The 144179-nt window shown below is 38.1% G+C and overlaps 1 protein-coding gene and 2 non-coding genes across 9 annotated transcripts; all 3 read left to right on the top strand.

Moving 5' to 3' along the window:
- The first annotated feature begins 33130 nt into the window (after positions 1-33130).
- On the top strand, positions 33131-110339 carry LOC127106833 (extensin-2). 7 transcript variants are annotated; one of them, XM_051044133.1, is made up of 2 exons: positions 33131-34053; positions 109340-110339. In XM_051044133.1, the coding sequence occupies exons 1-2, from the start codon at positions 33246-33248 to the stop codon at positions 110155-110157; spliced, it is 1626 nt and encodes a 541-aa protein (XP_050900090.1). In that variant the 5' UTR covers positions 33131-33245; the 3' UTR covers positions 110158-110339. The 7 variants fall into 7 exon arrangements, with proteins under 7 accessions (XP_050900090.1, XP_050900091.1, XP_050900089.1 ...); XM_051044134.1 differs by having other exon boundaries at positions 33131-34722; positions 110009-110339; XM_051044132.1 differs by having other exon boundaries at positions 33132-33885; positions 109172-110339.
- LOC127109437 (small nucleolar RNA R71) lies at positions 74202-74308 on the top strand. The gene has a single exon (XR_007796725.1). It is a non-coding gene; the product is annotated as a small nucleolar RNA R71 (small nucleolar RNA).
- A 31794-nt stretch (positions 110340-142133) lies between the features above and the next one.
- Positions 142134-142240, top strand: LOC127108800 (small nucleolar RNA R71). The gene has a single exon (XR_007796311.1). It is a non-coding gene; the product is annotated as a small nucleolar RNA R71 (small nucleolar RNA).
- Positions 142241-144179: the final 1939 nt, after the last annotated feature.

The raw sequence follows: 144179 nt of genomic DNA, 5'->3' as shown, positions 1-144179 counted from the left end.
TGTTAAAATTCTTGGGGAGAGTCTGAGCATAAAGGGTTTGTGTAGGTTTGTGAGTTAAAAGTGTGAAAGTGTGAGTTGTGACAAGTATATATACATATTAGTGACATGCAAAACAACAACGTTAGTAGAGAACAGTGAACAACACAATTAATTAGTGCAGATTTATGAGTTGACATGCTTGAGGAGAATTAATTGCAGCTAATGATGAATGTCTAATCCCAAAAATATGCACACTGCTCGAGGAGATCTCAACAGTATGGGTCTTGAGTTCTGTCCTAGACAGTTGTCTAGAAGATCCAAGGTCAGACGCTAGAGAGGCCACATGTTTATGTTTCTAACATCAAGAATACTAAGAGATTTTTGATTTAGAGGGTTTCTAATTTAGATTACATCTAACTGGTAGAAGCATCAGAACCAGAACCAGATGTCAACAATATATTTAAGTCAGAGCTTATTTTTACACGTCAGAGGAGAAGCACAAGTTTAGAATCACTCTGGGAAGTTTTCCATGTTTAAATACTTCATAATGAAGGAGAATCTATCTTCAACTAGGGATTTTGTGAAGATATCAACCCATTGGTGGTCTGTATCAATGAATTTTAAAGTTATTACCCCTTTCTGAACATAGTCTCTGATAAAATGATGTTTAATTTTTATGTGCTTCGGTCTGGAGTGCAGAATAGGGTTCTTACTCAAACATATAACAACAGTATTGTCACCAAAGATAGGAACGTTACTCTCATAAATCTGAAGGTCATCTAGCTGATTCTTCATCCAGAGCACATGAGTAGTGCATAATGAAGCTGAAATGTATTTTGCTTTTGCAGTTGACAGTGCAAAGGTTAATTATCTTTTGCTAGCCCATGAGATGAGGTTTCCTCCCAAAAACTAACAGTTTCCAGATGTGCTTTTGCGTTCTAATTTTTCTCCAGCATAATCTACATCACAATACCCAGAAAACCTATACTCTAGTGTTTTCTTATACATCAGGCCCAGGGTAGGTGTTCCATTCAGATACCTTAGGATTCTCTTAACATCAGTTAGGTGAGATTCCCTTGGATCTGACTGGAATCTAGAATAGAGACAGACGCTGAATAATATATTTGAATGTGTAGCAGTCAAATAGAGAAGAGAACCTATCATACCACGATAGATTTTCTGACAAACCTTTTAACTTACCTCTTCTTTATCTAGAATACAGGTGGGGTGCATAGGAGTCTTTGCTAGTTTGCTTTATGACATTTCAAACTTTTTCAGAATGTATTTTATGTATTTGCCTTGATAAACATAAGTAGCATCTAATGTTTGATTGATTTGTATTCCCAGAAAGGACTTAAGTTCTTGCATCTTACTCATTTCAAATTCAGTCTGCATTAGCTCAGAAAATTCTTGACACACATAGGGGTTAGCAGAACCAAAAATTATGTCATTAACATATATTTGACAGATCATGAGGTCTTTTATAATATTTTTAGAGAAGAGTGTAGAATAAACTTTGCCTCTGATAAAGTCATTTTCCAGAAGGAAAGAACTTAATCTTTCATACCAAGCTCTGGGAGCTTGTTTTCGACCATAAAGAGATTTCTTCAGTTTAAAAACGTGTTCGGGACATTTTGAGTTTTCAAAACAAGGAGGCTGATGAACATACACCTCTTCAGAAATATATCCATTCAGAAACACACTTTTGACATCCATCTGATATAGTTTAATGGAGTAATTTACAGCAAAAGATACAAGTAAATAAACAGATTCTAACCTGGCGAATGGAGCAAAGGTTTCATTGTAGTCAATACCTTCTTGTTGACTATAACCTTGTTCCACTAGTCGTGCTTTGTTTCTAACTACTTCACCCTTTTTCATTCAGTTTGTTTCTGTACACCCATTTTGTTCCGATCACGTGGGTTCCCTTACGTTTTGGTACAAGATCCCAGACATCATTCTTTGCAAATTGATCAAGTTCTTCTTTCATTTCCAGAATCCATTATTTGTCTTGAAGAGCTTCTTCATAGGATGTTGGCTCTATCAGAGATACTAGTCCTAGAAGAGTTTCTACAAAACCTTAGAAGGTTGATCTTGTTTTGACAGGTTCGTCTTAGTTTTCCAGAATCAATTCTTCAGAGGCATTTTGTTTATTTCTTGATTTCTTCTGATTGATTGACTTTTCAGATGCATCTGACGTTTCTTTTTCTGCTTCTTCCGGTTCTTTAGTTCTTTCGTCAGACCCTGCAAGTGTTATCTGCAAATCTGCAAATTTTTCACCTAGCTTTGACTTTTTAGAGTCAAGCTTATCCTCAAATCTGACATGTATTGATTCTTCCACAATTAATGTTTTAGTATCATATACTTTATAGCCTTTAGAGCATTCTGAGTATCCTAACATAAAACATTTTGTGCTTTGGAATCAAACTTATTCAGATTATCTTTAGTGTTTATGATAAAACAAGAACATCCAAAAGGATGAAAGTAGGAAATGTTGGGTTTCCTTCCCTTTCACAGTTCATAACGAGTCTTCTCCAGAATAGGTCTAATAGAGATTCTATTCTTAATATAACATGTTGTGTTCAGTGCTTCAGCCCAGAAGTGCTTCGCTACATTTGTTTCATTGATCATGGTTCGGCCCATTTCTTGAAGAGTCTTATTCTTCCTTTCTACAAATCCATTTTGTTGTGGAGTTCTAGGACAGGAGAAATCATGTGATATTCCATTAGAATAAAAAAGTTCTTCAAAAAATTTATTTTTAAATTCTCCACCATGATCACTTCTGACTCTGATGATTTTAGAGTCAAATTCGTTCTGCACTTTTGAGCAGAAACTGGTAAACACCGAGTGTGACTCATTCTTGTTTTTAAGGAATTTTACCCATGTCCAACGACTATAATCATCAATAATGACAAGTCCATACTTCTTACCATTGACAGAGGCATTTTTGATAGGTCCAAACAAGACAATGTGAATAAGTTCCAGAGGTTTAGAGGTAGAGACAACGTTTTTATTTTTGAAAGTTGTATTACAGAATTTTCCCTTCAGACATGCCTCACAAAGAGCATCTAAAGAGAACTTCATCTTAGGTAGGCCTCTGACTAACTCAAGTTTATTTAGCTGAGAAATCCTCCTCATGCTAATGTGGCCCAAGCGATTATCCCATACTCATTCCTTTTTTTACAGATATTAAACATTTTACATTTTGATCTTTTAGATCAAAAAGTTTTATTTTGTAAATGTTGTTCTTCCTCTTACCAGTGAAAAGAATTGTGCCATTTTTCTGATTAATAGCCTTACATGTTTTTTGATTAAAGATTACAACATAATCGTTATCACTTAATTGACTTATGGAAAACAAGTTATGCATCAATCCTTCTACGTAAAGAAAATAAGAAATAGAGCGAAGAGATCAAATACCAAGCGTTCCAGATCCTCTAATTCTTCCTTTTTGATTTCCTACAAAGCCTACGAAGCCAACGTCTTTAAGTTCCAGGCTTTGGAACATATGCTTTCTTCCCGTCATGTGTCGCGAGCATCGAGAGTCTAGGTACCATGATTGGTATTTTAACTATGTTGCACATGATATCTGCAACATATACTATTTTATCTTTTAGTTCCTAGAATACTTTGGGTCCTTTATGATTAGTTCTCCCGGAGTTTCTATAAACTTTGGGTTTTCTGGCATTATTAAAACTTTGTGCTTGTGCATGTGGGTATGATATGAAAAAGGAGATTTAGGCTTATCCTCTGTAGAAAGTATTTTCTCATCTTCATCAGAGTCATATCCAATTCCTCTTTCCTTATTGTGACTAACACCATAAATCATAGAAGCCATTTTGCTTCTTTCAAGCACATTTTTCAGGAATTTCTGAAATGCCTTTTCATATTTATATATGATGGTGTCAGAAGTTTGTGGAGCTTTGGACATAGTTTCTTCAAGTTTTAAGCATTTTATGGTTGAAAATTCATTTTCTTTTTACAGTACAAAAATGTTTCCTTTAAGTTCAGAAACTTTTGTTTCAAGCTTATCACATTCTTAAACAGTTTCTTCATGGACCCTTTTAAGGATCTTGAATTTCTGTCGAAGCTTCTGGTAGGAGCTTAGAGATTCAGATAAACAGGCTTCTAGATCAGAGCGAGAGAGATCAAAAAATACCTCTTCGGAGTCAGAGTCTCTTTCAGATGAACTTCCATATGTGGTAGCCATGAATGCAAAATTTGCTTGTTCTATTTCGGAGTTTGATTCTAAGGCGTCAGATGCAGAGTCATCTCAGGTAGCCATGAGTCCCTTGTTGGTTTTGAAGGAGTTTTTCTTGAATCCTTCTTTTCTGGAACTATACTTCTTGAGCTTTGGACATTCGTTTATGTAGTGTCAAGTTCTTTACATTCATAGCAAGTTACCTATTTGCTTGGTCTACTTCTGGAGGTAGATTCTAAGCGATCTCCCTTCTGCCTAGGTCTTCTGAAGTTATTATTACTTTTTCACCAGAGTTGTTTAAATCTTCTAGATAAAAGAGATAACTCTTCTTCATCATCAGAATCATCTTTTTCAGAATCATCGGCGTCTTCTTCTTCAACTTGAAAGGCTTTGTTCCTTTCAGGATTTGTCTTTCTGATGTGGACTTCAGAGCCACTAATTTTCTTTTCTTTTGGGTTCATCTTCCTCTAGCTCTATATCATGAAACCTAAGGGAGATGATGAGTTCATCCAGGCTTAGGTTGTTCATATCCTTTGATAACTTCAAGGAAGTGACCATAGGTCTCCACTTCTTTGGCAGACTTCTGATAATCTTTTTGACATGATCTGTAGTTTTGTAGCCTTTGTCCAGAACCATGAGTCCTGCAATTGAAGTTTGAAATCTAGAAAACATTACCTCAACAGCTTCATTGTCCTCCATTCTGAAGGCTTCATATTTTTGGATTAGGGCCAGAGCCTTAGTCTCTTTGACTTGATTGTTGCCTTCATGAGTCATCTTTAGGGAATCAAATATTTCTTTAGATGTTTCCCTGTTGGTGATATTTTCATATTCATTGTAGGATATGGCGTTCAACAGAATCTTTCTGGCTTTATGATGATTTTTGAAGTCACGCTTCTAATCATCACTCATTTTGTTTCTAGCAGTGACAACTCCAGGAGCAGATACAAGTGGTTTATAGCCATTTGTAACAATGTCCCATAAGTCAGCATCATAGCCTAGGAAGACACTTTTGATTTTGTCCTTCCAATAATCAAATTTCTCTCCATCGAATATTGGAGGTTTGACGTTGTAGCTATCTCTTTCAATGGTGGTAGTCATTATGTTTTTCTCATGCTGGATCTCTCTACATTGTTAAGTGTTTGATTTGAAAATCAAAAACAGAGTCAAAGCTCTAATACCAATTGAAGATAGAGAAAAATAAGAAATGGGGGTTTGAATTGTTTTCATAGATAATAAAAACTTTTGGAGTTTCTACACACACACAAATAAAAGACAAACAACACAGAAGTTTTCTTGGTTCACTTGAAATTCAAAGCTACTCCAGTCCACCCTACCAAGGTGATTTCACCTTTAAAAGGGACTTAATCCAATAATCTAGAAAGATTACAACACCGTATAAGAGTACAATGATCTCTTAGACCTCTCAAGTCTATAGACTTCATAAGTCACTTGAGGAACCTCACAACAAATACTTTAGAAATACAAGAAGGTTTTTTGTATTTTAGAAATACAAAAAAGTTCCCAACTATATCAGCTGTTCTGGACTTATGTGACATTAGATGTTGTTACATCAGATTCATTTTTCGTTAGAGCCCTACACACTTAGAGAATTTTATTAGGGTACCAAAATGTTTCATCCTTTGTTATCATCAAAACTTAGAGAAAAGTTGCATAACCAAAATATTGTTCTAAGAGAAGCTAGCTGAACGAAAGTTCACGGCGGTTCTATTGTTGGTTGTTGGTGGTTAGGATCGGTTTTTGATAAATTCTGACGGAAGTTTAAAGTTAACGTGATGCCGTGTTTATTGGAATGTTGATGGTGTCTTGATTTGTTGTGAAGGATGCTTGATGGCTGCTTGAAGGAGGATTTGAGATGGTGAAAAAGCTTTGATGGGGGTGAAATTGTCTACACGAAGGTGGTGGATGAGGGTTACTTGCAGGCTATTGAAGAAGGAGTTTAAGGATATTTTTCAAGTGGTGGTTCTCGTTTTGGTGGACGGAAACAAAAGTTGGGTTTGAGATGGTTGAAAATGAAGATAGTCGTGGTTGAGTTGTTGATTTTGTAGAATGATGGTGAGGAAGGGAAACGATGGAGGAATATATGGTGGTTATGGAGTGTTAAGTGGGTCACCAGAGAGATGAGTGGCGGTGAATGGTGAGGAGGTGGGAACTTTTTTCTTTCTCTGTTAAAACCAAAAAACCTAGGGGGAAGAGATGACGATGGTGATAGTTTTTGTTATCCAATCAAAAGAGGGTCTCTCTGTTAGAGTTGCAAGAAAAGTCAAGTAGATAGTATTTTCTTTTCTTTTCATGAGAGAGAGAGAGAGATGGTATAATTTTTAAAAAGCCCCTTATAGAGGATCCCCAACGTAAATAATGAGAGAGACGTTGGTAAAGGATAGAAAATATGAGCTCTTGATTGGACAAGAAAATTGGCCAAGGATAGCAAATGTGAGCTCATGATTAATCTTGAAATAGTGGCCAGGATCAGATCAAAGAAGCACACATAATTTAAAATGTCTATAAAGCCCCTTCTAGATGTTTTAAAGGATTTAAATTAAATAAAATCAATTAAAATAACTAAAATTCATCTCTTTTAAAATAAACTTGATAAAATAAAAATGAAAACATGAATAATACTATTTAATTTTTTTGAATCACTTGACAAAAGAATAAAAATGAAATGGATAAAAATGAATAAAAACCAGGCGCCAAAGTGCTCGGAAAATTAAAATGAATTCACTAGAAGTAATAGCGCGAAATAAACTTCTCAGAAATATACAGGTTCAGGCAGATCAAAATGCGAGCAAAAAAGTATTCAAACAAATAAAGCGAGCACGTCACGTTAAATTACGTGAACCGTAGATTAATAAAACTGACATCGACAAACCCAATCTTTAAATTTTTTGCCCGCTAATTTTACTTATATTCGAGAATCAATTCAACCAATCTGTGTGTAGATCTGAAAATTTATTCTGACCGATATTTTAGGTATTATGCGTGATGAAAGAGATATTATGTTATGTAGATGATGCAAAGTAAAATAAAGTCGGATGAATGAAAATTTTAAAATTCCCTGACAAAATTGGGATATGACAATATGTCCTACGTCCTTAGGTAGCTTTGCTCTTAGACTTGTAGAAATGTTGCTTGTTTTGCACATTGTTACAATATTGAGAAATGTATTCTTAAACATGTTATAAATTGCAAGCCATTGCATTACAAAAAAAAATGGTGAATGGTAAAAAATAGAAAAGGAAAGAAGACATGTTACTTTCAATTTTTTATCATTCACCAATTTTTTTATAAAACCGATGGGACAGTCCTTATTTTAACAATGCTCAAGATAATACCAACACATAAATCCACAAGAAACACTCTACATCCACCACTATATATCTTGTTGTCTCTTTTGTGAAAACATTTATCATGAAAACATTAACTCAAGATAATAAAATCTTTGAACAGATCTCTAGGATGAATTGCAAGTTCAGAAAAAAAATCCAATTGTTTGAATAGATAACTTATCAGAAATTGGATGCATGCAATCCATTGAACTTGAAAAGATTTGTTGTTCTCCAAGAATCCATTGTCAAAATATAGATTTGTTTAAACAATTTATTTTAATACTCTATGCAAGCAATGTAATTTTTATAATAAAAAAAATCTTATTCCCCTAAGTTTTTTAAAGAAACCGAGAGGTATATGGCACTTGGGATGGAACATATTTTATTGTATTTTTTATTTAAAAGAAACACATTATACCTCAGTTTTTAGTAATAACCGAAAGGAAATATAAGCGTGTTTATTGAGTTTTTTCAGCATCCGTAAACAAATCTTTTTCATCCATTTAATGAGTATCAACACTCAAGACATTGTCATTAGTAATCCGCGTGAAACCTAAAACAAATTATAAAAACATTATGAATATTAAAAATTGATAATAAAACATTTGACTTTAAAACTTTGAAACTTAAAGAAGCAATTATTTTATATGGGAAATTCTCTATGATGGATTGCGAGAGCGGAAAATCATTTTGGTTCATGGTTTGCGTTGTTAAATAATCATATAACTGAATATTTATTTTATTTATCTATTTTTTTGTTTTGTTTTATATCATAAACAAATGAATGCAAAAGGCATAGAGAATATATTATATCTAACATTTGACCTTCCCCAAGATCAATGAAACGAGGATCAACAATATTTGTTCTTCCTCAAGATAGCCAATATTTATTCTTCACCGACAGCGATGACGATGAATTAGATTCAAAATTTGTTATATATTTTTACTTTAATATTTTGTGTAAACAATGTAATATATTGTATAAACAATATAGTTTGGAAAAAATTATTTTATTAATATTCTGTGTAAATAATATAATGGGTATTTTTTTGAAAAATTCAGCATTTGTTCTTCACTGACAATGATGACGATGAATTAGATTAAACATTTGTTATATTTACTTTAATAATATGTGTAAATAATATAATATTTTGTGTAAAAAAATGTAGTTTGTAAACAATTTAATTTATTAATATACTGTGTATATAATATGATGAGTATTTTTTAAAAAATCTTTCCCTGAGGTTTTGGCCATAAACTGAGAGGTATGTGGCGCTAGTTTTGAAAATATAAAAACGTTATTGCTAGGGATCGAACCAATGATATTTCAACTATCCTCTCAATTATTCTAAATCCGAAGGTTATAATGGATAGTTTCATGACGCCCTTCATTACCTCGCCTCTGTAACCGAGGTTAAATCAAATTCGCGTCCGAGGTTAAATGTGTTTTTTTGTAGTAGTGGAAGGAAACAAATGAAAATGAAGCAGGAGAAAACTTCAAGTATGGAAGCAGAGAATGACTAAAGTAGACTAAAATGGTCAGATGGAGTATGTGACTAACTAAAAAAGAGAAAGGTTGAAAGACCCACCCCTTGAAGTATTTATACAAGAAACACTACGCCAAAAACTGGAATAGACAGCGCACCTTAGAGGGCGCTTTACTACAAAAGCGCTCTTTAAAGTGAAGCGAAAAATAAGGAGCAATAGACAACGCACTTTAGAGAGCGCTTTTGTAACAAAGCGCCCTCTAAGGTGAAGCGAAAAAATAAGGAGGAGATAGAGGGACAACAATACATGGCGCTTTTTAGAAAGCGCCCTCTAAGGTTACCCTTAGAGGGCGCTTTTAATAAAGCGCTGTTATAAGTCCATGTGCATTTCCAGCTTATAAAGGGCGCTTTTGTAACAAAGCGCCCTCTAAAGTGAAGCGAAAAAATAATGAGGAAATGAAGGGACACCAATAGAGGACGCTTTATTGAAAGCGCCCTCTAAGGGTAACCTTAGAGGGCGCTTCTAAAAAAGTGCTCTCTATGTCCATGTACATTTCCAGTTTATAAGGCGCTTTTGGAAAGCCTTAGAGAGCGCTTAAAGCGCTCTCTAAGACCCCCTTTAGAGGGCGCTTTTGTAACAAAGCGCCCTCTAAAGTGAAGCCAAAAAAAAAATGGAGGGACAACAATAGAGGGCGCTTTTGTGAAAGCGCCCTCTAAGGTTACCCTTAGAGGGCGCTTTTGAAAAAGCGCTCTCTAAGTCCATGTACATTTCCAGTTTAGAAGGCGCTTTTGGAAAGCCTTAGAGAGCGCTTTCAGAAGCGCCCTCTTAGGCCCCCTTTAGAGGGCGCTTTTTTTAAAAAAGCGCCCTCTAAGGTCCCCTTTAGTAAACATTAAAAATATAACATATACTGCATGTCTCTTTATTTTCCCTCTCTATAAGCTATTTCGTTTTCTCTCAACTGCGATTACTCTCTACTGCGATTACTCCCTCACCGTTCATCGTTCGTTCTCCCTCCCTCACCGTCATCGTCGCCGTTCGTTCTCCCTCCCTCACCGTTCACGTTCACTGCGTTATCCTCTTCCACCGTCACTGTTCACTTTCTTCTCCATCGTTACCGTCACCTTTAAGGTATTTCTCTTCTCCATCGTTACCGTTCACTTTCTTCATGTGTTTGATTATGGCATTTTCTAAACTTAGTTTTTCATTTTGTGCATTATGTTGATTAATGTTGTTTAGGGCAAACTGAGTTTTTTATTTCTGATTGAAAACTGATATATTTGAAGTGTGTTTGAGCTTGTTTTTGGAAGTTTGATGATTATGGATACAAGTTTGTTCATGTTCCAAACACCATAAGTTTGCATTGGTCTTTTGCATGCAGTAGGTGTGTGTGAGTTTGTATTCAATAATGATAAAAAAAAAAGAGTTTAGATTGTTGTAACATGAGAGAAATGGAAGGTATATGAATGTGTTCACGTATTGAATCATTGTCTTACTTGGGTCTTATTGAATCATTTCTATATTACAGATAAAATGGCTAACCAAGACGATACCAATGCCGCGAATGAATCACGTAATAATGTTGAAAAAGAAATCAAGCGAGGATTGACTGTTATGAAGTCAATCATTCGTGCAAGAGACAAGGGTGTAAAATTTGAAGTACATTGGAGTGCTGAAGACCAACTAATTGAGCCTAACGGTTCAATGTTGGCAAGTTACATTGGTTTCCTTGTTCGCCAACATATTCCGATTACATGTGATAATTGGAGAAGTCCGGACTTGAAGGTTGGCAAGGAAACAATATGGTCGGAGATAAAGGTACTTACCATATATTGTTATATGTTTTTTTGTTGACTATTTGTTAACCATATATTGTTATAATATTACTTTATAATAACACACTCCATTTGTATGTTTTTTAGAGATCCTTTCACATCGATGAAAGCCGGCAAAAATATTGTATTCAATTGGCCGGAAAAAGACTCCGAGGATTTCGATCCTTTTTGTGCAACAAATTTCTCAAGGATGAGGAAGGAAAATTTGTTGAAGGAGAACGGCCAATGAAGTATGCCGAGATTATTTCAGCCGATGAATGGAATAACTTTGTCGCCAAACGAAGAAACGAAAAATTCCATGTAATGTCTATTAATTATGCTATTATACAATTGTTAAGTTACTATGTTCTAATATGCCTTAAACTTTTTTATCCAGGAAGTAAGCGACATAAATAGGAAAAGGGCATCAAAACCCGCGTATCCGTACAAAAAAGGGCGTATGGGTTATGCACGGTTACAACAAAGAATTGTGAGTATATTCAAATACTATGAGCTTATACATTGTCACAATATGTTATAATTGATGATCTTATAATCTAATTCAATGTGTAGCTAGCCGAGGAGAAAAGTAACGCAACATCTCTTCCGGATCACGTATTATGGAAGGCTGCTCGGGTTGGGAAGGATGGGGCTGTCGTTGAAGCGGTCCAAAATGTTTATGACGAATGTGTAAGTATATGTAACATTTTTGTTTTATTTTACAGTGGTCACTGGGTGTTGGTTGCTATGGATCTTTCGAGACTAATAGTGTATTATCTCGATTCTTTATCGGGTGATTGGAGTAAATATCCGAGTATGAAGAAGACGGTTGACGCGTAAGTGAAATTCCCCTAAATAATCGTGTGTATTTGTATATTTAATTATGTCTGTCAGATTGATCTCAATATACGTTTTTATTTTGTTAGGGCAATAATAAAATTTAGATTGAAAAAGAAATACCGCAATAGGAAGGACATTACCTGGATCAGAGTTCAGGTATATATTAAGTATCTTATTTTTGCTTATAATAGTGTTTGATTTTTTGCTTATAATAGTGTTTGTAAGAAATTAACTATATATATATTGTTTGTTTTTCTGTGTAGTGTCCTCAGCAAAATAATTCGGTCGATTGCGGATTTTTTGTAATGAGATTTATGAGAGACATCATTGCGTTGAATCGTATAGACATCCCAAAAATGGTATGGAATAATAACTTAGGGTTTATTTTAATATTATCGGATATTTCATCTAATTTGTTACTAAATCATGAATATGTTTTATTCTCTTAATTGTAGTACTTTGAGGAATACAAATCTTACTCAAGAGCTCATTTGGATGAAATCAAGGATGAATTGTGTCAATTCATTGTTGATCAAAGAATCATATAGCTAGGTTGTATATTGTTGTACATATATGTATGGAATGTTGTTGTTGTATGCTGTTGTTGTATATATGTTGTATATTGTTGTTGTAATTTTACTAAATCATGAATATGTTGTTGTATATTTTTGATCAAAGAATCATATATTAATGTTGTATATATGGAGGATTAATGTTGTATATAAATGGATTCATGTTGTATATATCAATGGATTAATGGTGTATAACATTGGATTAAAGGATGAAATCAATATGAATTTTACACTTTTGCAGCATGCGAACAGGTTACCAATTAAATATCCACTGTTTTTCAAACAATTTTTTTTTTAAATAACTAACACTTTAGAGGGCGCTTTGTCCAGAAAGCGCCCTCTAAACACTTTACATTGACAACTTTAGAGGGCGCTTTTTCCTGAAAGCGCCCTCTAAACACTTTACATTGTCAACTTTAGAGGGCGCTTTTTCCTGAAAGCGCCCTCTAAACACTTTACATTGACAACTTTAGAGGGCGCTTATTCCTGAAAGCGCCCTCTAAACACTTTACATTGACAACTTTAGAGGGCGCTTTTTCCTGAAAGCGCCCTCTAAGGTGTCTCTTTATGGACCACTCCAGAGGGCGCTTTTTTCTTAAAGCGCACTATAATGTGGCCCTTAAAGGGCCACTTTAGACAGCGCTTTCTCCAGGAAAACAAAGCGCTGTCTTTACCTATGCCAGCGCCACTTTAGAGGGCGCTTAAAAGCGCTGTTATAGGCCAAAATAAGCGCCCTCTTTTCCCTTATTTGGCGTAGTGAAAGAAAAGAAAAAAGAAAAGGAAAAAACTCAGACTTTGGAAGTATAAAACGTAGTGGAATATTAAGCATCAACCAAAAAATGAAACACATGTGGCTAAGAATGGCATCAATATCATTATGGAAGAGATAGTTCCTAGGAAACCCATCATGAGAGACACTAGACTGACACATCGAAGGCGGTTACTGAGACAAAAATGAGGAGTCACACTCTTCACTAGCAACAAAGTTTGATGATACCCAAAAATTAGAAGGGAAATGGAGAAAATATTGAGGAAACTCCATTCAGCCGTTTTATAAACATAAAACAATGAAGATTTACAAGCTCGGTCCTGATTCCAACAGGTCAGAGTTGGAGGCAATTGTTTCTATCTAGATCGATGTCTAAAGGAAATTGGTCCATTAGCCTACCTATCTATGAATCTGGATCACAATTGATCCAAATCGATCTCATCCATACAATAAAAAAACCACATAAGTTGTTTCCACCTGATCTCGTCAATGATAGATGGCCTGATGGGAAATGATCCACGAAAGCCACAAAGGCCTAATGTGAGGATATTTATAACCAAAATGACGTCAAAGCAATGACGTCAGAAGACAAATATCTCTTAGCAAGCAAAAGGCTTTAGAACCTAGAGAACATGTTTGGACCTACTGTAAAAGAAAAAAACATGATCCAAATAAAGAAGAGAAAGAAGAACCATTGGATAACATAACAAATTATATTTGTCCATCTGAAAACAAGAACGCTATGGATGGAAATTACATAGTGAAAGTTAGTAGAAATCCTAATAGAATTGCTTTAAGAGGGACAAACATGTATTAAAGCAGGTACACACCCTCAAAAACCTAAAATATTTTTCCTCTTGCTTACTCAAATATTGACTTGGACATTAAAGGGTTTTGTAGGAACCACCCTCTCCTTTCTGACGCATCATCAAACTAAAAAAACTATAATCGCACTGTATTCACACCAGATACAATCATCTTATCATTCTTAGAATATTTTGATTTGGACATATTAAAACTTATGGAACACAATAATAGAATTACGTTATTATTTATCCAAAAAGATTTGGATAAATAAGGGAGCTCTTTCAATTTAAGAAAAACGTATAGATTCGAATTCAATTATGGACACATTAGTCGTTAATTCTAGGAGTATAATCGATTTGGTTTGGACCAATTTTTGGTCAAAAAATTGTCTAAACCGATGATATCTCTGATCGTTTTGGTTTGATCCGATTTTTTAGTGATTTTAAAAAATGGAACCAAATCAAACTAGTCAGTTTGCCTCGATTTGGTTTGGTTGATCAGTTTACAACACTTTTTTTCAAATAATATATTCTCTGCTATTATATATTTCAGTATATTTTATGCTATTATTTTTTCAAATAATGCATTTCATATAATATATTTCATACTTTATTTTTCAAACAACTTACAAGTTGTTCTCAATGCATACGAAACATTGACATAATTTTCTTTACATCGTGAAATAAATTCATTATCGAATACAAAAACTGACACTTCGCATGAGAAGATTAAGAAGGGGTTTAAAAACTTAACAAATAAAACAATACAATAATAATAAAAAGATTTCAATGGACATAAATTAATATGTTTTACACCTTACACGCACGTCAAAACTATTTTATAACAACCCTAGAATGAAATTATTTGACGAAGAAGAAACAAAATAAAAAGGCAAAAAAAATAAAAATTGTTGAAAACCTTTCTAATTTCCAATTTATACTATAAAATAATTCAAACCTTTCTAATATCCACCGTATAATTCAAGATGGAACTGATCAAGGATTTTATGAGAATTTATTGTTTGTTTTATAGGATGGGGGTTACATGTGCACCTACGATGACATTGATTACAAGAATTATAAAAATAATGTATGAAGGTATGTCGATTGGTATAGACACTAACTATATATATACCAGGTCAATTAAATATTTTAAGTTACACGAAATTTCCCTATGGTACACAACTATTTGTCATATTGACAAAGTAATTAAGCTGAGAAATTGTAACATTAAAATAAATGACATGATTTTTTGGGATAAAACGTGTATCATTTTACTCTTTTTTTAAACTGAGAAGTTGTGTATCATTTTAGTCTCTTTTTTTTCTTTTCAATTGAGTGCATAAGTATGACATGTTAGAAATTTCATCCAAATTGCGAGAGTATTAGAGAACTCAGGCATGTTTGGAATTAATTTGACTTTATCTCTGTTTCATATTCTGGCCTCTCACTTATGCTTGCCAGTTATTTTCTCTAAAAGCCAAGTAAAACAATTAGAATACGCCTGCTCTCTGACGCGTTTTCACAAATATTTATTGTTCAAGAACTCATTCAAACTTACCTACCAATGATCACCAACTCTCTTCATTGACTTGTTCATGTCCGTGTTCTGAAAAACATAAACTCATATAGTTGAAAACCACAATACATTATTATATTTTAAAATACAAAATGCTGGTACTATAGGATGTACACCATCCTTGAAAGTTGAAATAATAATATAACTAATCACTAAGCCAGCCTGTTATAATGTATTAAATATCAAAGGTGATTTTTAATAAAACAGACACATGCATAATCAGACTCCATACCTATTTTTCTTAAAACCCTTTCAAAAAATCCTTCAATTCTCCATCATGATTTTCACTCCAAACCTTCAATCTTGTGTTTCATCATATCAAAAGGAGTAAAAGAAGTTTGAATTCAAGGTCAAGATCATTTGTTTCAAAGTTTCATTGCTCGCATTAATCTTGTTTTGTAGATGATAACTTACGTCATATCCGAAAATGTATTTCCGAATTCTGTATGAATTCCTCCGGAAATACATTTCTAGAGTCTGTCTATTGTCATTTGCCACTAATATATTTTCAACTTAACCTGTTTTGTAACATTTTATGTTATTGTTTTCATTAGATATGGTGCACCTCTATGTTTTCCTCAAACCTATTATGTCTCCGAATGTAAAACATGTTGTTATGAAGAAGGTAGATATTGGAAACCAATTTACAAATGAATAAGATTTTAAATTTTGTATGGAGGCATCTAAATTGGGGTTTGGTGTTGTAATCAGAAGGTTCAGTAATGGTTCAGATATAAGAGATGCATTTGCGACAATGAAATTCGAAAGAAGTGGGAAGTATAAAATTCCTCTTTGGAATTTCAAACGAGATGACACATGTTCAAGAAAATATGGGTGTCCCTTTATGTTGCATGCTTATATGTTGGGAAATAACAAATGGAGATTTAATGTGATATGTGGTTTACCTAACCATGACATGTGTGAAAAGTTAGTTGGACATCCAGTTACTAGTCGTCTCATGTTAGAAGAGAATGAATGTGTTTCAGAAAAGACACTGAATATAGTGCAACCGAAAAACATACTTGTAACTTTGAAACATAAAAGACCCAAAAATATTGCAAATATCAGGCAAGTCTACAATATTCGGGCCCAAAATAACAAGGCATTAATGGGGGGATAGAACTGAAATGCAACAACTCTTGAAACTTTTTAATGATAATAGTTATGTCTCTAGGTATCGAAAGTGCGAGGATGGAGTAACCGTTAAAGATATATTTTGGACTCATCCTGACTCCATCAAGTTGTTCAGCATGTACCCAATTGTTCTCATCATTGATTAAATGTATAAGACCAACAAGTAAAGGCTTCCGCTATTGGAAATTGTTGGTGTCACCTCTATTGAGAAAACTTATTCTTTCGGATTTGCATTTCTAGAGAGAGGAAAAAGGAGAATGTTACTTGGGTTTAAGAGGTGTGTCGGGGAACATTGAAGGACAGAGAAGACATGATTAAAGTAATTGTCACCAACCGCGATACCACTTTGATGAATTCGGTTTCATAGATATTCCCCTACTTCTTACGCATTACTATGTAGGTATCACTTAACAAAGAATGTGAGAAGTCGGATTAAACCTGCGGTAGGGACGAAACAGATAAAGGTCGGAGACAAAAAAATGGTCAAGGCGGGCATGATAGTGGAAAGAATAATGGATGCATAAAATGTTAGAATAAATTCTTCTACAAAAGAGTTATATGCCAATGTTCTTATACTTTTCAGGAATGTGTGTGAGAAATATCCAAATTTATTGAAATATGTTGAAAGTACAATTTTAGACCAGGTGAAGGAGAAGATTGTATGTGCTTTGGCCGATCGGGTTAGACACCTTGGAAATACAACAACAAATCGAGTTAAGTATGCCCATGTTACATTGAAGAATTGTTTGGAAAATAGTAAGGGTGATTTGTGTAGAGATTGGAACTCGATGAACCAAATGATCCAAAATCAACATAATGAGATACATATATCATTTGGTCGTAACGTCACAGTGTTGGAACACAGATTCAAAGACAACAGTTTGTATTCTTAGTTGGTCAGCAACATATCTCGAGCAAGTCTGAATTATATTTTTCACGAAGTCAAACGAGCTAAGAATGTAGGTTCCAATAGCTCAAAGTGTGGTTGCACACTTAAGAAAACCTATGCTCACCCATTTGTTTGTCTTATATCTAAAAAGGTGAAACTTGATATCCCGATACAAATGGATGAACTATTCCTCACTGGAAAAGGCTCAGGTTTGATGATGATGGTGTCATCAAATACGGAAAATCGAATATCTCTATCTTAAATGAATGGAAATGATACAAGAGATATTTTTAGAAGTCGGTGACAATATGAAACTCCATATCTAATAGAAATTGAAAAAGATTTCTTATCCGGAAACCACACACTTCAAACCACCCTTTCAACCGGTAAATACAAAAGATTCTCCTAAGAAGGTTAAACCTACACTAAGTGACAATTAAATGATACAGTCGACTTCATATTTTGAACAGATTGACAAATTTCTTCCTGATTCTCCAACACAAAAATCCCAAAAAAATTATTTTCAAAGGAGCTCGCATAAGAAATAATTTTATTCTTGAAGAGACGTCAATTTCTATGCACAAATACATTGAAGGGATCGTTAATGTTAAAGAAGACGGTAATTACGGTTTTTAAGTTGTTTATGCTTTGCTCGGTAAAAGAGAAGAGGATCACATACTTGTATGCCTCAACATATCCAAGTTTTGAGAGACCATAAAGAATCATACACACTGTTATAATGAAAAAAAAAGGAAGTTTTGATGCAAATTATGAATATGTTTATCCTTGCATTATTGGACCGGCACCGGAGGACAAATGGATGAGCTTCCCTGAAATGGGTCATATCACACCAAGTGTGTATGAAAGAGTGTGTATTGATCTTACAAGATACGAATTTTCGGAAACATTTTTCCATTGCACACTGCCCCACCTCAAAATCCAAATGATTGTATTATATGTGTTGGGTGGATTTCAAATTTGCGACACTTTGTTTAAGTTTATTTGAAATCGGAACTACTACAAATAACACATGTCATGTCGAACACGAAATGGATTTCACCTCGGTTACAATGCCGAGGTAACCAAAAGTGACATGAAAAGGTGGAAATTTACCCCTCGGCTAAAAACTAATTTAGAGGTTTTAGTTTAAATAGTCATGGGTTCGAACCCCAACAATAGGTTTTTTATATTTTCCAAACTAACACCATATACCTTTAGTGACAAAACTGAGGGGAAAGATATATATATATATATATATATATATACGGATAAGCTTCCCTGAAATGGGTCATATCACAGCAAGTGTGTATGAAAGAGTGTGTATTGATCTTACAAGATACGAATTTTCAGAAACATTTTTGCATTGCACACTGCCCCACCTCAAAATCCAACTGATTATATTATATGTGTTGGGTGGATTTCAAATCTGCGACACTTTGTTTAAGTTTATTAAAAATCGGAACTACTACAAATAACACATGTCATGTCGAACACGAAATGGATTTCACCTCGGTTACAATGCCGAGGTAACCAAACGTGACCTGAAAAGTGGGAAATTTACCCCTCGGCTAAAAAATAATTTAGGGGTTTTAGTTTAAATAGTCATGGGTTCGAACCCCAACAATAGTTTTTTTATATTTTCCAAACTAACACCATATATCTTTAGTGACAAAACTGAGGGGAAATATATATATATATATATATATATATATATATATATATATATATATATATATATATATATATATATATATATATATATATATATATATATATATATATATATATATATATATATATATATATATATATATATATACATACTCATTACATTATCTACACAGAGTATTAAAGTAAAATAGATATCAAATTTTGAATCTAATTCATCGTCATCGCTGTGATTAAAGAACAAATACTGGATATCTTGGGGATAAACAAATGTTTGATCCTTGTTTCATTGAATCTTTGGGAAGATCAAATGTTGGATGCAATATATTCTCTATGGCTTTTGCATTCATTTGTTTTTGATATAAAAAAATATTTAGATAAATAAAATAAATATTCAGTTACGAGATTATGTTAGAACACAAACCTTGAACCAATTTTGTTTCCTCACTTGCAATCCATCACATAAAATTTTGGCAAAGTAAATACAGACTCACCAACCACATATTAAAAACCTACATTTTTTCTACTTTTGCAATCTATTACTTTGATATTTTTACTTTGTAAAATCTCATGGCACTCTGATTAATCATAGAGGGTTTCACAACAACGTTTGAGTTTCTTGTGGATTCACTAATATTCAGAATTCTTTTATAATGAGGCATTTAGGTTTCACGAGGATCACTAGTGGAAGGGTCTTAAGTGTTGATATCTATTAAATGTATGACGGATATTTGTTTAAGGATGGTGAAGAAACTAAATAAACACGATTATATTTTACCTCAGTTATTACTAAAAATCAAGGTAAAATGTGTTTCTTTTTAAATAAATAAATAACCATAAAATGTGTTCCAACTCAAGCTCCACATACCTCTTGGTTTTGATTAAAGACCGAGATTTTTCTTTTATATTTTTACATTGTTTACAAAGAATATGAAAACAAATTGTTTAAACAAATCAAGAGTTTGATAATGGATTCTTGAAGAATAACCTATATTTTCAAATTTATGATAAGTTATATGTATCAAATAAGCAAATTTGTTTTGTACTTCCAATCCATCTCAAAGAGATTTCATTATCTTGAACAAATATTTTCATGGAAAATGTTTTCACATGACAGAGAACATGAAAGAGAACGTTAAAGAGAAATGGATGATTGTTTTTAGAAATAAATTTCTCAATATTATCAACCGAGGAAAACAATAAATTTCTCAATGTTTTCTTTAATTAATAACATAGGAAGTTTATTACAAGAATACATCAACATCATTATGTGAGATAGATTGAAAGGGCAGGAAAAAATATTTTGTTTAATATTGAAGAATGTTGAAGATTTTTTCGGTCTTACAATCAATCCTAGAGAATGATGCATAAGACTTTGGAGCGGCTACATATAAGTTATGTTTCACGTAAAATCTGACTAACGAGTACTTCTATAGTACAATATGATAACTTAGTCGCTCAGTTGTTAAACATAACTGAAGAAATAGATCATTAATTTTTAAATTAAAAATAAAATAAAAAGAAACAAACTCATTTTAAAGAAATAAAGAGCTTATCAATTGTACTCAGCAATTTGCTGGTTGGATAAGTGCTCAGAAAGGTTATGTCAGAGCATTCAATAATTGGCTACTGAAATGTCTCTTGTATGAACAAAAGAAACATACTTATTAAAAGGATCAATATCATTACATAACCATTTCACCACAATAATTATTAAACCTCTTTTCCCCCTTTATTCAGATCATTCGGAAGTAATCTTTAGATAATAACAGTCATTCATGTAAAGAACAATCGAAATGATTCTCGTTGAGTACAACGAATGTGAGGGGTTCTGATACCTTCCCCTTGCATAACCGACTTCCTTACCCATTTATCTTCCTCTTGGTTTTACCGATATTTTCCCTTTCCTTTTGGAATAAATAAATTTTGGGGAAGACTCTGTTATATCTTTGAACGTGCGATGCACTCAGGAATTTTTCGCAGCGCGACAACTAGCTGCTACGCTGGTGAGTCAATAAGCAAGTCAAGCCTAGTTTTGGTTGCTCTCTTTGCATGTTTAGCTATTTATCTTTTAGATTTACTTTCCTTATCTTTATGTTATTTATTTCATTCTTTATTGCTTTAAATAATATTTATTCTGGATATCTATTATATTCTCTGTTGTGGGTTGGGATAATTGTTACATGAGAGAAAAGTTTTATACCCGAGCTTGAGCATAAACACCTGATAGTATAGTGGCAAGAGTCATGTTGACCTACTTCATGTAAGGCCTCGACCAGGGTCGGGACAAGACACCACACCTAGATTAGATCCTTTTGGGTGCATCATTGTTCGACGAGTCACTCGTCCCAGGCAATGGTATCTCAAAAAGGGTCCATGACTCTAAGGGACCTTTTTAGGAACCTTCTCCTTTAAATACTAGTACCTACCTGTGTGGGGATATTGGGTTTTTGTAGGAAACCAATACCCTACATACCCTTCCATCATGCATACGTCGGACCTTTGAACCTATGTCAAGAAGTACAGATAGGTTATCCAGAATACGGTGAACTTGTGAACCAATGGGTATTGCAATTTGCCTCTTCGTTGGATGGAGTATTTATCTTTATATATTTGCATCATTTATTGCATAGTGAGATGGGCTTTGTGATTTTAAATAAGCTCTACACCCGAGCTTGAGTATGCATATAGGATAGAATCGTGGATAGTCGTGTTGACCTACGTTTCGTGCGTTGGGTTGGCACGAGACCCACATCCAAACTAGATTCACTTAGAAGTACCATTGTGCTACAAGAATTTTCTACCTCAAGGTATTTTCATTTGGATCCATGACTCTGGGAGGCCTTTTAGGGACTATCCTTTGAAGACTAGAACCTACCGCTTTTATTTATCGCTTTCTAGGTAGATTTAAATTATTGTTATTTCCTTTTTTTATTTTCTTGTTGTTAAGTGTCAGTCAAGTCAAATATCAATGTGTTGTCGAGTCTTTATGTGTGGTTTCCATTATTTACTAATTCTCCCATTTTCTTAAGCCATACAATTTTTTTTTTGCAAAAATCTAGACTTAGAAATACAATACATCTTTTGAAAATTCTAACATATTGTCGCAGCCTGAAAAAATACAGAGGTGCGAAAAAACAACCGGCGAAAGAAAAGACAGAAGAGTCGCCACCGTGCGTTATTTATCCCAAAGGAGGGAAAGGAAACGCTCGAAGTAAACCTGGAGAAAGGAAAGGAAAAGACAAGGTCTCGCAACCAAATCTTGGGTTCGGGAGTCGATTATGCGAAGGGAAGGTATTAGCACCCCTACGCATCCGTAGTACTCTACGGGATCCACTCTTGTTGTTCTTGTCTAAAGGGTGTGTGTTTATCTAATGTACTATTTACTAAAAAGGGTCAAGAGAAAAATGACTCGCACGGATGTCGCATCCACTGCATACGTATCTCATCTGAATATGAGAATCAGAGTCTTCGTAGCTCGGCTACCTATGGGTTAAGGATAAGTGAGCTCGCTAAGACATCGCGTCTTATGCCTACGTATCTCATCGGGAATGAGAATCAGAGCAAAACGTAGTTCAAACAACTACGGGAATGAGGGTCTCGATTGCAACTAGGGCAAGAGAAAGGGAATGTCTCGATCGCAACGAGGGCGAGAGAAAGGATCGCAACAAGGGCGAAAGCAAACAAGGATTAGTTGTTAGTCGTTAGTCAAACTCGGCAAGACATCGCATCTTGTGCCTACGTATCTCATCTGAACATGAGAATCAGAGTTGTCGTAGTTCGGCTACATAGGGACGCCAAACAAAACAAAACACAAAAGGCAAACATGGAGCCTGAATGCCAATCACTGGACTTACATCAGCATCCGAACCAAAACACACACAAAAAGGCAAACGTGGATCCCGAACGCCAATCACTGGACTTACATCGGCATCCGAACCAAAACACACGCACACTGGAACCCGAATGCCACTCGATGGACTTACATCAGCTTCCAAGCACACAACAACCAAACAAGTTAATAGGGAGTCGGGAACTCGAGCCTATAACTGTCAAGCACACACACAAAAAGAAAGAAAAGGGTGCCCGGAGAGATCTCGCACGATCTCCTGCCTACGTACCTCATCTGGTATGAGAATCAGGGCGACGTAGTTCCCCCACATAGGGATACAGGACTAGCCTAACCAGATAACAGAGGGAGACACAACACTAGGGAGACTACGACTCGAGCCTAGATGTTGTCATGCAAAATCGTCCCTAAGTTAAGGTTTCTAGCTAACTTGCACAGGAAGCAAGCCTATCCTAAACATGACTTGCACAGGAAGCAAGCCACACCAAACCTATCTTGCACAGGAAGCAAGTCAAACAAGCACACAAGCACAAGTAGCACACACTATATGCAAACAATGGGCTCAATCAAGGTTAGGTTTTAGTCGAGGGGTCATATCAACCTCAACAAACAAACCACTGGAACTGGGTTAATGGTGCTCTTAACCTTGCCATTGAGGGGCTAAGGTGAAGCAGATGACAGGTGAGTGAAGATAAGACTTCACAGCTCTTATCCCTAGCCTGGGAGAGCTTAAGACAAGAATGTGTGGGTTCATAAAGGGGGAACCCTTCTACACATTTGAAACTGACTCAACTGTACAATTGTACAAGATCTTGGGTTTGTATCTGCAATGCATCAACACAGTGGTGTGAGCAAAGCAGATGACACACAGAATAGCAGGGGATAGATTGCGTATCCCTTGGGTTCTGCCAATTGCCTCTTCACTTAGGAGGTCTTTGACTCTATACAAGGACAAATGTAAACAATCACAAACATTGCCTCTTAAGGAGGACTTCAGACAGGTGCCTGGCCAAGTAACAGGCCAGGTCTTCCAGACTACATGAAGATAGAAAGGTATACCTCAATGCAAATTGCTTATCAAGCAAAGAAAAGCAAAAGTTCACAAGGAACTGAGCAACTAAAAGCACCTGAAACCAGTCAGACAACATTAGTACACAACTTCAAAATTAAAGCAAAAGGAAACAGATATCAACCAGTCAACACAAACAAGCTAAGTGTGCAATGCACAAGGCTCAAGGCATGTGAGCCAAGCAACCTACAAAACAAATGGGTTAGTCATGATAAACAAGCAAACACAACCGATTTGTATTGGTCTCATTGGATAATTGTTGGTCAACCTGAAAACATGAACTCAAATGTGAGTAACAGGACCACTAGGACAAGCCTAGGGTCAAAAGGGGATGAAAAAGTTAAAACAGCAAATGGCAAGTGTCCAAAATCATGTTCAAACAATCAAGAAACAAACCCAATTGGTTTTACATTCATATCACTCATCATCATCATTTCATGAACGAATTAGGTCAAGGCATGGCATTTAGAAGCTCATAGAAGTCAACAGCAAGACTTGAATCAAAAGCAATCTCAAACATTTCCAAAAATCATCAAATAAATCATGATCAATCACAACCCACAGCATGGTAAGCATGTCAAATTTCATCTCATTTGGACAAGTAGAAGGTGGTCAATGAAAATCAGAAAGGCAAAGCAATTTTGAACATGCTCAAAGAAGTCAACCAAACATACATCAACTTAAAAAAAACATAAATCAGGGATGGCATATGAGAAATGAATGGGACTAACACCATGGCAAAGCTTAAAATGTCTAGTAATCACATATAAAATTTCATGTCCATCTAATAAAGTATGAGCATTTCACAAAACAAATGGGGACATGTATCACAAAAAGTCAACATAAGACCAAACAGGGGACAAAAATCTCAATCAACTGGAAAATGCCATAAACAAATCCACAAAAAATCACATGTATACTAGATATACACAAGCTCAATCATGCAAAAATTCAATCCATTTTGAGGTCAAGAAGCATGGCTATGAAAATCATCAAGTTGCACATCAATGGTGTGACACAAATTGTCACACCCTACTTCAAAAAATCATAACTCAATGACCAGAGATGATAAATTCATGAACTCTATACCAAAATCACCATGGATGTGTCTAGTTTATGCACAAAAAATTTCAAGGGCAAAGGGTAAAGCACCACTATTTCACAAATGATTTGGTAAAAGGTACAAAATATTGTCACATGTCACAAACCCTAATACCAATTAAAATACACTTATCCAAAAAATCAGGAAAAAATATGATAAACAAGTAGAGGTCATGATGAATCAATGAAAAAAATCCCATTAATTTTGGATTAAAAATGATGATGTTATGATTTTTGCAAATTGGTGTATCAAATTGAAATAAACATTGAAAACCAACATGATTTAATGGGTCACATGCCACGGCAGTGGCAAACTTGTAAATACTGGGAACAATAAGTAAAACGGTGCGCAGCGAAAAGAAACGTGGCAGGAGGGCATTGGCTTCATGGTAATAGAATAGTTCAACCATGCAAAAAAAAGAAAAAATCTGGAAATGTTTTAGGGTTTATCGTGTACAGTGACCACATTCATCATCTCCAAATTCGTGAAAAATCTTTGTGCCCAGAAAATGGAATTGGATACATCAATGTAATCAGCAAACAACAAGCATGCATAATCTGGACTTCGTTTTCATTAAATCAAGCTAACACGCGAGCAATAGCCAAGAACAAGTTTGAACATGAATTTTTAAAAACCAGATTTCTCTTAAAATACTCAACCATTTCCTTCGATTCAAAGCTCAGCAAGTTCATGGCAAAAAGATCTACAAGATGTAGTTCATGATTTTAAGAATGGTTAAATGCGATTTTCACCTGATCTTGCAAGGCAGTGATGGTTCAGCGGTTTTCTGGCTGTGATTGATCGAAACAGTTGCTCTATGGTGTTGGTGTTGATGGATGGATGGAAGGCTTTAGCTTAGCAATGTTGGAATTAGCTCAAAATCAAAGTTGCCATGGACATGCTCTTTGATGCAACAAGGTAGAAATGATGTTACAGTTGTGATACATGGCTGCCAAGTGCTTCCAAGATGTTGGTATATGATGACAAAACCATAACAAGCTCGTGTGCTTTTGAGTTTTTAGCAGAATTTTGCAAATGAAGAAAATGGTGTTTTTTAGAGAAATGAGTTTTCTGTTGGTTTTGAGTGGCTGCTAGGGTTCCTTTGAGCAGAAAATGAACAATATATATGCTGTTTATGTTGCTAAGCATGATTAGTCCAAGTGGTAATTCAAATTTTGTTAAAATCACATGTTTTGCTAATTTGGTCCATTTTCACTCAAATGGCAAGGTCTGTGGTTACAGCTGCGAAAGTGGCCTTGTACACACTCCAAATATGATTTCTTAGCAATTTCAATTGGCAAAATATATTGGAAAGGCTTAAATTGCAAAATCACTTTTTCACCTCACTTGAAATAATTCAAGTCACTTCAAAAAGTGCCATTTTGATTGGTGAGTTTTTGGTAAATTGTGATGACATATTTGGAAAGAGGGCATCAAATGTGACTTGTAGCAAAAAACCCCACCCAATTTGGCCAAATGGTTTGGAAGATATGCCACTTTGAAGTTCAAAAAATTTTGAGAATGATTTGATCATAACTTGCCAACCATTCATGGGAATTGGGTGTTCTTGGACTTTTTGAAAATGGGAGAACAATATCTTCAACTTTCATGTTGGGAAAAAATTCATTTGAAGCTTGTATCATGATGTAGTTTTGAGGATCAAGACTTTCCATTTTTGGCAAATTCCAAATACAGGTCAACTTTCTATTTTTGGAAATTTCTTGTTTGACTTCAAATTCTTCCATGATGATGTTTGACATGTTATATGAGGCCTATATGGACATGAATGAACCCCTTCAAACCATTTCCCACCTTGAAATCCATAAAATCAGGCACAGTTGACCACAGTTGACCATGGTTGACTTTTTAGGGTTTCTGGTGAACTGAGCCATGACTGATGACTTCTGGGCACCCAATCTTTGACCAAAACACTTCAAAAGGACCCCTAGATCATGTGAACATGTTGGACCAACCCTAGGGCCTTGCCTCAAAGGAAAATGCACTGACTTGCTTGATTGACTGATCTCTTGACCAGTTTGACCTAATTCTTCTGAATGGCTTGCACTTGGGCAAAAGGGACAATGCAATGTTATGCAGTGGACTATGTTAATGTTCTGACCTAATATGAGAATGTATGAAATGTAGGGTGCAAATTTGAGGTGCTACACATATAAATAAAACTGAGGTTGAGTTTTAGAGATTTGGAAAAACTTTACAAGATCGGTATCATTTTAACATCTTAAATCTCCCAAGTATAAGATCAATTTGAGTACTTGTCATGCCATTGAAGGAGAATTGCCATCCAAGGCGCAACAGAATTTAAAAATTTCTCCATTTAGTGATCCTTACGAATGGGCATGATCAGTGATAGAATCGTTACCTCTTGTGGTGATTCAAATCTTTAGTGCAGATCTCTGATAATGATCAAAACCTTTGATACAGATCCACGGGGCGATCACGAACGTTGAACGATGACAACGTCTCTACTCAGTCCACACAAACGGATTCCTTCAATCGTAGTGCTAGCTGTTATGAATGAATGCTTTGAGTGAGAGAAAGAGGGAAACAAAATTCCAAGTCTCTACTTGAATTTATGTCTGAGTGGATTGGAGTGACAATGCTTCTACCCAAGGGGTTCTATTTATAGAACCACTTGTGTGGGCTTCAAGCTAAAAAGCCCACTTAAGTGTATTTTGGCCCATATCTTATAATATGCCCAAAATCACTTAAGTATTTGGTACCTTACCATATTTCGTCTCCCACTTAAGTGCATCGTACCTTACGGTGTTCCTTAGTTACTCTATTTCTCATCAATCCGTCCTTTGTGTGTGACCCTATAGGTTTTCGCGACGTTGGCAATTATATTAAATCACGCATTTAACATAATAAACAGTGAGCGGTATCTAGCAACACATCACTGCTACCCAAGTCACGAAAATGTCATGTGATCTGACAAAACCTCCTGTGATAATAATTATGTGTATAATTACCCCTTTGCCCTTATGTCTATATTGAACATAAGGTATACACTGTGTCACCCTTGTCCAGTTCAATATTGGGCCCATAGACATTTATCCTGTTACGCAGGATGGGCAAATTCCATCTAGGACACTCATGTCCCTTAGCATGCTTTGTGGAGTACCCATCAACTGTCTTTATGGTTATCCAGTTACGGGCAATGTTGGATCAGCAACAAAGCACTCGACTCTACATCTAGGATCCATAGTGGTTTCAGGTCGAAGAGTGGTATACACCATTATCACCATGAGAATAACTTATGACACTTTGCATAACTTTCTATATAGTATTCTCATAGCGGGTCAATCCGGTATAAATATTACTCCTAATATTCATACCTATGATTAAGACTTGATAACTCTTTATCCATGATCCATGAGATATGATCATCAGTCTACAAACATAATAGTCTTAATGCTTTAATGTTATCCTACTTCACATTAAAGCTCGACTACGGATACTTTAAGAATAGTTTCCTTATGTTTAATGTGTTCTCATGATTAAGTCACACTTAATACATTAAACGGACTATCTATTCCAGGGACTTTATTAATCAACCATAATAAAGAAAATGCCTTTAAATAATTCGATACAAGTACCAAAAGTATTGGCCTCTAGGGCTTACACCAACAGCCATAACCTTAAAATTGCATCATTTAATATTCCTTAAGTGGTTTATCTAGCAGTCAACACTATCCTAAGCACACATTACGCATGAAGTCGATGCAAATAAGTGTATGATCTCAGGCCTAAACGAGAAAAAGATTGACAAAAGTTATGAAAAATTTTGTTCCTTCTAAGTTAGGTGACCCTCACCCGGTCATTTAACCCAACGGTATAACCATCTTTAGCTGTATTTAAGCCAAAGTGTGAGAAAAGAAAGAAATAAATAATGATGAGATCATAGTCACTAACAGATTATCTTGTTATGAATGTGAAAAGATAACGGGCTTAATGTGATTGCGCCAGAATGAAAAAGGATAAAAAGAAGGATTAGTAAGGTAGGCTTAGGCATGACGACATTATTCAGACTAGTGTGTATAAGAGGGAGGCTTATGGTTGCACTATTGTGACTATGTGTTCCAACGATACCCTTAGTGTGGAAGTTAGTACCTATTGATGCAATTTCTGACCAAAGTAGAGTTTATAGACTAGAATGAGTACCTGAATGCAACTGTGTCTTTCACGAGTCTTGATACTATATGCTACGAAGATTTTACAATTTTTATTTTTTTATTCATGTAAGCGGCATTTGCTTGAGGACAACAAAAGGTTTAAGTATGGGGGAGTTTGATAACGCGAAAACGTATCGTATATTTGCCTTAATATGCATTGCTTTTTACTTGATTAACACTTATTATCAACAGTATTTTATATTTATTTCAGGTATTTATCGAATAAGAGATGTATAGGCAAGCAAAGTGGAAAATAGCAAAAATGAAAGAAAAAGAGAAGAAAATGGAGAAAAATAGGAAGCATGGAGCTCACCACACCAAATGAATGGTGGTGTCCACCACTTGGATGTGTGGCGCCCACTACATGGCTTTAGGAAGTGGTGGCGCCCACCTCATACAATGTGGCGCCCGCCACAAAAGCTTGGATGCGTGGCGCTCATCTCACAAAATATGGCGCCCTCCATGCGGACCATATTAGGGTTGTGGCAACCGCCATCAACCCGGTCTTCCTTATTCCGCTCCACACTTTTCGTCACGACCTCCTCTTACTTTTTTAACCAACCAATGCTACATTTAGGGAGAGTGGGGAGTATATATGGGAAGATCGGTTTTTACGAAGAAGAGGGCATTTTTCCAGTCAGATTTTGTTATTAGATTTTCTTAGGAAATTTCCTACTTTGTAAAAGCAATAGATTCTCCACATCGGGGACTATTGCAATTATTGTTTAAGCATCTGAATTTGATTGTAACGGGGTACTCGATTTCCAAAGCGTGCCAACATTATTTAATTTGAAGAATCAATATTCATTCCAAGTTCTTGATTTATATTCCAGGTTTTATTTTAATTGTCATTTTAATTAGTTATGCCTTATTGTATGCTTAATTATCTGAATATCATGTCTATTATCGGATCCATGTCCGGCTAAATCCCTAGGTATCGGTATGTAAAGACCGTCGAAATGACGAGATTCGTAAATAATTGGTGTTGGTTTTATAAAATATTATTTTTCGGTTTTAGTTTCTTGTTTTATTCAAAATAGTTTTTCGTACGAGATTTCAAAGCAAACAATGGTTACGATCAATAAGAACGAGAGTGTGAGACTTTAACCAGATAGCTGAAACAAAGCATTAATCCTAAACACAACGAGAGCGCTTTAGGATTAATTAGATTTTATTCATATTTAAAAATTAGTTTTAAATTCATAATGAGACCGCGAGAGCCAATCATTATGGTTTAAGAGTATGGTCAGAGTCAATAAAAACGAGAGTGTGAGACAAATTCCTTTTTATAAATAATTTCTACTGAAGAATATTTTGATCTTTAAGATTACACAAACTATCTATCGAATCCTCGAAGTTTGATGCGTTACATACCGATATCCCTTTATTAAATATCTTTATTGATATTCTATTTATGTTATAGTTATTTCTCTTCATCCCTCCAATCTTAGAAAGATCCTCAGCCTTAGATTTAGATAGCTACATTAGATAACGATACGTTCGATTTTTAGTCCTTTTGGGTTCTATAATCTTTAAAACTACGTGATATGATGTGCACTTGCAGTCACGATTCCCATAGACTTACTAAGTCGCGATCATTAACCATGGTATGCTATCAGCTCTCATTGTGAGAAGACACACAAATATGTCATTTTTTCATCTTCTGGATTGTGAGATGTCATCACATTGGATGATGTGTCATCCATGCTACATCTTCTGATCAGGGGAAGATTATTAGAAACTCCACATTGACCAGGCCTGATGCACTGTACATGATAATGACCTATTAGGGAGCTATTCTAACTGGTGCCTAAAAGGAGATGGATGACACTGGAAGGTGTCATGCTAGATTTGTATTTTATGAGAAGATGTATATAGACCATTTGGTTGTGGAAGTGGAGGCCAATAGTGATGATGCACAAGTTTTGCATCATAGAGTATGTGCATTGAAGTCATACCTCATGTATTTAGTTAACATATCCATATTTGTGGATAAAAATGCTTATTACATCGATGTGGTCTATCTTAGATACTTCATTGAATTTGATTGAATTCATGAGTACAACTAGGGGGCACTTGTTTCGTTTACCTATACTCGAATTTAGATGAAGGTTCTCTTTAGAAGACTAGACTAATGGAAATAAGTTGTACTCTGATTATGATAATATATTTGCACCTTTACTGTTACTAATATTTTATAACACTTATGATACGCCAATACTAATATTTCATTTGTACAATTGTATATGTCATTCTATCCAAGGCACATACGATATTATAGGACACGAGGCAGAGAAGGAACACAGGGTCATATATACCCAATAACATTTGTATTATGGATTCTAAATATTATTATAGTTTGTAATTTATCATATTTCTAGTATTATGAATTATGGATTGATTCTAATATATAATGTTTTAATCTTATTACATTAGTGTACGGTTTAATTGATAACAAATTTATTACTATAGTATACTTATTATAAATGACATCTTATATTAGTATACTTAATACATTAGTGTTTTTCATACTTCCGTAAATTGTCTTAAAATGTCTTGCTTCTCTCGTTCCTTCACAATTCAATGTTGGTTGTAACTGTCTTCTAAAGAGAACAAGGTACAACTCAACAACGCCCAAGTGTCAAATCTTACTGTCTAAGTGATATTATGCAAGTAAATTTACAGAGATACATTTCCGTATTAATTTATAACAAAATGGGTGTGACTCATTTATGAAGAGATATGGTGTCTATGAGGTTCGAATGGAAATATTCTTTTAGATTTGTGTAGAACAATTCTGAATTTTAATATGGTAGCTGGTCACCACTAAAGGTGAGAAAAGCAACCCGAGAATTTCAATATTTCAAACATTTCCACCGTGGAACTGATAACTGATCAAAGATTTATAGTTGTTTTAAGCAAGGGCCTAAATACAATGACAATGATCACAAGAATTATGAAAATAATACATTCTTATATACATCGAGTCAAATGCATTTTAAGTAACTTATACCACATTGGCAAGTAATTATACCATATTGACAAGTAAATAAGTTGAGTTAGTTTATTAATTCATCAAGAATATTGGCGAAGAAATTATAACAATAAAGACAGATTTCGTTTTTATAAATAAGTAACTTTTTTTATATTGTGTAGTATACCATAAGTAGTATAGGGACCATGAATTTGTAAGTACTATATAAAGTCTCTGTACTTGAATGAGATTAATGCAAAAAGGGCTAAATGTTTACATGACAGTGATTACGAGAATTATGAAAATATGACACAGTAACTTTTATACACTAAGTCAAATGCATTTTAAGTAACTATATAGAGTACCATATTGACAAGTAATTAGGCTGAGTTAGTTTATTAATTCATCAAGAATATTGACGTAGAAACTATAACAATAAAGAGGATTTTCATTTTTATAATCCAGAAATATGTATTAATTGATCACAATATAAGACATTAGAAAACTCTGGCAATTTGGAATTAATTTAACTTTATAAACTGTTTTCACATTCAGATTTCCAAACGTGCTTGCCATTTCCTCTCTCTACAATCAGAACTAAGCCTCCTTTGACGCGTTTTAATAAAAAATAGCTCATTCAACATTACATTCCCATTATCACCTACTCTCTTCATTGACTATGTTCATGTCCGTGTTCTGGAAAAACATAAACTCATATAGTTGAAAACCACAATACATTATTATATTTTAAAATACAAAATGCTGGTACTATAGGATGTACACCATCCTTGAAAGTTGAAATAATAATATAACTTAAATCATTAAGCCATGTATTTGAAATATTCAGAAATCCTATAATCTATGATTGGGCAAACACTATAAATAAAGAGTTACAATACAAACTTAAACAATCACAGTAACTAGCAAACATTCTTCCAAAAAATTGATTACAAAAATACATAAACTTACAGAATATGGGAAGCTCACTTGGGTTGAGGCATTGGCCTCAACTCTTCTATGCAATTGCGTTATGCTTAATTGCTAGCACTGTTGTTGCGGATGATGATAAGCCTTACTATCCAACACCTCCAAATCAAGGACGACAACCACCATATTACTACAAGTCTCCACCCCCATCATCTCCTTATGTCGACAAATTCCCTCCATATTACTACAAATCTCCACCTCCACCATCTCCATCACCACCACCACCTTATTTCTACAAGTCTCCTCCACCTCCATCTCCCTCTCCTCCTCCACCATATGTTTACAACTCACCACCACCTCCATCCCCTTCACCTCCACCTCCATATATCTACAAGTCACCACCTCCTCCATCTCCTTCACCTCCCCCACCATATATCTATAAGAGTCCACCACCACCCTCTCCATCACCACCCCCTCCATATGTTTACAAGTCTCCTCCTCCACCATCTCCTTCACCACCCCCACCATATGTTTATAAGTCTCCACCACCTCCATCTCCCTCACCTCCTCCTCCATATATTTACAAGTCACCACCTCCTCCATCTCCTTCACCTCCTCCGCCATATGTTTACAAGAGTCCACCACCACCCTCTCCATCACCACCACCTCCATATATCTACAAGTCACCTCCTCCACCATCTCCCTCACCACCTCCACCATATGTCTATAAGTCACCACCACCTCCTTCCCCTTCACCTCCGCCCCCATATGTCTACAAGTCGCCACCCCCACCATACCCATCACCACCTCCTCCATATATTTATAATTCTCCACCTCCATCATATCCATCCCCACCTCCTCCTTATGTTTATAAGTCTCCTCCTCCACCATCTCCTTCACCACCACCACCATATGTGTACAAGTCTCCACCGCCTCCATCTTCCTCTCCTCCACCGCCATATGTCTACAAGTCACCACCTCCACCATCTCCATCCCCACCACCTCCGTATGCTTATAAGTCTCCTCCTCCTCCTTCACCTTCACCTCCTCCTCCATACGTCTATAAGTCCCCACCCCCGCCATCACCTTCCCCACCACCTCCATACATATATAAGTCTCCTCCTCCACCATCTCCTTCACCGCCACCTCCATACATCTACAAGTCACCACCACCGCCTTCCCCTTCACCACCTCCTCCATATGTCTACAAGTCACCACCGCCTCCATCACCTTCACCACCTCCTCCATATGTTTATAAGTCCCCGCCTCCACCATCCCCTTCTCCTCCACCACCATACTATTATAAGTCCCCTCCTCCTCCTTCTCCTTCACCTCCTCCTCCATATGTGTACAAATCTCCACCTCCACCATCCCCTTCCCCCCCTCCTCCATATGTTTACAAATCTCCACCCCCGCCATCTCCATCACCTCCTCCACCCTATTTCTATAAGTCACCACCACCTCCCTCTCCTTCACCACCTCCTCCATACTACTATAAATCTCCACCGCCACCTTCTCCATCACCTCCTCCACCATATGTCTACAAGTCACCACCACCACCTTCACCTTCACCGCCTCCTCCATACTACTACAAATCTCCACCTCCACCATCTCCATCACCTCCTCCATATCATCCCTACCTCTATAACTCACCCCCACCTCCCATCTATTAAGCTCCGGGCTAAAGTTGTGTAAAAATTTTCATTGAATTATGTTAAACATTATTGTTGTTAATTTGTATTTCAGCTTCTATTTGTCAATAAAACAATCTACATTGGGTTAAGAGCCTAATTTTGGTTCTAGTGTAATTGTGTATGTATGGTCATGGTGCTAATTCATAAGTCTATATTATGTATTTTCTTTAGCTGTTTTGGTGATTCTACGGATTTAACTTCATATCACCAACATCAACACACAAAATAACCTTTAAATTCTTTTTTGTCACCAAATATTTGATTATTAAATCTAGTTAACAGTTACCTTTCATATGCAGAAGAAGAATATATATAGACTCGAAAAAAATATAAGTATATCGAAACAAATTAATACACATATAGTAGATTAACAATATGATTAGTGCAACTATCACTCAATCAAACCTACGTACAACAATTGTATCGATTGTACCAAATAATAAAAAATTGAGTTTAGTATTGTCTCCATTGAGATTATATTGTTAAGAACTACACCATTTTGACCGAATAATGGCTGAAAAAGTGGGTAACATATGAGTTTGCATTGATTAGAAGTGATAAACATAATATGTAATTGATTAAATGAATGAACACACATTAAACATAATTGAAAACACGAGAATCAAACACAATGTAGGTAAAGATGGATACATACATAGCTAAATGTTGAAGTTTGATATATCATTTATTGATGCAATTTGAATCATCCATTTGATCAAGTTAACTCAATTCATCTGTAGATAGTTTAGAACAGACTTGCATTGAATTCATATGTAGCAGCATTTTGAATTTGAACATTGTAAGCATTAACTTCATGATGCTACAAAGACTCACATAAGCATACCTCACAGTTACATCTAATGTCAAGATTATAAATCAAGGAAAATAATTTCTAGGATTAAGAGATGTCATCAAAACTAACAAATCATAGTGAACAAGTAACCATAAATTTCTATAAAAAAAATTAGGGTTAGGAAGTGAATGGAACACAAGTCATCATGATTTACTTGCAATGAAGTGAATGGAACATAGAATCTATTTCGTAGCAAGAACTTTAGGAATTGGAGAAATCTGAATCTATATTGATTGGAATATTCTACTTGTAAAAAGTATGTAAAGCCAAATTGAAACCCAATCAGTAATGCATCATCATTGAATAATTCTAAACAAGCTCAAAGTAACAAAACAAAATCATTTACATTGTAATAATAGGTTTAAAATTACTCCATTGAGAAAGATCCATCTCTACCACGGCCTTGTAGATTTTATCAATAACATCTCTAATATGAAACTTCCATCGGACTTCAGTAGCGAGAATGAGTTGACTTGTTCATGCGCCCACATTGCATTTTGGGAAGCTAGGTGCGTTATTAGGTTGAAATGTCTGCAATTAGATTTGGAAGAGAACTATAGTTAGAAGAATTTTTTATTCTTCTTAGTCCATATTATGGAATTTTTTATTATGTTTATGATTGGATTGGTGGAAAATCACTGTACGAAAATTTGTAATTGTCCATCAGAATTTGAAAATGTAACACCGTTTGCCTCATTGAATAATGTCTTAAATGAGTATCACCCTAATTTAAAACAAAATATTATTTCGAATATTCATCTCCGGAAAAAATCCAATCAATTTATTGATCACTAAGCATTCCATTGGAGTTTCCAAAAATGTATTTCCGTAGTTTTGAAGCGAGAATTAAAAATCTATCACCTTTGCATGTCAGTCATATTCAAAGATACATTTTTGGAAATACCAAAGGTGACTTTAGTAAAACAGACACATGCATGATCAGAATCCATACCCGTTTTTCTCATAACCATTTCAAAAAATCCTACAATTCTCAATCACGATTTTCACTCCAAACCTTCAGTCTTGTGTTTCATCACATCAAAAAGAGGAAAAGAAGTTCGAATTCAAGGTAAAGATCATTTGTTTCAAAGTTTCATTGCTCACATTAATCTTGTTTTGTAGCTGATAACTTACGTCATATCTGGAAAAGTATTTTCGGATTCTGTATCAATTCCTCCGAAAATACATTTCTAGAGTCTGTCTGTTTTCATTTGCGACTAATATATTTTCAACTTAACTTGTTTTGGAACATTTTATGTTGGTGCACCCCTATGTTTTCCTCAAACCTATTGTGTCTCCGAATGCAAAACATGTTATTGTGAAGGAGGTAGATATTGGAAACCAATTTACAAATGAATAAGAGTTTAAATTTTGTACGGAGGCATCCAAATTGGGATTTGTTGTTGTAATCAGGAGGTTTGATAATGCTTCGGATATAAGATATGCATTTGTGACAATGAAATGCGAAAGAGGTGGGAAGTATAAAATTCCTCTTTGGAATTTCAAACAAGATGACACTTGTTCAAGAAAATGTGAGTGTCCCTTTATGTTGCATGGTTATATGTTGGGAAATAATAAATGGAGATTTAATGTGGTATGTGGTTTACATAACCATGACATGTGTGAAAAGTTAGTTGGACATCCAGTTCCAAGTCGCCTCATGTCAGCAGAGAAGGAATGTGTTTCAGACAAGACACTGAATATAGTGCAACCGAAAAACATACATGCAACTTTGAAACATAAAAGACCCAAAAATATCGCAAATATCAGGAAAGTCTACAATATTCGGGCCCAAAATAAAAAGGAGATAATGGGGGGATAGAACTGAAATGCAACAACTCTTGAAACTTTTTAATGATAATAGTTATGTGTCTAGGTATCAAAAGTGCGAGGATGGAGTAACCGTTAAAGATATATTTTGGACTCGTCCTGATTCCATCAAGTTGTTCAACATATATCCTATTATTCTCATCATTGATTCAATGTATATTACCAACAAGTAGAGGCTTCCGCTATTGGAAATTATTGGTGTTACCTCTATTGAGAAAACTTATTCTTTCGGCTTTTCATTTCTAGAGACAGGAAATGGGAGAATGTTACTTGGGTTTTAGAGGTGTGTCGGGCAACACTGAAGGACAGAGAAGACATGCTGAAAGTAATTGTCACCAACCGTGATACCACTTTGATGAATTCAGTTTCATAGATATTCCCCTACTTCCTATGCATTACTATGTAGGTATCACTTAACAAATAATGTGAGAAGCTGGATTAAAATTGCGGTAGGGACGAAACAGATAAAGGTCGGAGACAAAAATGGTCAAATGTTCTTATACAAAAGAGTAATTGCGGTAGTGGAAAGAATAATTGATGCATCAAATATTATAATAAATTATTCTACAAAAGAGTTATATGCCAATGTTCTTATACTTTTCAGGAAGGTGTGTGAGATATATCCAGATTTATTGAAATATGTTGAAAGTACAATTTTAGACCAGGTGAAGGAGAAGATTGTATATGCTTGGACCGATCGGGTTAGACACCTTGGAAATACAACAACAAATCGAGTTAAGTATTCCCATGTTACAGTAAAGAATTGTGTGGGAAATAGTAAGGGTGATTTGTGTAGAGATTGGGACTCTATGAACCAAATGATCCAAAATTATCATAATGAGATACATATATCATTTGGTCGTAATGTCACAGTGTTGGAACATATATTCAAAGACAACAATTTTTATTCTTAGTTGGTCGACAATATATCTCGAGCAAGACAGAATTATATTTTTCATGAAGTCAAACGAGCTGAGAATGTAGGTTCCAATAGCTCAAAGTGTGGTTGCACACTTAAGAAAACGTATGCTTACCCATTTGTTTTTCTTATATATAAAAAGGTGAAACTTTAAATCCCGATAAGAATGGATGAACTATTCCTCACTGGAAAAGGCTCAGGTTTGATGATGATGGTGTCATCAAATACGAAAAGTCGAATATCTCTATCTTAACTTAATGTGTTGATTCTTAGTGTTGGCAGCAATTTTGGTAAAACAAAGAGTATTGAATTATGCAGGATTTTTTCAGGATGTCAGACCCGATGTCATGACATCCTGTACACAGAACATTCAGTATGAATGTATGGTGTTTTGTGATTGCACAATTAATGGCAATCTTTGTATGATTGAAGATATGATTAGCTGGCGCATTCAATCATGGATTGCGACCTGATTTACTTATTTTCCAAGGAGATCTAACCAGCTGTTATAAAAAGATTTGATTGGAAAATAGATTTAGGGTTTTCAAGATGTCCAAGCCCAGCTGAAAGCTTCTATAAAAAGGGACTTAGAAAACCTGTTTGAACACACAACCAGTACTGAGCAAAATATGGTCAGAGAGCTAAGGTTTGTGTCTGTTTAGTCGTAAGACTTGTAAGCCATTCAAGTCATCTTTTGATGATTGAATTGGACTGATTTGTGGTTGTAATTTGTCACTCTAAAGATGTTAAGAAAGAGTGTGTGTCTACTTGATCAAAGTTGTGAAGCAAGATCAAGTGTGTGTCTTCTTGATCAAAGCTGTGAAGCAAGATCAAGAGTGTGTCTTCTTGATTGAAACTGTGAAGTAAAATCAAGAGTGTGTTTTTGAAAAGTGTTTTCTTTTCTCAAGGGATTGTTGTTTAAGATCACAGGTGTGATTGTAGGGAAGTGAGTGGGTTCTCATATCTAAGAGTGCTTAGGTAGAAATTGCACGGGTAGAGATTAGGTGAGAAAGACTGTAACTTGTTGAAGTGTACGGAGAGTCTTTGAACTAATTCTATTTTAGTGAATTTCCTTCCTGGCTTGGTAGCCCCCAGATGTAGGGGAGTTGGACCGAACTGGGTTAACAATTGCTTGTGTATCTTGCATTACTTTTCTCTATCTTTATTTTGTTTGCATTACTCAGATATCAGTGTCGTAACATTACGTTCGACATCTCATATTTGATACCAGAATTTCAGAATGGAAGTGATACAAGAGATATTTTTGGAAGCAGGTGACAATATGAAACTCCATATCAAAGAGAAATTGAAAAAGATTTCTTATCTGGAAACCACAGACTTCAAACCACCCTCACAACCGGTAAATACAAAATATTCTCCTAAGAAGGTCAAACCTACACTAAGTGACAATTCAACGGTACGGTCTACTTCATATTTTGAACAGGTTGAGAAATTTCCTCCTGATTCTCCAAAATAAAAATTCCAAAAAAATTATTTTCAAAGGAGCTCGCATAAGCAAAAATTTTATTCTTCAAGAGACGTCGATTTCTATGCAAAAATACATTGAACGGATCGTCAATGTTAAGGATGACGGCAATTATGATTTTTAAGTTGTTTCTACTTTGCTTAGTAAAGGAGAAGAGGATCACATACTTGTCTGCCTCAACATATCTAAGTTTTGCGAGGCCATAAATAATCATACACACTGCTATAATGAAAAAAAAAGAGTAAATTTTGATACAATTTATGAATATGTTTATCCTTGCATTATTGGACCGACACCGGAGGAAAAATGGATGAGCTTCCCTGAAATGGGTCATATCACAGCAAGTGTGTATGAAAGAGTGTGTATTGATCTTACAAGATATGACTTTTGGGAAACATTTTTCAACTAAACACTGCCCCACCTCAAAATCCAAATGATTGTATTATATGTGTTGGGTGGATTTCAAATTTGAGACACTTTGTTCAAGTTTATTTGAAATCGGAACTACTACAAATAACATATGTCATGTCGAGCACGAAATGGATTTCACCTCGATTACAATGCCGAGGTAACCAAAAGTGACATGAAAAGTGAGAAATTTACCCCTCGGCTAAAAAATAATTGAGGGGTTTTAGTTTAAATAGTCATGGGTTTGAACCTCAACAATAGTTTTTTTATATTTTCCAAACTAACACCATATACATTTAGTGACAAAATTGAGGGAAAAGATATATATATATATATATATATATATATATATATATATATATATATATATATATATATATATATATATATATATATATATATATATATATATATATATATACATTGTCTACACAGAGTATTAAAGTAAAATAGATAACAAATTTTGAATCTGATTCATCGTCATCGTTGTGAGTAAAGAACAAATACTTGATATCTTGGGGATGAACAAATGTTGGATCCTCGTTTCATTGAATCTTGGGGAAGATCAAATGTTGAATACAATATATTCTCTATGGCTAGATAAATAAAACAAATATTCATTTACGAGATTATGTTAGAACACAAACCTCGAACCAATTTTTTTTCCTCACATACAATCCATCACATAAAATTTTGGCAAAGTAAATACAGTCTCATCAACCACATATTAAAAACCTACATTTTTTCTGCTCTTGCAATCTATTACATTGATATTTTTACTTTGTAAAATCTCATGGCACTCTTATTAATCATAGAGGGTTTCAGAATAACGTTTGGGTGTCTTGTGGATTCACTAATATTCAGAATTCTTTATGAGGCTTTTAGGTTTCACGAGGATCACTAGTGGAAGTGTCTTGAGTGTTGATACTTATTAAATGTACGACAAATATTTGTTTAAGGATGGTGAAGAAACTAAATAAACATGATTATATTTTACCTTAGTTATTACTGAAAATCGAGGTAAAATGTGTTTCTTTTTAAATAAATAAAAAATAATAAAATGTGTTCCAACTCAAGCTCCAGATACCTCTGGGTTTCTGTTAAAGACCGAGAATGCTTTTTTTTATAAATATTTTTACATTGTTTAAACAAAATATTAAAACAAATTGTTTAAACAAATCCAGAGTTTGATAATGGATTCTTGGAGAATAACCTATATTTTCAAATTTATGATAAGTTATATGTTCCAAATAAGCAATTTTTTTCTGTACTTGCAATCCATCTCAGAGAGAGTTCATTATCTTGAACAAATATTTTCATGGGAAATGTTTTCACATGATAGAGAACATGAAAGAGAACGTGAAAGAGAAATGGATGATTGTTTTTAGGAATAAATTTCTCAATATTATCAAACGAGGAAAACATCAAAGTTTTCAATATTTTCTTTAATTGATAACATAGGAAGTTTATTACAAAAATACAACAACATCATTATGTGAGATATATTGAAAGGGCGGGAAAAAATATTTTGTTCAATATTGAAGAACATTGAAGATTTTTTCTATCTTACAATCAATCCCAGAGAATGATGCATAAGACTTTGGAGAGGCTACATATAATTTAGGTTTCAGGTAAAATCTGAATAACGAGTACTTTTATTGTACAATATGATAATTTAATCTCTCAGTTGTTAAATATAATCGAAGAAATAGATCATTAATTTTAAAATTAAAATAAAAAGAAAGACACTTGTTTTAAAGAAATAAAGAGCTTATCAATTGTACTCTTCAATTTGCTGGTTGAATAAGTGCTCAGAAAGGTTGTGTCAGAGCATTGAATAATTGGCTACTGAAATGTCTCTTGTATGAACAAAAGAAACATACTTATTAAAAGGATCAATATCATTACATAACTATTTCACCACACTAATTATTAAACCTCTGTTTCCCCCTTTCTTTAGATCATTCGGAAGCAACCTTTAGATAATAACACTCATTCATGAAAAGAACAATCAAAATGATTCTCGTTGAGTACAACGACTGTGAGGAGTTCTAATACCTTCCCTTTGCATAACCGACTTCCTTACCCATTTCTCTTCCTCTTAGTTTTACCGATATTTTCCCTTTCCTTTTGGAATAAATAAAGTTTGGTGAAGACTCTATTATATCCTTGAACGTGCGATGCACTCAGAAATTTTTTGCAGCGCGAAAGCTAGCGACTCTGTTGGTGAGTCGATAAGCAAGTCAAGCCTAGTTTTGGTTACTTTCGTTGCATGTTTAGGTGTTTATCTTTATGATTTACTTTCCTTATCTTTATGTTATTTATTTCATTCTTTATTGCTTTAAATATTTTTTATTCTGGATATCTATTATATTCTGTGTTGTGGGCTGGGATTATTGTTACATGAGAGAAGAGTTGTATACTCGAGCTTGAGCATAAACACGTGATAGTATAATGGCAAGAGTCGTGTTGACCTACTTGGAGTTAGGCCTCAACCTGGGTCGGCACAAGACACCACATCTAGAGTAGATTCTTTTGGGAGCATCATTGTTCGACGAGTCACTCGTCCTAGGCAATGGTATCTCAAAAAGGGTCAATGACTCTAAGGGACCTTTTTAGGAACCTTCTCCTTTGAATACTAGTACCTATCTATGAGGGGATATTGGGTTTTTGTAGGAAACCAAGACCCTACATACCCTTCCATCATGCATACGTCAGACCTTTGAACCTATGTCAAGAAGTACAAACAGGTTATCCGGAATATGGTGAACTAATGGGTATTGCAGTTTGCCTCTTCGTTGGTTAGAGCATTTATCTTTATAGCTTTGCTTCATTTATAGCATTGTGGGATGGGCTTTGTGATTTGAGAAAAACTCTACACTCGAGCTTGAGTGTGCATATAGGATAGAATCGTGGATAGTCGTGTTGACCTGCGTTTCGTGCGTTGGGTTGGCACGAGACCCACACCCAGAATACGTTCACTTAGAAGTACCATTGTGCTACAAGAATTTTCTACCGCAAGGTATTTTCATTTGGATCCATGACTCTGGGATGCCTTTTAGGGACTACCCTTTGAAGACTAGAACCTACCGGTGAGGGAATATGGGATTTTTTTGTAGGAAACCATAGACTCTACATTCCTCGAAAACCATGATTGCGTCGAACTTTTGAACCTTCATTGAGAATCATAAACAGACTATCCAAAGCATGTTGAACTTTTAACCTACATTATCGCATAATATTATTGCATCATTGTGTATATACCATATTTTTGAACTTAAATTATTACATCATCGATCCTTTGAAAATTAATGGATGTTGCAGATTTTATTTGCATTCCACCCCTAACATATGCATACACTCATGCATTTGCAATTCATGCATACAAACCAGAAAGCTCACCTTTTCCCCTCCTCATCCAGAAGACGATGATTCCCCGACGTTGATTGCCAAAGAATCATGGAAGAGGTTATGTGCAAAGAAATCTTGGTTCACGCCTAAGGCAAGGTTGACATGATTCTGGAATTTTTCCAGGACAGCATGACAACAGACTTCTCAGATCAAGTTGTGATGGGTGAGAAAACTGAGAACAAACTGAAGACGGATAAAATCTAGAATGTAACTACAAGAATTTTGTCGGTTTATCCCCAAGAACAGTATCTGCTACCTAATCAGAAGCCCACTCAAGGAAATCAAAAACAAAAGCAGAAGCATATCAGTAAAGGGAGAAACGATCAAGGGAGGAGACGTCCCCGCTTTAATCCTATTCCAATTTCTTATACGCATCTACTGCCTATTGATCGTTCACCATTTCACTATGTTTTAATTACCTATTCGACAAGAAACCAATGATTCTGGAACACTTTATGCGCATTGTTGAAATGTATATTTCGTGTCGGGTTTTTGTTATCGTATCCACAGGGATTGTAAGATATCACCGCCGTTCGATGGTTGTATTAATCTTAACTTAATGTGACAATAGGGTTTTGGTTTTAATCAAGTTATCTTGCATACAAAGTAATTAATTGCGGTAAAAGTTATGTTTTGATTAATATGAGAAATATTGTCAAAGTTAGGTTTCAATGATCACTTTGCATGTATTTGCTCGGTCAACAATCTTATAAACTCCTTTAGATGATAAATCATTTCACAAAGTCCTCTCAATATGTTTCTCTCGAACACATATTGTGAGTTTTGCCATTTTGATCCATTGTTTCTCTCGAACACAATCTATCAAAATGACAACTTTTTGGTTCAACCTTATGGTGAACAAAATCATTCGTTACTATCTCTAGCTAACAAACAAGTTTGGATGAAAACCTAGGTCAAGAGTCGGTAAACATCTCTCGATCATAAACCAACACAAAGAGTTTTAAATAGAAACAAAGTTTTCATCATATATTTACCGTTAAAGAGTTTACATATGAGGATCCTTACATTTACACACAAAGCTAGTAATCACCTACATCTAACCTTGACAAATGGATGACTTAGCTACTCATTTTCATGGTAGCTTGGTCGGCAAGTAAGGAAAGAAGGTTGATCAACATCCAAGTCGAATAATCGAAGTTGGATGGGAATCCACCTTCTTTTTGTGGAAGATGGTTGCTAGATGAAGAGAAATGGAAATTGGGGCATAAAAGCTCCCAAAACAATGCTGCAAAAATATCTAGAAAAAGTACAGAAATGGAAAAGTTGGTAAAAATGAGGTATGGTGCTCAAAAGTGGCACCTGCTACTTATAGACCTCAGCTGGTCTGTCATGTTCGCTAGGCGAGCAGAATGGCTCGCCTAGCGAGGGTCTAAAATGGGCACAAAAGGCCCCTGCGCTCAGAGAAAACAGGGTCTTGGTGAACTGTCATGTTCGCCTAGCGAACATACCTTCGCCTAGCGAACATACCTTCGCCTAGCGAAGGACACGCTTCAACCTCGCCCCAGCGAGGTTGAGAGGTTTTGCTACTGGAATGCTCGCTGGGGACTCGCTAGAGCTTCGCCTAGCGAGTGAGTGCTGGCTGCGTTTTTCACCAAAACAGAATGAACTCGCTACCACATTCGCCTTGAGCTCGCCTAGCGAATTAATTTGCTAATTTAATGGAGCTTTTCGCCAGGAGCTCGCCTAGCGAACCAAAAGCTTCGCCACAGCCTCGCCTAGCGAGCAGGCAAATGAAATGCTTGTATGCTTTGGTTCCTTTGCCAATTCTCTTGTGTCTTTATTATCAATTAATTCATGCCTTTCCTGCACAATAACACACACATCAAAGGCACCAAGCTTGTTTATCAATGTAATGCATTCCATGTAAAACAAATGTGGTTTTGACAATTTTAGCAAGGAAAAAGAGTGAAAGATGCCCACATATGATAGCTCAAATAAGCACTTTTGGGCATCTAACAACTCTCCCCAACTAGATTCTTGCTTGTCCTCAAGCAAAGTATGCCTCTTGAAGGACAAGAGGATTTGCTTTAAGAAACGGTTTCTCCGAAGTTGGATAAACGGCTCAAACACAAGCGAAATCAGCAAATACAAGTTCCCAACGGTTCGAATAAAATAATACCTAGGAACTAAAACTTAAAGAGCAATGCAAAATATTTATCTATCTACAACAATACTATTCTGAATGAATCATCCTATCTCTCCTCTTCGAATAAGGAATGAAGATTTTGCGCGTTTGCAACCGCGGGACTAATCTCACTCTCTAACAAATAATGAAGAAATCAAACAGATTCATACAATGTCTAATAATTAAAAAATGGTACTGTGGAAGCATAAAGATCACTAAGGGCTTTTCGGTTGAAGCTTGGTTAGGTTAACAAACAAGGGTCATTTCTAAGGCCATTGAAACGAAAGTGCCGATGCAAAAGAGACATTCACAGTATTATTCACACTACTCGACTTTGTTTCATTTGTTTCTTATTTGTAACCTTCACAACACATATTCCACAACTCCATTTTTATTTTTTTCTTCCAAGCAAGCATTCATTTTCATTCTTTTATTTTTGTTCTTTTCTTTCACATCATATATATAAACAGATGTTTCTTTTCTATATTTTCTATACATATATTTTTCTATGCTTGCTCGGTTTTTTCTTTTCTTTTTCAAGAGTTGTGGTACTTACCAATTCTTTTTCGTTCTCCCCAACTTATTTCTTCCACACCCTAAGTGAATGCTCTTAACTTTTTACGGAAAAAGAACAATAATCAAGATTTTTCGGGTTGTAAAAAAAAGATTTTTGAGATCTCGCTTTATTTCAAGCCGAGATTCAACTGTTTAGGCTCAAAGGGGTTAACAAATACTCTCTCTGCTCACAGGTAAGTTGTTTTTGGATGTAGTTGTGCTCGAAAGAAAACAAGTGCCTTGATCATTTCTAATTGCTTCCACAATTTCACAATAATAAAAGACAAATAATGAATCACATGAATCAACAAAACTTATTAGAATCCAACATTTAAGTGAACAATGGAGGTTTCCTCACAATTTGTGGTTTTAAGTTCTAGATGAAGCATTCATTCAATTATGTTGCAAAAAGACAATATTCAATTTACCAAAAAGAGTAAAGTTCGTAATGCATTCTAAAATTCTAGCCGACGGTAACCATGTACCTTAGCTTCATTCACTTGTTTATTCTTATCATTGCCATCCAAGCTCGGATGCACCTTCATTGGGTACTTCTTGAGGAGCAACCAATCTAGAAGGGTTTGCCACTCAATCAACCAAAAATTTATTAAACACACAAAATTAAAAACAAAAAATAAATAACATTAACTGAAAATATAAATTTGTTCGTGGGGGACAAAACACCCCAATAGTACAACACCATGGTCAAAATACAAAATCCGAAGATACAAATAGAAATAACATAAAAACTGAAAAAATACAAAAACTTAACCCACTAAGGGCTCAGGACTCCTCTTCGCTACCGGCCTCAGAACCGGTAGCCTCATCATCAACATCATCATCAACATCAGCTTCAGCTCCCTCCCCCTCACCATAGACTGGCCTGTCCACAGGCCAATTAGCGTTAAGCATAAACTGCTCACGCGCCAACAATGCTCGAGCACCGGAGGGGTCATTACCTTGCAGTTCCAACCTCTGCATACTGTTGTGCATATCAATCATAGCTCGCTGGGATGCTGCCATCCACTCAAAACTGTAGTCACACACAGCCCGCAGGTACAGATCAAGTCCGGGAGAAGAAGCACTAGGACCATCAGCAGCCCGAGTACTTCCTGAGGCTGCACTGCCACCGGTAGTCTTAGCTCTACAGTATTTAGCCACATACCTATCATCGATAGGTGCCGGGATTCGAACCTGCCCACGAGACGGAAGCCTCACCCTAGCCTGAACACATAAGCTCATAATCAAACACGGGAAGGCCAGGGGACAATTAACACGAGCCCCCGACTTAAGCCCGCTCTCGACGACGGTCTTCAGCTCATTGGCGATTATCCTCGCCACATCTATCTCGACATTTGTGAGGATGGAATGGACTAAATGTGCCACTGGGATCGGCACAGTAGAGGTGTGTGATTTGGGCTGGATGTTGGTCAAAACCAAGAGTAGTATCAGCTGAGCCATGGGAGTCATGTCCTCCCGGTGATATCTCACAGGAACCCAGATGGGTTCGGCTCAACCGATTTCCCAGGTAAAAGCAGGTCGGCGGTAATGGCAGGGACATCTCTGTGAAGTCTGAGGTCGGTGTGGTACTGGTCTCTCTGGTCAGCTCCCAGCTGGAGCGGTTCCCCTAGGATTCGGTTGATAGCATCCCGGTCAAATGGAATTGCACGCCCGGCAACTCTAGAAACCCAAGTGAAGGGCTCGTCGTCGTCGGGCAGTGCGTTAGCATAAAACTCCCGCACTGTAGTAATGTCGTAATGCTCTAAGGGACTTATCAACCTATCCCACTTCTTGGCGTCTATCAACCCGGCGAAAGTTCTGTAAGTGCCCTGTGGGTTGATCAGAAAACGCTTCTCAGGAAGTATTTTTCGCTTCTCCAGAGCGATGTATCTGGCGGCCTGTTTAGGGCCGACAAACTTGTCTTGGTCGAATTGAATAGGAACCGTTCGAGATGTAGACGATGCTCCCTTTCTTTTCTTACCAGCTCCAGATCTAGACTCCATCTGCAAAAGATACAAAGAAACAACACACACCAAACAACAGGTTAGCCATCAAAGCATAATTTTAAAATACTGCCATGTTCGCTGCTGCTTCGCCTAGCGAAGTTGCAGCGAACGCTCGCCCCAGGTTCGCCTAGCGAGTGCTAGCGAACCTTACGGGTTTTGGGATTTTCTGCATATTCAAAGAATTTTCCCCCAATTTCCATACACAAATGGTTCCCACATCAGAACCTAATGATTTCTTAAACAAATAATCGTTCTATGCTATTGGGGATTGGCTAATTTCATGCAAAACCTAAAATAAATGAAATCCCCAATTTGAAAACCTAAGTATCCAAACATTGCAAACTCCACAACATCACATGCAACCTCAATTTCCCATACTACACTTATCCTATTTGCAATTCATATTCGGAATTTAAGAGTACACAAAAAGAAAATGAAGTAGGGCAAACCTTAATTACACGGATTCGGAAATGTAAAATGAAGAGAGTTTGCAATCGATAGGAAGGAGCGAGGGTTTGTGATAGCGATGCGAATGCGAGAGTTTGAGAAGCTTCGCAAAATTTTCTCAGCAAAGCCGTTCAGAATGTTTTTAAGGGTTTGGGGCAAAATGCCCTGCTGAGAAATTTATAGAAAACAGTACTGATGCGCTCGCTACTGTCTCGCCTAGCGAGCAGCCAGCGAGCGCGCTCGCTGCAGCCTCGCCTAGCGAGCTGCAAGCGAGCATGACAGCAAGTGCATTTGCAAATGCAGCACTTGCAAGTCATCCAGCCTGATTTAGCACACTGTAACAGAATTCAACATGATACATAAAACAATAAATACTTACAATGTTGGGGTGCCTCCCAACTAGCGCTTGTTTAACGTCGGCTAAGCTCGACGATGCGATGCTCACAGAGGAGCATCGAGCGGCTGAGCACAACTCTCGCGATCCACATGACCGCCGAGATACACTTTCAATCGTTGGCCATTCACGGTCCAACTATCTTTCTTGTCCATGTCTTCAATGACAATGGCCCCGTACTCTTTTACTTCTTTCACCCGAAATGGCCCGGACCATTTTGATTTCAACTTCCCGGGAAACAACTTCAACCGGGAGTTGAACAATAGGACCAATTGTCCGGGCACAAATTCTTTGTTACGGATCTTCTTGTCGTGATACTTCTTTGCTTTTTCCTTGTACAACCAACTTGAGTGGTATGCGGCATTGCGCATCTCCTCCAACTCAAGTAGTTGTACTTTCCTTTTGTTACCGGCCAACTCATGTTCAAAATTTAAAAACTTTAGGGCCCACAAGGCCTTGTGCTCCAATTCAACCGGCAAATGGCAAGTTTTACCAAATACCAATTGAAATGGAGTTAGGCCAATTGGAGCTTTAAAGGCCGTACGGTAGGCCCATAATGCTTCGTCCAATTTTTGGGACCACTCTTTTTTAGAATTAGACACGGTTTTTTCTAGGATTCTCTTAATCTCTCGATTAGAGACCTCCGCTTGCCCGTTAGCCTGAGGGTGGTACGGAGTTGTCACCCTATGCGACACACCATAATGTTTTAAAATAGTTTCCAAAGGTGCATTGCAAAAGTGTGACCCTCCGTCACTTATCAACACTCGGGGGGTTCCAAAACGGGAAAAGATGTTTTTCTTTAAAAATTTTATCACCGTTTTGGCATCCGCCCGAGGTGAGGCAATCGCCTCAACCCACTTGGAGACATAATCAACAGCTACAAGCATGTACTCATTCCCGTAAGAGGGTGGGAAAGGTCCTACGAAATCGATGCCCCAACAATCGAACACTTCCACTTCTTGGATATTTTGGAGAGGCATCTCATCTCTCTTACCTATCCCACCGCTTCTTTGGCAGCTATCACAACTTTGCGCATGGATATGTGCGTCTTTGAAAATAGTTGGCCAATAAAATCCCGATTGAAGAATTTTAGTGGCCGTTCTAACCCCATTATAATGTCCGCCATAAGGCGAGTTGTGACAATGCCAAAGGATGCTCTGGGCTTCATCACCAGTTACGCATCTCCTTAACAGGTTATCGCTACCCAACTTAAACAAGTATGGGTCATCCCAAACATAATACTTCGCATCCGAAAGGAACTTCCTCTTTTGGTTCGAAGTTAGGTCGGCAGGCACGAAACCACTAGCCTTGTGGTTTGCAAAGTCTGCAAACCACGGCCTAACTTGAACCTTAAACAATTTTTCATCAGGAAATTCTTCCCGGATTTCCTTTTCAGATGCGGTAACCTCGACATTCACTAAGCGGGATAAATGATCCGCTACCAAGTTTTCCGACCCCTTCTTGTCTTTGATTTCGACATCGAATTCTTGTAACAAGAGGATCCAACGGATGAGCCTTTGCTTCGAATCCGGCTTGGTTAGCAGATATTTAATCGCCCCGTGGTCGGTATACACAACGACTTTAGACCCTATAAGATAGGACCTAAACTTTTCTAGCGCATACACTATTGCGAGTAGTTCTTTTTCCGTTGTGGCATAATTTATTTGAGCCTCGTTAAGAACCTTACTCGCATAATGTATCGCATGAAAAGTTTTATCTTTTCTTTGGCCAAGTACCGCTCCAACGGCATAGTCACTCGCGTCACACATTAGTTCAAAATTTTCATTCCAATCGGGAGCGACTATTATTGGAGCGGTAACCAATTTTTCTTTTAAAACCTCAAAAGCTTGCAAACAATCTTCGGTGAAGAGAAATACCTGGTCTTTGGCGAGCAAATTGCTCAAAGGTTTAGCCACCTTTGAGAAGTCCTTGATGAAGCGCCGGTAGAACCCCGCGTGCCCCAAAAAACTACGGATGCCCTTCACATTCACCGGAGGGGGTAATTTTTCAATTACTTCAACCTTAGCTCTATCCACTTCAAGCCCCCTTTTAGAGACTTTGTGGCCTAGCACGATCCCCTCGGTCACCATGAAGTGACACTTTTCCCAATTTAGCACCAAATTGGTCTTCACACATCTTTCCAACACCGTCTTCAAATTTGCCAAGCATAGACTAAACGTCCCACCAAATACCGAGAAGTCATCCATGAAGACTTCCATTGTTTTCTCTATCAGATCGGCAAAAATGGCTTGGACACATCGTTGGAAGGTCGCCGGTGCATTGCACAGCCCAAAGGGCATTTTTCTGTATGCGAACACTCCAAACGGACATGTGAAAGCCGTCTTCTCATGATCAACCGGGTCAACCGCAATTTGGTTGTACCCGGAGTAGCCGTCCAAAAAACAATAGTATTGTTGGCCCGATAGTCTTTCAAGCATTTGATCCATAAATGGGAGTGGGAAATGGTCCTTACGAGTCGCGGTATTCAACCGTCTATAATCTATACACATTCTCCACCCCGTGGCAACTTTAGTCGGGATCAATTCGTCTTTGTCATTTCGGATTACGGTCATTCCACCCTTCTTCGGAACCACGTGCACGGGACTAACCCACGGACTATCCGAGATCGGGTAAATCATTCCCGCATCCAATAGCTTCACCACTTCCTTTCTTACAACCTCTTTCATGGTAGGATTTAAGCGGCGTTGTGGTTGAGCTACCGGCTTGAAATCCTCCTCCATCAAAATCTTGTGCATACAATAGGATGGACTAATTCCTTTTAGATCGGAAAGAGTCCAACCCATAGCTTCTTGATTGGTTTTTAGCACAATGATTAGACGGGCTTCTTCTTCTTTTGTCAAGAGGTTGCTTATGATGACCGGCTTTGCCTCGGTCTCATCTAGAAACACATATTTCAAAGTCGAAGGTAACTCTTTTAATTCAATTGGCGCTTTCTCGTCAATGACCTCCTTCTTCAAATTTTCTTCCTCTACTTCCCACGGTTGTAGGTCTTCCAAACTATCAAGTTCCTTTAAGCATTCCTCAAGAGCTAGCTCCTCTTCAACAGTGAAAACCTCCAATGAGTCGTCAAGAGCTAACTCCATAGGAGATATCTCATGAATATGCTTTGAAACCTCTATAATAGCGTCTTCGATCACATCGATGCGAAAGCTATCATTTCTATCCTTGGAATGCTTCATTGCCTCGAATAGATCAAAGGTGACTTCCTCATTTTGAACCCGCACCTTCATTAAACCGTCATCAACATCTATCATCATTCTTGCGGTCTTCATGAATGGTCGGCCCAATATGAGCGGAGCATCATCATCTTCCTCCATATCAATTACAATAAAATCCACCGGGAAAAAGAATTTGTCGACCTTCACCAACACATCTTGGGCTACGCCATGAGGATGGGTTGTCGACTTATCCGCCAATTGCAATGTCATTCGGATGGACTTAATCTCGATGTTGCCAAGCCTCTTGATAATTGACAAAGGTATAAGATTAATGCTCGACCCCAAGTCAATAAGTCCCTTCCCGACATAAACGTCACCAATCTTAACCGGCAATGTAACTCTTCCCGGATCAACCTCTTTCTTAGGAAGCGTCCTTTGAATAATGGCACTACAGCTCGCATCAAGGACGATGGTCTCCGGTTCCGTATACCTCCGCTTTTTGGTTAGTATGTCCTTCATGAATTTGGCATACTTTGGCATTTGTTCCAAGGCTTCAGCAAACGGAATGTTGATTTGCAACTGTTTAAAAATATCCATGAACCGGGCGTAATGCCGTTCATTCTCCCTTTTGGAAGGAGCATGAGGATAAGGAAGATTTTGGACCGGAGTAGCGCTCACTACCTCCTTTCCCTTTGCAATTCTAGCACTTTTCCATCTAGGCTTCTTCACTACCTCCCTTATTACCTCATCACTTTTATTTTCCTCAATCTCCACACCTTTTTCTTTTTCAACTTCACCATTATTTTTATTCTTTTCAACTACTTCCTCATCACTCCACACTCCTATTTCACCATCAACATTTTCCTCCACTATTTCCTCCTCAATCTCCTTCTCTTTCTCTCTTTGTTCACTCTCAACTCTTTTTTCATTCTCACTACCCAACTCCCTCCCACTTCTCGTCATAATCGCCTTACAATGCTCCTTAGGATTTATTTGCGTATTAGCCGAAAAAGAAGGACCGGTTTGTTGTTCAGCGAGTTGCTTGGCAAGTTGCCCAACTTGAGTTTCAAGATTTTTTATGGCCGCGTCATTACTCTTTTGATTGGCCATTGACATTTGCATGAATTGCGTCAATGTCTCTTCCAATTTAGAATTGACGACCGGCGGTTGTTGAGGTTGATACGGATTTTGGGGAGGGTTTTGACGGCTAGAAGAACCACCTCCATAACCTTGGTTATGATAATAGTTGCTTCTAGGTTGGAACCCTTGGTTCCCTTGGAATTGTTGTTGTTGTTGTTGTTGTTGTGGTTGATAAGGTTGTTGTTGTCTCGGTTGATAGTCCCGTTGATTGGCCATGTAGTTTACTTCGTCAAAACCGGGAGGTGGACAAAATCCGGTGTCATGTTCACCTTTACAAAGTTCACAACAAGCTATTTGTTTAGCTTTTGACGGTTCTCTTAACTCTTTGATTTGTTGCGTTAAGAGTTCCACTTGTTGTGAGATGAGCTTGTTTTGGGCAAGGATGGCATCATTCGTCCCTAACTCAAGCACTCCCGCCTTCTTCAAAGAATTTCCACGACTTTGACTCTGAAGATCATTTAGAGCCATGCGATTTATAATGTTTGTGGCTTCTTCGGCACTTTTTGACATCAACGAGCCACCCGAGGTGGCATCCCACAACGTTTTGCAGTTTGGTTGAAGTCCATTTCTGAAGATATGGATTTGAGTTAATTCATCAAATCCATGCCCTTTACATTTCCTAAGCATGGACTTGAATCTCTCCCACGCTTCATTCAAAGATTCACTAGTTCCTTGAGAAAACACCGAGATGGCCGTCTTTGATTCCATGAATCGGTTATGGGAGAAAAATCTTTCAATGAATTTCTCTTCTAACACGTTCCAGTCTGTCATTACGGCTGGTGTTTGATCGAGATACCAATCCTTTGCTTTACCGAGCAAAGCGTGGGGAAATAATCGTCTGAACAACGGAAGCTCCTGAGCCTGATCCACTCCGGCAGCCAATGCTATCTCATAAAATTTTGTGAGAAAAGAAAATGGGTCTTCATGGTCCATTCCGGTGAATGGACTCCCATATAATAAATTCAGAGTTCCCGTCTTCATCTCAGCTTGCCTTCCTGTTTGGTTGGCAAACTGAGCGGTGTTCCTTGGACTATTGATACATGGAGTAGAAATAGGTAGTGGTGGTTGTGGCTCCATGTTTGGTATGAATGGGTGTGGATTTGTGGTCGAAGAACTTTCTCCTTGCTCTTGGCGTTGTCTAGCCTGTTGCCTCCTACGTCTCGTTTTGCTATTGAGCCTCCTTGCGGTTCTCTCGATCTCAGGATCAAAAAGAAGTTCGTCCACAGGGATTTGCCCTCGCATAAAACGTAAGCTGCACACTAAACCAAACAAATTACAAGCACAAGTCAAAAATTCACAAGCTAAAACTTAAACAACCATTGCGATGCTCGCAATATCAATTTACAATCCCCGGCAAAGGCGCCATTTTGTTGAAATGTATATTTCGTGTCGGGTTTTTGTTATCGTATCCACAAGGATTGTAAGATATCACCGCCGTTCGATGGTTGTATTAATCTTAACTTAATGTGACAATAGGGTTTTGGTTTTAATCAAGTTATCTTGCATACAAAGTAATTAATTGCGGTAAAAGTTATGTTTTGATTAATATGAGAAATATTGTCAAAGTTAGGTTTCAATGATCACTTTGCATGTATTTGCTCGGTCAACAATCTTATAAACTCCTTTAGATGATAAATCATTTCACAAAGTCCTCTCAATATGTTTCTCTCGAACACATATTGTGAGTTTTGCCATTTTGATCCATTGTTTCTCTCGAACACAATCTATCAAAATGACAACTTTTTGGTTCAACCTTATGGTGAACAAAATCATTCGTTACTATCTCTAGCTAACAAACAAGTTTGGATGAAAACCTAGGTCAAGAGTCGGTAAACATCTCTCGATCATAAACCAACACAAAGAGTTTTAAATAGAAACAAAGTTTTCATCATATATTTACCGTTAAAGAGTTTACATATGAGGATCCTTACATTTACACACAAAGCTAGTAATCACCTACATCTAACCTTGACAAATGGATGACTTAGCTACTCATTTTCATGGTAGCTTGGTCGGCAAGTAAGGAAAGAAGGTTGATCAACATCCAAGTCGAATAATCGAAGTTGGATGGGAATCCACCTTCTTTTTGTGGAAGATGGTTGCTAGATGAAGAGAAATGGAAATTAGGGCATAAAAGCTCCCAAAACAATGCTGCAAAAATATCTAGAAAAAGTACAGAAATGGAAAAGTTGGTAAAAATGAGGTATGGTGCTCAAAAGTGGCACCTGCTACTTATAGACCTCAGCTGGTCTGTCATGTTCGCTAGGCGAGCAGAATGGCTCGCCTAGCGAGGGTCTAAAATGGGCACAAAAGGCCCCTGCGCTCAGAGAAAACAGGGTCTTGGTGAACTGTCATGTTCGCCTAGCGAACATACCTTCGCCTAGCGAAGGACACGCTTCAACCTCGCCCCAACGAGGTTGAGAGGTTTTGCTACTGGAATGCTCGCTGGGGACTCGCTAGAGCTTCGCCTAGCGAGTGAGTGCTGGCTGCGTTTTTCACCAAAACAGAATGAACTCGCTACCACATTCGCCTTGAGCTCGCCTAGCGAATTAATTTGCTAATTTACTGGAGCTTTTCGCCAGGAGCTCGCCTAGCGAACCAAAAGCTTCGCCACAGCCTCGCCTAGCGAGCAGGCAGATGAAATGCTTGTATTCTTTGGTTCCTTTGCCAATTCTCTTGTGTCTTTATTATCAATTAATTCATGCCTTTCCTGCACAATAACACACACATCAAAGGCACCAAGTTTGTTTATCAATGTAATGCATTCCATGTAAAACAAATGTGGTTTTGACAATTTTAGCATGGAAAAAGAGTGAAAGATGCCCACATATGATAGCTCAAATAAGCACTTTTGGGCATCTAACACGCATTATGATACCTTTTAAGTTAGTGTTCATTTTCGTAAGTTATTTAAGCATTTTATCAATTTTTAGTTTTATTTTGTGTTTTCAGGATTTTATGATTTAGTTGTTTGTGTTTATGCATCCATATCCATGTATAAGATTCAAAGGACTCAATGCGAGGAAGTGGAAAGTTCCAGCGTTCGAGGAAAGAGTATTTCTCAATACAACGGGCCTGACACGGTCACCCGTGTCACCTGACACGGGTCGTGTCAAGATCAAGACAACTCAACTACAAGGAATGGTTAAGACAGGGACCTAACGTGGCCCGTGTGAGGTTACCTAGGGCGTGTCAGGAAGGAAGTGGCAATGCAGGGAACTGACACGGTCACCTGTGTCAGCTGACACGGGCTGTATCAACCCAGGCGTAGAATTTTCCAATTTTTGGGCTTTTTACCCGGGTGTGAGCTGCAAGGACGTTTTGGGGATTTCCAACCTTTGCCAAGGTTTCTTTTCACTATTTTAGGAGAGTTTCTACAGAAGAAGAATAGACTTTGAAACAAGGAGAGTACAAAGAATTGTCAAATGATCAAGAATTACAGAGATCAAGGAATTCAAATAGCAGACGATTTTCATGAGCGGAAGCAATTGAAGATCCAAGTCATCCAAATTACTTGTAAAGTGTATTTTTTATCTTTAATCTATTTTGAACAATATGAGTAGCTAAACCCCCCAATGCTTGAGGGTCTTCTCTTCCTAGCCCTAACTCTCCAAAATGTTTCCTCTAAATTTTCATGTTCACTGACAAACTCCAAAATAATCCTTATTTCTCTATTTTTTCTAATTATAGAATAATTTAATTATCTTCTCATCATTATTATTTTTCCCAACTAAAACCCCACTTCTCTCCATTCAACACTTAATTCCATCAATTTACAAAACTGACCCAACTCCTCATATTTTACCAATTTCTAATTATTTAATTAATTAAATTTGAGTAAATCAATTAATTAAGGCACAATTCCCCGAAACTATCACTCACTAGCCAAACCACCAAAAATCACACAAAAATCTATTTAAATAAATCACACAATTAAATCAAATAAATAATTAAACAATTAAATAAACGACTAATTAAGTTAGGGTGTTACGCTGCTGCCTCGGAAGTCCCCCTCTATATGCAAACCATGCCGCTAGGCACGTGTGGGACGGTGAAGTAAAATCAATATGTATTTATTCTTTGAAACACATGTGTTATAATATTTTAACTTTCTGACTATGATGTATTTTTTTTTGTAATACCATGATGCTTTAAAATGCATCACCATGGTAGGAAGATTGCGAAGCTGCATAAGCTTGAGGAGCAGTTATTTCATGATGTTATTTAGTTATCTTTATGCATGACTAGTTATAATGTTATTAACTTATAACGCGAAAACGTATCGTATATTTGACTTAATATGCATTGCTTTTTACTTGATTAACACTTATTATTACGCAGTAAATTATGTTTATTTCAGGTATTTATCGAATAAGAGATATATAGGCAAGCAAAGTGGAAAATAGCAAAAAGGAAAGAAAAAGAGAAGAAAATGGAGAAAAAAAGGAAGCATGGCGCTCACAACACCAACTGAATGGTGGCACCCACCACTTGGATGTGTGGCGCCCGCCACATGGCTTTAGGAAGTGGTGGCGCCCACCTCACACAATGTGGCATCTGCCATAAACTTTAGATGCGTGGCGCCCATCTCACAAAATATGGTGCCCGCCACGCAGACCACATTAGGGATGTGGCAGCCGCCATCAACCCGGTCTTCCTTATTCCTCTCCACACTTTTCGCCACGACCTTCTCTTACTTTTTCAACCAACCAATGCTACATTTAAGGAGAGTGGGAAGTATATATGGGAAGGTCGGTTTTTACGAAGAGGGGGGCATTTTTCCAGTCATATTTTGTTGTTGGATTTTCTTAGGTAGTTTCCTACTTTGTAAAAGAAATAGATTCTCCATATCAGGGACTATTGCAATTATTGTTTAGGCATCTAAATTTGATTGTAACAGTGTACTCGACTGCCAAAGTGTGTCGGCATTGTTTAATTTGAAGAATCAGTATTCATTCCAAGTTCTCGATTTATATTCTAGGTTTTATTTTAATTGCCATTTTAATTGCTTATGCCTTATTGTATGCTTAATTGTCTGAATACTATTACACTTACTGCTGAGTGTATGATCGCGACTTAGTAAGTCTATGTGAATTGTGACCGCAAGTGCACAGTCCTATCGCGTAGTTTTAAAGATTATTGAACCCACGAGGACTAATAATCGAACGTCTCGTGGTCTAATTTTGATATGTAAATCTAAGGTTGATGATTATTCTATGATTTGAGGGATGAAGAGAAATAATTATAATGTAAATAGAATATTAACATAAGATATAGGGGATATTGGTATCTAATACATTAAACTTCGGGGATTCGATAGATAGTTGGTGTAATCTTATTGGTTAAAACATTCTTCAGCAGAAATTATTTATAGAAAAGACTTAGTCTCACACCCTCGTTTTATTGACTCTAACCATACTCATAAACCAGAATGCTTGGCTCTCGAGGTCTCATTTTGAATTTAAAAGTAATTTTTGAATATAAATAAAGTCTAATTAATCCTAAAGCGCTCTCGCTGTGTTTAGGATTAATGCCTAGTTTCAGCTATCTGGTTAAAATTTCAAACTCTCGTTCTGGTTGACCGTAACATTAGTTTATTTTGTACTCTTGTACGAAAAATAGGTTGATTAAAATAAGAAACTAAAACTGGAAAAATAAGTTTTATAAAAACTAACACCAATTATTTATCGAACCCCGTTATTTCGACTGTCTTTACATACTGATGCCTAAGTGTTTAGCCAGACATGGATCCGGTAACAAACATGGTATTTGGGAAATTAAACATGCAATAAGGCATAAATAAATAAAACATTAATCAAAATAAAACCTGGATTGCAATTTAAGAACTGGAACTGAATCTTGAATCTTCAATTAAAATAATTCCGACAGGCTTTGGCAATGAATAGCCCTTACAATTGAATCCCTAATGCATAAAAAATAATAAATCGCAATAGTTCCCGATGTGGAGAAACTATCACTTTTACAAGGTTAGAAAACTGCCTAGAAAACTAAAAGAAAATAATGATGAATAAAATTAAGCGTAGACTTGAAAACTGGAAGAAGAGAGAGCTTCGTACGAGTCTGAGAGGTCTTTTATATATGTTTTTCATATTCCTCATTTGTAGCAAAGGTAGTGGCAATCGTGGCTAAAAAGGTGGAGGAAATGTAGGAAGACTAGGTTGTGGCGGTTGCCACAACCCTAGCTTCATGAGGAGTGGCGAGCGCCACCTCTGTAGCAACAAACTGCCACTTCATAAGGGTTGGTGGCGGGCGCCACCTACCTCTTGGGCCAATTTGGTGGGCGCCACACTCCTTGGATAATGGACGCCACAAGCCCATTTGCTTTGGTGACCCATTAACCCTTTGAGAACCTCATTTTCTTCTCTTTTTTCTTCCCTTTTCCTTTCCTTTTTGCTATTTTCCATTTTGCTTGCGGTAAACCTTTTAATCGATAAATACCTGCAATAAATATAAAATAGTGTGTAATAATAAGTGTTAATCGAGTAAAAAGCAATGCATATGGAGCCAAAAATACGATACATTTTCGCGTTATCAAACTCCCTCATACTTAAACCTTTCCTTGTCCTCAAGCAAATGCCGCGTACATGAATAAAAAGTTTTGTAAAATACTTGCAGCATATATTATCAAGACTCGTACAAAATTCAGGTGCATTCGGCTACTCATTCTAGTCTATAAACTTTACTTTGGTTCAAAATTGTATTAACAGGTACTCACTTCCACACTAAGGGTATCGTTAAAGCACACAGTCGCAATGTTGCAACCATAAGTCTCCCTCCTATACAAACCAATATGAATCATGTTGTCATGCCTAAACCTACCTTACTAAACCTTTTTTTTATCTTTTTTCATTTTGGCGCAATCACATTAAGCACATTATCCTTTCACCTTCATAGAAAGATAACATGTTAGTGACTATGATCTCATCATTATTTATTTATTTCTTTTTCGCACTTTGGCTCAAATAACAATTGAAGATGGTTATACCGTTGGGATAAATGACCGGATGAGGATCACCTAACTTAGAGGGAACAACATTTTTCATACATTTTGTAATCTTTTCTTCTTTTAAGCCTGAAATCGTACACTTATTTGCATCGACTTCTTGCGTAGTGTGTGCTTAGGATGGTGATGACTACTAGATAAACTACTTAAGGATATATTAAAGAATAGAATTTAAGGCTATGGCATCACAAGTACTCAAATCGATCTTATACTTGGGAGATTTAAGGTGTTAAAATGATACCGATCTTATAAAGTTTTTCCAAATCTCTATAATTCAACCTCGGTTTGATTTATAGTTTAGAATTTTCAAAAGATGCAATGTATGTCTAAGTCTAGAATTTTGCAAAAAAATTTAATGGCTTAAGTAAATAGGAGAATTAGTAAATAACGGAAACCACGCATAAAGACTCAACATCACATTGATATTTAACTCGACTGACACTTTAACAAAAATTGAAATAACCAAAAAAATATAAAATAACAAAAGGAAATAACAATATTTTAAATCTATCTAGAAAGCGATAAATAAAAAGAGGTAAAGCTTCCTCCCCCATACTTAAATCTTGCATTGTCCCTAATGCCACGACATAAGATAGGAAAGAAAGGTAGAACCTGGTTATTCTGCTACTGACGCCTTCTGCCACGTGTACGTGGACGTCCACCGTTTCTTGGCTGGTGAGGTGGCGTATAGTCCTGGAGATCTTCCACACGCAATATCAATGTTTCCATTTCACCTATCAAGCCAGACATGTTCTATTCGGTTCTGAAAGCGTAGTCGTGCTGATCATGCTGCATTTGGCGAATGGTTTGCATCATTTCAATTTGCTGAGTTCCCATGGTTTGGATCTGTAGGTCTCGTTGAGCGTCTAATTCTCTATGCCGCAGCTGTTCAACATAAATCTCCTCAAGAGTGGCTGGTGCCACATTTCCTCTTGGTCTTTGACTGGAAGATGTACCTGCAACATTTTCAAATGAAGCGTGTGTGGTGTGTGGGTCGTAGCGGGAGCAGTTTTCTCTGGAATGTGATCCTCGTCGGTGTCCTGGTCAGCAGCTACATTCTCAGGAATGTGTGCGGGGACTTGGTTAGGCACCGGATCATTAGTATAACAATAATTATTTGGGTTGCGCACATCTGTGTGATTTAGATTTGGGAGGATAAAATCTTGTAACACATTATTAGCAATTATTAAATTAAATTTACCGTCACTCCTTCATTTTACTAGTTTCATGCTCCTTGCCTTGTCAATGTCAATGGCATGATGCGGGAGCGGGGTTAGCCTGGAGAATTTTTCTTCAAGTCCTAGGACTCTGGCTATGGAGGTTATTAAACCTCCAAAAATAATCGGGGCTCGCTTTGCGTTGACAATGGCCAGCATGTGAGATAGCATAAACGGGACGGTATTCACCTTTTGTGGCAAAAATGTGGCGAACAAATAAAAGAGTTCTTTTTCGTTCACCTTGTTAAAATTTGCTCGGCCAAAATGGTGCACGCCAATATTTGGCTGAAGTATCGAATAGTCGGGTTTTGAATTAAAGTGGCTCTGTTTCCCTCAAAACTATGGGTTACTGTACCGGTTATTGCTCTCCAAAATGGTTGGAAGGCGCGTTGCCAACCCTCATTATTTGGGACCTCACTTACTATGCGAATGTAGCAGGTCCACTAGTTGGGAAAATGTAAGGGCATATTCGACGTTAAATAAACGAAACTTGGCAGTCCCACTGGAGCAGTTTATGCTAGGTATGGGACTAAAAATCAATGAGCTAAGGAATTCTAGTGTCAGTTGAGCATAGACAGGGTCCTTGAGAGATAGAAAATAATTCAAATTTAAAATATCTAGCATATAATTAACACTATCTTGAATTCCTAAGGCATATAAATAGTGTTCATCGGCGTACCTTGTTGATTCTATCTTTCTGGTGCTTAGAGATGTGTATGTCTCCTCTTGTAACTCGTCTGGCTCGCCGTTTCTGAACACTATTTCGTATTCCCTCATCTGAGCCATGATGAATTTCACACTCTTTGTGTAATATATTGAAAATAGAGCAAGAGTTCAGAGAAATATGTAAATGAGAGGTGTGTTTTGTTGAGGTAATGTTGGTGGTTTATATAGAGGTGATGGTGGTTGGAAAATTAATTGGTAAATAAATAACATTTACAGTTTTTTTATGTCTTGGTAAAAGAGTGGTTGAAAGTGGTTGAATGGAATTCAGGCAATGTATTGCATGCAAGGGACAACACCATCAAAGTGATATGAATGGTCAAAATACACAGCCTGCACGTGCAGGCTTGTGTAGTGGCTTGCGCCACTTTTGGTGTCGGTGGCGGAAGCCATTAAGGGCCCTGTGGCGGGCGCCACAGCCCTCACATGGGTGCCACAATTGTGTGTGGCAGGCGCCACATGCAGTATGGTTTCCCATGTGTGTGACTTTATTTGCTTTGACTACAGCATTTCAATGGAATTTAGTTTACCAATAATATATAGTGTATGGGAATAATAAACATGATATAGTGGAATGGAATTTAATTGCAAAATTGACGCACAAAAGAATCGAGTAGACGGGAAAAGATGAAATAATTTGTCTACTGGAATAAGAAGAAATGAAATAATTAAATAAATCCCAATGTGTAACAGCAAATAACAATAAAATTCCAAACAAGAAAATAAAATAAAATAAAAGTCAGTAAATCGGTAATACTATAATAAATTAGCCATTACGGCGGCTGCTGGTAGGAGGAGTGAACGAGTATAAGTGCTGGTAAATGTGATCCAGGTTCTCTATCACTACATCCATAAAGCCGTGGAATTACACGCGGAGGGTGCTCAGCTCACCTCTCAGGTTGGCGACGTCTGTCTGAACAACTTCGATGGCAGCAGCATGATCGGTGAGAGGTGCAGCAGGTATAACTGGGGCATGTGATTCAGCATCAGAGAGATAATTGTCATAGTGGTCGTATACTTGGGGTGTCTTTGGAGGAGAAAGTGGTGCATCTGGTGGTCCATCCAAATCATAAAGCCAGTTGTTCCTATCATGTACACTCATTTTGGGGTCTGGCAGGGTAAACAGGTGTACTACTTCGTGGTTGATTAGAAATTCAAACACATCTGGACCTAGGTTCCTAATGATACCGGTGTTGAAGAAAAAGTCAATATTCATTGGTCGTATTCCCCCTAAAGGGGTGAGCCTGATAACTTGTTGTCTCAGTCCGATGGCATTTGCAATCATGGTCACTAAGCCTCCCACTAAAATTGGTCTATAGTCCTCTTATGCCATACGGTAAAGATTAGCTATCATAAATGTAGCAACGTTAACAGGTCAGGCCTGTGATGCTCAATACATTATGAAGAGTCTGTCTTTGGAAATAAAGGTTTTGTTCTATTCCTTTCCAAATAAGGTGTGAGCTAGGATCTTATGGAAGTAACGAATCACAAGGTTATGGATGTTCTCTGAATGCATAAGGTCTGGCTTGGGATGGTCGTTTCCTGTGATACTACCCCAGAAGAGATCAAATGGATGGTCTACTAGCCTGTCTTCCTGGGTAATGGTAAAGGTATCGAGACCATTAGGACATCCTATGAGTTCATCCATTTCTCTGTGGGTGTAGCGGTAATCAATATCAAACAACCTAAAGGTGATTAGGCCTTTGTTAAGTCCAATACCGTGGTTTGGCAAGTGCACTAGGGAGCTTAGGAATTCTAAAGTCACCCTATCGTAGGAACTAAATTTTCTCTTGATAACAAAGGTGTCCCAGCCTATTTGGTTAATTAGGAATGTAACACTGTCTCTTATACCTAGTTTGATCATGGTGCGTTCATCCGGGTATAAGGTTAGTGTCATTTCTCTCTGAGCTAGAGCCTTAAAACGTCTCCTTTGAGCTTTGCCTTTGAAGACTATATCCATGCGCTTTATTTATTGTCGTAAGCTCGATAGAAATAGGATAGGCGATATTCTTTTGAATGAGCGTGAAGCTCTGCAAGCTTAATATTTGCAATGAAATCATTGTTATCAACTTTGTGGTAATGTTTCAAACATTGTCCATTTACTATGAATGATTCGCTTGTTTTTCCTTTTATCTCTATTGCTCCATTCAGAAAGATATTGGTAATTTCGAAGAGACCAGACCATCTAGAATGAAGTTTTCCGAGAAGGAGTCTTAGGCCGGAGTTAAGCAGGAGTACTTTGTCGCCTTCCTTAAACTCTTTCCTTAATATGCGATTGTCGTGCCATTTTTTTGTTATTTCTTTATAGATTCGGGCATTCTCATACGCATCTAGCCTAAGTTCTTCTAGTTCGTGGATATCTAATATTCTTTTCTCGCCTGCAGAAGTATAATTGAGATTAAGGGTCTTAATGGCCCAATATGCTTTATGTTCTAATTCTACCGGTAGGTGACATGATTTTCCATAAACTAGCTTAAAAGGTATGGTTCTTATTGGGGTCTTATAAGCTGTCATATATGCCCACAGGGCTTCTGGTAATTTTGAGGACCAATCTTTCCTAGAGATGGCAACTGTCTTTTCTAAGATTTGTTTAATTTCTCGGTTTAAGACTTCTACTTGCCCACTCGTCTATGGGTGGTAGGTTGTTGCTACGGAGTGCCAGACTCCATATTTCAGTAATAGCTTTTCAAAAATCCTTGAAATAAAATGGGAGCCACCATCACTGATGACAGGTCTCGGCACTCTGAATCTAGGGAAGATTATTCGCTTAAAGAGTCTAATTACCACTTGTGTGTCGTTCGTTGGAGAGGTTATGGCCTCAATCCATTTTGATATGTAATCGACCGCAACAAGGATATACTTGTTACCAAAAGAAGATGCGAAAGGTCCCATAAAATCGATTCCCCAAACATCTAAGACTTCTACTTCCAAAATGCCTTTAAGCGGCATTTTGTCGCGTCTAGATATGTTGCCAGTGCGTTGACACCGGTGGCAATTTGTGATCGCGATGTGGACATCTTTCCACAAAGTAGGCCAAAAGAGGCCAACTTGCAAGATCTTAGCGCAAGTCTTCGAGGTGCTTGCATGTCCTCCATAAGGAGCAGAATTACAGTGGGAGTTTATGTTTTTTACCTAATCTTATGGGACACATCGACAGAAAATGCCATCTGCGCCTCTCTTGAAAAGTAGAGGTTCATCCCAATAGTAGTGTTTAAGATCGTGGAAGAAATTTTTCTTTTGTAGGTAGGTCAAGTCTGGCGGAAGCACCCTAGCTGCTAAGTAGTTGACGAAGTCAGCCTACCATGGTAGTGTGGTTTGGGTGTTGATTGCTTCCACTACTTTGTTTGTTTTGGTATTCTTATGGGTTAATGCATCTTTAGCTGTATTGCTTTCTAATTGGGCTATGAGTCTTTCGTATGGATAATCATCGTTTATAGGCACTCGTTCAGGTTCTATACCTTCCATTCTTGACAAGTGATTGACCACGACATTTTCCTTGCTCCTTTTATCCTTGATTTCTAGGTCAAACTCTTGTAATAGTAAGATCCATCTTAGGAGTCTTGGTTTGGCGTCTTTTTTGTTTAACAGGTGTCTAATTGCAGCATGATCGGTATAGATAATTATCTTTGCTCCTACTAGGTAGGAACGAAATTTATCCAGAGCGAACATTATAGCTAAAAGTTTCTTTTCTGTGGTGGCATAGTTCATCTGTGCAGGGTCTAGGGTTCTACTTGCATATTATATTGCATGAATTTTCTTATACCTTATTTGTCCTAAGACTGCGCCTACAACATAGTCACTAGCATCACACATGATTTCAAAAGGTAATCTCCAATCGGGCGGTTGCATAATAGGTGCGGTAATAAGAGTTGTTTTTAGTTGTTCAAACGCCGCTAGGCATTTCTCGTCAAAGATGAATTCAACGTCTTTCATCAATAAGCCAGTCAGTGGTTTAGTGATTTTTGAGAAATCTTTAATGAATCGTCTGTAGAAACCGGCGTGTCCTAAGAAGCTTCATATTTCTCTTACAGTTTTCGGAGGCTGGAGGTTTTCTATAACTTCTATTTTGGCCTTGTCGACTTCAATCCCCTTGTTGGATACTATGTGTCCGAGCATGATTACTTGTCGGACCATGAAATGGCATTTTCCCCAGCTTAGCACGAGGTTCACTTTTACCCATCATTTTAATACCATTTCAAGATTCGATAAGCAGCCTTTAAACCTATGTCCGCATACGGAGAAATCGTCCATGAAGACTTCCATGATGTCATCTATGAAATCAGCGAAAATTGACATCATGCATCTTTGGAATGTTGCAGGAGCGTTACACAGTCCGAATGGCATTCGTCGGTTGGCGAATGTACCATAGGGGCATGTGAAAGTCATTTTCTCTTGGTCGTCGGGATGAATAGGAATTTGGAAGAATCCTGAATAATCGTCTAGGTAGCAGAAGTGAGAATGCTTAGCCAATCGTTCAAGCATTTGGTCATTAAATGGTAAAGGAAAATGATCCTTTTGAGTGGCTTTGTTTAATTTTCTATAGTCAATACACATTCTACTTCCAGTAACTACTCTTTGTGCTATAGATTCTCCTTTTTCATTGTTAACAACTGTGACGCCTCCCTTCTTTGGTACGACATGTAGTGGGCTAACCGATTGGCTATCGGATATCAGGTAGATAATACACGCTTCTAACAGCTTTTGCACTTCTTTCTTTACTACATCACTCAGAATAGGATTTATCTTTCTTTGGTGTTCTCTAGAAGTCTTACTGTCTTCCTCTAGCATTATGCGATACATGCATATGGAAGGGCTTATTCCTTTTAGATATGAGATATTGTAGCCTAAAGCAGTTGGGTATTTTCTCAAAATGTGTAGAAGCTTTCCAGTCTCTATCTGCCCTAAGTCTGCATTTACTATTACAGGTTGCTCAAGTTCAGTGTCTAGGAATTCGTACCTTAGATTTTTGGGTAACGTCTTAAGTTCTAGGGCTAGTTTCTTTGGGCAAGGCATATGATCAGGCGTTAGTGTTAGGCATTCGCTTAGGTTGTCATCTTGGTATTCCTTACTTAAATTTTCATCTTCAAAAGAAGGAGGCCTGAGAATTTTTAGTATTTCGGAGTATGATGTTTGTTCATTCTCCATTTCTCTTATGCATTCGTCGATGATATCTAGCAGACAACAGGTGTCGTCTATAGCTGGTGCCTTTAGGAATTGCGTCAAAATGAATTTGACCTTTTCCTCACCAACTTCAAAGGTTAGCTTGCCTTTCTTAACATCTAATAGCTCCGGCTGTAGCTAGGAATGGTCTCCCTAATATGATAGGGATGTTGGAATCTTCTTTTATATCCATGATTATAAAATCTGTAGTGTAATACCCCAAAATTTACCCTACATTTTTTACTAAAAGCATGGGATTATGTTTTACACTTCATTGGCATCATACTAGGTCATACTCATTGCATACTGCATTAGTGACATGGAAATCAGGTTTTGATTGACCACTCCTTAACAGAAGGAGCCCACACAAAGCAAGATTGAGAATTGGACTTCATTCTCTAAGTATACAAGTCTCAAGGGTCTCATGGAGCTCCAGGTATCTTATTATGGTCCTCAGTTCATCAGTAAAGGATTCAGAGCTATCAGAGTGTTCATGGCTACTTGCAACAGGAAATGTTTGGTTGGAAGTAGAAGAGCTCATCAATATCATGATTAGAGAGGCATCTTGGCCTAGGAAGATTCACATTTATCTCAGAAAGATCCATTGGCAATCAGTGCAATCAGTTCTTGATCAATTTTGCCATAAACTAGGGTTTGGTATAAAATTAGTTTATTTCTGATTCTTTGGGTGAAACTCTTTTCCGTGGCCCTCCATATGTCCACAAGGGTCTACATACAAGAAATCAGCTTTTTATTTGAGTCAGAAGTGCTTCAATTGATCACTGGAATCAAGAATCAGACAGTTTGGGAAAAGTCAACCGTGGGGCCAGAAAAGTCAACTCTTGACTTTTTGAAAATGGAATCTCAAAATCCATGCCTAGGGGAGCCTACATGTGAAATTTGATCAAGGTTGGATCATGGATTCATCATTTAATCAAGAATTGGAAAGGTTACTTAATTTGGAAGTGGTTGACTTTCCGTTTAGGGCAAGTTTTCATGATTGTTGCACTCACTTTACGCCCATTTTCCATCAAGATAAAAGCTCCATTTGAAAATTTCTCCAACATGAAAGTTGTTCTTCTTGTTCCAAGCTTTCTAGAAATATAAAGTTTGCTCCATTTGGATCAAGATTGAGAAAGTTATGCTTAGTCAAAGTGGGTCATATTTTTAGGACACTTAGAAAAATTTCTAAGTCTCAAAATCTTCAAAATTTGTCAAGACTTCTTGGCCAGTTTTCTTGCACTTCAAGGCATCAATTGAAAATGTTTTCTTCACAACAATTATACCTTTCCATGTCCTCTTTCACCTCCTTTTGGAATCATCTCATTTGGATCCATGGTTTGAGAGATACATTCACCTAAGGTGGGCACCATGACTTGATTTTCTAGGCAGATTTTGGGCCTAGCTGGCCCAACCAGTTTTGCAATATTGTGACACGACTTTGAGGCCATTTTTCACCTTCTTCCATTCATCATTTCCACTTGTGCTCAACATGAAAGATGACATACTCCATGAGACTTTTCTACTGTTTGCATTGTCTCACCAATTGGTGGCTTGATCATCAAGTTACATGGCCACAAAGTCACCATCTTGAAATGAATTCCAAGTCATGCTGCAGCCCGACCAAGCAAGGTTACAGCCCATGTTTTTCTACTTTCCTCATTTGGGCCATGCACTCTTTTTTCCAAAACAAGAAACCCTCATGTGTCCATTCCTAATACACCTCACTTTGCATTATTTTGCTTATGGATAACCATTTTATTCTGAGCCCATTAAACATTTGTTTCACCATATTTAAGCTAAAAACACCCTAAACCTAGAAGGAAGCATTGAAACTTTCGAAGCAAGCAAAGGGCAAGGTCACATAGCAGACTTTATTTTCTCATCAAGTTCTTGAAGTGAAGCATCAAGGCAACCTCATCTTCTTCTATTTCTCTCCACAATCAAGAGGTAGTGGACCTAACTTCCACTGGGCAACTCTATCACTCCTCTTCCATGGCCATGTATTGATATATCCATGCTCATCATCATGTTTTCCATGCTTGCTTCATGCCATTACCATGCTCATCATCATGCTTATTTTCATGTTAACCATATGATATGCTTGTTTCTGAAGCCCTCAACACGAGGCAATGTTCATGTTATGGATTTTTGCTATTATTTTATGTTCATATCCGTGTTCATATTGACATCTTATTGTCAATATTTCTCCATTATTAAGCCATCATTTAACCTAAAACAAGTCACCATGTTAGTCTCCACATTTCATACTTGAGATCTAGGCTTTGTTTCATGTCATTTGATGCCCTATGGTGGTCGTATTCTTGAGTGGAAGTTTGAGAAAACGCACTGTATTTTTGTGTTTGCATGGCTAGGGTTTGTCTCCATGAAGAGGACGATGACGTGTCTCCTTCGTGAGCCCTTAGATCCAGCGCGCGCGTTTTAATCTTGGTCGTGCATGCTTGTTTTGTCCTTTAGTCACTTAAGTTACATTGACCAATTGATACATGTCACATGAATTATTTTATTGAAATGTTCATTTAATAATTGTCACGCCTAGGTATAATTGTGTGGACTGGGCCTTCCACTTTTCGCTTTTCACACCTCCACGTTTCAGGGCCCATCAGCACTAACACACCTCTTTTCATATTTCTTTTTTTAATTCACATTTAATTTCTGTTTTGCTTTTAATTATTTTAAAATATTTTCTTTATTCATAAAAATATCCAAAAATATTTTCCATATCTCTTAATACCTTATTTAATTTTATTTAATTTTTATTTTCATATTTATTTAATATTAGTATTTTATTTTAATTATTTATTCCAAGTGGTCCATTTTAGCATACATTTTACTCTTGATTTTATTTTTATGTCTTAAAATTACTTTTAGCTTTTGATTTTTGGGATGAAGGTTGACCACTGCCCCATGGTCAACCTGACCTTTTCTTGGAATTTTATTTGACATTTTTTATCTATTTTGGATTTATTTTTGACCTAGTTGACTTTTGTTTTGACCTCTATTTTTATTTCAATTAATTTATGAACCAATTTTCATTTTTTTGAAAATCTTTTTGGGGGATGATGTTGTCCTGACCCCACCTTATTTAGTTTAATTTTTCATAATTTTCTTGATTAATTTGCTATTTATTTAATATTTTTAAGTTGACTTGAATTTTCAGTTGACTTCTTTATGATCGATGTTTGACTTAGGGATTGCTTATGGCAATTGAAGAGATCTATTGATCCTCCCTTGTTCATCTCATATGCCATGTATTAGAGGCTCTGTATCTTGATTTTATTTGATCCTTACCTCATTTCCTGATTTAATTATTTCAGTGGATCCTTTGTGTGCATATTTTCATCTGTCTGGTTCATTTGTTATCTGTTACACTTGTTTCTTTCATCCATGCATACTATTGCTTGATTGTGTAACATGTTCATACTTCTCATGCCTTATTTAATGCTCCATTATTTCATTCTTTGATTCTTGGATTTGATTATACCTGTTTACTTATCTAATTTGATCGATAACTGTTGCCTACTTGTATGATGATTGAGGCATATATTCTTATTATTTGATTGCCATGAACAATCCCCATTCATAACAAATGTACCCCTCTCCCATGAAGTGTATAATGTTTATTCTTTCATTCTTTATTCATCTGTTAATACAAGAATTAAAACAAACATTCGATAATCATTTCAAAACAAGATCAAAAGCTCGATCCAACGTCGAGTAATCATTTTCAAAACTTAACAGAACCAGCACGTATTCATCCATCCTTTTGTAAGTCGATTGCTTCATGCATCGCAATTTCCCTTGTAAGTCGATTGCTTCATGCATCACCATCTACCTGTAAGTCGATTGCCTCAGGCATCGCCATCTACCCTTATCCGTGGTTCTTCTCCTTGCTCCATCCGTCGACTCTTGTTCCGTTTAGGTAGCACCCATTAGGTAGAACCCTTTGTATGATAACATAGGTAGAATTCCCTTATTCTTTGCATGCTAACATTAGGTAGATGTTCCCCTCTGTAAATCCTAACACATAGGTCCATATTGCATGACAACTCTAGGGTAGAGCTTCCCCACTTTTTAGACCTTCCGTGCGTCTCCGATCTTGTGGCATGTCAATCCGTTCTATTGCAAAGAGGTAACTGCCTAAGACTCGATTCAGCGAGCTGCGACACCTACTGCTGGGACGTTGAACCCATTGCCCATTTTCCTTTGACACAGCTGGTGTCCTCTTTTGTAAGGCCATGTTCAGATGGAAATCCTTAACCCGTAGGTAGCCGAACTACGGCAACTCTGATTCTCATGTTCAGATGAGATACGTAGGCACGAGACCCGATGTCTTGCCGAGTTTTTGACTGACGACTAATAACTAATCCTTGTTTGCTTTCGCCCTTGCTGCGATTCTTTTCTCTCGCCCTCGTTGCGATCGAGACCTTCCCTTTCTCTTGCCCTAGTTGCAATCGAGACCCTTGTTCCCGTAGTTAGCCGAACTACGGTTTGCTCTGATTCTCATTCCAGATGAGATACGTAGGCATAAGACGCGATGTCTTACCGAGCACACTTCTCTTTCGCCCATAGGTAGCCGAGCTACGAAGACTCTGATTCTCATACTCAGATGAGATACGTAGGCAATGGATGCGATATCCTTGCGAGTCATTTTCTTTCAACCTTCTTTTAGTAGATAGTACTTTAGATATACCTACACCCTTTAGACTAGAACAACAAGAGTGGATCCCGTAGAGCAGTACAGATGCTAATACCTTCCCTTCGCATAATCGACTCCCGAACCCAAGATTTGGTTGCGAGACCTTGTCTTTTCCTTTCCTCTCTTCAGGTTTTCTTCGATCGTTTCCTTTCCCTCCTTTGGGATAAATAACGAACGGTGGCGACTCTTCTGTTTCTCTTTTTTCGCCGGTTGTTTTTCGCCTAGTTGTGACACGTAGGAATATAGAATTATCCTATGCGCACCGGAACGTTTTCTAGCATACCTACGGGAAATTTAACAGAACGATCTGCAAGTTGTACGGACATTCTCGTAGGTCTTAGTTCTCCCATTTTTAGCCTTTCACATATGGACAAGGGCATTAAACTAATACTGACTCCTAAGTCTCATAAAGCTTTGTCGATGACAAACTTTCCTATTACACAGGGTATGGAGAAACTGCATAGGTCTTTCAGCTTAGGAGGCACATTGTTTTATATTATGGCGCTACACTCAGCAGTAAGTGTAACAGTTTCGTTATCCTCTATCTTCTTCTTGTTAGATAAGATTTCTTTGAGAAACTTAGCATATGAGGGCATTTGGGTTATGGCTTCCGTAAAGGGTATTGTGAAATTCAATTGTTTTAGAAGCTCTACGAATTTTTTAAATTGCCTTACACTTTTAGATTTAACAAGTCTTTGAGGATAAGGGATATAGGGTTTATACGGTGGTGGAGGCACATAAGGTTCTTCTTTCTCTATGACCTCTTCGTTTTTATCTTCCTCTTGTTCGTCTTCCTTCTCAATCACCTTACCTGGGACTTTATGCATGGACGGGTTTTGAGTTCTAGGGTCGGTCCGTCTAGTTCTGTCCCACTTCGTAGTATGATAGCACTTGCATGACCTTTCGGGTTTGGTTGCGGCTCTCCAGGAAATGTGCCTGCAGGAGTAGCGGTAGGTGCTTATTATTGAGCCACTTGTGAGATTTGTGTTTCCAACATTTTGTTATGGGTGGCTAATGCGTCTACCTTGTTTGCTAACTGCTTGATTTACTCACTAGTGTGTATGTTTTGATTTAAGAAATCCTTATTTGTTTGAGCTTGGGTAGATACAAATTTTTCCATCATTATTTCTAAGTTTGATTTCCTAGGAGAATTTTGAGTATTTGTGGCAGCTTTTTGATATCCTGATGGTACATCAGGTGCTTGGTTAGGTGCATACAATGCATTATTATTTTTGTACGAGAAGTTAGGATGGTTCTTCCAACCTGGGGTATAGGTATTTATGTAAGGGTTTCCTTGAGCATAGTTCACCTGGTTTGTGGTTCCTGTCAAGAGTTGACATTCTGAGGCAGTATGCCCTTGAACTCCACGTATCTCGCAGTTTGGTGCTACGACAACCACGGTGGCTACTGGTGTTATGGTCAAGCTGTCTATCTTTCGAGTCAGGGCATCTACCTTGGCGTTGACATGGTCAAGACTGCTTAATTCGTACATGCCGCCCTTCGATTGAGGTTTCTCTACAGAGGTTCTTTCGCTTCCCCATTGGTAATGATTCTGGGCCATACTTTCGATGAGTTAATAGGCCTCGTTGTATGGTTTATCCATCAGTGCGCCACCTGCGGCGGCATCTATTGTCAATCTTGTATTGTACAAGAGACTGTTATAAAAGGTGTGAATGATCATCCATTCTTCTAGACCGTGATATGGGCATAGCCTCATCATGTCTTTGTATCTCTCCCAGGCTTCAAAAAGTGATTCATAATCCTTTTGTTTAAACCCGTTTATTTGGGCTCTTAACATAGTCGTCTTACTAGGTGGGAAATATAGGGCTAAGAAGACTTTCTTCAACTCGTTCCACGTAGTGACAGAGTTGGATGGTAGAGATTGGAGCCAAGCTCTAGCTCTATCTCTTAATGAAAATGGGAAAATACAGAGTCTTATAGCTTCTGAGCTGACACCATTCGCTTTCACCGTGTATGCGTATTGCAAAAATACTGACAAGTGTAGGTTCGGGTCCTCCGTGGGACTACCTGAAAACTGGTTTTGCTGTACGGATGACAACAGTGAGGGTTTCAGCTCAAAATTGTTGGCTTCGATCGCAGGGGCAGCGATGCTATTATGAGGTTCATCCTGCGAAGGGATTGCATAATACTTAAGAGGACGGTTTTGCACTGGTTCGGCCATCTCTGGTTGAACAACTGATTCAGAAGTAGGAATGTTAAAGCCAGGAAGATTTAGCTTGATACGATGTTCCCATATCAAGTCTCGTATCCGACATTCTAATCTAAGATAACACTCGGGTTCGTCGAACTGTAGAATTAATTTCTCGCCATGAGAGCGAGTACTTGGCATACACTCGACATATATAGAAAGGGAAAAAGAATTGTTTGCCTTAGTCTATACTGGGTAACGCTAGAGTTACGATATTGACTAAATTAGTCCCCAGCAACGGCGCCAAAAACTTGATTGCGACTTAGTAAGTTTATGTGAATTGTGATTGCAAGTGCATAGTCCTATCGTGTAGTTTTAAAGATTATCGAACCCACAAGGACTAATAATCGAATGTATCGTGGTCTAATGTTTCTATGTAAATCTAAGACTGATGATTGTTCTATGATTGGAGGGATGAAGAGAAATAACTATAATGTAAATAGAATATTAATATGAGATATAGGGGATATCGGTATGTAATACATCAAACTTCGGGGATTCGTTAGATAGTTGGTGTAATCTTATTGGTTAAAATATTCTTCAGTAGAAATTATTTATAGAAAGGACTTAGTTTCACACTGTCGTTTTTATTGACTCTGACCATACTCCTAAACCAGAATGCTTGGCTCTCGCGGTCTCATTTTGAATTTAAAAGTCATTTTTGAATATAAATAAAATCTAATTAATCCTAAAGCGTTCTCGCTGTGTTTAGGATTAATGCCTAGTTTCAGCTGTCTGGTTAAAATCTCAAACTCTCGCTCTTGTTGACGGTAACCTTAGTTTGTTTTGTACTCTCGTACAAAAAATAGTTTGATTAAAATAAGAAACTTAAATCGGAAAAATAGGTTTTATAAAAACTAACACCAATTATTTATCGAACCCCGTCGTTTCGACGGTCTTTACATATCGATGCCTAAGGGCTTAGCCGGACATGGATCCGATAACAGACATGGTATTTGGGAAATTAAACATGAAATAAGGCATAAATAAATAAAACATTAATCAAAATAAAACTTGGATTGTAATTTAAGAACGGGAACTGAATCTTGAATCTTCGATTAAAATAATTCCGGCAGGCTTTGGCAATGAATAACCCTTACAATTGAATCCCAAATGCATAAAAAATAATAAACCGTAATAGTCCCCGATGTGGAGAAACTATCACTTTTGCAAGGTAAGAAAACTGCCTAGAAAACTAAAAGAAATAATGCTGAATAAAATTAAGCGTAGACTTGAAAACTGGAAGAAGAGAGAGCTTCGTGCGAGTCTGAGAGGTCTTTTATATATTTTTTCCATATTCCTCATTTGTAGCAAAGGTAGTGGCAATCGTGGCTAAAAAGGTGGAGGAAATGTAGGAAGACTAGGTTGTGGCGGTTGCCACAACCCTAGCTTCATGATGAGTGGCGAGCGCCACCTTTGTAGCAACAAACTGCCACTTCTCAAGGGTTGGTGGCGGGCGCCACCTACCTCTTGGGCCAATGTGGAGGGTGCCACACTCCCTGGATAATGGGCGCCACAAGCCCATTTTCTTTGGTTGCCCATTATCCCTTTGAAAACCTCATTTTCTTCTCTTTTTACTTCCATTTTCCTTTCCTTTTTGCTATTTTCCATTTTGCTTGCGGTAAACCTTTTAATCGATAAATACCTGCAATAAACATAAAATACTGTGTAATAATAAGTGTTGTCGCACCTCGGAAAAAATGGGATACGACTTCAAAGCGAAGCACGATCGCACGCTCGCAATGATTGACTGAACAGAGTCGCCACCGAATTTTATTTGTTCCTAAAAAGGAAAGGGGAAATATCGATAAAACCCAAGACAAAAGAAAGGATAAGATATGGTCATCGCAACCAATATCAGGGTTCGGGAGTCGATTACGCAAGGGGAAGGTATTAACACCCCTCACGTCCGTTGTACTCAACGGGAACCATTAGGTCAGTTGTGTGCGTTAATGTTAGTTTAGAATGTTAGGCTTTTCAGTTTATTAGGTGGGAAAGAAAGAAAGGATGAGAAGAAAAGTTTTTGGATTATTGACGAAGGACTAAACCTAAGTTTTTTATTAGTGGGCCTGACAAGATTTATAAATCCTGCTCCTACGTATCTCAAAAGAGAAATCAAGGCTTACGTAGTTCTGGGTAGAAAAATGTTTGTTTGTTGGTCGATTTTAGCGAAAGCTATACTGTATTAATCGACGAAAAACATTGTTTTACCCAAAACAGATGAGGAGTGAACGCATACCACACATCGAACGGATTTATAAATCTACCTTCGGAAAAGCGTCATTTATCTCTACTAAACAATCGTGGCCGAAACATTGTTTTGTATCACTTAAGACAATATATCTTTCATTTATGAAAAAGGTTCTTTGATTAGTCGCACGGCGGCGAGAAAAGAGTTTGATCGGTTGGAGGTATTTTGAGTGATGGCGAGAACTTGGATGAGCGAGATATACATCTCGAATCCTAGCCTCAGGAGTGCATGGTATACACCATGTTCCATTTCCATCTTTATTGAAAAAAAGTTAAGATAGGAATTAAGTATTTTTGGAATTTGACTGGGAAAGGGTTTGAAGAAACCACATTGACAATTTTAGACGATGGCGAGAGTTAAGATTGGCGAGGCATACGTCTCGAATCTTAACCTCAGGAGTGCATGGTATACACCATGTTCCATTTCCACCTTTATTGAAAAAGTGTTAAATAAGATTTAGGTATCTTAGATTTGATTGAGAAAGGGTTTGACGAAACCACATTGACAATTTTAGACGATGGCGAGAGTTAAGATTGGCGAGGCATACGTCTCGAATCTTAACCTCAGGAGTGCATGGTATACACCATGTTCCATTTCCACCTTTACTGGAAAAGTGTTAAATAGGAATTAGGTATTTTGAGTTTTTGTTGTGAAAATGACTCGACCCTAGATCAAGTATTGATGGACGTTTGAGAAAGACTTGAATGAGTGTTCGATAGAGCAAAGTGGATAAATTTGGATGATGGCGAGAGCTAGGATTGGCGAGATATACATCTCGAATCCTAGTCTCAGGAGTGTGTGGTATACACCACGTTCCATTTCCATCTTATTGAAAAGGGTTTAGATAGGGATTAATATTTTTGAGTTTTTATTAGAAAAAAATGGCTTGACGTTGGATCAAGCATTTGATGAAAGTTTGAAAAATAAGTGGAATAGAATTGGGGGGAGAAGTGAATTGACTTGTTTATTGAGAAAATACTCGACGTTGGATCGAGTCATATTTTTGTATTTTTTGAAATTGTTGATTTTATTCTTGTGTTAGTAGCTAACTAAACAGTCAAACAAATAAATAAATAAACAGTACAAGATTATTACACATCGGGGGAGTGGGGTACATCTTGTTAAATGGGGATTAAAAAATCATGAAACAATAAAATCAGGCCCAAACAACAAATAATGCAATGCATGAGTGTAAGTGCAAGAGAACCGGCTCATTGTAAGAAAGCCCAAGAGTAAGCTATGTGAGGTTGATGGCGATGCTCAAAAGCAATCGACTTACGAGGGTGTGAAAATGGGCTCGATATTAAATCGAGAAAAATATGATTTTTATAGTTTTCAAATGGTTTCGAATGAATGATGAAATTAAAGAAATCAAATTTGCATTATCAAACAATAATAAAAAACTATGAGTAATAAAGCATAAACATAAAAGAAAATGTTAAAAGAAATAAAAATGCTACACATAGGGGTATCGAACCCACTACACTAAAGTCCTAGAAACCACTCCTCTCCACCAGGCCACTTACCAACTAGTTGTTATTTTAATACTAACTTAAATATATAAACCAAGATAAATAAAAAAAGAATTAAAAATAAAAAAAACTAAGAAAAAGGAAACTGTTGGACTAACCTAATTAAACCCAGCCGCTTGGCTGTTGGGTTTTAGAGTTAATGGATTGGGGAATAACAAATACATTAATACCCTATTAAATAAAAGAAATGGAAGACTTAAAGTGTAATTTTTTAGTTTTAAATGTGGTTTTGTTGAAAAAGTAAAAAGAAAATGCATAAAAGAAATAAAAAACGAAAGGGTACTGTAACATAACCCAGAAGAGTTCAATGAGTTTCAAACTCCCTCTTACGCCTCCCAACTGCGTTTCTCTCGAAAATCGCTTCTCCATATCTTGCTCTCTCTCGTTAAAACCCTCTCACTCAAAAACTCACACTAGCCTATTCGTTCCCCTCTCCGTCTCACTTTCACCCATCCTCACCCTTTCGCTCTCAAAGAAATGCTCCAGAAAGATTCAAGCAAAAACTCACCTTCGGTGGCGGTAATGACGTTGATGATGAAGCTTCAAGCTCTTCCAACTCTTCAACCAGGTTTTCTTTGATTCTCAGGTTTAGGTTTTTTTTTCTGTTTGGTAGCTTTTAATTCCGCCTCCGATTAGGTTTTTTTTCGTTTCGAATTGTAGCCACCTCTCTCCTCACTAATCCCTTCACTATTTATCCTCTACGAATTAGGGTTTTCAGGATGGCATATGGAGCTCAAAAGAGTATCCTGCAAAACCCCCTTCTGGGTGGTCAGGTTTCGGTCGCCCTAATTGATGCTTGGATTGGAACAGGTAAATTGGGTATATGCTTTCTTCTTCGTTTTTGTCTTAATGCCCAAATTGGGAATTTTCTTGAAATTTAACTGCCTTGTTGATTGCTTTTACTGCAGTGAATTCGGAGAGCTTTGGTTTTCACATGATTATCTTGCAGTAACCTTGTTGTAGTTGGCAATAGGTCCAAATCTCTCTACTTTGGGCTTTACATAACCAGTTCCCATACACTGCATATCTGAGCTATTTTTGTGTGTATTATGCAGGTTTAATTTGGAAGTTTGGGGACAATTTGGATTGTTAGCCGTGCTTGAATGGTTGTCAATTTGTGGCTTTTGATCGAGGGTTGGTTATACTTGAACAGACATCATCAATAATCTTTTCTTCTGAACTTAGCTTTGTATTGCTAAAGCTTAAAAATTCCAGCTGAGTTACTTGATTTTCGACAACGGCAGATCTACTGCTTGTAGAGTCAGATTTGGCTACAAGAGTTTTTCGTCGCCAAGTGAAGGGAAGCCTTGTCAGCACCAAGGTTCAATTCAACAGTGTGCTCCTCTGCAAAAGTTAAGGGGCAGGTTGCTACTCTGAGGTTGGTGCCCTCCACTTTTCTACATGTGATTGCACATAACATTTTGAATAGCTTCTCTCACAAAGGGTTGGAACTCCTCAAGTTCTTGGTAATTATGCTGACCACTTGCTTCATTTATCATCACAGGAAGCTGCAAAGGAATATCAACAGGACGCTCTGAAATACCTGCTGATAACCGAGAAGAGCATAGGCTTTTATTACTCTCCACAGCCGCAACAGGCAAAAAAAGATTCTGATATGGCAACGCTACTCTTTCAGAAGTTGATAAGTAAAATTGAGAGTTATAATCAGGTTTAACTTGCTGTTTCGGTTTTTTTTTCTTGCAGGTTTTGAAATATTGGATGGCTTAGGATGCACATGAGCGGTAGGTCTGGACTGTATTGTTGCTTGGGATGTTTTTGTATGTTGTAGGACATGGTTGCTAGTGATGCTGCAGAAGGCATTGCCTTGGTTTATGTTATGCCTTGCATTGGTTTTGTTGGCAAGGTTAAACCATGGTATTAATCTGGTATTGCTGCAGGGTCAAGGGATTTGTCAACTGCTGGTTCTTATGATGGTCATGTTACATCAATATATGTTGTGTAAAACTAGTTCCAACTGTGATTTGATTTTTCTCACGTGATACAGGTAATGTCAGGTTAAGTTGGAAATATCCAGGGTTTGGAGGTGGTTGTGGAGTACCCCATTTGGCAAGAGCCTATCACATAATGAGGCTTTTAATTCAGCAACGTTGTCCATTGAGGTATGTGTGTACATGATGTTGGTTGTTGCATTGACTTAGGCCAAGGTTTGTGGTGTTTGTTGCAGCTTTGTATTATAGCAGGTCAAGTTGGACTTGGTTAGGATGGCATGCTAACACTGAGTTGGCAACATGTGTGTATCTCTCTTCATATTTCTTGCCCAATGATTCTGCTCCACGCCTATCTGCAGATGCCCTTTCTGTAATCTCATTTAGGCGGTTATCGCATCTGCTTTTGTACAGGACCAATTCCTGCATTTTGCTGCGGTACAATTCAATCCTCTCTTTTGAATCCAATATCACATTCTGCATTTCTTCAGGCTTTTTCTCTGCAGTCTCGATATTTTGCTTACTATTATCTGTGTCATTCAAAAAGGAATCATCCAGCACAGTGCCATCAGCCCGAGCAGGCGTTCCTTGCACAGGTGGCCTCAAACCAGCCGCTGGTGCCACTGGCCGAGTACCTGGCATTCCTTGTTGCTGCTGAAAACCTGGGCGTACACCCCATGCTGCATTTCATCAAACACCTCGAACGCATCATGATCTGTCGTAACCTTCTGGCTCCGTAGAGAAATGGGTCTAAGAGATCGAAGTACTTTGAGAGAATCAAGAGTTGTTAGTCCCACTTGTCCCACCATACAGTTGAAAGTGATGACACCTCCATTGTAGTGTTGGATGGAAGAAGGTGTTGGTTTTCTATCAAAGAAGATTGAAAGGCTCCAATGATGTACTGTAATTTTCTTTGGAGTTGACTAGGAATTGTAACTTGTGGGTTTTTTGTATTTTTTGATTGGAAACCTTGTGTATGGATGCAATCGGGTTAAATGAAAATTTGAATGGTGTGATTGAATATTATAGTTGAAATGGTTTATGTAATAGGATCCCACATGTAATTGTGACTTGGGATTATGTAATGAACGTTTAGATTTGGATTCTTGATGAAGCTTTGAGCGCATGGCTTGTTAATGGCTTTGATTGTTCATTAGGATTGTGCTTGTAGGATTCATATAATATGATGAACTTGTGAGAAAATGTTGTGAAGTGTAATTTGGAGCATGACTTTTTAGTTTATGGAAATGGGTATGGATTTTAGAAATGAGTTTGGAAATGGAAATGGATATGCAATGTATGTATGAAAATGAGTTTGGAAATGTTTGAAAACTAAATGTTATGAAATGTGTGTATGTATTATTTGATTTGGGATGAACTATGGATGGAAACTGGGTCATGTTCGGTTATAAAATGGATTTTTTAGAAATAGTCCAAGACTAATTTAAATATCAATTTAAATAATAATAACAAATCAGTAAAAACCAAATTAAAATCAAATTAATTCATAATTTGCTAAAATTACTTTGATATCAATTCTAACATTTATTGGAAAATTAAAATCAATTAGAGTAAAAATAACAATTAAAATTAAATTGAAATTTGGAATTAAGCTTAATTTGAAATTACAATCAAATTGAAAAATTAAAAAAATCAAATGATTAAAATCCATTTTATAATCAAAATACACCATGATCAAGAAGCTAGATGATGACCAATGTCTAATAAAAAAAATGGATTTAGGAATGAATGTATGCAAATGAATTTTAGGCCAAGTGCCAAATAAAAATAAAAAATTCCGGACCAAAATCGGGGTATGACAAGTGTTAATCGAGTAAAAATCAATGCATATGGAGTCAAAAATACGATACATTTTCGTGTTATCAGTGTAGCGCCATAATACAAAACAATATGCCTCCTAAGCTGAAAGACCCAAGGAGTTTCTCCATACCCTGTGTAATCGGAAAGCTTGTCATAGACAAAGCACTATGCGACTCAAGAGCCAGTATTAGCTTAATGCCCTTGTCTATATGTGAAAGGCTTAAAATGGGAGAACTAAGACCTACTAGGATGTCCGTACAACTTGTAGATCATTTTGTTAAATTTCCCGTAGGTATGTTAGAAAACGTTCCGGTACGCATAGGGTCAATTCTATATTTCTACTGATTTCATAATCATGGATATAAAAGAGGATTCCAACATCCCTATCATATTAGGAAGACCATTCCTAGCCATTGTTGGAGCTATTATAGATGTTAAGAAAGGCAAGCTAACCTTTGAAGTTGGAGAGAAAAAAGTCAAATTTATTTTGACGCAATTACTAAAGGCACCAGCTATAGACGATACATGTTATCTACTGGATGTCATCGACGAATGTATAAGAGAAATGGAGAATGAACAAACATCATACTCCAAAATACTGAAAATTCTAAGGTCTCCTACTTTTGAAGATGAAAATTGCAGTAAGGAATACCAAGATGACAGCCTAAGAGAATTCCTAGCACTAACGGTCGGTCATATGCCTTGCCTAAAGAAACCAGCCCTAGAACTTAAAACGCTACCCAAAAATATAAGGTATGAATTCCTAGACACCAAACTCGAGCGACCTGTAATAGTCAATGCAGACTTAGGGCAGATAGAGACCGAAAAGCTTTTACATGTTTTAAGAAAATATCCAACTGCTTTAGGCTACAATATCTCAGATCTAAAAGGAATAAGTCCTTCCATATGCATGCATCGCATAATGCTAGAGGAAGACAGTAAGACCTCTAGAGAATATCAAAGAAGTATAAATCCCATTCTGAGTGATGTAGTAAAGAAAGAAGTGCAAAAGTTGTTAGATGCAGGGATTATCTACCCAATATCCGATAGTCAATGGGTCAGCCCAATACATGTCGTACCGAAGAAGGGAGGCGTCACAATTGTTAATAATGAAAAAGGAGAATCTATAGCACAAAGAATGGTTACTGGAAGTAGAATATGAATTGATTATAGAAAATTAAACAAAGCCACTTGGAAGGATCATTTTCCTTTACCGTTTATTGATCAAATGCTTCAACGATTTGCTAAGCATTCTCACTTCTGTTATTTAGACGGTTATTCGGGATTTTTCCAAATTCCCATTCATCCTGACGACCAAGAGAAAATGACCTTCACATGTCCCTATGGTACATTCTCCTATCGACGAATGTCGTTCAGACTGTGTAACGCTCCCGTAACATTCCAAAGATGCATGATGTTAATTTTCGCTGATTTTATAGACGACATCATGGAGGACTTTATGGATAATTTCTCTGTTTATGGACAAACCTTTGAAGGATGTTTATCGAATCTTGAAATGGTACTTAAAATATGCGTAAAAGTGAACCTCGTGTTAAACTGGAAAAAATGCTATTTCATGGTCCGCCAAGGAATCGTACTCGGACGCATAGTGTCCGATAAGGGGATTGAAGTTGACAAGGCTAAAATAGAAGTTATAGTAAACCTTCAACCTTCGAAAACCGTAAGAGAAATACGAAGCTTCTTAGGACACTGAATTAAAGATTTCTACCGGCGATTCATTAAAGATTTCTCAAAAATCACCAAACCACTGACTGGCTTATTGATGAAAGACGCTGAATTCATCTTTGATGACAAATTCCTAGTGGCGTTTTAACAACTGAAAAACTACTCTTATCACCACACCTATCATGAAATCTCCCGATTGGATATTACCTTTTGAAATCATGTGTGACGCTAGTGACTATGCTGTAGGCGGAGTCTTAAGACAAGGAAGGGATAAGAAACTCCATACAATATACTACGCAAGTAGAACCATAAACCTTGCACAGATGAAATACGCCACCACAGAAAAGGAACTTTTAGCCGTAGTGTTTGCTCTGGATAAATTATGTTCCTACCTAGTAGGAGCAAAGATAATTATCTATACCGACCATGCTGCAATTAGGTACCTGTTAAATAAAAAGGACGCCAAACCAAGATTCCTAAGGTGGATCTTAGTACTACAAGAGTTTGACCTAGAAATCAAGGATAAGAGGGGAACTGAAAATGTTGTGTCTGATCACTTGTCAAGAATGGAAGGTATTGAACCTGAACGAGTGCCTATAAACGACGATTTCCCTTACGAACGAGTCATAGCCCAACTGGAAAGCAATACAGCTAAATATGCATTAACCATAAGGATACCGAAACAAACGAGGTAGTGGAAGCAATTTACATTAAAACCACACTGACATGGTACATTGACTTCATCAACTACTTAGCAGCTAGGGTGCTTCCACCAGACATGACTTACCAACAAAAGAAAAAATTCTTCCACGATCTTAAACATTACTATTGGGATGAGCCTCTGCTTTTCAAGAGAGGCACTGACGGTATCTTCCGTCGATGTGTCCCTGAAGATGAGGTAGAAAACATAATCTTCCAATTTCATTCTTCTCCCTATGAAGGACATGTAAGCACCTCGAAGACTTGCGCTAAGATCTTGCAAGCCGGTCTCTTTTGGCGCACATCGCGACCATCAATTGTGACCGGTGTCAATGCACTGGAAACATATCTAGACGTGATGAAATGCCACTAAAAGGAATTTTGGAACTAGAAGTCTTCGATGTCTGAGGAATTGATTTTATGAGACCATTCCCATCTTCTTTTGGTAACAAGTACATCCTCGTTGCGGTCAATTACGTATCAAAATGGATCGAGGTTATAGCCTCTCCAACAAATGACACACGAGTGGTAATTAGACTCTTTAAGAGAATAATGATGAGATCATAGTCACTAACAAATTATCTTGCTATGAATGTGAAAGGATAACGACCTTAATGTGATTGCGCCAGAATCAAAAAGGATAAAAAGAAGGATTAATAAGGTAGGCTTAGGCATGATGACATGATTCAGGTTGGTGTGTATAGGAGGGAGGCTTACGGTTGCACTACTGTGACTATGTGTTCCAACGATACCCTTAGTGTGGAAGTTAGTACCTCTTGATGCAATTTCTGACCAAAGTAGAGTTTATAGACTAGAATGACTTACCAACAAAAGAAAAAATTCTTCCACGATCTTAAACCTATATGCTGTAAAGATTTTACATTTTTTTTAGTTATTCATGTTCGTGGCATTTGCTTGAGGACAAGAAAAGGTTTAAGTATGGGGGACTTTGATAACGCAAAAACGTATAGTATATTTGGCTTAATATGCATTACTTTTTACTTTATTAACACTTATTATTACATAGTATTTTATGTTTATTTCATGTATTTATCAAATAAGAGATGTATAGACAAGCAAAGTGGAAAATAGCAAAAAGGAAAGAAAAGGAGAAGAAAATGGAGAAAAATAGGAAGCATGACACTCACCACACCAAATGAATGGTGGCGCCCACCACTTGGATGTGTGGCGCCCGCCACATGGCTTTAGGAAGTGGGCGCGCACCTCACACAATGTGGCGCCCGCCACAAAGCTTGGATGTGTGGCGCCCATCTCACAAAATGTGGCGCTCGCCATGCAGACCACATTAGGGTTGTGGCAACCTCCATCAACCCGGTCTTCATTATTCCTCTCCACACTTTTCGCCACAACCTCCTCTTACTTTTTCAACCAACCAATGCTACATTTAAGAAGAGTGGGGAGTATATATGGGAAGGTTGGTTTTTACGAAGAGGGGGGCATTTTTCCAATCAGATTTTGTTGTTAGATTTTCTTAGGCAGTTTCCTACTTTGTAAAAGCAATAGATTGTCCACATCGAGGACTATTGCAATTATTGTTTAAGCATCTGAATTTGATTGTAACGGTGTACTGGATTGTCAAAGCGTGCTGACATTGTTTAATTTGAAGAATCAGTATTTATTCCAAGTTCCCGATTTATATTCTAGGTTTTATTTTAATTTCCATTTTAATTGCTTATGCCTTATTGTATGCTTAATTTTCTGAATATCATGTCTGTTACCGGATCCATGTCCGGCTAAACGCCTAGGTATCGGTATGTACAGACCGTTGAAACGACGGGATTCGTAAATAATTGGAGTTGGCTTTTATAGAATATTATTTTCCGGTTTTAGTTTCATGTTTTATTCAAAACGGTTTTTCGTACGACAGTACAAAGCAAACAAAGGTTACAATCAATAAGAACGAGAGTATGAGACTTTAACCGGATAGCTGAAACGAGGCATTAATCCTAAACACAACGAGAGCGCTTTAGGATTAATTATACTTTATTCATTATCAAAAATTACTTTTAAATTCATAATGAGACCACGAGAGCCAAGCATTCTAGTTTAAGAGTATGGTCAGAGTCAATAAAAACGAGAGTGTGAGACAAAGTCCTTTTTATTAATAATTTCTACTGAAGAATATTTTGATCTTTAACATTACACCAACTATCTATCGAATCCCCGAAGTTTGATGTGTTACATACCGATATCCCTTTATTAAATATCTTTATTAGTACTCTGTTTACGTTATAGTTATTTCTCTTCATCCCTCCAATCTTAGAAAGATCCTCAGCCTTAGATTTACATAGTTACATTAGATAACAATACCTTCGATTATTAGTCCTTTTGGTTTCGATAATATTTAAAACTACGCGATACGACTGTGCACTTGCAGTCACAATTCCCATAGACTTACTAAGTCGCGATCATTAACCATGGTATTCTATCAACTTTCATTGAGAGATGGCACACAAAGATGTCATTTTTTCACCTTTTGCATTGTGAGATGTCATCACATTGGATGATGTGTCATCCCTGCTACATCTTTCGATCAGGGGAAGATTATTAGACCACTCCAGATTGACCAGGCCTGATGCACTGTACATGATAGTGACCTATTAGGGAGCTATTCTAACTGGTGCCTAAAAGGAGATTGATGACACTGGAAGGTGTCATGCTAGATTTGCATTTTATGAGAAGATGTATATAGACCATTTCGTTGTGGAAGTGGAGGCCAATAGTGATGATGCACAGGTTTTGCATCATAGAGTATGTGCATTGAAGTGATACCTCATGTATTCACTTAACATATCCATATTTATGGACAAAAATGCTTATTACATCGATGTGGTCTACCTTAGATACTTCATTGACTTAGATTGAATTCATGAGTACAACTAGGGGGCACTTGTTTGGTTTACATATACTCCAATTTAGATGAAGGTTCTCTTTAGAAGATTAGACTGATGACAATAAGTTGTACTCTGATTATGATAATATATTTGCACATTTACTGTTACTAACATTTTATAACACTTATGATACGCCAATAGTAATATTTCATTTGTACCATTGTATATGTCATTCTATCCAAGGCACATACGGTATTATAGGACATGAGGCAGAGAAGGAACACGGGGGTCATATATACCCAATAACATTTGTATTATGGATTCTAAATAGTATTATAGTTTATAATTTTTCGTGTTTCTAGTATTATGAATTATGGATTGATTCTAATATATGATATTTTAATCTTATTACATTAGTGTACGATTTAATTGATAACAAATTTATTACGATAGTATACTTATTATAAATGACATATTATATCAGTATACTTAATACATTAGTGTTTTTCATACTTCCTTAAATTGTCTTAAAATGTCTTGCTTCTCTAGTTCCTTCACAATTCAATGTTGGTTGTAACTGTCTTCTAAAGAGAATAAGGCACAACTCAACAACGCCTAAGTGTCAAATCTTACTGCCTAAGTGATATTATAGAAGTAAATTTAGAGAGATCACTACGCCAAAAACTGGAATAGACAGCGCACCTTAGAGGGCGCTTTCTTAAAGAAGCGCACTCTAAAGTGAAGAGAAAAATAAGGAGGAATAGACAGCGCACTTTAGAGGGCGCTTTTGTAACAAAGCGCCCTCTAAAGTGAAGCGAAAAAATAATGAGGAAATGGAGGGACACCAATAGAGGGCGCGTTTATGAAAGCGCCCTCTAAGGGTACCCTTAGAGAGCGCTTTTAAAAAAGCGCTCTCTAAGTCCATGTACATTTCCAGTTAATAAAGCGCTTTTGGAAAGCCTTAGAGAGCGCTTTTAGAAGCGCCCTCTTACGCCCCCTTTAGAGGGCGCTTTTTTTACACAAGCGCCCTCTTAGGCCCACTTTAGAGGGCGCTTTTTTTACACAAGCGCCCTCTAAGGTCCCCTTTATTAAACATTAAAATTATAACATATATACTGCTGTATACGTGCGTTTTCGACGCCATGAGATTTGGTGTAAGAAATGATTTTTTCGACAAATGATGACATGGGTTGAAACGATTTGATTAATAAGTATGGTTCGACACTTCGACAAAATGGAAGTTTCGTCATTTTCGACAAAGATGTTTGCACCTAAGAAAAGCACTTTTGACAGATAGGGAGAACATTGCAGTATGTTGATAATTCGACAAAAATCCTGAAGGAAGACGTCATTTCGACTTAAAAGTAAATTTGAATTTAAAAGGTTGTGACGTTTGGCAGAAGACGCGTGGAAGCATCTGGCGAAAGGAGGAGAGCCATGTGTCATAGTTTTAGGATTTAGTCGTTAATAACAGTTATGTTATTTGTGTATATATAGGGTAGTTATTATCTAAAAAAGGGTGTGAAGAATTACTTATACAAAATTCCTGAAAATACTCAAAGTACCCGTGTGAGAGAAAAGAGTCATATTTGGAAAATGTATGTGTAAACAAACACCAATTCCTTCAAAGTTTATTTTATAAAGTTCAAGGTTCTTTACAAATCTCTTTTATGTTTTCCAGTCATTTATCTTTCTGCACTTTATCCTTTTCGACACTTTACATTTCGTCAGTTATTTTCCGCCATTTACTTTATCTTGTTAAATTTACATCCACTTAACATTGTAATCAACATATTTCGACATAAAACACTTAGAGAACAGAAATGAAAGATATGAAAGTGATTTTAGACATCTTCAAGACCATCTAGATTTTGCACATGTCCTAGGATTTGTGTGGTTGATCCTGCAAGTAACCCAATTCTACAAGTTTTGGTAAACCAGAGGTTGTTCGCCAAAATTCACAGCGAACAAATTGGCACGCCCAGTGGGACTGTGCAAAAAAAAAAAATTTTAGAAAGTTAGATAATCGCTAGTCAAAATTTGTCCTTCATTTGTATGAGACTGAGAAGCGGTAAATTAGCCGTATCCGAAGTAGAAATACATAAAAGAACAAGAGTAAGGAAAATGGCGAACCAGCCAAATAATCCTAACGAATCCATCCCAGTATCTAACCCTGTCCCTTCGACAGAAGGCAATATAGGATCGGTCCCTGTGTCAGAGGCTGTACCTTCGTCAGCGGGGTCGATACCAGCGGTTTCGATGTCACAAAACGCGCCTAGTTCGTCCTTCAGGGCACAACAAATGCCCATTGGGACACCCCCCCCTGTGGGAAACACTTCTAGGCCTTTTGTAACGAATTTCACCATGCCTCCGCCTGGTAGGGAACAACCCTTCGGAATGCCAACTTCGGTGATGGCAAATTTACATAACTCCCCGTTAATATATTCAGACTCGATGGCCAACGTGTCTTCACCCTTACAAGGGTCAGGATATGGTGGAAACGTGAGTAGACTGAATCAACAACCACTTTACGTGCCACCGATAACAAATAGTTCGGCGCAAGTGATTAGACAGCAGATGGACGAGAGTAATCATGATATGGTCCAAATGTTGACACAACAAATGGGAGCGGTGTTTAATCCACTGATACAGAACACCACTCAAACAAACCAAGCGTTGGCAGCGCAAATGACGCGCATTGCTGATTTCTTTGGAGTCCCTCAAACTCGACACAGAGAACAAGTGGTTCATAACCCAGCGGTAGTGGTCCAAGAAGAACCTACGATAAACCAGATACCGTTAGACAATCGTCAAACGAACGTCAGAAACCGAGAGGATGTAGTCGAACAGCCTCGTGTCGAAATCCCCATTCCACAAGAGCCTAGAAGGATAGTAATCCAGAGAGGCCAGGACGCGGATGTTGTATTGCAACAACGGATGCAGTATAATAATCCGCCTGTCGAAAATAATTTGGCAGCCATGGTCGAAACGATAATGGCACAAAATGGGATGAACATGGGTTTACAAAGGCCTAGTTACGCATCCCCACTATCAGAATATATTCTGCAAGAAGAATTGCCACCAAGGTGGAAAGTCCCTAAGTTCACAAAGTTCTCAGGGGACACTAGTGAGTCCACTATAGAACATGTGGCACGTTACCTGATCGAGGCAGGGGAGATAGCCCGTAACGAAAATTTGAAAATAAAATATTTCCCTAGTTCCTTAACAAAAAACGCGTTTACTTGGTTTACATCTTTGCCTGCAAACTCAGTATACACGTGGACCCAATTAGAAAGGCTGTTCCATGAACAATTCTACATGGGGCAAACAAAAATAAGTCTGAAAGAATTAGCCAGTGTCAAGAGAAAACACTCCGAACCAATAGATGATTATTTAAATAGGTTCAGATTGCTAAAGGCTAGATGTTTCACCCCAGTGCCAGAACATGAGTTGGTCGAAATGGCCGCAGGGGGACTAGACTATTCTATAAGGAAGAAACTAGATACCCAGTATCTGAGGGATATGGCACAATTAGCGGATAGAGTGAGACAGGTCGAAAGGTTAAGGGACGAAAAATTCAGGGCAAATAAGAATAAAAAAGAGAGGGTAGCCTACGTAGGGGTTCGCCAAGATGATGAGTTCGACGAAAACGAACCAAATAACTTCGACGAACAAGAAATCGACCTAGCAGAACTAAAACAAGGGCCACCTTATTCGTGCAAAGTACTAACTCCGTCGAACGGAAACCCAGTCGAAACCAATGATAAGTTCCCCAAAAGGACTTATACGTTCGACATTACCAAATGTGACGAAATCTTCGATCTGTTGGTTAAAGATGGTCAATTAATAAAACCACCAGGCGCTAAAGAACCGCCTATGGAACAACAGAAAAAGAGAGGTTTTTGTAAATACCATAATTTTCTGGGCCATAAGACGTCTCGTTGTTTCCTTTTCAGGGATCTCGTTCAAAATGCTATCCGGGACGGAAGGCTGAAGTTTGGTGACAAACCAAAACAACAGATGAAGATAGACTCGAATCCTATGCAAGCAGTCGAAGCCCACTACGCTGAACCATCCGTCGTAAACATGGTGGAGGCCGAAGTTGCTCCTGATGGCAATTTGGAAATGGTGGAAGCCCCTGGAAGCTTCGACGCAAATGTCAACATGGTCGAGATTACTGATGATCTCGCAAGCCAGAAAAGAATAGAAACTACTGAAGGTTTCGACAAGAAGGACGGTGACAATGTTGTCGAGAATGTGGAGTTTCGACAAGAGGAAAATTGGGACCGCTTGGGACAGCCAAGTGGGAAATATGATTTTCTTGTGAAGTACAACGCGCCGGCAAGCTCTCAGATCGACATCAACACAATCCAACCAAGCGGTTGGGGAGATGCCTCTTCAGAAAACAATGAGGAGACAGTCGACGCAAGTGAGCATGCCCCTAATACGAAGGGGAGGGTTACTGAAGACCCAGCGATTGAAAACAAGGCTGCTGAAGGCCTTGATTCTAACAAAGCAAAGAAAGGTGATATCGCCAACTGCGTCAACACCATGGGGCCTTTCAGTGAAGAGGTCACAAAAATCAAAGCGGAAGCCGCTAACGGTCCTTCGAAGCCCATGATCAGTGGGATTCTGCGTAGGACAATGGAAGACCCCAGAAGGAATTGGAACAAATGCTGTTGCAAATATGGTCCCAGGACCATATCTTGGTGCTGTTACCCAGAGAAAGAGTTCGACCAGATACCAAAAGGCGTCGAAGGCGAAGAAGAGAGGCTCATCAGGAAGATGAACGAATTAAGCATCGCCGACGAACAAAATGTTGGGGTAAATATGGTAGAAATATCTCAGAAGGACCAGGTCGAAAAGGGCGAAGAGCGCCGTCAGAAAGAGTACCAAAGGCTGGCGTACCCTAGAGAGGAGGAAAACTTAATGGAATTCATCAAAAGGTGCCAAAGGATGAAAACCGAAGTGATGTTGTGCCCACGCTGCAGCGCAGTTTTCGACAGGAAGGCAGCAACCAACCTGGAAGCGGTGGATAAGACCAAAAGGAAAGAGAATTGGGGAACAGTGAGATATGACCCAAGGAGAAGTGATCACCACCAGTGGAGGCACGGAGAGAGACGCCAGAACACCTATAAACCATCTGACAAAGCGACGGACGACAAATGGGTTCAACCCATTAGGGACGCCCAGGGGCAGAAGAAATGGGGAAAGTTCGAGGTTCAGAGAGGCGCGTCGATGGAGGGCAAGAAGGAAATGGAAAAACACAAGCCAAGACCATACCCGTCAGAGAATTACAAAGGCAAAAATCCCATGTCCAGGTCCCAATGGAGGAGGTTCCAAAGGCAGAAGAGGGCAGAAATAGAGACGACGAAAAAGAACATGAATGGTCCAAACGAAGCAGAATCTAGCAACAATCGTCAGACAAGGAGCAGGAAAGAGACTCCCCTCCAGATCATTCCTAGCGGAGTTGTCGAATCGGTGGCGTCGAAAGAGAAGATGCAGGAAGATGATGAAGTAACCGACAGTTTTAACTCTGACTCAGAGGCATCCTTCAATGTGATTTGCAACGTGGTCTCTGTTCTCCCTAGAGACTATGATAGAGTCATGGAAATTGAGGATGAAGGAGACGAAATGGAGGAAGAAACAATGGCACACAAGCCCGTCTGCTACTATGTGATGAACAACGGATGCGTCGAAGAGCAGAACGCTTTTTTCGAAAGACCAGACGACTCCATGAAAGCGCATTTGAAACCTCTGTTTATAAAAGGAAAGGTGGAAAATGTCGGCGTGAATAAGATACTGGTGGACGGGGGAGCGGCAGTGAATTTGATGCCCCACTACATGCTAAAGAAGATTGGAAAAGACGATTCGGACGCGAAGCCTCACAATATGGTGCTGTCGAATTACGAAGGGAAGATAGGGACAACTATGGGAGTCATCCAAGTGAACTTAACTGTAGGAACCATAACAAGACCTACAATGTTCATAGTCATCGCTTCGAAAGCCAACTACAACCTGCTGCTTGGTAGGGAATGGATTCACGGCGTAGGAGCTGTACCCTCTTCAATGCACCAGCGGATAGCCATATGGAGGCCAGATGGAATCGTCGAAAACATCGAGGCTGACCAAAGCTACTTCATGACCGAGGTAAACACTGTCAACAGCCAAAGCTTCGACAAAAACCTGGCTCATATACCTCCCTGCAGCCCGGCAGAATTCGACTTGAAGACGACAGACAATGCCTATTGCTCCATGTACCTACATCCAACGCATGGTTTCCAGTGGGATAAAGAAGTGATTGGCGAAACTTACATATGGGGAACCACTCATATAGCGCCGACGGGATGGGGTAGTGAATTTGACGATGACGAGTGAACAATCAGCGATCGAAAAGATTACGGCTTACATGGCCGAAAACAAACTAAAAGAGGCCCTTAAGGCTGAGGTAAAAAATATGGCTGTCGAAGCCAACCAAGAGAACTCCAACAAACAATGTCCTCAAGAAGACGTTGCGGAAGATCATGTCACCAACCAAATGGGCGGATGGCAACACCAAAAGCTTGACGCCATTTACGACAACGAACCTCTGGGGTTCGAAAAAGATCCAGTGTCAACTAACGAGAAGATGGTGGCGCAGGATCCTTTAGAAGAAATAAACTTAGGAGTGGGGGCAGAACATAGACCAACGTACATAAGCGCAAAAATGGACCCCCAGTTCAAGGTCGAAATAGTCCAGTTGCTGAAAGAATTCAAAGACTGTTTCGCATGGGATTATGACGAAATGCCTGGTCTTGACAGAAGTCTGGTCGAAATGCAGTTGCCAATAATAGAAGGGAAGAAGCCAGTAAAGCAGACTCCGAGACGCTTCGCACCAGAAATCCTGTCGAAAATAAAAGAAGAGGTCGAAAGACTTCTAAGATGCAAGTTCATCCGCACAACCAGGTATGTCGAATGGATTGCAAATATTGTTCCAGTAATTAAGAAAAATGGCAAACTAAGGGTATGTATTGATTTTCGAGACTTAAACTCGGCTACCCCAAAGGATGAATATCCTATGCCAGTGGCAGAAATGCTCATAGATTCTGCAGCCGGCCATGAGTACTTAAGTATGTTAGACGGATACTCTGGCTACAACCAAATTTTTATCGCTGAAGAAGATGTTCCTAAAACGGCTTTCCGTTGTCTTGGAGCCATAGGAACGTACGAATGGGTAGTAATGCCTTTTGGTTTAAAGAACGCTGGAGCGACTTACCAACGCGCCATGAATTCCATCTTTCATGACTTCATCGAAACTTTCATGCAAGTGTATATTGACGACATTGTGATTAAGTCTGTTTCAGGAAAAAATCATATAGATCATCTTCGACAATCCTTTGAAAGGATGAGGAAGTTTGGTTTGAAAATGAACCCACTTAAATGTGCTTTTGGTGTGCAGGCGGGTGATTTCTTAGGCTTTGTGGTCCATAAGAAGGGGATCGAAATAAACGAAAATAAAGCCAAGGCCATAATGGAAGCGAAAGCGCCATCAACCAAAAAGGGGTTGCAGTCTCTGCTAGGGAAAATCAACTTTCTCAGAAGATTCATCTCCAACCTCAGTGGGAAGACACAAGCTTTCTCTCCTCTACTTCGACTAAAGAAAGAAGACTTCGCATGGGGGCAAGAACAACAAGCGGCTTTCGACAAAATCAAGGAGTACCTGGCTAATCCCCCAATCCTGATGTCTCCTTGTAGAAAAAGAAATATGAGATTGTACATTTCGGCATCAGACAAAACATTAGGAAGTATGTTGTGTCAAGAAGATGAGAATGGCGTCGAAAGGGCCATTTATTATCTCAGTAGAGTCCTGAACGATGCCGAAACTAGATATAGCATTATAGAAAAGTTATGCCTGTGTGTATATTTCTCTTGTATCAAACTAAAGCATTATATAAAACCTGTCGATGTATATATTTCTTCCCATTTCGACGTAATAAAGTATATGTTATCTAAATCTATTTTACATAGTCGAATTGGAAAGTGGGCTTTAGCTTTAACAGAATACTCCTTGAAATATCTGCCTTTAAAAGCAGTGAAAGGACAAGTGGTCGCTGATTTCATAGCGGACCACTCTATAAACGAAGACGTGGAATACGTCGAACTGGAACCTTGGAAACTGTACTTCGACGGTTCCAGTCATAAAAACGGAACGGGCGTTGGGATGTTGATTATTTCTCCTGAAAAAATTCCAACAAAATTCAAGTACAAAGTTGAAAGTCTGTGTTCAAATAATGAAGCAGAATACGAAGCTTTGATCGCTGGACTTGAAATCTTGTTGAAATTGGGGGCAACGAGAGTCGAAATAATGGGTGATTCCGAACTGGTAATAAAGCAGTTGACGAAAGAGTATAAGTGCGTGAAAGAAAATTTAATCATGTACTTTGTAATAGCCAATAGACTTCTCAAAGCATTCGACAACGTCGTCTTCAGGCACATTCCCAGGTTGAAGAATCAAGAAGCGAATGATCTTGCTCAACTAGCGTCCGGATACAAAGTGTCGAAGGAAAAGTTAGAAGAAGCCATTGAAGTCAGAGGAAGAGTCGTGTCCACCAAGTTATCCCCATCAGATCTAGAGTCAATAAGATTAGGATACGGTGACGAAGAAAACTTCGAGATATTCAACATAGATGATTCAGGAATAACAGACTGGAGAAAGCCTGTCAAGGATTATCTACAAGACCCAAATCAGAAAGCGGAAAGAAAGGTAAAATACAGAGCTTTGAGTTACGTACTTTTGGGAAATGAATTATTCAAAAAGACTGCAGAAGGAGTTTTGTTGAAATGCCTGAGTGAGGACGAAGCCTACATAGCCTTGTCGAATGTACACAGTGGAGCGTGTGGCGCGCACCAAGCAGGTCACAAAATGAAGTGGCTTTTATTTCGACAAGGAATGTATTGGCCAACAATGCTGAAAGATTGTGTTGAATTCGCAAAAGGTTGTCAGGAATGTCAAGTACATGCAGGCATACCTCATGTCCCTGCAAGTGAGTTGCACTCAATTATAAAACCTTGGCCATTCAGAGGATGGGCGTTGGACTTGATCGGGGAGATTCGACCAGCTTCCTCAAAAGGGCAAAGGTACATTTTGGTTGGGATAGACTATTTCACAAAATGGACCGAAGCCATACCATTGGCGAATGTGGATCAAGAAGCAGTCATAGACTTTATCCAAAAATACATAATCTACAGATTTGGGATACCTGAGACAATAACAACAGATCAAGGATCTGTGTTCACCGGTAAAAACATGCAGAAGTTTGCACAAGAAACAGGTTTTAAGCTCCTTACTTCGACACCTTACTACGCTCAAGCAAATGGGCAAGTTGAAGCAGCCAACAAGGTAGTGATAAACTTGATTAAGAAGCATGTGGGGAAAAAGCCTAGAAATTGGCATAAGACTTTGGATCAAGCCTTGTGGGCTTGTCGAACGTCCCCCAAAGAGGCAACGAATTCGACTCCATTCAAGTTGACTTACGGACACGATGCAGTTTTGCCAGTCGAAATATATCTGCAGTCAGTCAGAGTGCAAAGGCATCATGAAATCCCATCAGATACATATTGGAGTATGATGATGGACGAACTAATTGATTTAGACGAAGAAAGGCTGCGCGCGCTAGACCTAATAAGAAGACAAAAGGAGAGAGTCGAAAGATTTTACAACAAGAAAGTAAGATTCAAGACCTTCTTAATAGGTGATCTTGTGTGGAAAGTAATCCTTCCTATGGATCGAAAGGATAAATTAATGGGAAAGTGGTCTCCTAAATGGGAGGGACCTTTCCAGGTCTTGAGAACATTTTCAAACGGCGCGTATGAAATAGAAGAAATAGAGAAGGATAAGAGAATCCTAAGAATAAATGGCAAGTATTTGAAAAAATATAAGCCTATATTGCAGGAAGTAAAAGTAGTAACAGAATAAGTGCAAAACATAATTGTGATAAGATGGGCCAAATAAAAATGGCATTCAAAAGTTATTACAAAGAAAGCCTCAAAGGGCTGAGAGTTGCTAAATAAATTCGTCTAAAAATTAAAATTGGCAAAAGTATCCCTCAAAGCGGCAAACTTCTGCCTCTGGAGTTGGAGTCGATGATCACAAAGACTTTTGTGAGTAGAGAGAGTCTCAATCTCCTGACTAAGTTGATGGGCTTTCTCTGCATGTCGAATACCCACCCTCAATTCTTCGTCAATCTCGCTCTGCTTGGGTTGCTGAATGGATGCCTTACGTTTCTCCCCTTGAGAGATCTTTTCTTGAAGTGCTGCTATCTGGGTTTTCCATTTTTGAATATTGTCATTGCAAGCAGCAACTTCTTCGACATACGTTTCAGAGAGCTTTTGCAATTTTGAAACTTTGTCAGTCGAAGTCGAAACAGCATCCCATTCAGCAGTTTGAGTTTCAGACTTGGAGGAGATTTGATTGGTAAGATCCCTTTGACGATGGAGATCTGCAGTGGCCAAGTCAATGAGAGTCATCAGCTCCATCACAAAACTTCCAATCTCAGCAGAAGCTTCCAGGACATTCACTTGCTTCAGAATTTTCTTAAGACCAATTTGAGCAAGGGAATTTTCTTCCAAGACTTTAAACAAATCGACATCAAGGATTTTCGTTTTGATTTTGGTCAGGAGGTTGCCAAGTGATGGTGCTTCAGAAGTTGCCCCAGAAGTGGTCGAACTACTCTGCGAAGAATCCTGAAAATTAAAACGGGTGCTAAGCATGGCTTTCAGATACTCCAAAGGTCTTTGCACTTTGAGATTCTCAAGCTCCTCGCGAGAAAAACTGGTCGAACCAGTTGATTTGCCACTCCCTTGGGCCCGGTCAGGAGCAGGTAGAGTGTTTCGCGTCGAAGTAGGCTCAACCTCTGTTCGTTTCAACTGGTTGTCCCCATCTCTGGCAGCTCCATCTTCAGGATCATCTTCGACTACAACCTCCATTTCAACATCATCACCCTGAGGTGCAACATGTAATCCTGGATGAGGAGGAGATTCATCTTCAGAAGCTTCACCCACTGTAGTGTCGAATTCTTCTACGGTTTGCATGTCATGGTCACTGGCGGGGATATCTCCCTCTGGCGCTGTTTCCTCCAAAATTTTCTCAGACGTTCCTTCGACAGCCACTTGTTCCTAAAAATAAATTCTAAGATTTAGAAGAAAGATGTAGGAAAGGTAAATATGTGCTGTCGAATTGAAAAAATTACCTCAGGAATTTCAGTGTTAAAACCGGATTTCCCACTCCCCGTATCTTTCGACTGAGGCTTGGCAGGAGAAGTACTGGCAGAATCCTTCCTGATTGGGTTGACGATGGACCTTTGGGAAGAAACCTTCGTGAGTTTCTTTTTCTTCTGAGGAGGAGGGACTAACTCTGGAGATTCATCACCAGACTCTTCACTAGGGACTTTATCCTCTTTTCTCTCCTCTTCACTCTTCTTCTTCTGGATTGTTGAGGGTTTTCGACTTACCTAGTCATACAGGCCAAAGCCAGTTAGTTTTGAATAATGGAAGGAAAACAATAAGAAAAAAAAGTGTTGTACCTTTGTCGAAGGCTTCTTAGCAGTACTGGGCGACGCTTCGACAGCAGCTTTCTTAGCAGGGATCTTCACGGCTAAGGAAAGAAAGAAAATTCAGAAACAAATATAAGAGATACATGATAAGACAGTTAGAATAACAGAAAGAAAAATCATATTTTTCTGTGAACACCTTCAAGAATGGTATCTTCCACGCGAACGTGTTCTATTCCAATATGAAGGTGTCCTGGATATTCGCCCAGATGATACTTAGTCGGAACCACACGCTCAGCAGGTTTTTGATACTTTTGACGAAGAATTTTCATAAAATCCCCACAAAGGAACCAGTCTGGAAGTGGAAAACCAAACGCCACCCCAAAGTCAGCAGTTGGCAAAGGAGGAAACTTTGGTGGATGACAATTGAAAGCCAGGTCATAGCGCGCCTCTGGTGAAAGATTGGAAGGCAATGACAGTTTTTTAAACTTCTCTGTCAATTTACGTTTTAATTCGGCCGCTGCTTCGCATATGGTTCGACTAAGATCATCAGGTCTATACGCAGTTTCAAAATATTTTTGAAATTTCTGTATTTCCTTAATATGTCGTTGAATACCTTTTTTGGTCCGATCCTGCACAAAAGCGAAAGCGTTTGTCAAATGTGTAGCAAAAGCAGCTACGTCGAAAAATTTGTTGGAATAATAATCCTTCCACCATTCATCAAACTCAGGAGTGCATAAGAATGATGGTCGAAAAATAACTGGTCGAATGTCGAGAGAAGCATCAGCTAGTTTCTTCGACAGCTCTTTGCCTTCATCTTCAGTGTGAAGGGAGTTATAAAAGATGATGGACCCCTTTTTGGGGAATATAGGTTGAGGTTTGATTTGGATTAGACCAAATTGTCTAGAAACAAGGTTGGGTTGATAAACTATCAAAGCAATTTGGGTTTTAGTGGTGTTACGATAAGAAAAAAGGAGCCTAGGGGTCAAGAACGATTCCCAAACATTCAGAAATGTGTTTTCGTCCTTTTGCATCTCCAAGGGCAGCTGTTGGGTAAACCACTTAGGTCCGATTTTTCTATCAGCAAAAGGTGCCATGGTCGAAGTAAATTGATGACTTTTAGCAAACATCATAACATAGCTTTTAAAAGCTTGTCGAAGGCTGATTCCTTCATCAGTTGGCGTTAGTAGCACTAATCTTGGCCATTCGACAGTCCTATTGTTTACTTCTTCTTCATCTATTTCTGGTGCTACAGGAAGACTAGCTTCAAAGGTGGCATTGAGCCATAGTTGCAGGAGCCAAAAAGGTCCTGATAAGTTGATTTTTCCTTGGGTTTTGGTGTTCTTTAAGAAATGTACGCTCTCGCTCAGAGATTCATAGAGATTCGCCAGAATCATTTCGCTCAAACATAGTTTCGTGCCTGCATGAAGCTGATTGGCTATGGTGATAAATCTCTTGGCAACTTGAAGAGAGCGAGAACAGAACACATATTTGGACAGCCATAGTGTCAAAAAGGCTATATGTTCGACATCTAAAACTTCAGTGGTACTCTTATCATGGTAATAGGACATGAATAAGGAGTAGGGTGCAAGGCTAGTCTCGAAAGCAATGGTATCTTCACTTAAGACGGTAGGGTCGAAATCTATACCATTGGGGTGAAGACCAACAATGGCTGCTGCGTCGAAAAGGGTAGGCGTAACCATCCCACAAGGAAGGTGAAAGGTGTTGTAAGTACTATCCCAAAAGTAGAGAGAAGCCAAAAGCATATTTGGGCAGATATTGGGTCCTACTCTCGACAACTGGATAAGGTCGAAAATGCCTACTTCTTTCCAAAAAGACCCTTTAACTTTTTCAATTTTATCTAACCAAGATACGTAGTCAGAAGGATCTTTCGACCATGGGCAGGTTCTAAATATCCTGGGAAAATTCAAATAGGTTAAGTCCAACTCTCCAATATCCGTCGAACTCGATGAATCTTTTTGTTCTACAACTTTCTCTTTAGGCTGAGGTTTTCTTCCAGCGCCTATGGGTTTTGTGTGAAAGTAAGATGGAAAAAATTCTCTTAAACGCTCTGGTTTAATCTCTGGATTTGGAAGGGGACCTAACATAGCGTGATAATTTCCAGAAATAAGAACAGGGATTAGTACCTGAGATTTATAGATGCAGTCTTTTTCCTTTTCATTTGGAGGTTCCGGAACATACTGTTGATTTCCAATGGTCATTGGCCCTTTTAAATCATGTGCAGGAGGAAAAGATGAGTCTTGTTTCTTCTTGGAGTGTTTACTGCTTGAGGGTTTTTGAGGCGCCATTGCTGGAAAAAACTGAAGAAGATTTCTCAGAAAATGTGAAAAGCTTGAGAAATGGGTATGAAAAAAGGAAATCTGAAACGTAAAAGGGTTTAAAGAAAAGGTTTATGGGTATTTATAGGAAGAAGATGTTGAAACGTTTTAGATGGTAATGGTGTTAGTGGGACACGTGGCCATTTCTGATGGAAATGATAAAGAGGTGGAAGTTGAAAAGAAACCATGATGTGAGGAAATGATGGAAGTAGATTGTGAACGTGGGCTAGACGTGACATTGTGGAGAAAGTGTAATGATGAACCTGCATTGGGAATTGAGATTATCAGACTTGCATTTAATGAAGATTAAATGACATGGCATCAAAACACTGATTGACAACAAATGACTGTTTCTCCAGAACAACGGTCGAAACGTCTTTGCTGGGGGGCAATTTGTATACGTGCGTTTTCGACGCCATGAGATTTGGTGTAAGAAATGATTTTTTCGACAAATGATGACATGGGTTGAAACGATTTGATTAATAAGTATGGTTCGACACTTCGACAAAATGGAAGTTTCGTCATTTTCGACAAAGATGTTTGCACCTAAGAAAAGCACTTTTGACAGATAGGGAGAACATTGCAGTATGTTGATAATTCGACAAAAATCCTGAAGGAAGACGTCATTTCGACTTAAAAGTAAATTTGAATTTAAAAGGTTGTGACGTTTGGCAGAAGACGCGTGGAAGCATCTGGCGAAAGGAGGAGAGCCATGTGTCATAGTTTTAGGATTTAGTCGTTAATAACAGTTATGTTATTTGTGTATATATAGGGTAGTTATTATCTAAAAAAGGGTGTGAAGAATTACTTATACAAAATTCCTGAAAATACTCAAAGTACCCGTGTGAGAGAAAAGAGTCATATTTGGAAAATGTATGTGTAAACAAACACCAATTCCTTCAAAGTTTATTTTATAAAGTTCAAAGTTCTTTACAAATCTCTTTTATGTTTTCCAGTCATTTATCTTTCTGCACTTTATCCTTTTCGACACTTTACATTTCGTCAGTTATTTTCCGCCATTTACTTTATCTTGTTAAATTTACATCCACTTAACATTGTAATCAACATATTTCGACATAAAACACTTAGAGAACAGAAATGAAAGATATGAAAGTGATTTTAGACATCTTCAAGACCATCTAGATTTTGCACATGTCCTAGGATTTGTGTGGTTGATCCTGCAAGTAACCCAATTCTACAAGTTTTGGTAAACCAGAGGTTGTTCGCCAAAATTCACAGCGAACAACTGCATGTCTCTTTATTTTCCCTCTCTATATGCTATTTCGTTTACGTAACTGGGTTTTCTCTCTACTGCGATTACTCTCGTCCTCCGTTCGTTCTCCCTCCCTCACCGTCGTCGTCGCCGTCTCCTTTTTCTGCTGCTGCGTTCACGTTCACTGAGTTTTCTGCGTCCACCGTCGCTGTTCACTTTCTTCTCCATCGTTACCGTCACCTTGAAGGTATTTCTCTTCTCCATCGTTACCGTTCACTTTCTTCAGGTGTTTGATTAGGGCAGTTTCTAAACTGAGTTTTACATTTTGTGCATTATGTTGATTAATGTTGTTTAGGGCAAACGAACACTATATGGTGTTCATGAGCACCTTGTTGTAAGGTTTTTTATTTCTGATTGAAAACTGATGTCATTTGGAGTGTGTTTGAGCTTATGCTTGGAAGTTTGATGATTATGGATGCAAGTTTGTTCATGTTCCAAACACCATAAGTTTGCATTGGTCTTTTGTATGCAGTAGGTGTGTGTGAGTTTGTATTCAATAATGATGAAAAAAAGAGAGAGTTTAGATTGTTGTAACATGAGAGAAATGGAAGGTATATGAATGTGTTTTTTGTGTAGCTTCACGAATATGGTCATTGTCTTACTTGGGTCTTATTGAATCATTTCTATATTACAGATAAAATGGCTAACCAAGACGATACCCATGACACGAGTGGATCACGTAACAATGTTGAAAAAGAAATCAAACGAGGATTGACTGTTATGAAGTCAATCATTCGTGCAAGAGACAAGGGTGAAAAATTCGAAGTACATTGGAGTGCTGAAGACCAACTAATTGAGCCTAACGGTTCAATGTTGGCAAGTTACATTGGTTCCCTTGTTCGACAACATATTCCGATTACATGTGATAATTGGAGAAGTCCGGAATTGAAGGTTGGCAAAGAAAAAATATGGTCCGAGATACAGGTACTTACCATATATTATTATATGTTTTTTTTGTTGACTATTTGTTGACCATATATTGTTATAATATTACTTATAATAACACACTCCATTTGTATGTTTTTTAGAGATCCTTTCACATCGATGAAAGCCGGCAAAAATATTGTATTCAATTGGCCGGAAAAAGACTCCGAGGATTTCGATCCTTTTTGTCCAACAAATTTCTCAAGGATGAGGAAGGAAACTTTGTTGAAGCAGAACGGCCAATGAAGTATGCGGAGATTATTTCAGCCGAAGAATGGGATAACTTTGTCGCCAAACGAAGAAACGAAAAATTCCATGTAATGTCTATTAATTATGGTATTATACAATTGTTAAGTTACTTGGTTCTAATATGCCTTAAAATTTTTTATCCAGGAAGTAAGCGACAAAAATCGGAAAAGGGCATCAAAACCCGCGTATCCGTACAAAAAAGGGCGTACGGGATATGCACGGTTACAACAAAAAATTATGAGTATATTCAAATGCTATGAGCTTATACATTGTCACAATATGTTATAATTGATGATCTTATAATCTGATTCAATTTGTAGCTAGCCGAGGAGAAAAGTGACGCAACATCTCTTCCGGAGCACGTATTGTGGAAGGCTGCTCGGGTTGGGAAGGATGGGGCTGTCGTTGAAGCGGTTCAAAATGTTTATGACGAATGTGTAAGTATATGTAACATTATTTCTTTAATTATATCGAAAATTTTGTTAGACATATAATTCATTTTTAATCTCCTCTAATAATATTTCAGGAGACTTTATCCCAAACCTTACCTTCAACCGAGGTCCAGGATTGCAGGAGCGTACTTAGTCGAGTACTAAATGTTCCTGAGTATTCCGGTCGTGTGAGGGGTAAGGGTTTTGGTGTGACTCCGTCGTCATTTTATAAAAAACCAAAAACAAAAAATCCTACCAACAAAGAGGTGATGGAGACCTTGGCGGAGTTAAGGGCACAAGTACTCGAACTGCAAAAGGAGAATGCAAGGTATAGAGAGGAAAGGTGCGGTTCCGAGGCAAAAGATACTAGTGACCGAGCTAGTATCAATTGTCAACCGAAATTTCCCGAGGTAATTATATATGTTATTATGAAATTAAAATAGCACCTTTTTACTTGACACATATACACGTTAACAATAACATTTATTATTGGTTTAGGGCATTACACCTTGTCAGCTGTATCTATCGTCACCAACTTATCGCATAGTTGGCAAGGGAAAAGTGCACAACACTTCGGGTGAATTACTTCACCATAATCCCCTCCCGGTGGGATATATGAAAGTTTCGGTTGACCTTGTATTAGATACCGACGCGCTTCTACCATTACCTAACGTTGTTTCAGAGACAACGTTGATGCGAGATGCAGTCGGATCCTTTGTTGGATGGCCGTCAGATCTAATTTTCCCAGATGCCGAGGTATATATGTTCTAAATGATTATGAATATTTAGTATTCACATTTCAATTCAGCTACAATTATGATATTTAATCAATCCTTATTACATGGTAATGTTAGACTCCTACAAGACCCACACATAAAGCTGGTAAAGGGATTTCAAGACGCATCGAGTCGGTTGCATCTCAAAAAGAGGTACAAATATATATACCCATTGAATTATATACGCAACGATTCTGTTGCATCACAAAAAGTCATGATTTAATTTATATGAATTTTTAGGTTCCCGGTCGAAAGTTGAAAAAAGCTGATAACGATATTCCAACGACGTCCGGGACAAAATCTCAAATTATGATGCGTCTTGAGAAAATGGTGGAAGAGTCCGATATTATGCACGGCACGATCCGTAGTGTAGATTTTGATGAAGGTGTTTTCGGAATTGCTCATTCCGAAATAATTGCAAAGGAGGACATGCAACAACTTTTTGAACACGAAGAATTGGGCATCGCTGTCATTCATACATACATATGGTACTCCGATCAATCTATTATTTACTTAGTTGAACAATTTATTTACACATTTCAATGAGTAGTCTAATGTTTATTATGTTTCTATTTAAGGTATATGTATGTAACATTGATGCGGGGAACTGAATTGTGTAACTGATTCAATTTTATTGCTGCTTCCCGTATCAACACAACGTTTATAACGAAAAATCCAACATCCGTAAAGAATGAACTAGTCGATAGATTCATGGCGGCCGACGATAATACTACACCCAGTTTGTATTTTTTACCGTTTAATTCTGGGAACGGGTTAAATTTTCTTTCTAATAATTTCATTCTAATCTATGTATATCTTTTACGTAGAAAATTTTCATGCATCTAAATTTTTGTTTTATTTTACAGTGGTCACTAGGTGTTGGTTGCTATGGATCTTTCGAGACTAATGGTGTATTATCTCGATTCGTTATCGGGTGATTGGAGTAAATATCCGAGTATGAAGAAGACGGTTGACGCGTAAGTGAAATTCCCCTAAATATTCGTGTGTATTTGTATATTTAATTATGTCTGTCAGATTGATCTCAATATACGTTTTTATTTTGTTAGGGCAATACTAAAATTTAGATCGAAAAAGAATTACCGTAATAGGAAGGACATTACCTGGGTCAGAGTTCAGGTATATATTAAGTATCTTATTTTTGCTTATAATAGTGTTTGTTTTTTTGCTTATAATAGTGTTTGTAAGAAATTAACTATATATATATTGTTTGTTTTTCTGTGTAGTGTCCTCAGCAAAACAATTCGGTCGATTGCGGATTTTTTGTATTGAGATTTATGAGAGATATCATTGCGTTGAATCGTATAGACATCCCAAAAATGGTATGGAATAATAACTTAGGGTTTATTTTAATATTATCGGATATTTCATCTAATTTGTTACTAAATCATGAATATGTTTTATTCTCTTAATTGTAGTACTTTGAGGAATACAAATCTTACTCAAGAGCTCATTTGGATGAAATGAAGGATGAATTGTGTCAATTCATTGTTGATCAAAGAATCATATAGCTAGGTTGTATATTGTTGTACATATATGTATGGAATGTTGTTGTTGTATGCTGTTGTTGTATATATGTTGTATATTGTTGTTGTACTTTTACTAAATCATGAATATGTTGTTGTATATTGTTGATCAACGAATCATATATTAATGTTGTATATATGGAGGATTAATGTTGTATATAAATGGATTCATGTTGTATATATCAATGGATTAATGGTGTATAACATTGGATTAAAGGATGAAATCAATATGAATTTTACACTTTTGCAGCATGCGAACAGGTTACCAATTAAATATCCACTGTTTTTCAAACAAATTTTTTTAAAATAACTAACACTTTAGAGGGCGCTTTCTGTAGGAAGCGCCCTCTAAACACTTTACATTGACAACTTTAGAGGGCGCTTTGTCCAGAAAGCGCCCTCTAAACACTTTACATTGACAACTTTAGAGGGCGCTTTTTCCAGAAAGCGCCCTCTAAGGTGTCCCTTTATGGACCACTCCAGAGGACGCTTTTTTCTGAAAGCGCACTATAATGTGGCCCTTAAAGGGCCACTTTAGATAACGCTTTCTCCAGGAAAACAAAGCGCTGTTTTTACCTATGCCAGTGCCACTTTAGAGGGCGCTTAAAAGCGCTGTTATAGGCCAAAATAAGCGCCCTCTTTTCCCTTATTTGGCGTAGTGGATGCATTTCCGTACTAATTTATGATAAAATGGGTGTGACTCATTTACGAAGAGATATGATGTCTATGAGGTTTGAACCGAAATATTCTTTTTAGATTTGTGTAGAACAATTCTAAATTTTAATATGGTATCTCGTCACCACTAAAGGTGAGAAAAGCAACCCGAGAATTTCAATATCTCAAACATTTCCACCGTGGAACTGATCAAAGATTTATAGTTGTTTTAAGCAAGGGCCTAAATACAATGACAATGATCACAAGAACTATGAAAATAATACATTTCTTATATATCCCGAGTCAAATGCATTTTAAGTAACTTATACCACATTGGCAAGTAGTTATACCATATTGACAAGTAAATAAGTTGAATTAGTTTATTAATTCATCAAGAATATTGGCGAAGAAATTATAACAATAAAGAGAGATTTCGTTTTTATTAATAAGGCTCTTTGGAAGAAAGAACCAAAGGTGATTAACTAACTTTTTTTATATTGTGTAAGGTGGCATACCATAAGTAGTATAGGGACCATGAATTTGTAAGTACTATATAAAGTCTCTGTACTTGAATGAGATTAATGCAAAAAGGTGGCTAAAAGTTTACATGATAGTGATTACAAGAATTATGAAAATATGACACAGTAACTTTTATACACTAAGTCAAATGCATTTTAAGTAACTATATAGAGTACCATATTGACAAGTAATTAGGCTGAGTTAGTTTATTAATTCATCAAGAATATTGACGTAGAAACGATAACAATAAAGAGGATTTTCATTTTTATAATCCAGAAATATGTATTAATTGATCACAATATAAGACATTAGAAAACTCTGGCAATTTGGAATTAATTTAACTTTATAAACTGTTTTCACATTCAGATTTTCAAACGTGCTTGCCATTTCCTCTCTCTACAATCAGAACTAAGCCTCCTTTGACGCGTTTTAATAAAAAATAACTCATTCAACATTACATTCCCATTATCACCTACTCTCTTCATTGACTATGTTCATGTCCGTGTTCTGGAAAAACATAAACTCATATAGTTGAAAACCACAATACATTATTATATTTTAAAATACAAAATGCTGGTACTATAGGATGTACACCATCCTTGAAAGTTGAAATAATAATATAACTTAAATCATTAAGCCATGTATTTGAAATATTCAGAAATCCTATAATCTATGATTGGGCAAACACTATAAATAAAGAGTTACAATACAAACTTAAACAATCACAGTAACTAGCAAACATTCTTCCAAAAAATTGATTACAAAAATACATAAACTTACAGAATATGGGAAGCTCACTTGGGTTGAGGCATTGGCCTCAACTCTTCTATGCAATTGCGTTATGCTTAATTGCTAGCACTGTTGTTGCGGATGATGATAAGCCTTACTATCCAACACCTCCAAATCAAGGACGACAACCACCATATTACTACAAGTCTCCACCCCCATCATCTCCTTATGTCGACAAATTTCCTCCATATTACTACAAATCTCCACCTCCACCATCTCCATCACCACCACCACCTTATTTCTACAAGTCTCCTCCACCTCCATCTCCCTCTCCTCCTCCACCATATGTTTACAACTCACCACCACCTCCATCCCCTTCACCTCCACCTCCATATATCTACAAGTCACCACCTCCTCCATCTCCTTCACCTCCCCCACCATATATCTATAAGAGTCCACCACCACCCTCTCCATCACCACCGCCTCCATATGTTTACAAGTCTCCTCCTCCACCATCTCCTTCACCACCCCCACCATATGTTTATAAGTCTCCACCACCTCCATCTCCCTCACCTCCTCCTCCATATATTTACAAGTCACCACCTCCTCCATCTCCTTCACCTCCTCCGCCATATGTTTACAAGAGTCCACCACCACCCTCCCCATCACCACCACCTCCATATATCTACAAGTCACCTCCTCCACCATCTCCCTCGCCACCTCCACCATATGTCTATAAGTCACCACCACCTCCTTCCCCTTCACCTCCGCCACCATATGTCTACAAGTCGCCACCCCCACCATCCCCATCACCACCTCCTCCATATATTTATAAGTCTCCACCCCCATCATATCCATCCCCACCTCCTCCTTATGTTTATAAGTCTCCTCCTCCACCATCTCCTTCACCACCACCACCATATGTGTACAAGTCTCCACCGCCTCCATCTCCCTCTCCTCCACCGCCATTTGTCTACAAGTCACCACCTCCACCATCTCCATCCCCACCACCTCCGTATGTTTATAAGTCTCCTCCTCCTCCTTCACCTTCACCTCCTCCTCCATACGTCTATAAGTCCCCACCCCCGCCATCACCTTCCCCACCACCTCCATACATATATAAGTCTCCTCCTCCACCATCTCCTTCACCACCACCTCCATATATCTATAAGTCACCACCACCGCCTTCCCCTTCACCACCTCCTCCATATGTCTACAAGTCACCACCGCCTCCATCACCTTCACCACCTCCTCCATATGTTTATAAGTCCCCGCCTCCACCATCCCCTTCTCCTCCACCACCATACTATTATAAGTCCCCTCCTCCTCCTTCTCCTTCACCTCCTCCTCCATATGTGTACAAATCTCCACCTCCACCATCCCCTTCCCCCCCTCCTCCATATGTTTACAAATCTCCACCTCCGCCATCTCCATCACCCCCTCCACCCTATTTCTATAAGTCACCACCACCTCCCTCGCCTTCACCACCTCCTCCATACTACTATAAATCTCCACCGCCACCTTCTCCATCACCTCCTCCACCGTATGTCTACAAGTCACCACCGCCACCTTCACCTTCACCACCTCCTCCATACTACTACAACTCTCCACCTCCACCATCTCCATCACCTCCTCCATATCATCCCTACCTCTATAACTCACCCCCACCTCCCATCTATTAAGCTCCGGGCTAAAGTTGTGTAAAAATTTTCATTGAATTATGTTAAACATTATTGTTGTTAATTTGTATTTCAGCTTCTATTTGTCAATAAAACAATCTACATTGGGTTAAGAGCCTAATTTTGGTTCTAGTGTAATTGTGTATGTATGGGGATGGTGCTAATTCATAAGTCTATATTATGTATTTCGTTGAGTTGTTTTGGTGATTTTACACATTTTTATTTACTTGTAACTTCATATCACCAACATCAACATACAAAATGACCTTTAAATTCTTTTTTGTCACCAAATATTTGATTATTAAATCTAGTGAATAGTTACCTTTCATATACACAAGATGAATATATAGAGACTCGAAAAAAATATAAGTATATCGAAATAAATTAATACACTGATAGTAGATTAAAAACATGATTAGTGCAACTATCACTTAATCAATCAAATCTATGTACAACAATTGTATCGGTTCTACCAAATAATAAAAAATTGAGTTTGGTATTGTCTCCATTGAGATTATATTGTTAAGAACTACACAATTTTGACCGAATAATGGCTGAAAAAGTGGGTAACATATGAGTTTGCATTGATTAGAAGTGATAAACATAATATGTAATTGGTTAAATGAATGAACACACATTAAACATAATTGAAAACACGAGAATCAAACACAATGTACGTAAAGGTGGATACATACATAGCTAAATGTTGAAGTTTGATATATCATTTATTGATGCAGTTTGAATCATCCATTTGATCAAGTTAACTCAATTCATCTGTAGATAGTTTAGAACAGACTTGCATTGAATTCATATGTAGCAGCATTTTGAATTTGAACATTGTAAGCATTAACTTCATGATGCTACAAAGACTCACATAAGCATACCTCACAGTTACATCTAATGTCAAGATTATAAATCAAGGAAAATAATTTCTAGGATTAAGAGATGTCATCAAAACTAACATAATCATAGTGAACAAGTAACCATAAATTTCTATAAAAAAAAATTAGGGTTAGGAAGTGAATGGAACATAGAATCTATTTTGTAGCAAGAACTTTAGGAATTGGAGAAATCTGAATCTATATTGATTGGCATATTCTACTTGTAAAAAGTATGTAAAGCAAAATTGAAACCCAATCAGTAATGCATCATCATTGAATAATTGTAAACAAGCTCAAAGTAACAAAACAAAATCATTTACATTGTAATAATAAGTTTAAAATTACTCCATTGAGAAAGATCCATCTCTGCAACGGCCTTGTAAATATTAGCAGTAACATCTCTAATATGAAACTTCCATCGGAATTCAGTAGCGAGAATGAGTTGACTTGTTCATGCGCCCACATTGCATTTTGGGAAGCTAGGTGCGTTATTAGGTTGAAATGTCTGCAATTAGATTTGGAAGAGAACTATAGTTAGAAGAATTTTGTATTCTTCTTTGTCCATATTATGGAATTTTTTATTATGTTTATGATTGGATTGGTGGAAAATCACTGTATGAAAATTTGTAATTGTCCATCAGATTTTTGAAAATGTAACACTGTTTGCCTCATTGAATAATTTCTGAAATGAGTATCACCCTAATTTAAAACAAAATATTATTTCGAATATTCATCTCCGGAAAAATCCAATCAACTTATTGATCATTAAGCATTCCATTGGAGTTTCCAAAAATTGTATTTCCGTAGTTTTGAAGCGAGAATTAAAAATCTATCACCTTTGCATGTCAGTCATATTCGGAGATATATTTTTATAAATATCAAAGGTGATTTTTAGTAAAACAGACACATGCATGATCATAATCCATACCCATTTTTCTAAACACCATTTCAAAAAACCCTATAATTCTCAATCACGATTTTCACTCCAAACCTTCAGCCTTGTGTTTCATCACATCAAAAAGAGTAAAAGAAGTTTGAATTCACGGTAAAGATCATTTGTTTCAAAGTTTCATTTCTCACATTAATCTTGTTTTGTAGATGATAACTTACGTCATATCCGGAAAAGTATTTCCGGATTTTGTATGACTTCTTCCGAAAATACATTTCTAGAGTCTGTCTATTTTCATTTGCGACTAATATATTTTCAACTTAACCTGTTTTGGAACATTTTATGTTGGTGCACCCCTATGTTTTCCTCAAACCTATTATGTCTCCGAATGCAAAACATGTTATTGTGAAGGAGGTAGATATTGGAAACCAATTTACAAATGAATAAGAGTTTAAATTTTGTACGGAGGCATCCAAATTGGGATTTGTTGTTGTAATCAGGAGGTTTGATAATGGTTCAGATATGAGATATGCATTTGTTACAATGAAATGCGAAAGAGGTGGGAAGTATAAAATTCCTCTTTGGAATTTCAAACGAGATGACACTTGTTAAAGAAAATGTGGATGTCCCTTTATGTTGCATGGTTATATGTTGGGAAATAACAAATGGAGATTTAATGTGATATGTGGTTTACATAACCATGACATGTGTGAAAAGTTAGTTGGACATCCAGTTTCAAGTCGCCTCATGTCAGCAGAGAAGGAATGTGTTTCAGACAAGACACTGAATATACTGCAACCGAAAAACATACTTGCAACTTTGAAACATAAAAGACCCAAAAATATCGCAAATATCAGGCAAGTCTATAATATTCGGGCCCAAAATAACAAGGCGATAATGGGGAGATAGAACTGAAATACAACAATTCTTGAAACTTTTTAATGATAATAGTTATGTGTCTAGGTATCGAAAGTGCGAGGATGGAGTAACCGTTAAAGATATATTTTGGACTCGTCCTGATTCCATCAAGTTGTTCAACATATATCCTATTATTCTCATCATTGATTCAATGTATATGACCAACAAGTAAAGGCTTCCGCTATTAGAAATTATTGGTGTTACCTCTATTGAGAAAACATATTCTTTCGGCTTTTCATTTCTAGAGAGAGGAAATGGGAGAATGTTACTTGGGTTTTAGAGGTGTGTCGGGCAACACTGAAGGACACAGAAGACATGCTAAAAGTAAGTGTCACCAACCACGATACCGCTTTGATGAATTCAGTTTCATAGATATTCCTCTACTTCCTACGCATTACTATGTAGGTATCACTTAACAAAGAATTTGAGAAGTTGGATTAAACCTGCGGTAGGGACGAAACAGATAAAGGCCGGAGACACAAAAATGGTCAAGGCGGGTATGATAGTGGAAAGAATAATTGATGCATTAAATATTATAATAAATTCTTCTACAAAAGAGTTATATGCCAATGTTCTTATACTTTTCAGGAAGGTGTGTGAGATATATCCAGATTTATTGAAATATGTTGAAAGTACAATATTAGACTAGGTGAAGGAGAAGATTGTATATGCTTGGACCGATCGGGTTAGACAACTTGGAAATACAATAACAAATCGAGTTAAGTATTCCCATGTTACAGTAAAGAATTGTGTGGGAAGTAGTAAGGGTGATTTGTGTAGAGATTGGGACTCTATGAACCAAATGATCCAAAATTATCATAATGAGATACATATATCATTTGGTCGTAATGTCACAGTGTTGGAACATATATTCAAAGACAACAATTTTTATTCTTAGTTGGTCGGCAATATATCTCGAGCAAGACAAAATTATATTTTTTATGAAGTCAAACGACCTGAGAATGTAGGTTCCAATAGCTCAAAGTGTGGTTGCACACTTAAGAAAACCTATGCTTACCCATTTGTTTTTCTTATATCTAAAAAGGTGAAACTTTATATCCTGATAAGAATGGATGAACTATTCCTCACTGGAAAAGGCTCAGGTTTCATGATGATGGTGTCACCAAATACGAAAAGTCGAATATCTCTACGTTAACTGAATGGAAGTGATACAAGAGATATTTTTGGAAGCCGGTGACAATATGAAACTCCATATCAAAGAAAAATTGAAAAAGATTTCTTATCTGGAAACCACAGACTTCAAACCACCCTCTCAACCGGTAAATACAAAATATTCTCCTAAGAAGGTCAAACATACACTAAGTGACAATTCAACAATACTGTCTACTTCATATTTTGAACAGGTTGAGAAATTTCTTCCTGATTCTCCAAAATAAAAATTCCAAAAAAATTATTTTCAAAGGAGCTCGCATAAGCAAAAAATTTATTCTTTAAGAGACGTCGATTTCTATGCAAAAATACATTGAACGGATCATCAATGTTAAGGATGACGGTAATTATGATTTTTAAGTTGTTTCTGCTTTGCTCGGTAAAGGAGAAGAGGATCACATACTTGTCTACCTCAACATATCTATGTTTTGCGAGGCCATAAAGAATCATGCACACTGCTATCATGAAAAAAAGAGCAAATTTTCATACAATTTATGAATATGTTTATCCTTGCATTATTGGACCGTCACCGGAGGAAAAATGGATGAGCTTCCCTGAAATGGGTCATTTCACAACAAGCGTGTATGAAAGAGTGTGTATTGATCTTACAAGATACGACTTTTGGGAAACATTTTTCCACTAAACACTGCCCCACCTCAAAATCCAAATGATTGTATTATATGTGTTGGGTGGATTTCAATTTTGAGACACTTTGTTCAAGTTGATTTGAAATCGGAACTACTACAAATAACACATGTCATGTCGAGCACGAAATGGATTTCACCTCGGTTACAATGCCGAGGTAATCAAAAGTGACATGAAAAGTGAGAAATTTACCCCTTGGCTAAAAAATAATTGAGGGGTTTTAGTTTAAATAGTCATGGGTTCGAACCCCAACAATAGTTTTTTTATATTTTCCAAACTAACACCATATACCTTTAGTGACAAAATTGAGGGAAAATATATATATATATATATATATATATATATATATATATATATATATATATATATATATATATATATATATATATATATATATATATATATATATATATATATATATATATATATATATATATATATATATATACTCATTACATTGTCTACACCGAGTATTAAAGTAAAATAGATAACAAATTTTGAATCTGACTCATCGTCATCGTTGTGAGTAAAGAACAAGTACTTGATATCTTAGGGATGAACAAATGTTGGATCCTCGTTTCATTGAATCTTGGGGAAGATCAAATGTTGAATACAATATATTCTCTATGGCTAGATAAATAAAATAAATATTCAGTTACGAGATTATGTTAGAACACAAACCTTGAACCAATTTTTTTTCTCACATGCAATCCATCACATAAAATTTTGGCAAAGTAAATACAGTCTCATCAACCACATATTAAAAACCTACATTTTTTTTTCTCTTGCAATCTATTACATTGATATTTTTACTTTGTAAAATCTCATGGCACTCTGATTAATCATAGAGGGTTTCACAATAACGTTTGGGTTTCTTGTGGATTCACTAATATTCAGAATTCATTTATAATGAGACTTTTAGGTTTCACGAGGATCACTAGTGGAAGTGTCTTGAGTGTTGATACTTATTAAATGTACGACAAATATTTGTTTAAGGATGGTGAAGAAACTAAATAAACATGATTATATTTTACCTTAGTTATTACTGAAAATCGAGGTAAAATGTGTTTCTTTTTAAATAAATAAAAAATAATAAAATATGTTCCAACTCAAGCTCCACATACCTCTTGGTTTCTGTTAAAGACCGAGAATGCTTTTTTTTATAAATATTTTTACATTGTTTAAACAAAATATTAAAACAAATTTTTTAAACAAATCAAGAGTTTAATAATGGATTCTTGGAGAATAACCTATATTTTCAAATTTATGATAAGTTATATGTTCCAAATAAGCAATTTTTTCTGTACTAGCAATCCATCTCAGAGAGAGTTCATTATCTTGAACAAATATTTTTATGGCAAATGTTTTCACATGACAGAGAACATGAAAGAGAACGTGAAAGAGAAATGGATGATTGTTTTTAGGAATAAATTTCTCAATATTATCAAACGAGGAAAACATCAAAATTTTCAATGTTTTCTTTAATTGATAACATAGGAAGTTTATTACAAAAATACAACAACATCATTATGTGAGATATATTGAAAGGGCAGGAAAAAATATTTTGTTCAATATTGAAGAACATTGAAGATTTTTTCTATCTTACAACCAATCCCAGAGAATGATGCATAAGACTTTGGAGCGGCTACATATAAGTTAGGTTTCAGGTAAAATCTGACTAACGAGTACTTTTATTGTACAATATGAGAATTTAATCTCTCAGTTGTTAAATATAACCGAAGAAATAGATCATTAATTTTAAAATTAAAATAAAAAGAAAGACACTCGTTTTAAAGAAATAAAGAGCTTATCAATTGTACTCTTCAATTTGATGGATGGATAAGTGCTCAGAAAGGTTATGTCAGACCATTGAATAATTGGCTACTGAAATGTCTCTTGTATGAATAAAAGAAACATACTTATTAAAAGGACCAATATCATTACATAACTACTTCACGACACTAATTATTAAACCTCTGTTTCCCCCTTTCCTTAGATCATTCGAAAGTAACCTTTAGATAATAACACTCATTCATGTAAAGAACAATCAAAATGATTCTCGTTGAGTACAACGACTGTGAGGAGTTCTAGTACCTTCCCTTTGCATAACCGACTTCCTTACCCATTTCTCTTCCTCTTGGTTTTATCGATATTTTCCCTTTCCTTTTGGAATAAATAAAGTTTGGTGAAGACTCTATTATATCTTTTAACGTGCGATGCACTCAGGAATTTTTTGTAGCGCGAAAGCTAGTGACTCTACTGGTGAGTCGATAAGCAAGTCAAGCCTAGTTTTGGTTACTTTCTTTGCATGTTTAGGTGTTTATCTTTATGATTTACTTTCCTTATCTTTATGTTATTTATTTCATTCTTTATTGCTTTAAATATTTTTTATTCTGGATATTTATTATATTCTCTATTGTGGGCTGGGATAATTGTTACATGAGAGAAGAGTTGTATACTCGAGCTTGAGCATAAACACGTGATAGTATAATGGCAAGAGTCGTGTTAACCTACTTGGAGTTAGGCCTCAACCAGGGTCGGCACAAGACACCACATCTAGAGTAGATTCTTTTGGGAGCATCATTGTTCGACGAGTCACTCGTCCTAGGCAATGGTATCTCAAAAAGGGTCCATGACTCTAAGGGACCTTTTTAGGAACCTTCTCCTTTGAATACTAGTACCTATCTGTGAGGGGATATTGGGTTTTTGTAGGAAACCAAGACCCTACATACCCTTCCATCATGCATACGTCGGACCTTTGAACCTATGTCAAAAGTACAAACAGGTTACCCGGAATATGGTGAACTTGCTAACTAATGGGTATTGCAGTTTGCCTCTTCGTTGGTTGGAGCATTTATCTTTATAGCTTTGCTTCATTTATAGCATTGTGGGATGGGCTTTGTGATTTGAGAAAAACTCTACACTCGAGCTTGAGTGTGCATATAGGATAGAATCGTGGATAGTCGTGTTAACCTGCGTTTCGTGCGTTGGGTTGGCACGAGACCCACACCCAGAATACATTCACTTAGAAGTACCATTGTGCTACAAGAATTTTCTACCGCAAGGTATTTTCATTTGGATCCATGACTCTGGGAGGCCTTTTAGGGACTACCCTTTGAAGACTAGAAACTACCTATGAGGGAATATGGGATTTTTTTGTAGGAAACCATAGACTCCACATTCCTCGAAAACCATGATTGCGTCAAACTTTTGAACCTTCATTGAGAATCATAAACAGACTATCCAGAGCATGTTGAACTTTTAACCTACATTGTCGCATACTATTATTGCATCATTGTGTATATACCATATTTTTGAACTTAAATTATTACATCATCGAACCTTTTAAAATTAATGGATGTTGCAGATCTTATTTGCATTCCACCCCTAACATATGCATACACTCATGCATTTGCATTTCATGCATACAAACCAGAAAGCTCACCTTTTCCCCTCCTCATCCAGAAGACGACGATTCCCCGACGCCAATTGCCAAAGAATCATTGAACAGGTTATGTGCAAAGAAATCTTGGTTCACGCCTAAGGCAAGGTTGACATGATTCTGGAATTTTTCCAGGACATCATGACAACAGACATCTCAGATCAAGTTGTGATGGGTGAGCAAATTGAGAACAAACTGAAGACGGATAAAATCTAGAATGTAACTACAAGAATTCTGTCAGTTTATCCCCAAGAAAAGTATCTCCTACTGAATCAGAAGCCCGCTCAAGGAAATCAAAAACAAAAGCAGAAGCATATCAGTAAAGGGAGCAATGATCAAAGGAGGAGACGTCCCCGCTTTGATCCTATTCCAATTTCTATACGCATCTACTGCCTATTGATCGTTCACCATTTTCACTATGTTTTAATTACTTATTCGACAAGAAACCAATGATTCTGGAACACTTTATGCGCATTATGGTACCTTTTATGTTAGTTTTCATTTTCGTAAGTTATTTAAGCATTTTATCAATTTTTAGTTTTATTTTGTGTTTTCAGGATTTTATGATTTGGTTGTCTGTGTTTATGCATCCATATCCATGTAGAAGATTCAAAGGACTCAATGCGAGGAAGTGGAAAGTTACGACGTTCGAGGAAAGAATATTTCTCAATACAACGGGCCTGACACGGCCACCTGTGTCACCTGACACGAGTCGTGTCAAGATCAAGACAACTCAACTACAAGGAATGGCTAAGACAGGGACCTAACACGGCCCGTGTTAGGTCACCTAGGGCGTGTTAGGAAGGAAGTGGCAATATAGGGAGCTGACACGGCCACCTGTGTCAACTGACACGGGCTATATCAACCTAGGCGTAGAATTTTCCAATTTTTGGGCTTTTTACCCGGGTGTGAGCTGCAAGGACGTTTTGGGGATTTCCAACCTTTGCCAAGGCTTTTTTCTCACTATTTTAGGAGAGTTTCTACAGGAGAAGAAGACACCTTGAAATAAGGAGAGCATAAAGAATTGTCAAACGATAAAGAATTACAGAGAAAAAGACACCTTGAAACAAGGCTTTTTTCTCACTTTTTTCTAATTATTTAATTAATTAAATCTGACTAAATCAATTAATTAAGGCACAATTCCCCGAAACTATCACTCACTAGCCAAACCACCAAAAATCACACAAATAATTATTGAAATAAATCACACAATTAAATCAAATAAATAATTAAACAATTAAATAAACGACTAATTAAGTTAGGGTGTTACGCTGCTGCCTTGGAAGTCCCCATCAGTCCATATTGATGCATCTATCGTCGATGCTGCCATTTCGGATTCCGTTCTTGAGGTTTTTTTACGAGACCCTTATGGCACGTCCCTATTGCCTCTATATGCAAACCATGCCGCTAGGCACGTGTGGGACGGTGAAATAACATCAATCTGTATTCATTCTTTGAAACACATGTGTTATAATATTTTAACTTTCTGACTATGATGTATTTTTTTTTGTAACACCATGGTAGGAAGATTGCGAAGCTGCATCAGCTTGAGGAGCAGTTATTTCATGATGTTATTTAGTTATCTTTATGCATGACTAGTTATAATGTTATTAACTGATAACGCGAAAATGTATCGTATATTTGGCTTAATATGCATTGCTTTTTACTTGATTAACACTTATTATTACGCAGTAATTTATGTTTATTTCAGGTATTTATCGAATAAGAGATATATAGGCAAGCAAAGTGGAAAATAGCAATAAGGAAAGAAAAATAGAAGAAAATGGAGAACAAAAGGAAGCATGGAACTCACAACACCAAACGAATGGTGGCGCCCACCACTTGGATGTGTGGCGCCCGCCACATGGCTTTAGGAAGTGGTGGTGCCCACCTCACACAATGTGGCATCCGTCATAAAGTTTAGATGCATGGCGCCCATCTCACAAAATATGGCGCCCGCCACGCAGACCATATTAGGGATGTGGCAACCGCCATCAACCCGGTCTTCCTTATTCCTCTCCACACTTTTTGCCATGACCTTCTCTTACTTTTTTAACCAACCAATGCTACATTTAAGGAGAGTGGGGAGTATATATGGGATGGTCAGTTTTTACGAAGAGGGGGGCATTTTTCCAGTCAGATTTTGTTGTTGGATTTTCTTAGGTAGTTTCCTACTTTGTAAAAGAAATAGATTCTCCATACCAAGGACTATTGCACTTATTGTTTAAGCATCTGAATTTGATTGTAACGGTGTACTCGATTTCCAAAGCGTGTCGGCATTGTTTAATTTGAAGAATCAGTATTCATTCCAAGTTCTCGATTTATATTCTAGGTTTTATTTTAATTGTCATTTTAATTGCTTATGCCTTATTGTATGCTTAACTGTATGAAAACCGTTACACTTATTGATGAGTGTATGATCGCGACTTAGTAAGTCTATGTGAATTGTGACCGCAAGTGCACAGTCCTATCACATAGTTTTAAAGATTATTGAACCCACGAAGACTAATAATCGAACGTATCGTGGTCTAATTTTGCTATGTAAATCTAAGGTTGATGATTGTTCTATGATTGGAGGGATGAAGAGAAATAATTATAATGTAAATAGAATATTAACATAAGATATAGGGGATATCGGTATGTAATACATCAAACTTTGGGGATTCAATAGATAGTTGGTGTAATCTTATTGGTTAAAATATTCTTCAGCAGAAATTATTTATAGAAAAGACTTAGTCTCACACCCTCATTTTAATGACTTTGACCATACTCATAAACCAGAATGCTTGGCTCTCGAGGTCTCATTTTGAATTTAAAAGTAATTTTTGAATATAAATAAAGTCTAATTAATCCTAAAGCGCTCTCGCTGTGTTTAGGATTAATGCCTAGTTTCAGCTATCTGGTTAAAATTTCAAACTCTCGTTCTGGTTGACCGTAACATTAGTTTGTTTTGTACTCTTGTACGAAAAATAGGTTGATTAAAATAAGAAACTAAAACTGGAAAATAAGTTTTATAAAAACTAACACCAATTATTTAGCGAACCCCGTTGTTTCGACTGCCTTTACATACTGATGCCTAAGTGTTTAGTCAGACATGGATCCGGTAACAGACATGGTATTTGGGAAATTAAACATGCAATAAGGCATAAATAAATAAAACATTCATCAAAATAAAACTTGGATTGCAATTTAAGAACTGGAACTGAATCTTGAATCTTCAATTAAAATAATTTCGGCAGGCTTTGACAATGAATAACCCTTACAATTGAATCCCAAATGCATAAAAAATAATAAATCGCAATAGTCCCCGATGTGGAGAAACTATCACTTTTACAAGGTAAGAAAACTGCCTAGAAAACTAAAAGAAAATAATAATGAATAAAATTAAGCGTAGACTTGAAAACTGGAAGAAGAGACAGCTTCGTACGAGTCTGAGAGGTAATTTATATATGTTTTTCATATTCCTCATTTGTAGCAAAGGTAGTGGCAATCGTGGCTAAATAGGTGGAGGAAATGTAGGAAGACTAGGTTGTGGCGGTTTCCACGACCCTAGCTTCATGAGGAGTGGCGAGCGTCACCTCTGTAGCAACAAACTGCCACTTCATAAGGGTTGGTGGCGGGCGCCAGCTTCCTCTTGGGCCAATTTGGTGGGCGCCACACTCCTTGGATAATGGACGCCACAAGCCCATTTGCTTTGGTGACCCATTAACCCTTTGAGAACCTCATTTTCTTCTCTTTTTTCTTCCCTTTTCCTTTCCTTTTTGCTATTTTCCATTTTGCTTGTGGTAAACCTTTTAATCGATAAATACGTGCAATAAATATTAAATAGTGTGTAATAATAAGTGTTAATCGACTAAAAAGCAATGCATATGGAGCCAAAAATCGATCTTATACTTGGGAGATTTAATGTGTTAAAATGATACTGATCTTATAAAGTTTTTCCAAATCTCTATAATTCAACCTCGGTTTGATTTATAGTTTAGAATTTTCAAAAGATGCAATGTATCTCTAAGTCTAGATTTTTGCATAAAAATTTAATGGCTTAAGTAAATAGGAGAATTAGTAAATAACGGAGACCACGCATAAAGACTTGACAGCACATTGATATTTAACTCGACTGACACTTTAACAAAAATTGAAATAACCAAAAAAATATAAAATAACAAAAGGAAATAACAATATTTTAAATCTATCTAGAAAGCGATAAATAAAAAGAGGTAAAGCTTCCTCCCCCATACTTAAATCTTGCATTGTCCCTAATGCCACGACATAAGATAGGAAAGAAAGGTAGAACTTGGTTATTCTGCTACTGACGCCTTCTGCCACGTGTACGTGGACGTCCACCGTTTCTTGGCTGGTGAGGTGGCGTATAGTCCTGGAGATCTTCCACACGCAATATCAATGTTTCCATTTCACCTATCAAGCCAGACATGTTCTATTCGGTTCTGAAAGCGTAGTCGTGCTGATCATGCTGCATTTGGCGAATGGTTTGCATCATTTCAATTTGCTGAGTTCCCATGGTTTGGATCTGTAGGTCTCGTTGAGCGTCTAATTCTCTATGCCGCAGCAGTTCAACATAGATCTCATCAAGAGTGGTTGGTGCCACATTTCCTCTTGGTCTTTGACTGGAAGATGTACCTGCAACATTTTCAAATGAAGTGTGTGTGGTGTGTGGGTCAGTAGCGGGAGCAGTTTTCTCTGGAATGTGATCCTCGTCGGTGTCCTGGTCAGCAGCTACATTCTCAGGAATGTGTGCGGGGACTTGGTTAGGCACCGGATCATTAGTATAACAATAATTTTTCGGGTTGCGCACATCTGTGTGATTTAGATTTTGGAGGATAAAATCTTGTAACACATTATTAGCAATTATTAAATTAAATTTACCGTCACTCCTTCATTTTACTAGTTTCATGCTCCTTGCCATGTCAATGTCAATGGCATGATGCGGGAGCGGGGTTAGCCTGGAGAATTTTTCTTCAAGTCCTAGGACTCTGGCTATGGAGGTTATTAAACCTCCAAAAATAATCGGGCCTCGCTTTGCATTGACAATGGCCTGCATGTGAGATAGCATAAACGGGACGGTATTCACCTTTTGTGGCAAAAATGGGGCGAACAAATAAAAGAGTTCTTTTTCGTTCACCTTGTTAAAATTTGCTCGGCAAAAAATGGTGCACGCCAATATTTGGCTGAAGTATCGAATAGTCGGGTTTTGAATTAAAGTGGCTCTGTTTCCCTCAAAACTATGGGTTACTGTACCAGTTATTGCCCTCCAAAATGGTTGGAAGGTGCGTTGCCAACCCTCGGTATCTGAGACCTCACTTACTATGCCAATGTAGCAGGTCCACTAGTTGGGAAAATGTAAGGGCATATTCGACGTTAAATAAACGAAACTTGGCAGTCCCGCTCGAGCAGTTTGTGTTAGGTGTGGGACTAAAAATTAATGAGCTTAGGAATTCTAGTGTTAGTTGAGCAAAGACAGGGTCCTTGAGAGATATAAAATAATTCAAATTTAAAATATCTAGCATATAGTTAACACTATCTTGAATTCCTAAGGCATATAAACAGTGTTCATCGGCGTACCTTGTTGATTCTATCTTTCTGGGGCTTAGAGATGTGTACGTCTCCTCTTGTAACTCATCTGGCTCGCCGTTTCTGAACACTATTTCGTATTCCCTCATCTGAGCCATAATGAATTTCACACTCTTTGTGTAATATATAGAGAATAGAGTAAGAGATCAGAGAAATATGTAAATGAGAGGTGTGTTTTGTTGAGGTAATGTTGGTGGTTTATATAGAGGTGATGGAGGTTGGAAAATTAATTGGTAAATAAATAACATTTACGGTTTTTTTATGTCTTGGTCAAAGAGTTGTTGAAAGTGGTTGAATGGAGTTAAGGCAATGTATTGAATGCAAGGGACAACACCATCAAAGTGATATGAATGGTCAAAATACACAGCCTGCGCGTGCAGGCTTGTGTAGTGGCTTGCGCCACTTTTGGTGTTGGTGGCGGATGCCACTATGGGCCCTGTGGCAGGCGCCACAACCCTCACATGGGTGCCACAACTTTGTGTGGCATGCGCCACATGCAGTATGGTTTCCCATGTGTGTGACTTTATTTGCTTTGAGCATAAAATTTCAATGGAATTTAGTTTACCAATAATATATAGTGTATGGGAATAATAAACATGATATAGTGGAATGGAATTTAATTGCAAAACTGATGCACAAAAGAATCGAGTAGACGGGAAAAGATGATATAATTTGTCTACTGGAATAAGAAGAAAATAAATAATTAAATAAATCCCAATGTGTAACAGCAAATAACAATAAAATTCCAAACAAGAAAATAAAATAAAATAAAAGTCAGTAAATCCCAATGTGATCCAGGTTCTCTATCACTACATCCATAAAGCCGTGGAATTCCACGCGGAGGGTGCTCAGCTCACCTCTCAGGTTGGCAACGTCTGTCTGAACAACTTCGATGGCAGCAACATGATCGGTGAGAGGTGCAGCAGGTATAACTGGGGCATGTGATTCAGCATCAGAGAGATAATTGTCATAGTGGTCGTAGATTTAGGGTGTCTTTGGAGGAGAAAGTGGTGCATATGGTGGTGCATCCAAATCATAGATCCATTTGTTCCTATCATGTACACTCGTCTTGGGGTCTAGCAGGGTAAACAGGTGTACTACTTCACGGTTGATTAGAAATTCAAACACATCTGGACCTAGGTTCCTAATGATACCGGTGTTGAAGAAAAAGTCAATATTCATTGGTCGTATTCCACCTAAAGGGGTGAGCCTGATAACTGGTTGTCTCAGTCCGATGGCATTTGCAATCATGGTCACTAAGCCTCCCACTAAAATTGGTCTATAGTCATCTTATGCCATACGGTACAGATTAGCTATCATAAACGTAGCAGCGTTAACAGGTCGGGCATGTGATGCGCAGTACATTATGAAGAGTCCGTCTTTGGAAATAAAGTTTCTATTCTATTCCTTTCCAAATAAGGTGTGAACTAGGATCTTATGGAAGTAACGAATCACAAGGTTATGGATGTTCTCTGAATGCATAAGGTCTGGCTCGGGATGGTCGTTTCCTGTGATACTACCCTAGAAGAGATCTAATGGATGGTCTACTAGCCTGTCTTCCTGGGTAATGGTAAAGGTATCGAGACCATTAGGACATCCTATGAGTTCATCCATTTCTCTGTGGGTGTAGCGGTAATCAATATCAAACAACCTAAAGGTGATTAGGCCTTTGTTAATTCCAATACCGTGGTTTGGCAGGTGCACTAGGGAGCTTAGGAATTCTAAAGTCAACCTACTGTAGGAACTAAATTTTCTCTTGATAACAAAGGTGTCCCAGCCTAGTTGGTTAATTAGGAATATAACACTATCTCTTATTCCTAGTTTGGTCATGGTGCGTCCATTAGGGTATAAGGTTAGTGTCATTTCTCTCTGAGCTAGAGCCTCAAAACGTCTCCTTTGAGCTTTGCCTTTGAAGACTATATCCATGTGCTTTATTTATTGTCGTAAGCTCGATAGAAATAGGATAGGCGATATTCTTTTGAATGAGCATGAAGCTCTGCAAGCTTAATATTTGCAATGAAATCATTGTTATCAATTTTGTGGTAATGTTTCAAACATTGGTTATTTATTATGAATGGTTCGCTTGTTTTTCCTTTTATCTCTATTGCTCCATTCAGAAAGATATTGGTAATTTCGAAGGGACCAGACCATCTAGAACGAAGTTTTCTGAGAAAGAGTCTTAGGCGGGAGTTAAACAGGAGTACTTTGTCGCCCTCCTTAAACTCTTTCCTTAATATGCGATTGTCGTGCCATTTTTTTGTTATTTCTTTATAGATTCGGGCATTCTCATACGCATCTAGCCTAAGTTCTTCTAATTCGTGGATATCTAATATTCTTTTCTCGCTTGCAGAAGTATAATTGAGATTAAGCGTCTTAATGGCCCAATATGCTTTATGTTCTAATTCTACCGGTAGGTGACATGATTTTCCATAAACTAGCTTAAAAGGTGTGTTTCTTATTGGGGTCTTATATGCTGTCCTATATGCCCACAAGGCTTCTGGTAATTTTGAGGACCAATCTTTCCTAGAGGTGGCAACTGTCTTTTCTAAGATTTGTTTAATTTCTCGGTTTAAGACTTCTACTTGCCCACTCGTCTGTGGGTGGTAGGTTGTTGCTACGCAGTACCGGACTCCATATTTCAGTAATAGCTTTTCAAAAATCCTTAAAATAAAATGGGAGCCACCATCACTGATGACAGGTCTCGGCACTCCGAATCTAGGGAAGATTATTCGCTTAAAGAGTCTAATTACCACTCGTGTGTCGTTCGTTGGAGAGGTTATGGCCTCAATCCATTTTGATATGTAATCGACCGCAACAAGGATATGCTTGTTACCAAAAGAAGATGCGAAAGGTCCCATAAAATCGATTCCCCAAACATCTAAGACTTTTACTTCCAAAATGCCTTTAAGCGGTGTCGCAACCTGAAAAATGGAATGCGAAAAAAAACAACCGGCGAAGAAAGACAAGAGAGTCGCCACCGTGCGTTATTCATCCCAAAGTAGGGAAAGGAAACGCTCGAAGTAAACTTGGAAAAAGGAAAGGACAAGACAGGGTCTCGCAACCAAATCTTGGGTTCGGGAGTCGATTATGCGAAGGGAAGGTATTAGCACCCCTACGCATCCGTAGTACTCTACCGGATCCACTTTTGTAGTTCTTGTCTAAAGGGTGTGGGTTTATCTAATGTGTTATTTACTAAAAAAAAGGGGTCGAAAGAAAATGACTCGCACGGATGTCGCATCCACTGCATACGTATCTCATCTGAATATGAGAATCAGAGTCTTCGTAGCTCGGGTACCTAGGGGTTAAGGGTAATTGTGCTCGCTAAGACATCACGTCTTATGCCTACGTATCTCATCTGGAATGAGAATCAGAGCAAGCCGTAGTTCGGCTAACTACGGGGTTATGGATTGGGTTTTGGACGAACGACGTTACTACGCAATCTACCGGATGCTCGAACTTTGGAGACTTACTCGCCTGTAGTAGAAGGAGTTAACCTGTTCTTAGGAGAATAAAAATCAATGAGTTGGTAGGGCTAGGGATGCTCATGCAAAAAGGCAGTCCTTAACGAAGGAACCGCGCTACCTGTGGGGATACAAACACATACAAAACAAAAATGTATAAAGTAAACGTGCCAACAAGGCAATCAGAATAAATCTCCCAAATGGTATCCCACAAGCAAAGTGGAATATCCAGCGAGCTATCCCTGCAAAAGTCATGTGAGCCTTCACAAAAACTCAAAAAAAGGGTTAGTGAAACACGATAAGCATTTTTTTCATGGATAACAGTATGGTTTCAGAAACCTCAAACCCTGTGGCATACACTTCAGAAATTAAACGATTAAGAATTCAAGGCATTATTTATGCATTCATACATAATTATGAACCCGTGGGCAAAAACCTAATGAAATTCATCCATCATACCTCAAACATTCAGAGTATTCAACTTCAAAGCACGAAGGTAATGAGAATAAGGGCAAACCTGATTGGAGAGATCGGTTGAAATCAAATGGCACGGCTGGATTTGGAAACCAATATTAGGGTTTGCTTGAGCTGAAAGTGTGTAAGTCAGAATGAACCTTTCAGAGTTGCCTGGAGGTTGCTGCAGATTAATTCTCACACTCTCTGTCTAGGTTTCTCTCCAGGTTTTGTCCAGGGTTTTGTTTCAATGAAAACTCTAGTATTTATAGCCTAATATTGGTAGCTTAGTGGGCTTTTGAGAGAGGTCCAAGTCTGAGATTTTTCTTTTATTTATTTATTTAATTTTTTTTTCTTTTTTTCTTTTTTTCTTTTTTTCGTTTTTCGTTTTTTTTTCGCATAACACGTGGGTTTCGCCTAGCGAGCATTACAACTCATGAACAAACCTTTGCTCCTTCAAGATTAACGTTTTGACTGACGAATAGAACCCTGTTGGAAGTAACTCAAGTTTTTCCCTTGTGTTGATTGATCATCTAAATAGAACCCACAAAGTGTCCTGGATGATGTTCAAGCTTCTTGGAGCTAATCCCGATTGACATGATGAAATGCAATGTATCTAATGTTAAATGACCTAAAAATGAATGCGTGAATAAGGAGGGCAAATTTTGGGGTGTTACAGCTGCCCCTATTCAGTCATCAGCTAACCCGAGCAGGATGAAAGCGAACAGCTTATCAGACAAACAGGGTGAGCTGTGATTGAATACCAAAGACAAACCGAAAATTTGTGCTCTGAGAACACCACAAAAATGCTGAAATACACCGCGCTGTTTATTTCTCTTCCGATCCTCTGGATGAATCTGAATCAGTCTTCTGACTTAATCTGGAGTTTCGATCCTCTGGTTGAATCTATACTCAATTTAGTCCTCTGGTTGGATGTTAATTTTGATCCTCGGGCTGGATACGATTTCAATCTTCTGGCTAGATCTTCTTCGATCTTCTGGCTAGATCTTCTTCGATCTTCTGGCTAGATCTCCTTTGTTTCGATTCTCTGGCTGAATCTATTTTCTTTGATTCTCTGGCTGAATCTACTTCAATCTTCTGGCTAGATCTGAATTGTTTCGATTCTCTGGCTGAATCTATTTTCGGTCTTCGGGCTAGACCTGACTTCGATATTCTGGCTAGATCTTCTTCGATCTTCTGGCTAGATCTGAATTGTTTCGATTCTCTGGCTAAATCTATTTCGATCTTCTGGCTAGATCTGAATTATTTCGATTCTCTGGTTGAATCTATTTTCTTTGATTCTCTGGCTGAATCTATTTATTTTTCGGTCTTCGGGCTAGACTTGACTTTGATCTTCTAGCTAGATCTGGATTATTTTGATGATAAATTCCCATCATCAGGATCTCGCATCTGGGGCATGCGCTGGTTAACCCTCTTTCGAAATCTACAGTCTTCATGTTAGATATGCAGCTTCGAGAATATCCCACTTTTGGGCTTCGTACATATTCTTCAGGCTAGAACATGTTATAACGACTCTTCGATTAGACTTTGTTTTCTTTAATGCGATCCGCGGGCTGGATCGTCTTGTAGGTTGATTTTCTGTTGAGCTGTCAATCTATTCGTCAAGCTGGCTTGCTGGGGAAATAACGCTCGTAGTCGACTCTCTGGCTGAATCTTCAAAATGACCCTCAGGCTGGATCTCTGGAAAATGATTCTCAGGTTGAATCTTCGAAATGACCCTCATGCTGGGTCACAGACACACTTGATCCTCTGGCCGAATCTCATGACTTTGGTTGTAAAGTAATTTTTCAGTCTGCTTTGAAGAACCTATTTATCAGCTTATGTGTATGTTTGATATGCATGCAAATCCAAATGCAAATGTTATGCATGGTGCAAAAGAAAAAAGAAATCTGCTTGGGGAAGCAACTCTGGCAGGGAGCGGATCGCTGTATCAATCCTTGAATGCTCTGTGGGGAACGATCCGTCTGCCGGGACCGGGGAGCCACCGAAAATAAATCGGCCTTTTTTGAAAAGTTGACCTTGCTGGGGAAGTATCAACTATGGAAACTTTGCTTGGCGAGGCTCTGCGAGGAGAGTCTGTGAGGAAAGCACTTCCTGGGGAAATATCGTAGGAATCGACCTTTGCTAGGGATATGAACTTGCTAATCGTCCTCAGGCTGGGGATTAAAATAAATTTGTTAAAAAAAATAATCTGCTGGGGACGAGATGAACACTGGGAACACCACCCTCTTGTCTGTTGGGTATGCGACTACTCCGCTGTTGCTGGGAAGATACAGTCTAGCACTATCGACTCCGCTAGGGATATACAGTCTGGATACTGTCAACTCTACTAGGGATATACAGTCTGGATACTGTCAACTCTACTGGGGAACCTGCTCTGCAGAGGAGAGGCTTTGTCAACCTCTTAGGGGTGAGGATTCATGACTTGGCATCCGGTTCCTGTGACCTGTAACCAAAAAATACACGTATGCCCCGGGGAATTACTCGGTTTGAATTCACTGTCCGGGATTAAGCACATTCAAAGCAATTTTGACTGTTTTCTTGCGGAAGTCATCTGCAAAAGCCACCATTACATTCAGGTGCAATATGTTTCCTCAAGAATTCATACATCTTTTGCAAACAAACTGATAAATGAAAAGTAAAGAGGCTTTTTAACTGAATTATTCGACTTTTGTTGGTTGAAAAATTTGTGCCAGGAATAGGCGAGTACATCAGGAAGCTGATCCCTGGAAAGAGGCGATCGCTATAAATTGAACAAGAGAAACTATCCTAATGGCAATGTGGAAACGGGGTCCCACCGAGTTTCGACTCTGCTATGGCTCGTATGTCCTCAAGACGCTCTGCTCATCTTGCTTTCTGAAGTGGATGATTAGTCGATCTTTTACCTTCGAAGATTGCCGGGTTGAATGAAACGGTGATATAACACGGATGAACTCAGATCGCAGTTATTCGCTTATTCCCTAACTTTTGCGTGGACCGCCCTTTTAGGTTTTCAATCCACCAGGATACTTTTTTGCCTGAGCCGCCCTTTCGGGTTTTCGACTCACCGGGTGTACATTTTTTTGATTTTTATATCCCTAATATTTTCCCGAACCTCTTCATTCTTTTTTTTGGTTCGTCGGGGTGCCCCTTTTTTGCCTGGACTATTCTTTTTACTGTCCAGCGGGTCTATTTTATGCGAAGTATTTTTTAACTGCGTCTGAGTTGACAGGGGACGGGAAGTCTTCGCCATCCATGGTTGTTAGCATCAGAGCTCCGCCAGAGAAAACTCTTTTAACCACGTATGGAACCTCGTTGTTCGGTGTCCATTTGCCCTTGTGATCTGTGTTGGGAGGAAGAATTCTTTTGAGTACCAATTCACCGACTCGATACTCCCGAGGGCGCACTTTCTGATCAAACGCTCTCTTCGTCCGTCTCTGATATAGCTGGCCATGGCATATAGCTGCTAGTCTCTTTTCCTCAACTAGGCTTAGCTGATTGTATCGAGAACGCACCTATTCTGCTTCGTCCGGCTTCATTGTTGGTGCAGGGAAAAGTTATTCTGGCACAAAATGGCATATGAAACCCCTCCGGTGTGATCAACACTGTACCAACTCCGCGACCATTGACGTTGACCGCCCCATCAAACATCATAATCCATTTGGATTCAGGGTCAGGCCCCTCCTCCGGGAGTGGTTCCTCGCAATCTTTCGATTTGAGAAACATGATGTCCTCATCAGGAAAGTCGAACCTCATAGGTTGGTAATCATCAATCGATTGCGCGGCAAGATAGTCTGACAAGACACTTCCTTTGATGGCTTTTTGTGAAGTGTATTGAATGTCATACTCTGTCAGCATCATTTGCCACCTAGCAACCCTGCTGGCTTTTCAAAAATATACCTGACTTGATCCATCTTTGATATCAATAGAGTCGTGTGAGTCAACATATACTGTCTTAGTCAGCGATCAGCCCATGCCAAAGCGCGGCAAGTTTTCTCGAGCAGTGAGTATCTTTGTTCATAGTCGGTAAACTTTTTGCTAAGGTAGTATATTGCATGCTCTTTTCGACCTGACTCGTCATGCTGACCGAGCACACAACCCATTGACCTTTCTAACACAGTCAAGTACATGATCAACGGTCTTTTCCTCTCGGCCTGTAGCTGGCCCCGATCTTGATCTCTTTCTTGTCGTCTTCGGTACCAATGTTGATGGTCTCAACCACCTCCTGATAATGTGTGATAGCTCGGTCCTCCTATTTCAACAACCTGGCTAATTCCTCAGGCAATTCACAATCTTCCTCAACCCCTTCTTCGGCTTGATAGATAGGATTGTCGAAGTCATACTTGGCCATAGCAGTGTCGTTAGCAGTGAGATCCGGGTGATCAGTTTTACGAGGTGTTTTTTGGAAAGAAAAACGAAAAAGAAACATGAAAAAGAAACATTACCGTTTTTGTAAAAGTAAAAATAATTGAAAGAAAGAGAACACAAAATTGTTTGCAAAAGCCGTCCTTTATTGATGATGAAAATAATTGCGAAATGTAACTAAATGGATGGCCCTACAGATGAGTCATTACACCTTGGTCAAAGTGTAAGACTTCGTTATGCATGTGATAAAAGGAAAACAATAAAAATTACTCCTTCAGTAGAGTAAACCGGACGACTTTTTCAGACGACCAATTGTCGAGCTTTTTTCCTGGGACACACGGGCGAATCCAACTATCTAAGTCATAGTCGCTGTCAGCCTTGTCTTCATCTGCAGCATTGACGGTGTGGGGAGAAACCAAACCCCCGCTGGAGAAAGTACCGGCTTCATTCTTCTGAGACCCCGGAGTATACCCCAATCCAAACTTGTCTTCTTTTATGATTGGCTCCACAAATTTGCCCTAGCCTTGGGCATTACCAGCCTTAACCACTTCAACAGCTTGCTTGTATGAAGAGATAGAAGTCCCGACCTTCTCAGACTCAGGTGAAAAGACAGTTTCGGGCGCGACCTCACTGATGTTTATGGCTTCGAAGCCCTGACACAGCATCTCATGCATCTCGCCATCCATCTCCACATACTTAAATGTAGACAGGTGGCTAACAAAAATATCCTCTTCACCACAGACGGTGACGATATGACCTTTTAGTCCATATTTGAGCTTCTGGTGGAGAGTAGAAGTAACACAACCGGCAGCATGGATCCAGGGTCGACCTAGCAGACAGCTATAGGCAGGCTGGATATCCATCACATAAAAGGTACTCTTGAATACCTGCGGTCCAATCTTAACTGGAAACTCAACTTCGCCACAAACAGCTCGCTTAGAGCCATCAAAAGCCCTTACAACTAAATTACTCGGCCTCAGGGTGGCGTCATCGCAATCCAAGTTCGTTAAGGCTTTCTTTGGGAGAACATTCAGAGAAGAACCTGTATCAACCAAAACATGGGAAAGCACCGTCCCTTTGCATTCCATTGTGATATGCAAGGCTTTGTTGTGATTCCTGCCCTCAGATGTTAGGTCATAATCGGTGAAACCTAGCGCATGGCTAGTGTGTACATTCGAAACTACCGACTTCAGCTGGTCAACAGTTATCTCTGGGGGAACATAAGCCATATTCAGTACTTTCAACAAGGCTGCTCTGTGTGCCTCAGAGCACATCAATAGTGAGAGAATGGAGATCTTTGAGGGTGTCTGATTTAGCTGGTCGACTACCTTGTAGTCACTTTTCTTGATAATCCTCATAAACTCATCCACTTCCTTCTCGAATGCGGTCTTAGGAGGAGCTTCCTCGGTAGTAACCTCTTCGGTGGATACCTGTTTTCCTTTAGCCTTGGCAGCTGCCTCAGCTTCAGCTTTCGTGCGCAATGTTGATGGTGCAAATAGGCGTCCACTGCGAGTGAAGCCACCAATTCCTCCAACATTGTCTACAGCAGAGCTACCAATGTCAATGTCTTCTTTGTTAACTTTCTGCCCCTGGCAGTAGATATCAGCCCCATAGTGCCACGGGATAGCACTGTCTTTCTCATACGGAACAGGTCCTGGTACCGTGATGTTGACCGGACCAATCAAAGTCGGCTGAGGGTTGTCAGAGTAAATTGGTGCTGGACTTTCTGGGAAATATATTGTTGTCGGAGCGGGTCTCTCGGGAACATATATTTCTTCAGGAGTGAAATAAAACGTTACTGTCGACACATCATTCTTCACTGGATGAGTCTGATCGAACTGAAGACAACCTTCATCTATTAGTTGCTGAATACCCCTTCTCAAACTATCACATCTGTTCTCGGCGTCTTGACAATTTCTTCACTCTTCCCCACAGCCCGGGAAAATCTTTCCTTTCAAGAGTCAGTCTTTGACCACCGATAGCGAAGTCTTCACTTTAGTCACATCAGAAACCAAATTCAAAGTTTCCCCACTATCAACAGTATTAATCCTCTGCCCGCCATGAGCTGGCATCGGGTATTGGATAACATTAGGCACCAGAGAAAAATTGATGGCCTGGGCATCTCTCAAATCTTGTACCTTTAGCTGGAGAGCCTTGCAATTATCTGTAGTATGGCCAGGTGCGTTGGAGTGAAAAGCACATCTGGCGTTGACATCATAACCTCTAGGCAGATTGTTGGGATCGACCGGTGGGGCCAGAGTTCTCAACGTAACCAGATTCATGTCAATCAGCTTGGGAAGTAATATAGAATAAGGCATTGGGATTGGCTCAATGACCCGGTCCGCCTGCCTTGGACGTTGTTGATAGGGTCTCTACTGACCCGGATTACCTCCTTGTTGTTGATTGTTGTACCTGGGTTGCTGTTGCGGATGATACTGCGGTTGAGGAACATGTGTTGGAATAGTGACTGCGGCCACTTGATCTTGATAATAATTAGGGCGTCCTCTGCCCCTGCCTCTGCCGGCATATACAACGCTCGTCTCACCTTCTCTTCTTCGTTGTCTGTTACCAGCAAACGGTTTCTTGGGAACTGATGAGTTGGAAGCACTGTTGTCTTGAATTTGGCCCATCTTCAACAGACTCTCGATCCTTTCTCCAGCAATCACTATCTCTGCAAAGCTGATTGACGGGCAAGCAGCCAATCTCTCGATATAATTTCCTTGAAGAGTGTTCATGAACATGTCCGCCATCTCCCTTTCAGACATAGGGGGTTGGACGGATGCAGCAATCTGTCTCCAACGCTGAGCATATTCTCTAAAGGTTTCCTTGGCAGTCTGAGACAAGGTCTGATTTGGAGCCATGTCCAAGTTGTATTGATATTGCTTGACAAAAGCCTCTGCCAAGTCTTTCCAACTCTTGATGGTAGTACGAGACAAATGAGAATACCATTCACGAGAAGCTCCAGTTAAATTGTCTTCAAAATAGTACATCCACAGCTTTTCATCTTCAGTGTGAGCTCCCAACCTTCCCAGATAAGATTGGAGATGAGTGCATGGGCAAGAAGCCCCGTTGTATTTCTCAAAAGTAGGGGGTTTGAACTTGTGAGGGATCCTTACTCCCTGAACCAGACCAAGATTGGTGACATCAAAACCTAAGGAATTTTGAGACTCCAAAGATTTGAGCTTCTCAGCAAGCTCATCCGTACGGCGAGTGGTCTCGAGGGCCTCGTCGTGCAAAGAAAATTGATCATACTGACAATCTTCAGTAACGGGGCGCCCGTTAATCCGAATCCCTTGATTCACATTGTACCTTCCGCCAATACCATTCCCAACATTTCCCGTGTTGCCAACATTACCCGGGTTTCCATCAACATTTGCGTTACCCGCGTTTCCAGTGTTCACAGGGTTATCAGCGTTCCCAGGGTTACCAGGGTTCCCAGGGTTACCAGGGTTCCCCTCAGCACTTGGTATTTCCACCTCTAGATCGGGCCTCGGTTGCTCAACCAATTCCTTCAGCTTCGCCTGGCCTTCTGCCATACCAATCATCAATGTCATGAACTGATCCATCCTTTCACGCATACCAGCCAGTTCTTTCTGTATCTGGTCCATTGCTAGTCGTGGACGGGTTTCCTTTGTTGGGTACCTGTGAACTCGCTTGGGACCAATAACTGCCTGCAACAGGGAACAAACATTAGACACTACGGTGACACCTGCAAAACAAACAAGGGTTTGTATGTATGGTATGTGATGCACTGCTTATTCGATATTAAGGCCCCCCCTTAAAAAGGGAATACCCTACAAATGAATAAGCATGAGATGTTGGATGCAAATATGCAGATGAAGTTATGCAATGCAATGGCATGTCAATCAGAATTGCTGGATCCGCTTGAACATCTGTCAGGTTGCACTGCCTGGAGAGAAATTAAGAGGATCAAGCAAAGCACACCAAACAAAGGTCATGGGATGGATCATGTTATCCTTAATATCAACCATCCATTTTTGGTGGATTATGGTTTACACCTTATCAACACCCAAGTTTCATTATATTAAGGATACCTGAACGGATCAACCATGAATCAAGGGTTTGTTGCAAGTCACGAGCATGGAGTTTAGGTTAAGAACCACCCAAAGGGAGTGTACTAAGGTTTAAACCTGCCAAACATGTTCTACAAAAGGTTCCCATAGTCATAATCCCATCTTTCGGATATTATCGGAGGAACGACTACTCGTATTCCAAAAATATTCTCAAGAGAGACTCTTATGAGTGTAGTATCGCGTAACAATCGTATCAAATCTTACACTTGAACGAATTTCGCACTACGTCCTACGAATAGGCCAAGATGGGTTTGGTAAACTAAGGTCCTTGGCTTCTAAGGTCTATATTGGAAAAAGTAATGTCTAACCACAACTTACTTGTGTGACATTATTGATCCCAACATGACCTCCACCAAGTGAATGGGCTTGCAAGTCAACTTGCTAAGGAATAACTCCACACGAGTCAACAAGACTATGCCAGTCTCCTATCCTAAGTGCACTCGAGTTCGGGTATAGAACTCATCTCACAAACACAACCAGCAGATACGGCAGTCATATGTACACAATGCAATAAAGCAGGTAAATACTGAAAGATAAATAACTGTACAAAAGAATAAACACCCAATAAACAAACAACCTACAAAAGCTAGGAGGGACTCGCTTAGGGAAACCGGGTCCCCAGCAGAGTCTCCAGCTGTCGCAACCTGAAAAATGGAATGCGAAAAAAAACAACCGGCGAAGAAAGACAAGAGAGTCGCCACCATGCGTTATTTATCCCAAAGGAGGGAAAGGAAACGCTCGAAGTAAACCTAGAAAAAGGAAAGGACAAGATAGGGTCTCGCAACCAAATCTTGGGTTTGGGAGTGGATTATACGAAGGGATGGTATTAGCACCCCTACGCATCCGTAGTACTCTACCGGATCCACTTTTGTAGTTCTTGTCTAAAGGGTGTGGGTTTATCTAATGTGTTATTTACTAAAAAAAAGGGTTCAAAAGAAAATGACTGGCACGGATGTCACATCCACTGCATACGTATCTCATCTGAATATGAGAATCAGAATCTTCGTAGCTCGGCTACCTAGGGGTTAAGGGTAATTGTGCTCGCTAAGACATCGTGTCTTATGCCTACGTATCTCATCTGGAATGAGCATCAGAGCAAGCCGTAGTTCGGCTAACTACGGGGTTATGGATTGGGTTTTGGACGAACGACGTTACTACGCAATCTACCGGATGCTCGACCTTTGGAGACTTACTCGCCTGTAGTAGAAGGATTTAACGTGTTCTTAGGAGAAGAAAAATCAATGAGTTGGTAAGGTTAGGGATGCTCATGCAAAAAGGCAGTCCTTAACGAAGGAACCGCGCTACCTGTGGGGATACGAACACATACAAAACAAACATGTATAAAGTAAACGTACCAATAAGGCAATCAGAATAAATCTCCCAAATGGTATCCCACAAGCAAAGTGGAATATCCAGCGAGCTATCCCTGCAAAAGTCATGTGATCCTTAACAAAAACTCAAAAAAAGGGTTAGTGAAACACGATAAGCATTCTTTTCATGGATAACAGTATGGTTTCAGAAACCTCAAACCCTGTGGCATACACTTCAGAAATTAAACGATTAAGAATTCAAGGCATTATTTATGCATTCATACATAATTATGAATCCGTGGGCAAAAACCTAATGAAATTCATCCATCATACCTCAAACATTCAGAGTATTCAAATTCAAAGCACAAAGGTAATGGGAATAAGGGCAAACCTGATTGGAGAGATCGGTTGAAATCAAATGGCACGGCTGGATTTGCAAACCAATGTTAGTGTTTGCTTGAGCTGAAAGTGTGTGAGTCAGAATGAACCTTTCAGAGTTGCCTAGAGGTTGCTGCAGATTAATTCTCACTCTCTCTATCTAGGTTTCTCTCCAAGTTTTGTCTAGGGTTTTGTTTCAATGAAAACTCTAGTATTTATAGCCTAATATTGGTAGCTTAGTGGGCTTTTGAGAGAGGTCCAAGTCTGAGATTTTTCTTTTATTTATTTATTTATTTATTTATTTTTTCGCATAACACGTGGGCTTCCCCTAGCGAGCATGACAGCTCATGAACAAACCTTTGCTCCTTCAAGATTAACGTTTTGACTGACGAATAGACCCCTGTTGGAAGTAACTCAAGTCTTTCCCTTGTGTTGACTGATCATCTAAATAGAACCCACAAAGTGTCCTGGATGATGTTCAAGCTTCTTGGAGCTAATCCCGATTGACATGATGAAATGCAATGTATCTAATGTTAAATGACCTAAAAATGAATGCGTGAATAAGGAGGGCAAATTTTGGGGTGTTACAAGCGGCATTTTGTCGCGTCTAGATATATTCCCAGTGCGTTGACACCGGTCGCAATTTGTGATCGTGATGTGGACATCTTTCCACAAAGTAGGCCAAAAGAGGTCGGCTCTCAAGATCTTAGCGCAAGTCTTCGAGGTGCTTGCATGTCCTCCATAAGGAGCAGAATGGCAGTGGGAGATTACATTTTTTACCTCATCTTATGGGACACATCGACAGAAAATGCCATCGGCTCCTCTCTTGAAAAGTAAAGGCTCATCCCAATAGTAGTGTTTAAGATCGTGGAAGAATTTTTTCTTTTGTTAGTAGGTCAAGTCTGGCGGAAGCACCCTAGCTGCTAAGTAGTTGACGAAGTCAGCGTACCATGGTAGTGTGGTTTGGGTGTGGATTGCTTCCACTACTTCGTTTGGTTTGGTATCCTTTTGGGCTATGAGTCTTTCGTACGGATAATCAGCCTTTATAGGCACTCGTTCAGGTTCTATACCTTCCATCCTTGACAAGTGATTGGCCACGACGTTTTCCCTGCTCCTTTTATCCTAGATTTCTAGGTAAAACTCTTGTAATAGTAAGATCCACCTTAGGAGTCTTGGTTTGGCGTCTTTTTTGTTTAACAGGTGTCTAATTGCAGCATGATCGGTATAGATAATTATCTTTGTTCCTACTAGGTAGGAACGAAATTTATCCAGAGCGAACACTACGGCTAAAAGTTTCTTTTCTATGGTGGCATAGTTCATCTGTGCAGCGTCTAGGGTTCTACTTGCATAGTATATTTCATGAAGTTTCTTATCCCTTCTTTGTCCTAAGACTGCGCCTACAACATAGTCACTAGCATCACACATGATTTCAAAAGGTAATCTCCAATCGGGCAGTTGCATGATAGGTGCGATAATAAGAGTTGTTTTTAGTTGTTCAAACGCCGCTAGGCATTTGTCGTCAAAGATGAATTCAACGTCTTTCATCAATAAGCCAGTCAGTGGTTTGGTGATTTTTGAGAAATCTTTAATGAATCACCGGTAGAAACCGGTGTGTCCTAAGAAGCTTCATATTTCTCTTACGGTTTTCGGAGGCTGGAGGTTTTCTATAACTTCTATTTTGGCCTTGTCGACTTCAATCCCCTTGTTGGATACTATGTGTCCGAGCACGATTCCTTGTCGAACCATGAAATGGCATTTTCCTCAGTTTAGCACGAGGTTCACTTTTACACATCTTTTTAATACCCTTTCAAGATTCGATAAGCAGCCTTTAAACCTCTGTCCGCATACGGAGAAATCGTCCATGAAGACTTCCATGATGTCATCTATGAAATCAGCGAAAATTGACATCATGCATCTTTGAAATGTTGCGGGAGCGTTACACAGTCCAAATGGCATTCGTCGGTTGGCGAATGTACCATAGGGGCATGTGAAAGTCGTTTTCTCTTGGTCGTCGAGATGAATAGGAATTTGGAAGAATCCTGAATAACCGTCTAGGTAGCAGAAGTGAGAATGCTTAGCCAATCGTTCAAGCATTTAATCATTAAATGGTAAAGGAAAATGATCCTTTTGAGTGGCTTTGTTTAATTTTTGATAGTCAATACACATTCTACTTCCAGTAACTTCTCTTTATGCTATAGATTCTCCTTTTTCATTGTTAACAACTGTGATTCCTCCCTTCTTTGGTACGACATGTACTGGGCTAACCCATTGGCTATCAGATATCAGGTAGATAATACATGCTTCTAACAGCTTTTGCACTTCTTTCTTTATACATCACTCAGAATAGGATTTATCTTTCTAGGGTGTTCTCTAGAGGTCTTACTGTCTTCCTCTAGCATTATGCGATACATGCATATGGAAGGGCTTATTCCTTTTAGATATGAGATATTGTAGCCTAAAGCAGTTGGGTATTTTCTCAAAACGTGTAGAAGCTTTCCGGTCTCTATCTGCCCTAAGTCTGCATTTACTATTACCGGTTGCTCAAGCTCAGTGTCTAGGAATTCATACCTTATATTTTTGGGTAGCGTCTTAAGTTCTAGGGTTGGTTTCTTTGGGCAAGGCATATGATCAGGCGTTAGTGGTAGGCATTCGCTTAGGTTGTCATCTTGGTATTCCTTACTTAAATTTTCATCTTCAAAAGTAGGAGGCCCTGGAATTTTCAGTATTTCAGAGTATGATGTGTGTTCATTCTCCATTTCTCATATGCATTCGTCGATGACATCTAGCAGACAACAGGTGTCGTCTATAGCTGGTGCCTTTAGGAATTGCGTCAAAATGAATTTGACCTTTTCCTCACTAACTTCAAAGGTTAGCTTGCCTTTCTTAACATCTATAATAGCTCCGGCTGTAGCTAGGAATGGTCTCCCTAATATGATAGGAATGTTGGAATCTTCTTTTATATCCATGATTATAAAATCTGTAGGAATATAGAATTATTCTATGCGCACCAGAACATTTTCTAGCATACGTACGGGAAATTTAACAGAACGATCTGCAAGTTGTACGGACATTCTCGTAGGTCTTAGTTCTCCCATTTAAAGCTTTGTCGATGACAAACTTTCTGATTACACAGGGTATGGAGAAACTGCACGGGTCTTTCAGCTTATGAGGCATATTGTTTTGTATTATGGCGCTACACTCAGCAGTAAGTGTAACAGTTTCGTTATCCTCTATCTTCTTCTTGTTAGATAAGATTTCTTTGAGAAACTTAACATATGAGGGCAATTGAGTTATGGCTTCCGTAAAGGGTATTGTGATATTCAATTGTTTTAGAAGCTCTACGAATTTTTTAAATTGCCTTACACTTTTAGATTTAACAAGTCTTTGAGGATAAGGGATAGAGGGTTTATACGGTGATGGAGGCACATAAGGTTCTTCTTTCTCTACGGCCTCTTCGTTTTTATCTTCCTCTTGTTCGTCTTCCTTCTCAGTCACCTTACTTGGGACTTGATGCATAGACGGGTTTTGAGTTCTAGGGTCGGTCCGTCTAGTTCTGTCCCACTTCGTAGTATGATCGCACTTGCATGACCTTTCGGGTTTGGTTGCGGCTGTCCAGGAAATGTGCCTGCAGGAGCAGCGGTAGGTGCTTATTATTGAGCCACTTGTGAGATTTGTGTTTCCAACATTTTGTTATGGGTGGCTAATGCGTCTACCTTGTTTTCTAACTGCTTGATTTACTCACTAGTGTGTATGTTTTGATTTAAGAAATCCTTATTTCTTTGAGCTTGGGTAGATACAAAGTTTTCCATCATTATTTCTAAGTTTGATTTCCTAGGAGCATTTTGAGTATTTGTGGCAGCTTTTTGATATCCTGGTGGTACAGTAGGTGCTTGGTTAGGTGCATACAATGCATTATTATTTTTGTACGAGAAGTTAGGATGGTTCTTCCAACCTGGGTTATAGGTATTTGAGTAAGGGTTTCCTTGAGCATAGTTCACCTGGTCTGTGGAGGTTCCTGTCAAGAGTCGACATTCTGAGGCAGTATGCCCTTGAACTCCACATATCTCGCAGTTTGGTGCTACGACAACCACGGTGGCTGCTGGTGTTATGGTCAAGCTGTCTATCTTTTGAGTCAGGGCATCTACCTTGGCGTTGACATGGTCAAGACTGCTTAATTCGTACATGCCGCCCTTCGGTTGAGGTTTCTCTACAGAGGTTCTTTCGCTTCCCTCATTGGTAATGATTCTGGGCCATACTTCCGATGAGTTGATAGGCCTCGTTGTATGGTTTATCCATCAGTGCGCCACCTGCGGCAACATTTATTGTCAATTTTGTATTGTACAAGAGACTGTTATAAAAGGTATGAATGATCAGCCATTCTTCTAGACCGTGATGTGGGCATAGCCTCATCATGTCTTTGTATCTCTCCCAGGCTTCAAAGAGTGATTCATAATCCTTTTGTTTAAACCCATTTATTTGGGCTCTTAACATAGCCGTCTTACTAGGTGGGAAATATCGGGCTAAGAAGACTTTCTTTAACTCGTTCCACGTAGTGAAAGAATTGGATGGTAGAGACTGGAGCCAAGCTCTAGCTCTATCTCTTAATGAAAATGGGAAAATACGGAGTCTTATTGCTTCTGGGCTGACACCATTCCCTTTCACTGTGTATGCGTATTGCAAAAATACTGACAAGTGTAGGTTCGGGTCCTCCGTGGGACTACCTGAAAACTGTTTTTGCTGTACGGATGACAACAGTGAGGGCTTCAGCTCAAAATTGTTGGCTTCGATCGCAGGGGCAGCGATGCTGTTATGAGGTTCATCATGCGAAGGGATTGCATAATACTTAAGTGGACGATTTTGAACTGGTTCGGCCATCTCTGGTTGAACAACTGATTCAGAAGTAGGAATGTTAAATCCAGGAAGATTTAGTTTGATACGATGTTCCCGTATCAAGTCTCGTATCCGACGTTCTAATCTAAGATAACGCTCGGGTTCGTCGAACTGTAGATTTAATTTCTCGCCTTGAGAGCGAGTACTTGGCATACACTTGATAGATATAGAAAGGGAAAAAGAATTGTTTGCCTTAATCTATACTGGGTAACACTAGAGTTACGATATCGACTAAATTAGCCCCCACCAACGACGTCAAAAACTTGATCGCGACTTAGTAAGTCTATGTCAATCGTGATTGCATGTGCACAGTCCTATCGTGTAGTTTTAAAGATTATCGAACCCACAAGGACTAATAATCGAACGTATCGTGGTCTAATGTTGCTATGTAAATCTAAGAATAATGATTATTCTATGATTGGAGGGATGAAGAGAAATAACTATAATGTAAATAGAATATTAAAATGAGATATATGGGATATCGGTACGTAATACATCAAACTTCGGGGATTCGTTAGATAGTTGGTGTAATCTTATTGGTTAAAATATTCTTTAGTAGAAATTATTTATAGAAAGGACTTAGTCTCACACTGTCGTTTTTATTGACTCTAACCATACTCCTAAACCAGAATGCTTGACTCTCGCGGTCTCATTTTGAATTTAAAAGTCATTTTTGAATATAAATAAAATCTAATTAATCCTAAAGCGTTCTCACTGTGTTTAGGATTAATGCCTAGTTTCAACTATCTGGTTAAAATCTCAAACTCTCGTTCTTGTTGACGGTAACCTTAGTTTGTTTTGTACTCTCGTACGAAAAATAGTTTGATTAAAATAAGAAACTTAAACCGGAAAAATAAGTTTTATAAAAACTAACACCAATTATTTATCGAACCCCGTCGTTTCAACGATCTTTACATACCGATGCCTAAGGGCTTAGCCGGACATCGATCCGATAACACACATCGTATTTGGGAAATTAAACATGCAATAAGGCATAAATAAATAAAATAGTAATCAAAATAAAACCTGGATTGTAATTTAAGAACTGGAAATGAATCTTGAATCTTCGATTAAAATAATTCTGGCAGGCTTTGGCAATGAATAACCCTTACAATTGAATCCCAAATGCGTAAAAAATAATAAATCGTAATAGTCCCCGATGTGGAGAAACTATCACTTTTGCAAGGTAAGGAAACTGTGTAGAAAACTAAAAGAAAATAATGTTGAATAAAATTAAGCGTAGACTTCAAAACTGGAAGAAGAGAGATCTTCGTACGAGTTTGGGAGGTCTTTTGTATATGTTTTCCATATTCCTCAATTGTAGCAAAGGTAGTGGCAATCGTGGATAAAAAGGTGCAGGAAATGTAGGAAGACTAGGTTGTGGCGGTTGCCACAACCCTAGCTTCATGATGAGTGGCGAGCGCCACCTTTGTAGCAACAAACAGCCAATTCTCAAGGGTTGGTGGCGGGCGCCACCTACCTCTTGGGCCAATGTGGAGGGCGCCACACTCCTTGGGTAATGGGCGCCACAAGCCCATAT

The sequence above is a fragment of the Lathyrus oleraceus genome, chromosome 7 (genome assembly GCF_024323335.1).
Source record: "Lathyrus oleraceus cultivar Zhongwan6 chromosome 7, CAAS_Psat_ZW6_1.0, whole genome shotgun sequence".
Lineage (NCBI taxonomy): Eukaryota > Viridiplantae > Streptophyta > Magnoliopsida > Fabales > Fabaceae > Lathyrus > Lathyrus oleraceus.
Note: the sequence above shows the minus strand (reverse complement) of the source record. Positions and strands in the feature narration are given on the sequence as shown.

Bases quoted from the DNA above. Each gene is read 5' to 3' on its own strand.
- LOC127106833 (XM_051044133.1), top strand. From the start codon at position 33,246: ATGGGAAGCTCACTTGGGTTGAGGCATTGGCCTCAACTCTTCTATGCA. The intron at 34,054-109,339 runs CTCCTCCTTATG...ATCCATCCCCAC, and splicing joins TCCATCATATCCATCCCCAC to CTCCTCCTTATGTTTATAAG.